At 42.9% G+C, this 144,179-nt stretch overlaps 1 protein-coding gene and 1 long non-coding RNA gene across 2 annotated transcripts; one reads left to right on the top strand and one right to left on the bottom strand.

Moving 5' to 3' along the window:
- Nucleotides 1-11,368: 11,368 nt before the first annotated feature.
- On the bottom strand, nucleotides 11,369-12,483 carry LOC129334203 (uncharacterized). Its single transcript, XR_008597491.1, has 3 exons — nucleotides 12,223-12,483; nucleotides 11,851-11,902; nucleotides 11,369-11,493 (listed from the first exon to the last, which is right to left on the bottom strand). It is a non-coding gene; the product is annotated as an uncharacterized LOC129334203 (long non-coding RNA).
- A 59,112-nt stretch (nucleotides 12,484-71,595) lies between these two features.
- Nucleotides 71,596-143,905, top strand: RORB (RAR related orphan receptor B). The gene is made up of 13 exons (XM_054987593.1): nucleotides 71,596-71,769; nucleotides 73,231-73,319; nucleotides 76,697-76,771; nucleotides 81,119-81,213; nucleotides 83,371-83,456; nucleotides 86,840-86,981; nucleotides 95,230-95,631; nucleotides 127,056-127,177; nucleotides 128,961-129,093; nucleotides 129,784-129,891; nucleotides 133,928-134,038; nucleotides 136,190-136,302; nucleotides 143,750-143,905. Exons 1-13 carry the CDS (start codon nucleotides 71,596-71,598, stop codon nucleotides 143,903-143,905), a joined length of 1,806 nt encoding a protein of 601 aa, XP_054843568.1.
- The last annotated feature ends 274 nt before the right edge of the window (nucleotides 143,906-144,179 follow it).

Below are 144,179 nucleotides of genomic sequence, written 5' to 3'. Positions count from 1 at the left end.
AAACAAAGTCTGCTACACCCCCAGCATAACGATCTAATAAACAGCTGACTCCTGCTTCCTTCTGGCCTCTTTGTTCCTACCATATTTCCCAGGGAGCTAGGGATCCCATTCCACTGATGTGGGCAAGAGATATCCTGCTCCAAGACTCTGCCCCCCCCACCTGTCACCTGGCCAGCAGGTGGGAAATAATGTCAAGTAGAAGTGGAAGTGTGGGGTCACACCAGGGACTGATTTAGTAAAAATAGCCCCCCAATGCTACATCGAGGGATGATATTTACCAAATACGCCCCTGGTGCAATCCATCTCTTCTGTGTCAGGAATGACATCATTTCCTGCGCAACACAGAAGCTCTCCAGAGCGCAGGCACACTGTGCCCTTGAGGAGTAATTACTTACTCCCATCATGCCCCCCACCCCCAGTTCGAGCCCCAGGGCTCAACTCTACAGGTAACCCCACTGAAACTGCTGAAACAATGAAAATTCAGGGATCATCACCTTTTTGAAAAATTGCTTATGTTTGCTTTTCCTCATTGGGTCCCCACACAATTTGCTTTCTTTAATATTAAAGTGACCCAAACCTCCTGAACTTTAGAGACAGACCTCTTAGCACACAACCACATTGATCTCCGAGGAATCCTTGCTGCAGTGTCACCAATTTTACCATAAGAGTCTTCATTTAAATGATTTTAGCAACTGTATACACAATGCATTTGTGCCACCATCTGCCAATTTCATCTCCAGTTACAGTGGACTGAGTGATCAGAGTTTTAACCAGGGTGTTACAAGTCTATATTTGTCATGTTCAACTATAGTCACTCTTGTATGAAGACTTCAAATCTTTATGGATCCTAAAAATGTTGTTCTAGGAAGTCAAATATAAACAAAGATGTTGAGAAAATTATGAAATTTACACAGTTGCTACCCAGCCTGCGATGACCCAACCTAAATCAGCTTAATCAGACACACATGCCCGTATATTCCAATACTGTCCCTTCATAATGGGTCTACTGGAACACCTAGGGCTCTTCACCTTCAAATATCCAACAATGGGAAGTCCTGTGAGGCTATCTCATACTGTCACTGTAATGATTCCAAAAGGACTTAAATTTTGTAGTATCCTCTCTGTTTCTCTCTTGGTTCACTGCTCCTCAATGACATTGAAATCTTTTGAAAACTATATATCCTTGAGTTCACTTCTTGACTACCGCCTGTTTTTTGGCCCACATTATGTTTAATGAAGCCTTTGGTAATTTTGAACTACTCAATTAAACTTCTTTTTGAAGAATTATAATTGCCATTGCTAATTATGTGATGATTGAAATTATAATCAAGTTTTCATCACAAAATTGTGACCTAACTGCTCAATCCCATAATGTTTATGGAAGGGTGCCATATTCTGGATTTAATTAAGGTCGTTTTAAAAAATAAATATTTTAAAAGAAGGCCAAAGGCAAGAACAGTATATTTATGCTTTTTTAAAAAAATAAATCAATTTAAATTAATTGAAAAGCTATTAATGGAATAAAAGGTGTCTGCAGCAAGTAAAAGAGAGAAGGGAGGTCAAAACAAATCCTAGGATTTGCCTGAAAAAGCTTTTACATGCATTTTGGCCAGTCACAGGTGCCCTCGGCTAGAGAGGCTGCAGACAAAACTGCAACTATCCACTCTGGTATGATTAGAAGGCACTTTTACAACAGCTTATAAAAGTGGATGCAGACACACCTCTGAACGCCTCTTGTCATGAAATCCTTATGGGGTTGCCGTAAGTTGGCTATGGCTTGATGGCACTTTCTGTAACCAGGAAGAATGAGTTGCTCTTCCCATGATCCGTTAAATGGTATTCTGTGTGTAGAAACAATTTGTAACATCCACAATTTCCCTTTCATATTTGTTCCTTGATATCTTTCTTGAGCTATGAGGATAGATTCCTGTTTAACAAGATCAACCACTTTTTCTATTGGATCCATACTGACAGGAGACAACTGGTTTGAAAAACAAAAATAAATAAAAAGGTTAAAAATAAATTTCATGCAACTAAGAAGGCCTCTTTACTTATTTATGATTGTATAGTTTTTAATACATAATTTGTAATGATTTTTTTTAAGAGTGCAGCTTTTATATCTGAATAACAGTGTAATCCAAAACAGAGTTACTAACTCTGTTTAGGATTGCACTGTAATTATCATATATATATATAATGAGTTTTCACAAAGAAATATTTTCTGACCATAATACTGAAATCGTAAATCAAGATGGGTAGCCGTGTTAGTCTGTCTGTAGCAGTGAAAAAGAGCAAGAGTCCAGTAGCACCTATAAGACTAACAAACTTTGTGGTCGGGTATGAGATTTCATGAGCCACAGCTCACTTCTTCAGATATACTTCTTCACATCTGAAGAAGTGAGGTGTGGCTCACAAAAGCTCATACCCTACCACAAATTTTGTTAGTCTTATAGGTTCTACTGAACTCTTTCTCTTTTCTACTGAAATTGTAATTGTTGTTACATTTTATTGTTATTGTTATTATTCTAAGCTACTGTTACCTTGCCAAGATAGGAGGGACAGATGGAAGAACAAAGTTACAATTTATAGTTCAAACTATTCTGTTTATGTTGTCCTTCTTAAAAAGTACATGGTTATATCTGCCTGTGGTTTGTCAGTCTTTGTTTTTAGTTTCATGTTGTGTAAGAGATTAGATCCTATGGCTCCCTTTATTGGCAAAAAGTCTCATTCAGGCAGAAGTGGTAAGACTTCTCACTTCCAGTAACTTTGCACATTATTGCCATTATTGAGAAAGAGTAATAGAATCCACTTTAAGAATTTTTTTAACTATTTTTTATATTGTTAATATTGTCCTATTAACAATATAAAAATATTGTTAATATTGTCCTGAGCCCTATGGCACAGAATGGTAAGCAGCAGTACTGCAGTCCAAGCTCTGCTCATGACCTGAGTTCGATCCCGGTGGAAGCTGGGTTCAGGTAACCGCCTCATGGTTGACTCAGCCTTCCAGCCTTCTGAGGTTGGTAAAATGAGTACCCAGTTTCCTGGGGGTAAAGTGTAGATGACTGGGGAAGGCAATGGCAAACCACCCCATAAAAAGTCTCCCAAGAAAACGTCGCGATGCGACATCCCCCCATGGGTCAGTGCTTGCACACTTTAATTACTCAGTGCTTGCACACTTTAATATTGTCCTATGATGGCAAATTGTTAGTACACAAACAACTATATTTTAGGAAGAAAGGAAGAATAACTTTAATTTCTCTTCACAAAATCTTTAGTGACATGCATAAAGTGGTAACACTAGAATTCTTGAATTTAAGCAGGTTATTTGATTCTGCTCTGTTATTGCCACCCCAATAATTTCATTCTTCTAAATGAATTATGAAAGAGCAAATTTAATGTCAATATAAGTTCACAAAAAATCTAATTAACGCAATTCAGTCTGTGCCTCTGTCCTGAAATACAACAAGAAATGTAATGTGATCCATATTCCACTAATATATGTATAAGCTGTACCACATAGTCAGTTTGGTGTAGTGGATAAGAGCAGCAGGACTCTAATCCTGAGAACTTGGTTTGATTCCCCCCTCATCTGCCTGAAGCCAGCTGGGTGACCTTGGGTCAGTCATAGCTCTTTAGAGCTCTCTCAGCCCCACCCACCTGACAGGGTGACTGTCATGAGAATTAACAACACACTTTGTAAACTGCTCTGAGTGTGTGTTAAGTTGTCCTGAAGGGTGGTATTTAAATCAGTTGTTGTTGTTATATTCAACTTTCACAGCATTTTCAAGTTTTTCCTATAGTGGTTTTTTGGACCATGCATTTAGTACTTTATGGCATTTGGGCCTTTATATAAGCAGATACTATGCACAGCATGGGAACTTTCTGACAGAAACCAGTTTTGAAACGGGTTCCAGTTAGCTATCTTTGATCATTGTCTTATTGGCTGAATGTTATATTTTATGTATGGTTTGGCATTTTGACATGCATTTGTTTTATTGTATAATTGGCTGAAGACATTCTCATACTTTTACCCATGTATTATATTTTGTCTTTATCAATTTATGCAGGCATGCAAGTGTTGACATTCATGAACCATTGAGGTTTATATGCAGTCTTTTTTATACCCTTTGTTGCTTTTTGCATTATATTTCTAGTACATTTGTACTTCTGTATTCTGCTGCTGTGGAGGTCAGTCTCTTTGTTTTTCAGCTTAAAAAATAAAGCATAATAAAAACATAAAAACTTTAAAAGCCAGGTTTTAAAGAACCCAGGCAGGGGCTAAAAACGTAGATCATTGAGCAGTTTGCAATAAGAGTTTTCAGACTAAATTATAAAATGGTGTTAAAGGATCGGCCCCTTAATTAAAAGCCTGAGGAAAATTTTGGCCTGATGCCTAACAGAGAGCAATGTAGGTGACAGGTGAGGTTCAAGAGAATGGGCATTTCATAAGCAAGGTGCCGCTACAGAAAATGTTCCCATCTGCAGCTCCCAGCACAAACACCCTGAACACTGTTTGGGTTTTGCATACGAACTGCTAAAGGCAAAACTCACTGAACAAAATAGCATGCAGGAGATCAATCTGTAACTGACTGTGAACAATCAATTGAAATAATTCACTATGTTTGAGCCTGGCTGTTGATGTTACTCTGAATATTATTCAGGAATTAAGTTTTCATACATCATTTGCTTTGGTGAGAAAATGTGTAAAACTAATTGACTACCAAATCTCTGATCATAGAACATGGCGTGTCTGTTCTTCTCAGTATTCTGGCATTACTCCCCCTTGGTCTCTTCCTTCTTATACCTATTTGTTGACCTCTTCAGGTCTTTTAAGAGTTTTTGCTTTGGCTAAACTAACAGCGCAATCCTATGGCCGGCCCCAACGCCGACGCGGCTGCACTGGTGGTGTGGCGGCGCCGCCGGGCCGGATCCTGTGCCAGCAAAGTGTGGCCGCAGCGGCGCCTGCAGCGGCGCAGAGATGCAATTTTGGAGAACCAGAAAGTGTTGTGGGCGGGTCTGATCTACGGCCGCCGCCAGGCGCAGCCAAAGGGCGCTGTTCCTGACAAGCGTCAGGGGGAGGGGCCAGGAAAGGCGCAGCCTATGGGCAGCACGCGATCCCGGCCAGGCCCCAGAGCAGCAGGCAAACCGCGCCCATGCTGGCAGACTGCCTCGGCTCGTGTGTCGGGCGGGGCTCGCAGTCGGGAAGGAGAGGGGTGGGCGTAGTCTGAGAAGCCTTTCCCCCGTTTGCCCAATGTAGCACCAAGTCCCTGGCGGCCGCGTCCAGAGAGGTTGGCATGGGACTGGCAGGCGCCCTGCCATGAGGAATCCAGGTCAGCAGCCAGTCTCTGGCAGCAGGGGACAGCCCCCCAGTGGCGCCGAAGGGGAGGGCTGGCCTGAGGCCGCCACCAAGAGGCAGACACAGCGGGCCTGCCCCCTCGTCCCCATCCCAAGGCAAAGAACACAGACACCCATTGCACAGAAATCAGCCTTTATTATTATATCATCCCACCTCCCCCAGCAGACGTGAGGAAGGGGAGGCATGTAGGAGAGCCGTCTGTGCAGCAAAACACCCCACCCCACCCCCAAGGCGGCAGCGGCGGTCACCGGCGAGGCCGGCGGCCGGACCCCCTTGGCCGTCCACGGGCCCGGCCTCTCGCACGCAACTGGGCCCGAGGGAGGGGTGCCTCTGGGGCGGGTGGAGCTGCTGCAGCGGGTGGGGCCGGAGGATCGAGGATGGCGACGAGCCGCCCGAGCAGGGCTTCGGCACGGACTTGAGAGGCACGGACCCCTTCCCCCACTTCCAGTACCGCAGCCATGAACTCCCGGCCGCGGTTGTTCGCCTCCTCCCATGCAGCGTGCACCTCTAGCCGCTCCCTCTCGATCGCCGCCCACATTGCGGCTAGTGTCGGGGGAAGCCGCTGGGCAGGGCGGGGGCCGCGAGCCCGTGCGCCTGGAAGGATCCCCTCCATGGGCCCCTCCCCCTCAGAGGCGGAGCCAGGTCCTTCCCGCACACGGCCCATGGCACCCGGGGGCGGGGGGGCTGGAGGGGATGGTGCTGCAGGCTGGGACAGCTCCTCGAGCGGCTCTGTCGATGAGGTGTCCTGAACCGGCGGAGTCCCAGGGCCACCTTCACCCTCCACCGACACAGGGAAGCCGAGCGACTGCAGGAGAGCCGCTCCGGCAGCAGAGGTCCTCCGGGAGGGTGGCAGCTCACGCAGCTGGGCAATCACCTCCCCGCCTATCTCCAGGCGCATGGTCCCTGCTGGAGCGAGACATGGGTGGGAAGAGGCCCCAGGGAGGGAAGAGCAGCGGCCCAACATGGGCTGCCACAGGCCACCGAGCCGGGCCAAGCACACCCATTCCAACTGCGGCCGCAACCCCTCGTCTTGAGACCGGTCGGCGCCATGAGTGGCCTTGGATGTGTGGCCGAGGCCGGCGGCCGAGCCGGTCCCTGGCCCCACCAGCAGCAGGGCCACAGATACATACCGTGCTCCGGATCCATGCCCCCCGACGGGCCCGGTTGAGGCTCCTCGTCGCTGGCAGCAGGGGCTTGCTGTGGCGGTGGAAGGGCTGTCTGTTCCTGGGCCCCGCTCTCTGCCAGGGGGGGCACAGACTCCGCTGCCTCTGCCTCCGCCTGGCTTGGGTCTGGACCCTCAGGGGCCGTGCCTACTCACGGGAGAGGCCCTGTCACACATGTGCCACGATCCATACGTCCCCCCCCCCTCGCCTCCCTGAATCCACAAATACTAACCAGGCAGGACCTCAACGCCCAGGCCGCCCACCACCGCCTCCGGGATGACCGCTCGCATGACCGCCTCTGGGCCTGGGAGCCCCTCGTCAAGGGCCCGCTCATAAGGAACCCCCTGAGACATGAGGAGGCGCACTCGTTTGCGCGCGGGCCCGAAAGAATCATTCCAGCGCTTCATTGCCGAGTGAGCAGTGCGGGGCGCGTTGCCCACAGCCGAGACCCTGTCAGCTGCCATCTGCCAGAATGCCCGTCGTCGAGACCGGGACGAGGCGCCCCTGTGCGTGCTCAGGGCGACCTCCGCATTCTCCACCACGAGCCCAAAAAGCAGCACTCTCTCGGCCTCTGTCCAGTTTGCCTGGCGCTGGCTTCCGCCGCCACTAGTGCTCTCAGCAGACATGGGGGTAGTGCCCGCTGGAATGTCCGGTCCCCGAGATAAGTGGTGGGAACCAGCCACCTAGTCATGTGCTCACCCATCCCCTCGGCAAGATGGAGGAGGGCACAGGGGGTGCAGGACCGGGAAGGGTGGCTGGGACGGCCCATGCAGCGGACAGAGGACCTGCTCCTGAGCACCACTTGCAACGGGCCGCTGAGACCGGTAGGCCTGCTGCTGTGCGTGGGGGGGGGGGTTCAGGGTGCTGAAACTCAACCTGCGTTCCTTCCAGGCAGGACCTTGATCATCCCCGCCTGGTGCCCGCCACTGCCGCCGCGGCTCCCAGCCATCCGGACCAGCCACCTCCTGCCAGCCGTGTTTGTCCGAGCGGCCCTCAGGCGGCGCCGCCTCAGACGCCGCCGCCGGTTCCAGGCCAGGGTGCCATCCCTGCTCCTGGGCGACATGACTTGCCTGGACCGCTTCCGCCTGGACAGGGCAGCCATACAGGCTCTGTGCGAGGAGCTCGCGCCCGCCCTTCAGGGGCAAGCTGCGGCTCCCCGGGGCATCCCCGTCCTCCAGAGGGTCCTGCTGTCCCTCCGCTACCTTGCGACCGGCTCCTTCCAGGGAGTCATGGCTGAGGCCTTGGAGGTCTCCCAGTCATCCGCCAGCCGCTGCCTGCATGCCTTCCTGGACGCCCTAGTTGGTCGGATCCGCGAGCACAACCACTTTCCCACCTCGGAGGCAGAGTTGGCACCCATCCGGGCTGGCTTCTCCTCCTTTGCAGGCTTCCCCAATGTGATTGGAGCAGTCGACTGCACGCATGTGGCCATATGCGCTCCCAGAGAGGAGCCGCAGGTCTACAGGAATCGGCACCGGTTCTACAGTATCAATGTCCAGGCAGCCTGTGACCACCAGGGGATCTTCACGGACCTCGTTGCCAAGTTCCCGGGAAGCGTCCACGACGCACAGATCTTCACCACCTCCGGCCTGAACAGGCTCCTGTCATCATGGCCTGAGGGGAGAGGCTGGCTCCTAGGTCAGGAGTTGGTGGGGGAGCTGTGAGGGGACGGGGATGGGAAGGGAGATCCTAACTCTGCCTCCCCTTGCAGGTGACCGTGGCTATCCATTGCTGCCTTACCTCCTGACGCCATACCCTGCGGATGAGCCCGCCGACAGAGCCAACTACAACCAGGCCCACCGGCGCACGAGGATGGTGATCGAACGTGCTTTCGGTCAGCTGAAAATGCGCTTCAGATGCCTCCATCACACGGGCGGCCGCCTGGCCATGCAGCCCCGGCAGAGCCCCAGGAGCATGACCGAGCTGTGCGAGACAGGGTCGCGGAGCACCTGTGGCATGCTGCGCGCTGAGGGCCATGCCTGGCCATGGGGGGCTCGGCCGGCCAAACACTCGCCCTTTACGCCCCTATGGTGTCCCAGGCGGCCCCTCCGAGTCCCCGCTCCCTCAACCCCTGCATGTAGAGAGCATGGGAAAGCCGCCCCGGCCAGCAGCCACCGCCCCCCATGGACGGGCTGCACGGGAAAAGCGGTTAATGAACTTGGCTTTATTCCCAATCGATTCCAGGGCCGCATCAGGCGCCCAGAGAGCAGCTTGCCAACCCAGAACCCCGGCCTCAGCAGCCAGGAGGGTGAGGGCTAGGTAGCGCGTCGGAGCAGGGGGAGGCCAGCGACCCCGCCATGGCATCCCCGTTAAAGAGCAGGGGCCCGGCTGGGGTCCAAGATGCCTGTGCCTGGGATGGCATATCGGCAGCTGCCCGGCCGTCTGCGGGGACGGGCTCCAGCTTCGGCCGCTTCCTGCCAGGCCCCTCCACTGGGTCACCCTCTGGGTCTTCAGCGGGTGGCGGGTAGCGGGGTGGAGACCAGGCGGTGAAGCCCCTCCCAAGTTCCTCCTCATCTGGCGAGGGGCTCCGGGCGGGCGCCGCTGTGGGGGCAAGAGGTGGGGGATGGGAGCGTCAGGGCCCCTGTGGGCTCTGGGGTTGTTGTCGCGGCCGCAGGCCGCCCCACCCCACATGCCCGTGCCCCTCCTGTTGGCGAGACTCACATGGTGCCGCTGCCCGCGCCTGCTGGAATGCCCCGTGAACCCGGTCCATGGCAGCCATCCACCTGTCATTGATGGTCCCTGCAGAGGGGGGAGAGAGGGAGGGGGGGCACCCGTTGGTGGCAGCCCGGCATCTGCTGCAAGCACCTGCAACCTGCGCCTCGACGGAAGTGGCTGGGACGCCTCCGGGCCCTTATGGCCTGCCCTCTGTGGCAGCGGAGGAGGCTCCCTGGATGGCGCCGAGGACCCTGACTTACTGCGCGCGGGGCCCGCAGCCACCTCCTCTTCCAGGAGGTCATGCTCCACCTCGCACAGCGCCGTGTCTAGCCACGCTCGTATGAGGTGGGCCTCCTCCGCACGGCCAGGGAAGAGCTCCTCCAGGTAAACTGGCCGCGCAGTCATTGCACCCTCATCTGCCAGGAGGTCATTCCCGGCAGCCTTGGCAATGAGCTGGGCCCCGAGCCTGGCCGCCCACTGCTCCCGCCACCCGTCGCCCTCCATGCAGCCGGGACCGCTGTGGGTATAGTGTTTCTGTGCTGCCCACCGAACTACACCGCCCGCCGGCATGACCTTGGAGGGTCTGAGATGTAACAATTCCCTATCTTCTGTCTGGCAGCTGCATAGTTCATGGATAGGTTCAGCACAGGCCCCCCCCCCGTCTCAGACCTGTGGGTTGGAGGGGAGGGGGCCGTGGTGGTTGGCTTCCTATGGCCCCAGGGCCCTCTTCCCTTGCGGGGATGCTGTGCTGCTCAAGTGCATCCTTGCGGGACGTGAACCCTTGGGCCTGGCTGTACGTTGCGCCGTGGGACTGGGAATAAAGCTCATCTACACATGGACCCGTGTCTGCCTGCGATAGTTTGGTGAACTGCCAGCCATATCCTGCCCTGGCACCATGAGTGCATGACCAGGCCCGCGGTGACAGCGCATCCCTTCCAAGGGGGGGGGCTTAGGATGCACAAGGACTGGCCAGGGGCCGCTCTGGCATGTCTTCCATATTGCCCTAACGCACCTGCCCTGCCTGGCATGCCGCCCTGAGCTGGGGCAGTCACGCAACCTGCCATCAGGGGGCCCTCCCGGGCCTGGGGTGGCCACCCAGCCTGCATGGCCCGGCCGGGGAAGGGGCACGCTGTGGCAGCCAGCCGGGAGGCCTCGGGCTCCCGCATTTTAGCCACTTTGCGCAGCTGATGCGCTCTTCCACTGCCCCTGTGGGCGGGGCCAGCGGCCTTCCCTGCAGGATTGGCGGGGCTGGCAGCCTCGGAGTGGTTCCCCCCCCCGGCAGGGCAACGCGAGTGGCCACAATTGCTGAACGCAGGAGACGGCGCCGAGCCAGGGCGGAGCCACGCGCAGCCTCGGACACACCCCACCCCTCCCAACAACCATGGCCTGTTGGCGTGGGAGGCTGGCAACTGCTCCACGGGATTGGATGCGAGGCAGGACGCCCTGGGGTGGAATGACCAATGGGGCTGCTGCAGACGCCCGAGGGGCTGGACCCACTCTGGGAGGCGGCCGCTCATGGGACTGTGTTGCTGGGGCTGCGGCTGCGATGGGGGCGACCCTCCCCAGGCGCGCGAGACCTCCTGCCCGGGATATGGCATCCGCCTGCCACCACCCTGGATTCTCCATTGGTGGGGGCTAGGATTCCCGCGAGTGGACCGTTTCCCCTGCCATCTCCCGCTCCCTTGCAGCGGCAGCTCGCACCACCCTCTCCCTTGCTTATCGGGTGCCAGCTATTCTCCCCACCGGGGATTGATCCCCCTCCCCGCTCACATGCCCCGCCCCAACCCTCTACCTGGCCATAGATGCAGGGGAGTTAGCCGTGTTAGCCTGTGGTAGCGAATTCAAAAAGGGTCCCATAGCACCTTTAAAACTATCCAATTTTATTGTGGCATAGGCTTCTGAGAATCAAGTTCTCTTCAGCAGATGGGTGGTACAGACACTGGTCAAATACAGAGGAGGAGGGGGGGAGGAGGAGGGAGGGGGCGGGGAGGCAAGACGGGGTGTGTCGGATACATTTGTGGCAATGTGCAGGTGGGGAGATGTGACGGGAGTGTTGGGGGAGGGGCGGAGGACGAAGTCAGACTCGCAGACACAGAAAACAGTTGTTGTACATCTCGTTTTATTGCACTGGAAAGAGCGGGCTTGCGTTTAGGCTGGCGAGGGAGCCGGAGCATTCCACACAGCCCTCCTTCCCGCTCGGAGGGGCGGGGCTGGGATGCAGGCCGCGGCGCGACGGTGCTTCCTGGGCTGCAGCCAACCGTCCGTCAGAGATGTTTGGGGAGGGCGGGGCGCGGGGGAGCAGCCATGCCCTGGACGTGCCTGTGGGGGAAAAAGACACATGTGGGCTTTGCCTCGTTCCACTGGCAAGGCAAGCCCCACACTCCGCCATCCGGGGGGGGTTGCACATGGTCGAGGGCAGCAGCTGATGCATGACGGTCTGGTGAGGATGCACTCGGCCTTGGCAAGCCTTTACCTTTAAGGGAGAGAATGAGCTGGTCACAACAAACACCTGGCCACATGTGGTTTTCGAGGCGCCTGCCTCTGAGGCAGCCAGGGGCGGGCATGGTTGCCCCCCACCCCTGCTGGGCCTCACCCAAAGCGGCAAGTGAGCGGGTGGGTTCAGGTGAATGGGCGGTTTGCACTAATCTGCGGAATGCCCCCCCACCTCCTCCTTACCTGTCAGCGCTCTGTCGGTCATCACCAGGTGGGAGCGCAAGAGTCAGGGCACCTGCAAGGAAACGGGAGAGCATGCGGTTAATTTGCAAAGTGTCATTCCCTTCTGCCACGGAAGGGTTAGTTTGTTTGTGCTTAGTTAGAAGCAACTAGCATGCATCAGTTAGCTGTGGAGTCATTCTTTCTATCACGGTAGAAAGAGAGTTAGGCAGTTAGGCACCTCTTCCCCTTTATGCGAAGTTCCCCCAGTTTTTCGCAAAGTCCCCTGAGTGCATTCTGCGCCTGCCAATGTGAATGCCCTCAGCCCGTTTCGGTTTTCAAAGGGGCAATGCCACTCAGCAGACGGGCAGAGCCTCCGGCCGAGTGCTCACTTACCTGGGGGTTTGGGCGGTGCTGGCCGGATGTTTTGTAGGACGCGGTCGCAGGTGATTGGGTGCAGAGAGGGGGGCTCGTCCATGCCGGGCGCGCACGCTGATTGGTCCCCGGGATAGTTCTCATCCTATGCTCCTTCGGGCCATAGGGGCGGGGCGAGGCGCTCAGAGAGGGGGCTGATTTTTCGCCGTTCCATGGACGCCTATGGGCTACGCCTTCTTTTTCCGTGGCGTAGCTTTTTTGCGCCGCTGTGGGCGTTCCCGCTTCTGGAGGAGCTTAGGGAGCGGACTAACTCCGACCCCGCCTTGCTCCCCGCCCCCCCCTGCGTCGGCGTAGGGCTCTACGCCACTTCTGCGCCGCCGCCCGGGCGCCTGTGGCTTGCACCGGTGCTGGCCCGCCGGCGGGCCAGCGCCGCGTCCCAGCGCGGGCGGAAGGCCACTTACGCGGGCGTACGGGCTAGATGCGCCCTCGCAAGCCTTAGTTCGGTTCCTGTTCACTTTCCGTGCCCTTCTTAGGATTGGGCTGCCCATGCCCACTCTTTGGTAGTCATGTGTGGTAGATTTTTGCATTTATTTTACTGAGAACAAATTTGTACTTGTTCCTGAGGTAAGACTGATACTATTGCACACATTCTTTTGGTGTGCCCTTTGTATGTTACTCTTAGCAGGTGTTATATTTCACCACACTTGCCAGCTTGTTCTGATTCATATCCCTATGAAATAGTTACATCTTTACTTGCTGATAAGGATCCAAAGAAGACCCTAGCAATCACATTTTTTTTGCTTCTTTTGTCTATTGGGTATACTAAGGGTCTTTGTCTCATAGAGCTTTTATTGGGTGAAAGAAAGGAATGAGAGGGAGCTATGGCAAACAAAGTTGTGGGCATGTTTCTTTTTCCCCTGCCTGAACTCGTGCATTTGTACTTGGAAAAAATATATTTAATATAGATGAATGTGTGCATTGATCAGAAAATCTGCAATCACATTTGTCTAACAATATGGAACTTAAATAATTTCCTTAACAAACATAGTTAACAAACAAACATAGTTTCTTATTTAGGTAAATCATTCTTTTGCATATAAATAGCTTAGATGAGAAAGACTCAATTTTGATTTTACATTTTGATTTTTAAGTGTAACTGCTCCATTTATGCCTTATAAAAGCTCTTCAGAGTATACAATGTAGTTGTATACAGTGTGTTTTACACTGCAGTGTTCATTAAATTTACAACAACTTTACAATCAAAACAAAATTCAGCACTGGACAGCACTTTCTAAGAGTGAGTTATAATTCATTTCTACATTTGCCTGATGAATGCATTTACATTAATTTTCCAGAAACAGAAGTCAGCGCAATTATTATTACTGTAGCTGTTGATATGCCTATTGAAACAAGAAAATGACAGAAATACACAGAATTAAGAATAAAACTGCTTTCTCCACCCCCACCCCCCACCACAAACACACGCAGAGGAGATTCAAATATAATGCAACTCCCCCCCCCCCCCACTAAATATTCTACAGGATTTCAGAAAACCACAATGCTGAGTCCAGCTAAAGCTATGCTTAAAGCAGCAGGGCTTAAGAAATGAAGAACTGCTGATGCACACTGATAGAATAAATCTATCCAACTCTGTATGTTAAGAGATTCAAATATTTGCAGTGCATGCTGTACATCTACAACCATGAAAGTAGCTGCTAACAACTTTGCACATTTGGGGGCTGAAGTGTTCAAGAAAATGCCTTGCATTACAGGATTATCTCTTGCTGGTATGTCACTGTAATCTACAGCACTTTGCAAAGATGTATTTTGAGGAATGTGCAAATGGCTAGGTTATTACACAGCAGTCAGACCCTGTTAGAGAATCATCCCAATATAGCTGATATACTGTGCGTATTGGGCTGTACAAAAACACAATGGGATTAGACAAATGGTACATGATTAAACTATTTTGGCAGTGTGGAAGTAAATAGAGTAGTAAACCATGTGCATTTAACGTCTACCTACTGAAATTATTGACTGAAAACAATAGAGGGTGGAAAATGTAAACACATTGAATTGAGCTAGAATCTACTGCTTTGCATGAAATGCCTCAAGAATCAAGACTGCTTTTTTTTACAGAGCTTGCACCCTTTCCTGTTCTGCCACTAAGCAGCTATTTTGATATACAACTATTCAGATTTCAGGGCAATACAAATCTCTTCCCTCCTCCCTTCCCTTCCTGCTGCCAGCAGCTTAGTCTCAGAGCAATTTAGGAAACCATCAGTCATACTCTGCCAAATTTTGCTGGCCCACATCTTACTAAGATATAATTCTATACGAAGCATTGTATGAGCATGATGGACAAGCGTAAGGACAGTTTCCCAGGTCATTCCTATTCAACTGAAAAACTGACAGGAGGAATTCCATTTCCTATTCTGCATTCTGACTCTTAAGCACCTGATATTAGTGGAAACTTCATCTGCCTATTTCAATTTGTCCTGGTTTCATTTGTGGCATCTAGTCTGTGTATATAGGCAATTGCATGTTTTTATGCAAGACCCTGACTGCCTTCCACTTACTCATGCATTTTCACTTTCAGTCCCACAACAACATAAATATTTCTCATCTATGCATATTTCATTCTAGGTCACACCACATCATGCTCTTTAAGCTGTGTAAAGGATTGCTGGGCTTTTGCTTTACATCACACATGATACAGAAAGAACTGATGAGTTAACAGGAGGTGGTTTGGACAAAGAGCTGAACTAGCACAAGGATGCTTGGGTTTGGTGCAAAATTGTTAAAATCTGAAAGTATAGGTATCAGGAGAATAATGTATTGTAAGTTAATGTAAGCTTAACATCAATGAAAATGTCACAGATCCAAGCTGAAAGTACAGCAGATTTTTCAAAAGTACCAAAAGGATTTTGGTATAATCACCAGAATTGTTGAAAGAAAAAATTAGAAATGCAAGAATTAGTTGCTGTAGATTTTCTGGGCAGTATGGCCATGGTCTTGGCATTGTAGTTCCTGACGTTTCACCAGCAGCTGTGACTGGCATCTTCAGAGGTGTAGCACCGAAAGACAGAGATCTCTCAGTGTCAATGTGTGGAGAAGATGTTAGCAGGTAATTTATATCTACTCAGGAAGGTGGGTTCATTGGGTGGGTGCACATTGACACTGAGAGATCTCTGTCTTTTGGTGCTACACCTCTGAAGATGCCAGTCACAGCTGCTGGCGAAACATCAGGAACTACAATGCCAAGACCATGGCCATACAGCCCAGAAAATCTACAACAACTAACGTTATCTGGCCGTGAAAGCCTTCAACAATATAAAGAACTATAATATTCACCCCAAATTAATTTAAGTGACAGGTGCTAGTTCTGTTTGTATTATGATAGAAATATGGTAGATTGGATATTTGATAGATTGTAAAGGAAGACTTGCCTAAAATGTACTAAAGGTATGATGCTATGCTGACAGCATTAGAAAGGAAGCATTACTGTCTTGTTTAATATGATCTCATAAAAGGGAGGGTCTGCACAGATTAATGAGAGCTGCTGTAGCATAGTGGTTAAGTGGCTGGGGTGCAAATCAACACTGGTAATTCAACTCCCACTACTGCTAAGAGCTCAGCAAGTGGCCTTGGGTAAGCTGCTCCTCTCATTCCCAGTTCCCTATCTGTATTGTGGGCATAATAATAACACCGATTTTGTTCATTGTTCTGAGCATGGCACTAATCTATTCAGAATGGTGGTACATAAGCACACTGATATTATTATTATCATCATCATTATTATTATTATTATTATTATTATTAATGCACATCAAATTTACTACCTAATGTGTCTTCCTATTGGTGGGTTTGGTTGGCCTGGCGATCACTGATTGGGATCTAAAGTGCCATGCACTATTTTTCTTACGTACAGGAAGTTCTTGGATTCCGTCCTTTTGACATCAGCCCCTCCTGCCACCCAGAAACACCTCCCAAATGTCAGAGGCTGTCTTTGAGTAGCATGACGGATGTTCTGCAACAAGTAGTTATGAATTGTCATACTGCTTGGATGTTTTATGCAGTAAGCATAATTTCCATTGAAAACCTGTTTTCTAGCTCATGATGCAAAACAGGATTATTATTATTTATTATTTATTTATTTGATTTGATTTATACCCCACCCTCCCCACAGATGGGCTCAGGGTGGCTAACATTCAAAAAACACATAAAAGTCACAAAACCATAAAATCAATAATAATTTTTAAAAAGTCATTAAAATAGTCCAGGAGCAGGCTATTTAAACAAATATTGGAAGTCTGTATATGGGCATAACAGCTGGCCAAGGGCAGCCCCAGAAACAGTGGTGGTCTTAGATAGGAGGACACCTGCTGGCACTCAGCCAAAGGCCCAGCAGAACATCTCCATTTTACAGGCCCTACAGATGTGTAGTCAGTATTCAAGATTACGAAACACGGCGATTTCTTCTTTGACTTCAACCTTGTTTTTAAAAAAATCAGGATTGGAACACTAATCACAATTTTAACTGCTGGACAGAATTCAAAGGCTGGGAAACCTCAAACAAAAGTGTAGTTGCTGAGATTCTGGACCACAGGCTGCAGCTCAGGGATGGTCCTCAGCCTTGGGAGCTGTGAGATACCTGAGTTTGTCTGACCAAGATCTGGGAAACCTCCTGGCGTCAATAAGTTGAAGCTTAAGTAGACCTGCTTTATATGCCTGGGAAAGGCCTCCCTTTTGCCCATGTGATTAAAAAGAACTGTACATACGAGAGAATTGTGGTGGGAACCCATGTGATACAAAGCAGAGATTCCTTCGTGCATACAAGTGGTAAGGAAGAGAAGTCTTTATAGGAAAATCGAGTCCTTTTTTTCTAAAAAAAGAAGTGCTACTGCTCATGATGTTTGCTGCCTTGGGGACCTGAGCCCACCAGCCAAAAGAGGTGCTGGTGCTACAGAAAGAGGTGCTGGTACTGTTTACCAGCATGAACTAGCAGGAAAAAAGCCCTGTGAAAATCAATGAGTTTGAGGAAGACTAAAGATGGCTGACTCAATAAAAGAAGCCATGTCCTCCAGTTTGCAGGATGTGAACAAGTCTGTTAATGATAGGACATTTTGGAGGTTTTTCCTTAATAGGGTTGCCATAGGTCGAAGGTGACTTGATGGTACATAACACACACACACATAAGGAAGACTTAGGTTTTAGGGTGTACGGCTGGGTGTGGGTGTATTTCAGTCCAAACTATTGATGAAAGCATATGGCTTTTTTAAAAATGAAATTTTTACCCCCAAAAACGTTATTTACTTCTACAGAATATGAGTGAATTTCCATTTGTACAAAGAGCCCGAAGAAAGAGAATAGGCATTTCTGATGTGTTATTAATTCTAGTAGCCGGACACAACTGGGCCTGTTTCCAAATTCAGAATACACCTAAGCAGGGCTTTTTTTCTGGGAAAAGAGGTGGTGGAATTCAGTGGGTTGCCCTCGGAGAAAATGGTCACATGGCAGGTGGCCCCGCCCCCTGATCTCCAGACAGAGGGGAGCAGCATGGAGGGCAATCTAAACTCCCCTCTGTCTGGAGATCAGGGGGCAGGGCCACTTGCCATGTGACCATTTTCAAGAGGTTCCGAAACTCCGTTCCACCATGTTCCTGCTGAAAAAAAGCCCTGCACCTAAGGAAAAAGGGTCAGTATCAGGGCTGTAGAGGTGCCATCGCTCACCAGTGTTGAGTGACTCCTCACAGAATCAAGAAGTTCTTAATCCCTCATAACAAAAGGAGGTCAAATGGAATACAAGCATTAATTATTTCTTCTGGTCTAACACTTGAAGTCCTAATTATAATAACATATATTGATTTTACATAAGCTGTTTTGGTGTGTTCTTACAAGTCAGTTTCTCAGTAAACTAGAGAAGGCTTTTGATAAAAAAGGAACAGGCGCTTGTTTGGAGATGTGCTTTCCCCCCCAGCAAGGGTCTTCCGCATATCTGCTATTTATTGTGTATTACACTGACCACTCATGAGGAGGTCCTTCCTTCCTTTTCAGCCGGTCTTTGAGGTTATGAATGAGCTCTGTCAAAGGGCTCCAGGGCACCTGGACCACTTGTCTGCCCACTGCATATACTGGTTCTGTGTCTCAGAGGAGGAGGACACTACCAGATATTGGGCTGTCACCATGGCATTCCCAATGAGTTGGGGTTTGGCTGCTGCAGATTCTTCGGGGGGGGGGGGGTATAAGCTTAAGTATCTAGCCCATTTCATTAACCAGAAATCCTCATTTCCCGTGATTGCTGGATAACAAAGCTTTGGTGGTACTTATTTAGCTTTTTCTCTGGATCTAGAAACATTACTAATGCGTGGTCAGTAATCTGGTATAAAGAGGGAATGACTCTGAGTCTAAAACTACTAATGAAAACAAATTTGCCACTCTTCCTTATTGTGGTCCATTGTTTCTTTCACAAAGTAAGGAAGGCTTCCATGGCAGACACAAACACCCCACCACCAGCAGCCCTGCCCCTGGAATCTTTGAAAATAGTTCAGGTTTAAAACAAAATAGAGTATGTTGTGTGATTGCATTTGATCAACAAATCACTCAAGTGCTATGAGACCTGTCCTTTATGTTGAGTGTCCACATTAATTTAGTAATTGGTACTATTATTTAAGGAGTTCTTGACGGAGGAAGAGAAGGAGGAGATTTTCATGTATGTTTTCAGCTTAGGAATTTCAGAATGTGAACCCTTAGTAAGGGTCCCATATTAAGCCATGAGCTCTATGGGGGGTTTATGCTCTTTAAGCCCTTTACTCCCCTTATGCCCTTTAACTCTGCTTGAAATTGCACAGTCAGGAATTAAGTGAAACACACTGACATTCTACAGTGGAAGGAAACTAAAGTGTATATGAAACTGTGGCACTGACTTATGGTGTTCTGCGACTGTATAATGGGTTATTGTGAGATTGGGGTCAATGGCTATCATATCTATTGGAAACATTTGTTTCTTATTTTACATTGTGAAAAAGATTGCACACATCCAGTAGGGTTTTGAAAAACATTTCTAAAGAGCAGCTCCTCCCACCCCAAGAATAAAGCTTTTAAACTCACAGGGCGTTTCAATAGCAGCTATACAATACAGAATGCTGATGTTTTGGTAAAGTCTCAGTGTGAATGCCAGTTTGCTCATACTTCTTTGCTCCATCTATAGGTTGAAAAACTATTTTCATGCAGTTTCAAATAGTTCTGTTCATGTATACATTCACATGCATCCTTGCCAGAATTTTCTTTTCAAAAGATCAGATAGCCAAGAAAATCAAGAGCAGCATTTACTTATGTTATTTGAACAGGTGTATTTTGCCATTCGTTTGAGAATGTCAGGGGTATTGTAGTGCAAAGCTCCTGTGAGCTTGATCTGACAACCTTCAGCACAAAGGCAGAGCTCCTGTTGTCATACAACCAGGCTTAATGATCATAGGAAGGAGGACTGAAATTTCATTGGTGCTCTTGGTGTGACTGTGACAGTGTTGACACTAAATCAAATTCAATTAGCAAGGGTTTGCTAATGAGATATACCACTTTGGGCAAGAGAAAGAACAAAAGCATTTTGCTATCACCAGGATGGAGCTCAGCAACTAAATTGGGGTTGATGGAGCAATAGCACAAAGGCATCTTGAGAAGAATGCAGGGAGAAATGCTTTTTGAATTAATATTTTAACAAGCAAGTTGTTTTCTGTGCTGTTAGTGAATGTGGCAGTGAAAAAGAGCAAGGAGATGGTATGTAGCCAGAAAGAGTGTTTGAAATGATTCTTAAATGGTGAGGCCCCAAAACAACTGCCAACTCTGAATGAAATTTGGTTATGAAAGTGAATGTAGAAGCTGAAAAGTTTCACGGTCAGATTAGCAATCATTATAACAGCTAATGTCAAAATACATGGAAGGGAAGGAGCTAGGGAACTCAACATGACAAGCAGGAAGATGGTACTATATTTACTCAAATACAAGACTAGTTTTTTCACCCCACAGGTATATCATCAAAAGGGAAGGGACATTGTCTTACATTTGCATACAAGCTAAAATTATGTCCAATATTTTAAAAATGTGTATGTTATTTTTAAGGGGGTTGTCTTACAGCCGGAGTTGTCTTCCTTTCTAGTTAACATACATGATACATATAATTCTACTGCCCATTTTTAATCCAAGATGCTTTCATGCCTGTAACTCCCATATGCTACTGGAGGAAGAAATTGTCAGGTGTGGTAAAGCAGAGCATCAGATGGTGAAAGACCCAAGCAGGACAGTAGATTTGCTGAAGAACACTTAAGTGACAAGGCTCACTATATATGAAGGGTTAAACTACACATTATATTTAGCCAGTGTGGTGTAAGGTTAGAGTGTTAGAAACCCAGGTTCAAATTTCCATTTAGCCATGGAAGCTTGCTGGGTGACTTTGGACCAGTCACACACTCACAGACTAATCTACCTTGCAAGGTTATTGTGGTGATAAAATGGAGAAGAGGAGAGTGATATACGACATTTTGGGTTCCCTCTGAGGAGAAAGGTGGGGTATAAATTATGTAATTAAATAAATGAATGAAGTTTCATGATCAGTTTAAAAGACTTCTTTTTCTAAGTGCAGTCATCAGGAAAGGTTTTTCATGTGCAACAAAGATGCAGAGGGAGGGAGATTTTAAACTGTTTCTCCTTTTGCCATTTTCCCACTGAGAAAAAAGCCAACTCTGAGTTGATTTTACCTCTGCTGAAGAAAATACAGGTAACCAATTTGTTTTATAGTGAGGAAAAAATTTTGTAATAGTTACTTTTTCAGCCATGCTGTTCCCCCACTCCAAAAAGAAAAAAGAAAAACCAGCTCTATTGGGGAAGGGAAAAGGCATAGAATGTAATTCCATAGAATGGAATGTAATTTATAATTCCGCCCAAAGAACCTAAAGAAATAATTGTATAAATGTCAGGTTTTGATCTCAATTACCTTTTTTAAGAACTGGATAAACACTACCTGATCCAGACTCATTAAAATTTGCCTTTAGCCTTATTTAATAAAAAGACAGTACAGAACTTTTAAAACATGTTCAATTGTTTCAATATATTCCATTGTTTTTGTAACTTCAGTACAGTGACCAGTTAAGCAATGCCCATTTGAATGCCACAGAAGAACTAACGATGGTATTGACACTGATGTTTCCATTGTCCACTGTTATATAAAGCTTTTGTAATCCTTTTGAACTTGAGCTTTTATTTATACAGGAACTTTCCCATCCTCTCCACCTTACACTACAAAAGTGTGTTTTTTCCACCAAGAGAGAATTTCAAGGATATAATGTTACATTAAATAGACTCTCTACTGTTGTTAAGAAGATTCTTCTAGGTGGCTAAATGGCAGCCTTGTAATGGGAGCATTTTGATCCTTAATTGTAGTGTTCCATCATTATTTTTATCATATTGTTTCTGGAGTTGATGATGTTGACATTTTATATTTATCTGGAGAGATTTTTCTCTTTGACTTTAAGCATTGGTCTATGCAAGAGTTATTGCAGCCATTTGTGATGTTGGAGTTTAACTTCCATAGATTCTCCCACCTTTTATCTAAAGGTTAACTGCTTGCTGGCATGGTGTAGTAGTTAGAGTCTTAGACTAGGACGTGAGATAACCTGGTTCAAATTTATGTTCTGTCATGGAGGTTTCTTTGATGACCTTCGGCCCATCACAAAATCTCTCCGCCTAAACTACCCTTACAAGGTGGTAGTTGTGAGGATTAAGTGGAGGAGGCGGGAATGATCTGAAAAACTTCTTTGGTTCCCCAATCAGAGAGAAAAGGGGGATATAAATAAAACAAAAATAAAACATACGTTGCATAAAACAAAGTGCACTATCACAAAAGGGCAGATAGCAATATAGACCAGGGTGGGTGAATTTAATAGACACAATAGTTATCTATTCAAATGAATTCCATGCGGCAAAATCTTTTGTATCTGCACATGTTCCAACCCTATCAGACTACATAGTTTGCAGTAAAAACTATGTTGATCCTGTATTACATAATAGAAACAGAAATAAAAAGGTAGGTGACAAGAAAGATACTCATTTGACTTGTGAATATATAAACTACTGCTTATGCAGCTACTTCTAAGGGAACATTAAGAATTCTGCATGCATCTAAATGAGATGTCTACAATTATGGAAATTACACCAGTGTATATTAATAAACTCTAAGAAGGCTGTATATTTTTCAAACTTTTAAAAATATTGGAATTCTTATTGTCTATGTTCATTTACTGGTATGCCACAGTGCTTTGGAACATGCATCAAATGTTTAAATGATTGCTAACATTTCCTTGAGAATGGCAAGAATGGCTTCCTTTTGGACATCCGCTGTAGCACACACAATTATTTCTATATTCAGCCCACATAAGGCCATATGAAAAGACAATGAGTTCAGAGGACAGGAGCATGTAATCATACAGCTGTGGTACAAGTTACGTAGAAAGCTACTCAACCTTGTTCCAGTTCTGCTCCTGATGAACCCCTCAAGTAAGCAAAATATGGAGTCCCTAAAACCCAGGTGTACAGTGTATTTCCAGCTCTAAATACAACACTCAGATTCTGAATGTGCAAGCCAAACATGTCCTTTCAACTTCCCAAGACTCAACTTGATATTGCAATTACTGTCATAAGCAATAGCACTTCATTTGAAGAGGAATAACTCTACAGAATCCTCCATGGCTCCAAAACACTGAAGCAGCATTGCCAGAAATAGAACTTATATCTTGACTCTAATTTTCCCACTCTGAATTAGATGCAATACTGGATCTATAACAGTTAATGACTTTGGATTGTCCCTAGAGTTTGGTTTTAGTAATTTTTTCCACCAGTATGTTAGATTTTCCAATGACACTTATGTGTCCTGAAAGAACTGTATGATATCTTTTGTTAAGTACAATATCAGTGCCCTACATGCTCTATGGATAACAGACCTCCAGGGCTAGAAGATCAGAGAGCAGGCCTTAAGAAAAGGGCACAACAAAAGCTATTGCAAATTGAAAGGAAGGAACAGAAAGATGAAGCTGAAAGCAAAATATAGGCCGTTTCCACACGGCTTACCTTTTGCTGGGATGCAGTGTGTTCTCACGCGAAATCGCGCAATAACAGTGTCTTCCTGGTGTGATTTCGTGCACGAAGACTCTGTATCCTGACAAAAGGTAAGCTGTGTGGAAACGGCCATAGTTAGGATGTAGAAAAAAAATCCTACATGAAAAATATGTAACACCACTACATGCAAAAGCAATGCAAAATAAAGAACTTGTTAGCAAGCCTGTGCCTTTACAAATTTGTTCCAAAGCATTTGTTTTTATCAGTGCAATCACATGACAAATGTCATATGTTTTTGCCATAGTGATTAAAATATGTCGCCTCTGCTAAATCTAAGTACATTGCATAAGAAAAGGTCCCTCTGAAAACAACAGGATTTACTCAGAAGTACCCTGTTGGACTGGAAGTCAATGGAACTGTGATATAGATTAGGTGAATGATTGATCTACTTTATAATGTATTTCAGTCTGATAATATTGTTTTAAACAATCAACCATAAATACTTTATTCCTAAGTAGGATTGCTTTAGATTGGCTTTGAATTCAAATTACAACTTGTACTTGTTACGTAAATAGGGTTGCCAGGTCCCCTGACCCTCCCAGCAGGAGAGGGGGGGGGCGTTCAGCATTCACCTTTTGTGGTTCCTCATACTCACACTTCTGGCACAGCATGATGACTTCACTTCTGAGAGTAAATTTGGGCGTGTGTAAAGAGCAGGAGCATGTCCACCACCAGGAGCGAAGACATCACTCCCAGAAGTGATGCCATCATGTCTGTGGGGAGCATGCCCATGCCACACTGGCCTGGGATGTTTTTTGCCCCCTGTGCCCATTTCCTGGGGCCTTTCCTCTCTACCAGTCAGGAATAGTAAAGAAAGAGCAGGACACTTGCAGAAACCATGGAAAATATTCTATCTAAAAGCTTCTTTAGCACAGCTTCAACCTATGCTCAGGAATGGAATTATAGATTGCTAACGTGACTGATAAATTTTTTACATTCTTAAGCTATTCATTTTATCTCTGTGAGCTACCTCTCAATGGAGGAAAGACTGCATTTCAGGCTGTATTTTGGTTGAGATCAATAAAGCTTTTGAAGAAAAAGTACTGTGAACTGAGGAAATGTAGTTGCATTAAAATTTACCAGGCAATAAGGTTGTTGAGGTATTCCATCCCCCTGACTGCCACCCAGTCTAGAACCATCATGTAAAAAGTACTACTAATAATTTTTTTTCTTACTTAGCTTTCTACTGAGGAATCTCATGTACTACTAATGATTTTTTTTCTTACTTGTTTAGCTTTCTACTGAGGAATCTCATGTATTAATACAGATCTTGGTTTCTCTTCATAAGATCAATATTGCCACTAGGGATGGGCATGAACCGAAATACAAACCAAAGTTCATCACAAACTTAGATATTTTTTGGTTCACGAACCAACAGTTTGTCAGAGTGCATTTCTGATGAACCGTGATGAACCACTATGATTTTTAAGGCAGTTCATTTGTTTGTTTTTTGGTTCATCACTGAAGACAGCCTGGCACCAATGAATCGATTCTCTAGGCAACAGGGGGGTGGGATAGACTTCTGCAGACCTTCTGCTGACCTGAAAACACCAATGTCAGACCTCCAAAGCTTGATAGGCAGCTCTGGCTGCCAACCAGAGAGCTCCCATTCTACTCTATGAGAGCAGAAGGATATATAAACCCCCAACTCTCAGGCAAGTGGTTTCAGTTTCCAGCAGGCAGTTAGACAGGGAGGAACTGCTGTTGGATTTTCAGTCACAGAGGAGGTATTTGAAGCTTATACTCTAGTGCTTCAGGGCTCTGAAGCACCTGCTTCTGTTCCACATCCAGGCTCAGGGGCTAAGTCTAGTGGGTTACTCATATGAGGAGTCTTTTTATTATTATTTTGAGCACCCCAGTCTCTGTGGCACTGCCAGCCTCAGAGACCAAGCCTAGTGGGTTCCTGTGAGGACTCACAGAATACTTTTGTATATTATACTTATTAATAGTATCATTATTATTTAGAGCACCCAGCTGGAAAGGTGCCTGGGTTGTGGATCAGGTCTCTGACCACCCATCCCAGTCTCTGTGTCACTGCCAGCCACAGGGTACAAGCCTAATGGGTTCCTGTGAGGACTCACAGAAACCTATTATGTATTATACTTATTATAAGTATCATTATAATTTAAAGAACCTGTCCTGGGCCGATTCCAGACGGGCACAAATAGAGCGAGTGCTTTCGCTTTTTCAGCGACCTCACTCGTAAAAACCCGCAATTTCCCATCCCGGCTTACCTGCGGTCCATGGCGCTCAGTTGCGCTCTATAAGCAGATGGTGTGAATGCGGTATTGCGGGTTTGCACACTTCTGGACGCTTCGTCGCTGCGGAGAGGCCCTCCCCTTTCCCTCCTTCCTTTGCTGGCCAGCCGGCAACAATATTCCCTTAATTTTTTTTTAAAACCAGGCACCATTTGCGCAGTCGCACATTTGCGCACATCGAACTGCACAAATGTGCACAAATGCACAAACGCACAAAAGTGCACAAAAGTCAATGATGCATATTCGCATACTTGCACATTTGCGCATTTGCGCAAAACACGTAAAAAATTTTTTTAAAAAAACCCGAAATGCGAACCAATGAAGGCCCCCGACGTCAACTGTGACGGGGAGGAAACAACCAATCCCGGGTACCTCAGTTGGCCGTGCGAACATCCGGAAGCGGGACGGCACGGCATGCTGCGAGACAAAGCGGATGGAGACGAAAGTGAACGCGTGGCCGGTAAGCGATTATTTCCGCAGAAAAACCGCAATTTCTGGCCATCTGGAATCGGCCCTGGATGGAAGGTGTCTGGGTGGGTCAGAACTCAGGACCAACCCCTGTCCTTGCCAGGTGCGAATGCACACACACACAAGGGGAATTTTAACCTCCTTCCCCATTGGTTGTGGAGATGGATTCCGCTGGTGGAAGGCTTCCCTCTCAGATGAATTCTGACTGTTGTGGTAACTTCTACCCAGGGTCTGTTTCCACATTAAAAGGCTTTTCCTTTCTGGTTTCCAGGCTTCCCGCTCCTCACTTGCCTTGTTGGGAAGATTTCTGTTCCCTCAAGGTCTCCTTCCCCCCAGGATTAACCTCCTCGCATGGATCGCCTCTGTCCTTTCCTGTACAAGAATATTCCTATCTCCTCAAAGAACATCTACTCCTTCTCTGTAATATTAACCCCCTCTCATAGATTGTCTCTGTCCTCCTGTCCTTTTTAAGAATATTCCTGTATCCCCACGAATATCTCCTTTACTGTCCTCTCAAAGGGTACTTCTGTCACCATTCCAGACTCAGAGCAGTTTAGCTGGTTCCAGGGACCATCATTCCCCTATGAGGGCTGTCATTCTATTTTCAAACTCCATCCCCTATTTTCATTGCAACTTTTTGATGCTGCAATGTATTTCAGTGGAGCCAATGCAAGTCAATTGGTATTTGTGGCTCCCATTATATCTAATGGAACTTTCTTGGGGGCACCCACTTTGGGGTCAATAACTCAGACATCCAAAATCCAATCATCGCCAAACATGGAGGGTATCTGGAGGAGAGCCTGGTGAACATGCCCTGTGAGTTTGGTATCCTTGACTGCCAAGGAGACCATTCTACGGCCTCTGGAAGTGATGAACCTCCAACCAAACGAACCGGTTCACAAAGCAGGCAATTTTATGTAAGTTCATGGTTTGTACAATGTGACAAACCACAAACTGCCATTTTCCTGGTTTGTGCCCATCTCTAATCGCCACTTAAAGGGGAGACTAGCTTGTGTGTTTCCTTTTTATTTTTTTCTTCTCATTATTTGAAATAATATAAGAAGATAAAGAAGAATACTGAAGAGATTATCAAGTCAATCCCTCACACATGTCATTGGGTATATGGCAGGACTGGCAAAAGAGAAAAAAGTCCGTGGTAGGAGATGCAATATGCTGAGTAGCAGGCAACTCTTTCATGCCATTAGTATCTTCCTAGCATTTTCTTTAGATCAAGTACATTGGCCTATTAAAAAAAATTATATAATCAGAGCTATACATAATTTTCCAGCCAAGATGTTCTTCCTGTTTCCTCTTAAATGCCTCTTTTGTGTCTTGGGCCCTGCTGTAAACATCTACCCTGACAGAACTATTCAGTTGGCAGGTCATGATGTCTTTCCTTCTTTCTCCAGTTGCAGTCCAAAATGCTGCTCTTGGACAGATAGGGGTCACCCAGCGACGGTATAAGAAAGGAGCCTAAGGTCTGCTACAGGAGGGGGACACATGTAACAATCCCCCTTACAGTGACAGCCCCCCCCCCAAACACACACACACATATATGTACACAGAAAATAATTTGTAGAAGCTAACTCTGTAATATCATGTATTGGTAACAGGTTATAACTGTTCTTAGTTATTTTAATGTCTGTGGTCTTCTAACGAGTCCTCTAAAGTGGTAAATATCCTTCTTCTATTTTGGAGAGACAGGTTCCAGATATGGAAAACCCTGTGGGTTATTTTATTTTATTTGTTTGTTTAGAATACAGACCCTGAGATAGCTATCAAAATTTTAATTTTTAAAAAATCCAATTACATGTAAAAATATATGCAATAAATTTTCAGTTAAAATCAACAATAGCAAACCTCAAAGTGTAACACTGTAGTATAAAATACAATAGGCCCTAATAGATCATCCATTCCTTAAGTTCTTTCCATGATGTCTCTTGGCAGTCCTTCAAGACATATTTTTAATATATCATGTAGGACAGATTGTCCATGGACATAGCTGCAGCATTTCTAACAGCAATATTTGCAATTATAGAGGCTCCTTGAGAATTACTTTTGGATAGCTGCAGATCATTTCAGGGACCCTACATGGAGCATCGTACAGGAAAGATTTAGTTGCACTTGACCATCTATCAGTTTGGTTTATGTCATTGCAAAGAGGGAGTCAATTATTCAATAAGCCAATTGGCTGTGTCCATTTTTTGTAATTACACCATTTGTTCACATTACTAGACTATATTGATACCACCCATCACCACTCAGCAGCTGCTGCCTCTTAATTTTTAGAGTGAATTGGGGGTGGGGTCAGATTTTTTAGTTGAGACCAGGGCTTTTTTTCTGGGAAAAGAGGTGGTGGAACTCAGTGGGTTGCCCTCGGAGAAAATGGTCACATGGCTGGTGGCCCCACCCCCTGATCTCCAGACAGAGGGGAGTTTAGATTGCCCTCCCCTCTGTCTGGAGATCAGGGGGTGGGGCAATCAGCCACGTGACCATTTTCAAGAGGTTCCAAAACTCTGTTCCACCGCGTTCCAGCTGAAAAAAAGCCCTGGTTGAGACTTAGTGCCTCATTGTGCCTTTGGTGTCTGTCCGTGGATAATGCTAACTTATGATAATTTCTTTTCAAATATAACTTACTGATTTCACAGGTGCGAAAGGCAATGCAATCTGTCAAATATTAGTTATTTAAGGAATATTTCCAGCTGTTCAGATGTGAAGCAGAGACAAACTGCAAGCAATTCCATTACACAAGTTATTCAGTTTAATAACCAAATGACCACAAGCCTAGAAGATACTGGCTTCTCTTCAGTAAATGAGAGGATTTAGTTCTTGAATTGGGCAGAAGCTGGTGAAGATTGCAACTACCAAAAAGCAACTGTGCAGACATTGAAGTTGCTATGCTAAGCATGATACTGTTCTCAGGATGAACTCTGCCAGGGAACGCTGAGACAATCCGATCAGGAACTTGCATCAAGGGAGTTCAAACGAGGTAACTTCATCCACCAGTTGTGTCTGTGTTGAAGTTCTCAGCATACTTAGACAGGTTTTAAATGTTTGTGGAGGCCCCAAAAAATGTTACATTATTGGAGAGTGGGCCAGGAATGCTATGGTGATGAATCAAAGAACATTATTTCGACAAAATAGAAGATAGGAACAGCCAGTATTGTCACCAGAGATTATTTAAATAGTGTGAGAAGATGCTTTCACTCGAGATACTTCCATTTTCTTTAGATTTCCTGTCATGTCAGTTCACAGCAGGAGGAAAATTCAGATCATTCAATTAGCCACAATTCTAGCGTCTGTTGATTGAATACAAAATGGTTAGTTACTATATTTTGCAGTACATTAATTGCATACTCCAAACATTAGAAAACATTAGAAAAAACCCAACAAGTGGCAGTGCTAAATACAGGAGTAGTTCTGCAGTTCCTTCTAGTGTTCTCTTTTGATAGGCAGGATATTGTTTCTTTGTAGAAGAATGCTATAGAATCTGTTGTAGTGGTTTTTGACCTTGGGTAAGGATTTGGCTGCATGAAGTTATCCATCAGTGTCAGCATCCATAAACATACTTCATGTGAATGGGTTGGTGACCACTCCTTTATATGCTTTTGTTGTCTCTCTTTCAGAAATTTTGCATACCTAGTCCAACTTGAGTTATCATGAAAGAAGTAGATAGGAAGATTTGTTGTCCATTCAAGTCACACACAATGTAATCCTGTGCATTTGTGCCTAGACTCAAACAATAGCCAACTCTCACATTAACTTCAGCTATAAAGCATTTCTATACAGTTCCATTGGTATTTCACTATAGTTGATACTCATTGAACTGGTGCTGTTAAAAACATTGTGCCTATCAATATTCTCTTGCTTTGAGTCAGGGAATATGGAGGACAGTCTTTGAAAGAGATGTTACATTCTACTCATATGGCAAAGAATTATCTAGAAAAAATTAAATGCATAAAATACTTCTGCATCATTTTTAAAAAAGTAATTCAAGTTTAGTTGCTGAAGAATGTTAGCTTTAATTTGCTGTTTTTCCTAGAGTAGTTTTCTGTTTTTCCTAAAGTATTTATTTTATTGATTACAGGCAAGTCTAGGAAACATCAGCTCCCACCTCCATTGGATTGGGAGCTGCTTTAGCTTTACCTCCTTTCCAAAGAGAAGAGGCCGAGTTAGCTTAGGGGAGCCGCATACTGGGAGGTTGGGCTCTTCTGGAGCAAGCAAACCTTATGAGCTGAAACTAGGGTTGCCATTCCTCGGGGGGGAATCCCCCACTCCCACCCTCCATCACCCACCACTCACCTAGTCAGTGTGGGGGGGAGGTTGGGGAACAGGCTTCCCGCGCACACTCCTGGGGTGGCATGATAACATCACTCCTGGGAGTGATGATGTTGCGCCGCCCCGAGAGTGCTCCTGTGCGTCACAGTGGGCCGATTTGAACCCCAAATATGACATCATCGCACAGGCCCAGGATGTGAAGAGGAATAGTAAGCAGAGTTCCAGGTCCCCCACTTCCTTTGGGAGGGTAAGGGGACTGGCAACCCTAGCTGTAACAACACCTGTAACATCACTTGCTGCTTGGAGCTGCCTGCCCACCCCAGTATTTTGTCAAGGCAGTAGTAGCTGGTCTCTTCAGGGTCAAGCAGAAATTTTTTGGAGTCTTTCACATTAGCCAAGAAAGGTTTCTTTTTCACCTGTTTCATTCTATCAGTTTGTTGTGGCAGGGTGTTTCTAATTAGGCCTGGTTAAGACTGGTTAGGTCCTGTTGGGATTGGCTGAAACACTGCAGGCTTTTGCTTAAATTGAGGGACTATGGTGAGTGCCGTGAGGCCATCAGGGTTCTGTCAACATCTGCGGGGGGTAAGTGGACTGAAGGAGTCTAAGAATAGACCCAACAATGCAGATGTGGCCACTAATATGCTACTAGCAACAAAACCGGCAGCCAGGTTGGCAGGAAGCACAGAGGCTTTATCTATAAAATAAGTCACAGCTAAAATTCAAAATCATCTACCACTTTAGACTCCGTAGAAGGAGTAGATAACTCTCAAAACAATCTAAACAACTGAGCTGGATGCAAACTAGTGGACACGATGGAAATGGAAAAGTAATTCCTCTTTGCTGCTCTCACCACCACTTCATAGGCCTTCAACTGAGCCCTATAATATGCTCTCATAGTCTCATCAAGAGTCTGGCACCATTTTCATTCTAGCCATCTTAACAAACTCTTAGCCTCTCTTAGCTCTTCAATATACCATGGAGCCACAGAGGGCCAAGGGGAAAGAGGACATCAGGGATCAACTCTATTGATGGCCCCCTGAAGTCCCTTATTCCAGGACTCAGTAACTCCATCAAACAAGCTGCCAGCAGGCCCAGAGAAATCCTGCAGAGCATTCCAGAATCCATTAGGATCCATAAGTCTCTGTGGACAAGCATAAATCATCTCATTGCCCAAGTGGGGAGGGGCAGCTAACTTCAGTTCCACCATAATGAGGAAATAATCTGGCCATGGAACAAGTTCACAGATGACTGCAGACTCCAGATCAATCTCTGCACAAAATATCAAATCTAGCATTTGGCCAGCTTCATGCATGGGAGCTTGTTAGGTTTCCTGAATTGCCCTTCCACCTTTGTATTATAGGAGAGAGATGCCAGAGTGTTCATTTGCAGTCTACATAATACACCTAATAAAAAAGAGCTCTATAGAGATCCCATTCCCCCATTGGGGAAGGAGAATCCCCTGCTTTCACCCCCCCCCCACCTCCACTTACCTGGCTGACAGGGGAGGAAGGCACAGGAATGGATCTCCCGGGCACTGACATCTTCGTGCTGCCTCAAGAGCACTTCTGTGATTTGTCACATGCTGATTTGGGCCCCAAATGGGCTGAATTGGGCCCTTGTGAGGCCCAAATCAGCCTTCTGAGACGCATGGGAGCATTACTGTGGCTGCATGGTGTCCCCGGAAGTGATGTCACCAGAAATGATGTCATCACGCCTCTAACAGGGGAAGAAAAAGGTAAGAGCCAGGTTCCCCACCACCACCACCACAGGGAGGGTAAGGAAACCTGGTAACCCTAGACCTCCATGACTGACTTTGTGTTTATGATCTGTGTTGGTGTGAGTCTTTCCTGTACAAAGGCAGAGGAGGCACTTAGTTTTAAAGGGGTAGAACTGTTCTACTTCCTTATACTCTTAACTAGAGATGGGCATGATCCGCATTACGATCGGAAAAAAAAACCCATGATAATGGCGATTGGACGATCGTGACCCGGCAGATCGTGATCGTCCACAGCCAACGATCCAGCGATCGGGAGAGGCCTGGATCATTGCGTTTGGGCTCGGATCGGGGATCCAGACATTCAGGCGCCAGCAATCTATTCCCCTGGCAACAGATCCAGGGGAAAGCCTGAGCTCTGTTTGCCCTCCTTCTGTCGCCCTAGAAACCCGAATGGAAGCCCAGCTTTCCTTGATCAGCAGGGCTTCCTTCCAACCATGGAGCAGCAAAGCAGTCACAAGTTGGGAGAAGACACCCAGGGGAGGGAGGGGGAAGGGGGTGTTCTGTAGCCATGGGCACTGCAATCTCATCCCTGCAAACCCTGATAGGCAGCTCTGACGGCCAAACAGACCTCCTGTGTTGCTGAATGGGACCTGAGGGGAGGCGGCTCATTGCCGCCTCCCCATGCCCGCCAGGCCCGGCGGCCACCACCACCACCCACCTTCCCACATAGCTGGGAATAGCAGCGCGGCCTGCTTTGGCATCCACGATCCATGATCCACGGCTCGGGAACGAGAGATGATCAGTGTGGATCGTTAATGTGGGATTGTCGTCGGCGCCGATCAACTATCAGCTGGATCGTTAATTTTTTTTGGATCATGCCCATCTCTACTCTTAACTGCCCTTAATTTATATTCTTAACTGTATTTTATTACCTGTAAAGACAGAATGTACTGTTATTTACTTGTTTTCTTCCTGGTTTTTGGCGGGGCAAGAACTATTTTGTCTCCTTGAAATACAAGCTTCAGTTACTTGAATATTTTTTTCTTCTGTAGAATTGTCTACTGGAGTTAAATATTTCATCTGTCACATTACACATTTGGAGCTCCATAAATGGATTTATGGTCATCACTCGGGCTGGTTGTGGTTGCATTATTTAAACAGGCCTAGTGTTTATTCCCAAGTGAATTCTGAGATTTTTTTTAAAAAAAAATTAAAACAGCATTTAAGAATTATAAAGGAAAAAAATAAATAAAGGAAGTTTAGTCATGAACCTTGAGTTACCTCTTCTTTTAACTTGTGCACTTCCTCTATAAATTTAAGCAATATATAGTCAGATAGTCTGAGACATTCACTACTCCACAGCTATATTGGCATACAGAGATTATTGGGTCAATTTTCCACTCCATTCATTACTTTCACTTGCATTTTTGCCTAATAAATTCATGCATCTTTTGAAAGGTTTTAATGCTCCATCAAATCCTTCTTTTTGGCATGACTTTTTGGCCTGATTCATTAGATTCATCAGCAATTTGTAAAGCCAGGCAGGCTGGTGCTGCCGATCGATTAATTTCCTAGGCACAGGGTGTGTGAAACTGACAGCCCCGTTCTCCTGCCGCCTGTGAGCGGCAGGAGAAAGGGACCTGTTTCAATCGCTCCGTGCTGGGTTCAGCCAATCGGCTGAAGCTGGTAAGGGGTGTGTGAAAGCGTAGTTCTCCTGCTGCCTGCCAGCAGCAGGAGAAGGGGCTGTCTGTTTCAAATGCCTCATGCTGGGTTCAGCCGATCAGCTGAAGCCGGCGCGGAATTTGTAAAATTGAAAGCCCTGTTCTCCTGCTGCCCACCAGCGACAGGGGAAGGCTGCGACTTTCAAATGCCCCATGCTGGCTTCACCCAATTGGATGAAGCCAGTGTGGGGTGTTTTGAAACTGACAGCCTTCTTCTGCTGCTTACAAGCAACAGGAGAAGGGGGCTTTCAGTTTCAAACACCCTGCGCTGGCTTTAGCCAATTGGATGAAGCCAGCATGGGGTGTTTTGAAACTGATAGACTTCTGCTGCTTGCAAGCGACAGGAGAAGGCTGCGACTTTCAAATGCCCCACACAGGCTTCACCAGATCGGATGAAGCCAGCACAGGGTGTTTTGAAACTGACAGCCTTCCTCTACCGCTTGCAAGCGACGGGAAGGCTGCAACTTTCAAATGCCCCACGCATTTGAAATATTTTTAGGAATATTCCATATAAGAAAAAATATATTGTTATACAGTGTTAAGCATGAAGATACTGGAAGTGTGTGATTTTGCTACAGTTACAGTTCTGCATATCATTACATCTATGTAGAAGAAAAATGCTACACATGAAGCATTCATGAACCTCTGAGGAAGTGAGCTGTGATTCATGAAAGCTCATACTTTAACCACAAATTTGTTAGTCTTATAGGGTGCTACTACTAAGGAATTACACAGTTTTAATGTTAAAAATGAGGAAACTGAAATTATTCAAGATTTTCTATTCCTTGGCTCAATCATCAATCAAAAGAGAGATTGTAATGAAGAAATCGGAAGAGTGAGACTTGGAAAGAGCAGCTGTGAGGGAGCTAGAGAAAATTCTTAAAGATAAAGATGTCTCTCTGGGAACCAAGATCAAGATACAGTATTCCCCATTACTATATATGGATGTTAAAGTTGAAGTGAAGAAAGCTGACAGTAAGAAAATTGATCCATTTGAAATGTGGTGCTGGAGGAGAGTTTTGCAGATACCATGGATAGCCAAAAAGACAAATAAGGGGGTACTAGATCAAATCAAGCCTGAATTCTCCCTAGAAGCTAAAATGACAAAACTGAGACTATTGTACTTTGGGTACATCAGGGGTCATTTCTTAGAAAAAGAACTGCAGGAACTCATTAGCATAACTCATTAGCATATGCCACACACCCTGACATCACCAGAAGTGTGTCAGAAGGCAACATCCACCCCTCAGGCCCCTTTCCGCAAAAAATCTCCAGGTATTTCCTTAAAGCAGAATGAACTGAAAGCAGCTTACCCTCCTCTCGAGAGCCAGCCCTGCTTGCACCCACGCACTCACTCTCACAAGTCACAAATGAAAATAAAGCAGCATGAATTCCAAGCAGCTTACGTTCCTTTGGAGCCCAGCACCACTCGGCTTGCACACATTCACTCATTTTCTCTCTCTCCCCCGCCCCTCACTAGTCACAAATGAAAGTAAAGCAGCAGAGCAGAATGAATCAAAGCAGCTTACGTTCCTTTGGAGCCCAGCACAACTCAGCTTGCACTCGGAGGAAAAGGAATCACGTGGGTGGGGCCAAAACCCACGTGACCTCTTTTCAGATCTACCGGAATGCTGTTCCTGTGCATTCTGCCTCCAAATGAGCCCTGGGGTACATCATGAGAAGACAAGACAAGGTTCTCTAGAAAAGTCAATAATGCTAGGAAAAGAGGAAAGCTGTAGGAAAATAGGAAGACCTAAAATGAGATGTCTTGACTCAATAAAAGAAGCCATGTCCTCCAGTTTGCAGGATCTGAGCAAATCTATTAATGATAGGACATTTTGGAGGTCTTTCATTCATAGGGTTGGTCGCCATAGGTCAGAGACGACTTGACGGCACAACACACACACATAGGGTGCTACTGGATCCTTGCTCTTTTCTACTGCTACTAAGCTTTGCTTTAATGTGGAAATGGAAGTTAACACAAACTTGACTGGGAGGTATTTTTGTAACTGGGGTGCAACCAAGAAAGCCTTAGACATTACACTCTCCCACCATACATTGATGGCTGAAGTATTAGTAAAAAGCCTTTCTTGGAACTAGAGGTTCCTAGGGTTTCAGAGTGAACATGCAAAACTTCAGTTTCATCTGCCTACAACCACATTTGCTTTCAACGAATGAATATTTTTTATTATTTCAAAAACTGGTTATTAAATCCTAGAAGGAGAAAACCACAAGGGATGGGGGTGGGTTTGGCAGGAGAACTATAATGTTTAAGTTTTTCATTTTAAAAAGGTTCCTGGGAATTTGTTTTATCTGTAATATATAGTTTGCCTTAAAATGATGAGAAAAATCAAACACTGGAGCTGGAATTCTAAATGTGGAAAATTCTAAAGTCACAAATCAGTACAACATATTAAACAAATAGAGTCAGACCTTTAAAAACTTAAATCAAATCTTGGCTTTCACAACTACAGCAGCAAAGGATGCCACTAAATAGGTGATTTTTTTATTTTTCCTAGATAATAGGTAAACAATAGATGTCACTATGATGTCCTACTTTCACCAAAAGTGAAGTCAACAATTTTAGGCGAGCATAGGATATGGGAAACATGATCATGAAAAAAGTACTTCACTTAATTTGATCTGCAATCACATTGTGCTGTAATAATCTTATACACAGAATGTAAGTATAACAAGAATCCTATTGGGTAAAATATAATTACCTAAAAGCTGACCATAGCTCACTCATGCATGAGATCTGAATTAATACAAATGCTTTTACTTAAGCTACATCTCTCCTGGAAGCACAGTCTCCTAGTCTCAGATACATTTGGTTCCTTACTAGGGAGAGAAATGCCACTGCACACATTCTAAGGCACACTCTTGGTTATTACTAGAGGTGGGCACGAACAGGAAAAAAACTGAACACGATGTTCATTGTTTGTTGCCATCCATGAACAGGGAATCACGAACAACCACAAACATGACCATGTTCATGAAAATGTTCATGGTTGGCTGTTCGTGGGAGGGAGGGGGGAGACTTGGAAGGGAAGAAAGTTCCCTGCACCATTTGCAAACGGCTTGGGGAACCTCCTTCCCTTCAAAGTCTCCCTCCTTCCAGCCGGCTGGAGGGAGGGGGGAGACTTTGGGCCAAGCTACAAGTGACGAATGACACTTGAACGGCAAGTGTATTTCTCCCTGTTCACTTGCCCTCCACTCAATCCACTTGCCGTTCAAGTGTCATTCGTCATGTGTAGCTTGGCCCTCAGTCAGGAAACCCCTGACAAGTGGCTGAGTCAGGGGTGAAGTGCCCCTCTCCCTGCTGCTGTGCAGCAACAGGGAGAAGGGCATTTTGCCCCAGCAGGCTGCACTCAGCCGCTTGTCAGGGGTTTCCCTGACAAGCAGCTGAGGGCCAAGCTACACATGACGAATGACACTTGAACGGCAAGTGGATTGAGTGGAGGGCAAGTGAACAGGGAGAAATACACTTGCTGTTCAAGTGTCATTCGTCATGTGTAGCTTGGCCCTCAGTGGGGGATTTAAATGTCCCTATTCCTGTGTGGCGCAGCAATCCTGTCATGCTGCAATCAGCCCTTGTCAGGGGAGTTAAGTGCCCCTGGGCTTAGATTGGGGTTTCCAGGGCAACAGAAGTTCAGACAGAGTTCAGAAAGTCCATGCCTACTGTTGCCAAGGGAATTGACTGAAAGGTGCCAGACTGTCTGGCTTGATAAACGGCTGATGAACACGATGAACAGAGTTTGGAACAAACACATGTTCATTGGGAACGGGGCTTCATGAACAACTTGCTCACGAACAGCTGATCGGGCTATTCGTGGCTTTCTTAAAATTCGTATTGCTGTTTGTGCCCATCTCTAGTTATTACTTCAGATATTCCAGGACTGACTACTGGTCCTGAAAACCATATGAATTCTGCTGCTGAATTCAGCAGCATGGATACAAAGCAGCATGAGATCAGTTCCCTTCATACAACTAGGTTTTCCTGCCTTCTATTCTTTGCTGCGTAAAGAAACTTATTTACGCAATTTGTTTCTTTTTTAGTTTAAACATCTTGGTTCAGGCTTTTGAGAATTTTATTTCTTTTTGGAAGACTGGGGCTGGTCAGCACTGTCTGTCCTGGCCAAGTAAGATGCCTTGAAGGTGCAAACCTGAAATAGCTTTCAAGGACAAAGCTTGATGGAGGCTGGCAGAAGTCTCCTCGCTTGTTAGCACATAGCATTATGGGAGTGAAGTGATGAGTTCTTCTCTCCTCCCTAACCTGTGAGGTCAGGCTACTGCTGGGCATGTTGTCAGAGGTTTTTGGCCTTCTTGATTGGTTAAAAGTTTAGGCTAGCTGCAGGTGGCTGGTCATGAAAAGAATAGTTTCTCAGTCTATTCGTAGACTTCCTGTTCCTGACCTTTGGAAGCACACCTTCCTGGAGGAGCATTTTGCTCCTGCCCCTGAATGCTATGGAGCTGGTGAATTCCTGTGCTAGCAACCTTTATGCTTTTGTCTTTTGGATTGCTTGACTAAAGAGCTAAAGCTCACTGTGATAGACTCAGCTTCAAATGCTAAGATTGCCAGACAGTAAAGAGGGTGATTAACATATCCCCTCCCCTTTGGGGCTAGCCTGAAATGGCAGTTGGTGATAGAATCTTGAGGGGTTCACAGTTGGAGTAAACAAACGAGTGAAGGGAGTTGGAGTCTGGCTTCTGACCAGAGAAGGTCAGCCAGAGAGTCCTTTGTGTGAGGAAAGAAGGGAAGAAGTTCCCTTAAAAGTAAAATCAGTATGTTCCTGAAGCACTTTTAGTCCTTGGACTAAAGTGGGAAAGTCAGCACTAACTCCTGTGTAGACTCAAGAGATCTGAGAATTATAGTGGGTCAAGGAAGTGGGGTAGAAAAGAGTCTTTCCTTCAGCACCAGGAACAGGGTTATAGCTAGACATGGGCACGAACGGGAAAAAAGAATGAACTCCCTGTTCATCATTTGTTGCCATCCACGAACAACGAACAACAAACATGGATGAACATGAACTGTTCCCGGACATGTTCATTGTTCGTTGTTCATGGAGGCCAGAACTCCCCCCAACCCCCCCACTTAGCCCCCTCCCCTCAAACTCACTTACCTGGCCCTTTAAAGATCCCTTTAAACTATCAGCTGGCAGGATTCCCCTCTGCCGCCTGCCAACTAATAGTTTAAAGGGCCCTGTCCTGGCAAAAACAGCTGCGTCTGCGGGCAGCTAGTTTGAGGGGTTACAAAAGTGACCTTCCCAATGTTCAATACCCACCAAATTTGCAGGGGACATAGTTCTCACTGTCCTCTGAAGACCCCCCCGCCAGTTTCAGAGAGATTGCACCCCAGGAAAGGCATGATCCATGGGTCTCCCCATTGGCTGTCATTTTCTCTTCACAGTGGCAAAAATGGGACTTTCTGCTGGAAGTTCTTTGAAGGGTTAAAGCCAGAAGGAAAACCAGAAGTTCAGACAGAGTTCAGTCCCTCCCAGCCTCTGGTTGCCAAGGGGATTGATTGCAGGTGCCAGACTGTCTGGCTTGATGAACAACGACTACCTGTTTGTTTAGGATGGGGCCTCACGAACAGTTTGTTCGAGAACAGCAGATTAGGCTGTTCATGGGTTTTTTCTGTTCGTAATGCTGTTCGTGCTCATGTCTAGTTATAGCTCATAACTATAACGCCTGCCCAGTATCTTGAAAGGGTTTGACTTATTGGAGTACCCTAAGGTCTAGAGAGGAGGGGAAGTCGTGCTGTGTTTGTGTGATAGAAGTGGAGCATTTGTGAAGCAGTGCCAACCTCTGAAAGAACTCACTTTAACATCTTTAAGACTAATAACATCAAAATCTCTCAAAGAAGCCAGCAACTTAGAATCATACCAAGTGTTTTGTGCCTCACACCAGTGAAGTTTCTGTACAAAAACCTTTCCGTTACTTCAGTTCAAACACCTACCTACCTGCCTTCTTACGTTACCTACTTGTAAATAAACCTTCTGTTACACTTTAAATCTCCCCAATCCTTGTGTGCCAGTTTCTGTTTATGGGAAGTGCAAACCCCTGATCTTTCCCCTACTGGTACTTGGCTGGGTAACCGTACTACTTATATATTACTGAAGGGTGGGACAAAAAATAAAGTTGAAACGTAAGATCAACCATGTTACTAAAGGCTTCCCAGCCCAGTATACAACTTCATAGGCTTAGAGAGGAGAAGTTTTACCTCAGGGTAGGGGAAGGTCAGCCCAAGATTGAGACATGGGTTTGTGACACTCAAATTAGCTGAAGGTAACATCTAGAACAAGTTTATGGATTTCTAGTGTATGTAGCCTAGCTTAAATAGGCTACATACATAGACTTAAATAAATGTTTTCTTTGTGGTGAAATGGCTGAAAAATAACAAATTGAAATTAAACCCAGACAAGACCGAAGTGATGCTTGTTGGGAAGTCAGATGTTCTTAAAGACATTGTACTCCCCACTTTCAATGGAGTTTGTTTGACCCTTGCTGATTCGGTTAAGAGCCTAGGGGTTATACTGGATCCAGAACTACTACTAGAAAAACAAGTTAAGGGAGCTGCAAAAAATGCTTTCTACAATCTCACTCTAGCCTGTAAGATGGCTTCTTATCCTGACACAGCCGACCTGGCCGCCTGGATCTATGCTATGGTAACATCAAAACTTGACTGTTATAAATTTGACCAATATATTGGTCTTCCATCTAAGTTAACAAGGAGGCTCTAATTAGTGCAAAATGCTGCAGCTTGACTGTTAGCAGATGCAAGCAGGAGCATGAAAATCACTCCCATCCTTCAGTCACTCCATTGACTACCTATCAGCTACCGTGCTCAATTCAAGGTACTGGTTATTACATACAAAGCTCTTCATGGCCTTGGCCCGACATACCTACAGGACCGCCTCCCTCCCTATATCTCTCCATGGCAGCTTCTCTCATCTGAACAAGGTCTCTTGCAGGTGCCAGCCTGCACATGGGCAAAAGCAACGGCAGCCCATACATGGGCCTTCTCTGTGGTGGCCCCTATCCTATGTAACAGCCTGCCTGAGGAGAAGAGCTCCCATGCTCTTGGCTTTCCACAAACAATGCAAAACTGAATTATTCAAAAAGGCTTTTTACTCACATAGGACGGCAGTATTATAGGGAGGGGGTCTTGGATGTTTCACCAATGAGTTGGGAACCATGGGCTCCACCATTATGTTGCTTTACATATCTGTTGATTTGAATATGTACTCGTATAAACTGCTTGTGCTTCATGTTGTCTAATGTCAATCCTAGAACGGATTATGTTCTGTTTCAGCAATCCTTCAACCCTGTATTGGATCTTTGCTAATGCTATGTCTCTGTAAACTTGTATTCATCTACCCTATGACGTTGTTTATGGAAATGCCCTTGACACTTGTGTGGAAATGCCTACGCTTGTCCTTGCTACTGATTGTACTGATCTCACACTATGTAATCCACCTTGAGTCCCAGTGAGAAAGGCGGACTATAAATGACATAAATAAAATAAATAAAAATAAATAAAATTTGTTTCTCCTTCACACTTCTATGTTTTCTTTGTTTGCCATTGCAATTTTCTTTGATACATTACTTTCATTTGTATTGGTGTGGAATTATTAAGAGTTGTGGCTTCAATCCAAATCCAGTACCTTGGCAAATTTGCCACAAGCTAACAAATTATTTGTTTCTTTGAATCAAGCCTTGACATGGCTAACTTGCAGGGTTGGTTTTGCCTGTTAGCACCCAGAGGGCCTAGGGTCTGCCTCTTGGCCTTAAGCTATGGGTTAAAAGAGGCTGGTGGCAGCTCGTTACCCTCACAGTGAGATTTCATTTGCCAGTCCTTTTGGAACTTTCCCTTCTGACATCACTAAAGGTGAGCCCTTTGAGGATCCAAGCAGACTTGCCAGGAACCTGTACACACTGTACACCATAAAAACCACTGCTATGGGTAGGGGGGGGGCTTCAAATGGTGTAGAATATGCTATGAAGGCTCTAGTTTGGTAGAAACCAAATAGTCCATCCTTGCATGAGCAAGTTAAATTCCTTCCACTTGTTCAAGAGGCTCTCTGGATTCAAACCATTGTAAAGTTAATATTGTAATGATTGTTAAAATAATGTATTTTGCATTTTTAAAAATTGACAGTGTTTTAGGCTCAACCCCGTACAAGATGGAAGTGATGCTGGTTGGAAAAAAGAGATCTTGAAAAACTGATTTCTGACCTTTGAAAAGGTTCTGTTAACCATGGCTGACTCAGTTAAACTTAAAAGCCTAGGGATTATATGGAATCCAGCACAGCTGCTAGAGAAGCAAGTAGATGCAACAGCTAAAAAGGCCTTCTCCCAACTCAGACTAGTCTGGAAGATGGCCCCAGGATTCTTGCCATGGCAACATCACAACTAGACTACTGTGATGCACTCTGCATAGGTTTCCCCTCAAAGTCAATTTGAACACTCCAGCTGGTGCAGAATGCTGCAGCTTGTTTACTTTCGGGAGCAAGAGGAGCATTCATCTCTCTCCCATTCTGCAGTCACTCCATTAGCTATCCATCAGTTATTAGGCTCAATTCAAGGTCTTGATGATGACTATCAAAGTCAAAGCCCTTCATGGCTTTGGCCCCTCATATATGTGCAACTGCCTTTCTCCCTATGTTCTGTCATGGCAGCTTTGCTCATCTGAACAGGGCCTACTACAGATACCACCCTGCAGGTGGGCAAAATTAACAGCTGCCCATATATGTTCTTTCTCTGTGGTAGCCCCCACCTTACACAATTGCTTGCCTGAGGAGGTCAGGAAAGGTCCCATTCTCCTGGTTTTCTGCAAACTATGCAAAACTGAATTATTCAGGGGGCTTTCTACTAAGATTATATGGCTGTGTCATAATAGTTCAAAGAGATACCTTGGTAAGGGACTATACTATTGGGTATTGTTTACTGATGTAGATATGCTACTACTAGGTAGTTTCCATGTTGCTAAAGACGTCGTTTTAATTATTTGTTTCGGAAAGTTTTCATCTCTTCATTTGCATTAATGTTTGTTTTCAGATTTTCTGCTACCATACCCTTTTGTATCTGTTCATTGAATGTCCTCACTGTTGATCATATTGCATTTTGCTCAGTGAATGACCTAGCTGCTGATTATATTGTATTCACTTGCACTTTGTAATATGCCTTGGGTCACAGTTAGAAAGGTAGACTACAAACAAAAAAAAAACGCCAACTCTTCCTCCCCACTCTATTTTCTTTATGTTTCCTTCTTTTCTGAACTCTGCTTGGTGGGCTATGGTTATAAGAAAGAAAATTATGTAGAACTACAGTACATTAAAAATATACAAATAAAAGGAAACTTCATCAGTTAATGGCCAGAAAATAGTCCAGAATAAAGTGATTATTTGCAGCACTAAAATAAAGTGATTATTTGCAGCGTTTGATATCTCTCATGTATTTTTTTCTGAACCTGTTTCTCAGAACAGCAGAGACTTCTATTATTAAGCAGCATTTTATAGACACTATTGCAGAATAGCCTCTGTGATATTTCCTTTATATTCACACTTCATAAAAATGTAGCATTTCCATCTTCCATAGAACGAACGGTTGCTTCTATAGATGAAAATGTGCAAAGAGAAAGTAGTTCAGACAACAAACAGAGAGGGCATTGCAGTTTTTTTCCCAGGTCTTTGGCAGATCAGTTCCTTGGTTCAGATTTGGCTTGCCTGAGCAGCATGCTGGTTGTGTATATAATTTAACAGATGATCTATTATTGTTCATTTGTAATAAGGATATTCTGTACAGTCCAGTAAGCATGCTGCTACACATTTATTAGGAAGCATGCCAAGCTGAGTTCAGTAAGGTTTTCTCCAAAGTAAGCATCCCAAAATTGCCATCTTAGATAAGTTATCTAAGTGACATACCTTACCACTTGTCAGTGCCATCTCCTTTTGGTATAGCACAGCTTCTCTTTTTTCACTTGATGCTCAGTTTGATGCCCTGTCCTTGTCTTCCTCTGCTGTGTCCCAATTTTCCATCCTTGTAAGAAGCAACCCATCTTTTTAAATCCATTCATATGAACACACAAAAAGTTGCCTTATACTGAGTCAGACCATTTTATCTGTTGTCAGTATTTCTATTCTTATTTGCAGCTGCTTTTTCATGTCTCAGGTAGAGGTCTTTCACATCACCTTGTCCTTTTAACAGGAGATGCCACTAGGACTTTCTACATAAAATGCACATGTTGTTGTGGGAGAGATCCATCTCCTGGAATAGTTCGATTAACATAGCATGGGCTGATGCTCAATCTGTGTTTGGAAAACGCTATATGAATTGACCCATGGACTTGAACTTGTGTCTAATTACTTCCAGTAACCACATTCACAGAAAGGACTAATTGACTATGACCAGTACCAAATACCATAATGTAGGATTCTGAACAAACTCAAGCTCTACAGCTTTTTGTTCTGTAGAAACTTATAGACCATCCAAACATTTGATCAAGAATAAATAAGGCATAGATTATTCATTGGCTAATGTTTATAGGTTATAAATTCAGTTCAATTAACATTTTAAGTAGTTCTTATACAGGTAGGCCTTATTCTACACATGACATTAATACTAATTTCATTGTGCCTGGTATAAAATATGAACGGCATATGCAGCATCCTGAGAGACGCTTTTCATGGCCTTGGTAGCCATTTTGTTGTGTATGAGTAAGCCACAGCCAGCATCACCAGAGTCAATTGTATAAGGGGTGACTGACTACATGTACAGGACTCTGCTTGCATAGCATTTGAGCACATGCGTGCAAATGCCCAGTTCCTCCCAGAGGCATGCTAAGTTCTATCACTCTTCATATGACTTCTTCTACTGGTGGTGAACAATTTACTATCAGTAAAAGTAAGCCAATATTATGCCTAAGAGGGTAATATAAAGGGAAACTTCCTAAGTAACAGTTTGTTCCTCTGTAGCTCCCACAAGAGAATGTTGAAGATCACCCTTTTTTACTTATGCAAGCAGTTCCCTTTAGAAACCTTTACTGTCTATGTGAAGTGTCCTACATTCCTTTACCATTTCATACCTCGAGCTTCTAACAGTACAATAAACCTCAACCAAAGCCTATGGCAGAATTTACAACAGCAGTGTGAACTTAAGAGGCCTCTGTGATCCAATGAGAATAGGACTTTCTCCAAATGCCATGAAACGTGAGATTAACAAATCTCGTTTCGAGACTTTCAGGAGATTCAAAAATGCTGCCATTTTCTTCACTCATATTTATATGTGCAGTTCTCATCCAGTTTGTTGCCCCATACACAAGTTTCAAGAGCTGTTTTGAAAAGGCTTGTCTAAAAATTCATTTTCTCCAGTTTATCTGGAATTATATTTGCATTAGTTATCATGTAAAAGACTATTATCCATGTTACATCTGTCAGTGCTGATAAACTACATATGGATGAGTGTAAGCCATTCATTTGTTTATGGAGCCACAGTTGCCTAGAGAGTGTCAGGCATCTACATGACATTTCAGAGCACTGGATTTTTATATTTTGAGATGTTAGCTGAAAAATGTATACAATTGCATGTCAGCTGGCAGCTCCCTATTAAGAATGCATTTCAAGGAAGATAGACTATATAGCTCCTGACACACTCATTTATCAAGTCAGTATGGGTGTAGTTAATTTTAATCCCATATAGGTACTAACATCTGTTGCAGTTAGCACATGATATGAATAGACCTAAGAAATTGTAGCAATAGATGATATTCGATATATGCCAATGATATTGGATCTAAAGGTCTAAAACCAGTAAAACATAATGAAACATTAAGTCCTGGTGTCCCATTTCAATTATGAAATCAATGAAACACAAAAATAGTTTTATTTATTTACTTCATTGATATCTGCCTTTTCCCTAATGGGGACACAAAACAGCTTACACTGTTCTCCTCTTTTTCATTTCATCCTTAAAACAACCCTTTGAGGTAGTTTAGGCTGACAGTGTATAACTGGCCCAAGGTCACCCAGGAAGCTTCCATGGCAGATCCTAGGTTTCCCAGGCCCTGGTCCATCACTCCGACCGCTACACTACACCGTTTGGTGCTGAAGTAAATAAAGTGTAATATGTGAAAATAGGCTCTTTGTAGCACGGAGGTAAATAACATCATTGAATAGAGATTGTCCCATTAAGCCTCTTAAAAGAATAATTTCAGGTGGGTAGCTGTGCTGGTCTGCAGTCGAAGAGCAAGATCCAAGTTCAATAGCACCTTAAAGACCAACTAGATTTCCAAGGTATGAGCTTTCAAGAGTCAAAGTTCCCTTCATCAGAAGGTGCTGTTTAATATTGCTGTTGGATATTGTTATTAAAAGTATAGGATAGTTTTTTTTCTCTCTGAGTATTTAGCAACCATATTTCCAGCTTTTGGAAGTTTCCTACCACATGTCTAAACGTATTCGTAGTGTGTGACATTGCTGTGGATTTTGTTCTATATATCACTTCTCTCAAACTGATACAAGTCTTCAAAATGGACGCTAAGGACAAACGTAGAGGATTCTACATATTCATAAAATGTTGGACAGATGCAGGTGGTAGGTTGATGGTTGAGTGACATCCCATTTAAAAAACAAACAAACACCTTATTAATGGAAAAGCTGAACATCAAAGATGAAGGATCTAGCTTACACATCATTTTTACGTGCTGGTATTATAATAGGTAAAAGGTAAAGATAGTCCCCTCTTCAAGCACCGAGTCATTACTGACCCATGCAAGGATGTCGTATCACGATGTTTTCTTGGCAGACTTTTTACGGGGTGGTTTGCCATTGCCTTCCCCAGTCATCGACACTTTATCCCCAGGAAACTGGGTACTCATTTTACCAACCTTGGAAAGATGGAAGGCTGAGTCAACCTTGAGCCGGCTATCTGAACCTGGCTTCTGCCAGGATCAAACTCAGGTTGTGAGCAGAGCTTGTACTGCAGCTTACCACTCTGCACCACGGGGCAGAGTGGGGTATTCTAATATGCAAGGGTTCTAATATGGAAGGATTTTTTAATATTGGAAAGTATTCAAACGTGATGATCCACCAGCACAATGAAGTGGTTACTGTACTGTATGGTATTTTAAAGTAGTCTAGTGGTATATAATTGTTTACTGCTAGAATTCACTGAAAATAATCAGGATACTCTAATTTTCATTACCGCTTTTCATACTAGGCCCTACTTAGAACTGTCATTCTCCAAGAAGCTGACCAATGGAAGTCACCTAACACAGTCTGTTTAGGAAATAGGCAAATGACTTGCACATCATGTACAAAGGAGAAACTTGTGTGTCTCCTCTATGGTGACATATGTATGTACCCAGTGAGGACTTTGCTCATCTCTGCACCTCTTCTTCTCTACCTTCCATAGCTTCTACCACATCATGAGTAAAAGTACCACTGAATTAGTTGTGCTAAATAATGATTATACAATGTGATAATATTCAATCTGTTGATAGGAATCTGTATTGAGATTTATTGATGCATATGCAATACTTTCATTTAAAGTGAATGCAAATGTTTTCAAATAATTTGATACCTATAAATCAAAGAACTGAAAACAATCTACTGTAGATTATATTAATTTCTTGTCACTTAATTGATCTAATAGCAGGGGGAAGATACCTTTTGAAAAGATGAAATATGATTGCCCAATAGTATCTCTGTTTATTTTTGAGTGTGTGTTCATGTGTTAGTTTGGTGTAGTGGTTAAGAGTGGCAGGACTCTAATCTAGAGAACCAGGTTTGATTCCCCACTCCTCCACTTGAAGCCAGCTGGGTGACCTTGGGTCAGTCACAGCTTCCTGGAGCTCTCTCAGCCCTGCTCACCTCACAGGATGATTGTTGTGGGGTTAATAGTAACATACTTTGTAAACCACTCCAAATGGATTAAGTTGTCCTGAAGGGTGGTATATAAATCGAATGTTGTTATTATTGTTTTTGTTGCTGTTGTTAACATAAAAGCAGACTGGTGCATAGAGCCCAATACATTCTTTTCACATCATTTGTATCATATCTCTTTTAATGAGGGAGATGAGACATAGCGCAATGCTGTGGCCTTGCCTGCCTAACCTTCTAAAGTATTCTTTTGTTGAATTTTCCATGAATTCCTACAGTCATCTCTTGTAAAATGTCAGAATGAAATGTTTTGTTGAAGTATCAAGTTTTGTAAAGATTGTACAGGAACACTTCTTAAATCGCACAGCTTTTAAAGTAGAGCAAATTGATATTTGTTAACTGAATGAGTACTGGGGCCCACAGTGTGGTACATTCCAAAGGATGGTAATTCAGCAGAGAACCCTTTTGAATGCATTCAGCTTTCCAATGTATTGGCCACACTGTATCATACCATACAGCATGGGCAGTACTGGGATGAGCAGGGCCAGATTAAGGATTCTAAAGGATTTGTATCAGTTCTGTTTCAGAAGGCTCTGACAGCATGAAGATTAACAAAAAGTTCTGATTCTTAATTCACATAAAACTTTTAAAATGGAAAAATCTGTTGCTTTTCTGAAGCATTTTTAAAATTATTTTTGGTTATTTCTCCATCATTAGAATTATACCTGGCTGAAGCCCCACCTCTCCTCAAACCCTGATCTCCCCAGGCTTCACCCGCAAATCTCCAAGAATTTCCCACCCTGGAGCTGGCAATCCTCGTTACTAATTCTGGAGGGCTTGAAAGGGGTCAGATCCAATTCACATGCACACAGTTGACTAGAACGAATAAGATTCAATGGCTATGAGGGATGACTACACCCCAAAGTTCCATGAAATCTGACAGAAGATTGATTGATCGATCGATCGATCGATCAATCAATCGAAGATCATTGGAGCTGGGAAAACCTGTTCATTTTCAGTAGCTACCATTTCTGACAGAGCATGCAACTGTGGTGTAGGTAGTATGGATACCTTATATCATAGGAATTTTGAATGCAGCTATTTTTCTGAGGTAAAGAATCTTTTAATTTTTCCTTTTCTCCAAAATATAGATTATATGGACATATTACCTCTTTTATTAGAAGATAATAGTAGACCCAGCACTCTCAATTGTGAAATTTTATGTGCTTTTGATTGATTTTTGCAGCTGTTTAAATTTGGTCTAGTTTTTATATTTTAGTAACCTGCTGTGCTGGACTGCAGGTGGGGAATCCGACACAAGCGTCACTGAAGTCCGGAGTTCAACTAAGCCGACCGGGGAACAAGCAGGGAGCGTAGTCCAGGGAGCCAAATCCAAAAGGTCAGAGCCAAAAGAGCAGGTAGAGCAGAGCTGGGTCACAGTAGAACTGGGCATGTCTTTGCATAGGTGTTTCTGCACTGAGGGGAAGGGCTTCCTGGCTTAAGAGCAATCACCTCCAAGGCAGTGCTGCATCCTGCTAGGACTCAAGGTCACTACGCCGCTGTTTGAGTGCCTGAAGCCTCGTACTCCATCTCCTTTCCTGAACAGCCAGACGCTGCCACACCATATGCTGCCTCTCAGGTTCAGGGGAGGTTGGTGGGGATGTTGCCCTGGTCTCAGCTGCTGGTGCAGGTAAGGGAACAGCTTCTGTCTCTGATTCTGCCCTGGATTCCTCAGCCTGCTCTGGCAAGGGTTCCTGCTGTTCCACTCCCTGCTGGTCCTCCATGTGGCTGACTCTGGAGGAGCTTGGAATACTCTCTCCCCTGTCATCTTCCATAAGGTCTTCATCCTCTGAGGACTCAGAGCCCACGGCACCTGCTTAAAACTAATAAGTTAAGAAAGAATATGAAGTAGAAAGAGAGAGTAGCTACCCCTTCTATAGAAAGCTCTAAGTAAAGAAAAAGTCTTTTTTTCCTCTTGCACCTGAAGCTTTCACTTGCTGGTCAAGCAGGCACAAAGAAAGTTCAAAGAAACCATCCTTTCCAGTCAGACTTGGACAGGAGTTGATTAGGCAAGCAGGGTCTTTTGTAGGACTGCCTGCATACCTTGTCTGAATTTTTCCCTTTCAATCTGAAGGGAGAATTAATGTATTCATGGTAAGCAGCCAAAGCAGGGTCTCTGAAACTAATGACAGTGCTGTTATCCCTATTGTTAACCTAATCTTGGGAATCATTGCATTTTAACTTCATAAACTAGAGAAACTGTATTCCTCTGGGTTGGGAAAAGAAAACACATCATCTGAAATACACTAGACAGAAATCAATAAGAAAATAAGTTTTAAGAATGAGGGTGACACACACAGGTTAGTGACAGAAAAAATTAAGAATGATTCACTGAGTTTGCATGAATTATGAAAGAATATTCTTAGCAATCTGTTCACATTTTATAAATGGGCAGCGCAAAGTTGAGTTGTTATCAAAAGAAATACTACATTTGGACTTCCATATCTCAGCAATCTATAGCTAAAAAAAAACCAATTGAATAATATAGACTTATAAGGGTAAGGAAGTATCTTTCTCAGTTCCACCCTGATATGAAGGGCCATCTCCCATTATACAAAGAGAAACTTAAGGCTGACACCAAGTGTACACTCAACAGCATAGAAGCCAAGCACATTTCTCCAATAAATGCCCTGCCTGATACATACATTGGTTATAAAAAGAGTCCAGTAGCACCCTTAAGACTAACCAATTTTATTGTAGCATAAGCTTTCGAGAATCAAGTTCTCTTCGTCAGATTCTCGAAAGCTTATGCTACAATAAAATTGGTTAGTCTTAAAGGTGCTACTGGACTCTTTTTGATTTTGCTACCACAGACTAACACGGCTAACTCCTCTGCATCTATGACATTGGTTATAGTAATGCTTTTAAGGGTACAACTTCTTTAAAAGTTAGGTGTACATCTAAAAATATAAAAATGTATGAAGATGTCACTACAGAGGCCTCTTTATGATAATAAGTACCCAGTGATTGGAAAGAAAAGTATCTAAGGCTATGATCCTAAATACACTTCAAGGGGATTAAGAGCCAAGCTACAAGTGACGCCTGACACAGATTGGACACTTGTCAGCTTCCCTCAAGTTTTGATGGGAAATGTAGGCATCCTGGTCTTGCAGCTGTAATGGAGAGCCAAGCTGTAAAACCAGGATGCCTACATTTCCCATCAAAACTTGAGGTAAGCTGACGAGTGTCCAACCTGTGTAAGGCGTCACTTGTAGCTTGACTCTAAGTCACATTGAGGTCCATGGAACTTACTCTACAGTAAGTGCGTTTAGAATCGCTGCCTTAGAATCATCCTGAATAATTAAGACAAGAGCTAAAGGTGTGTGGAATTTGTGCCACTTTTCTGCCTTTCTATCTTGTGGTGAAAGGTTGGGCCAGGTTCAATTTCTGTCAAGTTCAGTTTCTGTTGCAGATATTGTAGTTCTGCTGGTGCAGACAAGTATTTCAGACCATTCCATGTGCCTGATTCTCTTCAATTGGATTTCTATCAGGAAAAATTGTAACGAGTTGCTAAATTCACAAACTCTTATACATGTTCTTCAGAGTAAAAAAAAAAAAAAACAATTTGTCAGGATATACAATTTGCCCAAGCACAGAGTCTGTAAGGGTGAAACTGATAAACTTTCTGTCCAGCTTTGCAGCCCATCCAAAGAAGTAATTACTCTGTAAAGGTGAAATTAACAAAAGGGTTGAAGCCCCTTTTCCCTTTTATCTCAACAGTGAAGGAGTGGCTTCTGACTTGCAGCAGGTATGACAGAAATGGGCTCCTATTTTCCCCTTACTGTGTGCAGACTTTGTGCTAGAACTTGGTAATGTGCCATTGGTGCATAGCTTTAAAGGACTAGTTGGTAGATATACATACCATTGCATAAGCAATTGTGATGGGTGAAATACCTTTTTTTTTTTTTTGTGGTGAAGAAAACATTCATGGATAATTGGGAATCTGATATTCCTGTTTCTGTATTTCCACAGAGTCCTCCTTTAATGTGTGGAATATCTACAGAGTTTTTAGACATCTCTGAATGTCCATTTGAACAGGGGGGAAAACTCTTTCCACCTTTCCAGTTTTTTGAACACTGGTTTGCACATCCAGCTCTTGGTCCTGGAAGTTTCAACATTGATTCACATCATCTGTAAAGTCCTTCTCCAAATATAGCCGAGAGCTGACATTAAATTGGCGAGTTTTCCTATGATTTAAATTACCTAAAGAGGTAGGAGTAAAACATGAGGCTTGAAGATTTCATGTCTACCTTACACGGGCATCTCTCAAACCAAGCTTGCCATGCAATGTGGACAACTTGCTTAAACTTCAAAAACTGTGTTTCAAAGCAGTGTTGAAAGTACCAACTTTCCGCCAGCTTCTGCTGGAGATGCCCCTTAACTATAGAGAAGAAACTGGCAAGGAATTTCAAGCTTCTTGTTTGCTTCATCTCTGCAGTGAAGGAGCTTCTCTAGCAGGGGCAGTGAGGACGGTGTTAGTTCCACCACTGTTCTTTGCAGTGTGTGCATGTAAAGTGTTTAATTTGTGCAGGTTCTTGAGCATCTAGATGCATCTGAATGTTTTTTCTCTAAGCAATGTACACAAAAGCTGGCATATTTGGCCACCAATAGTTTTTGCAAATGGACATTTAGTCTGATAGAATAAGATATATGGAAAATCCTGGGTTCTTGTCTGTGGTAGCAGAACTGTAATTTCCATGTTATAAATTGCATCTGGCAGATCATTCCAGCATCCCTATCATTCCCTGCTGAAAACTTCATTCATCTTTGCCATAAATGACCTGTGAATGGTCTCCCGCAAACTCCTGTGTTAGTGCTACAATTTATCTATTCCTGTAGGGGTTTTATTTTAATTCTGTTGTTTCCATTTCTGTCTTCTCATATAAATTGGAAGACCTGAAGTTCTTCTTTCAAATAGAACAATTCCAAGCCAACCGGTGAAGACGGTTAGCACCACTAGTTGTTGACACTCCAAATTGATGGGAGGAAGGGAAATCTTTAAATATACACAAACTAATGGTGTTAGCAGCTGCATTTGAGACACATTTCGGCTAAAAGCCTGCTGTTATGTGTAATAATCCCTTCCTTACTGAAGCATCTGAGTCACCTGAAGAAACAGGATTCATATTTTTTCCAGACATGTCCTTTTTTCTGCATGCTGTTTAAAGACTAAACTGTATAAAACAGAATTGACATGATGTAATTACTTGCCTCTTACGCTGTGCTAACTTAATTTGCTTTTCATACCCAAGTATTTAAAAGACCATTATTTTCGCATCAGACATTACTGTCTGCCAATTAAAGCATTAGATCGATGAAGTTGAGAGAGAGAAAGAGAGAACTTAGTTATAAAGGTTTCCAGGTAGATATACTAGCAGAGTAGAGAAACAGACTTCATTTACTGTTCATTTTTAAAATCCTCATTATTTAATAATATGCCTGACATTTTAATTATTATTAATTTTTTTGCAACATCAGATTTTTGGTCTGGGGGGGGATGGTGTTGACCAAAAAAATGTAAACAGAAACATAATGTGATCTGAAACAAGCAGCTGCAGATATTTTTTAATGTTCTTGTTACTCTTTGACGAGTACCAAATAAAGTTGTATCCAATTAAGGGTGTGTCATCAGAGCCTGCAAAAGCGCTCTGGCTTGGTACCTGTCCTATCACACTGTTGTGTTTCTCAGTGGCTAGCCGGCAGATTCTCACTAGGCTTACCATTACAGCTTCACCTCAGTCTTTTCAATAGCATGATCAGAAATCATTAGTGTCCAAGGAAACATGAGCCTAGAGACGAATAATAAGGAAAGTCTAACCATCCAAAATGAAAATGCAAGTGCTGTTCTCTTATTCACTACCATTTTGAGTAATAAGAGTACTAAAGTCTGTCTATCATATATAGTATGTCCCTTCCGCCCCTGATGTGTAGTTATGGAAAATGTTAGCACTTAGGAGGTGCAGGAAGTCGTACATATGAAGAAGCCTTGCACTTATACCAAACTATTTTGTACTAGATCACTGGCTTGTGTGATGTTGTGCTCTTTGATTGGCAGCTGCTCTCCAGAGTGTCAGGCACAGATGAGTCTTTTTCCAGTACCTTCTTATGTCAAGTGTGTGATTTGGTTCTGAGCCACTGCCCTTCTTCTGAGCAGAAATTGCATATGCAAAAGGTGTCCAGTACAAAAGACTAATTCCCATTTCTAAATAAACTTAAAATAGTACATTGTACATATCATTATAAAAAGACAGTTAAGACATTTAACTTTGCCTTAGGCAGTTTGCTGTTCTCATTGTCACCCGCATTGTCTTTGTATTCCTAGTCCTACTGCATTGTTTTATGGCTACATTTTTTCTCTCTTTCTCTACTCTGTAATCTGCCTTATGTCTCATTGAGGAACATAGGCTATAAATAATCTAAGTAAATAAGTAAATAAATAAATTTCAATCTTCCATACTAATAGCGAAGTGACCCTGATTTAAGGATACTTAAATATGGAGATTCAAGCCATGAACAGACATGATAGATCTTCCCACATACCTATAAAATGCTCCAGGTTTGCAGAAAAAGTTTTTTTTTAAAAAACCCAAACGATAAAAGGAGCACCCGTAACTTTAACCAAATGTCCTCAGTGGCTGTTGTTAGGCAATCATAACAGTATTCTGTGCTTGGTTTCTGTCAGGAAAAGGCAGGGGGAGAAGGCAGGGCCCTTTCCAGAACTGTTTTGGCCTTTGAAGGCGGACTCATTGGGACCAGGCCCCAAAACAATCACTGGTCGTGGCAACTTGACACCACATGACTTGCATGACTCACTCAGTCCTGGCTGCTTGCTACTAACGCCAGCCCCTAAACACATCACCGTCACCCTAATTTAGTGTTGTGGTTAGAGTTTCTGAGTAAGATCTGGAAGACCCAGGTTCAAATCACCACTTGGGAAACTCTGATCCCATCACATACTTTGGAGGCAGGGAGAATGATGTAAGTTGCTTTGGATCCTCACTGGGGAGAAAGGCAGTATATAAATGAAGCAAATTTAGGTGAAGATGGAGAGGGCAGATAAAAGTTCAGTTGTTTAGTGAGTCTGAAGGAGAGAAAGATGTAGGGAAAGGTTTGGGTTACATATGGAGGCTGTCAGGAAGAGGACAAGAGGAAATAATGTAGGGAAGGAGATACAGAGGGAGAGAAATACCCCCAGCAAGTCCTTGCAGGTTTCCCACCATGCAACTGGGCCATGGGGGAGATGCTTCCAAGAGGGGGAGGTAGAGATGGGGGCAGACAAAGGAAGGAGAAAAGGGAGGAGGAAAAGAGGAAAAGGCTATGGGGGTAGGGAAGTGAAAGAGGACATGGTGAGGGAAGGGAAATGGGATGCCCCTCCCCTACAAGTTCTTGTAGGTCCCCATTTGTAGAGATGGTATTTTTGACAACCGTAATTCAAAGAGTTAAGAATTTAATGGAAAGTAATAGTGTTTCACACAGGCAAAGTTGTCCTAATCTACCTTTAATTTAGCATTTTACTTGGAAATTAACTTTTCCCTCATTAGGATGCAAGACTTATGATTTCAGTCAGGAAGCCTTATTGTTTTAGTAATCAGATACCTGAGGAATTATTATTCTTAATGACTTCCAGACTAGATTCTTGCATTTGATCCTCTCCCATATCTCATAAAAAGATACCACCTTTGCATTTAACAACTTGTAAATTACACTATATTTGTGTTAGTTTTTATAACATTCAGATGAATCTTTGAGTTGAAAAATGTGTGTATTTTATAAAGCGCCTATGCTAGTGCATGTAATGTTTTCTCATGCAGATACAAATGTCAGTGAGCTGTTACATATATATCATAATCTCTGTGTCAGAAAAAAATATGAATGTGGCCCAAATGCAATCAAAACTCTTTGGCATAGACCTATAAACCTTCAAAACTAGAGCAGCACAACTGTTCAAGGAATTGTGGATTTGTGTTTCTCAAACTACAACCCTTTGTGCCACATTGCAGATATCTTTGTAAAGAAGAATTTCATATAACCAGTCTTGTGATATGGGCTGAGATCTGCCATTAAAAGACAAAAAGGCTTTTTGGATCTTTAGGTAAATCATATTCTAAGATACATATGTTTTATATAATTTTTGTTTTGCATTGATTCTTGTACCCAAAGTTTATCTTGTCCAGACTCGTTAACAGCAGATCCCATCCCTTGTCACAAAACTGGTTATGAAATTTTTTCCAAAGAAGTACAACATCTAAACCCAGTGAAACCATCAGTGGGTAATGCTACATAGGACTACGTAATCAGTTTATTTTCAACTACATTTTCTCTGCTGAAAGAGTCTTATACTTAATGTGTTAGATCTAGCACAAAAATTCTGCTTGTGCAAAAGCCCTTGCACAAGCATAAATGCAAGAAAGAGAAAATGGTAGTTGCTCATGCTATGCCATACTTATTGTATCCCGGTTTCTGCTTGGCAAGATACTGTGCAACCTGTCAGTGTTTCAGGAAGTGAATTTAGCAGCTTATTCTCAAAATGGTTCCACAATGTACAATATGAGAGAGGAAAAAGATTGTTGGGTGGATAGGTCTTTGTGTATATGAGCAGACTAGGACCAGAGTAGGAGATGATGTTGCATAAGATCTTGAGCAATCTCTTCTGCAAGTGGAGCTATGTTAAATAGATTTTTTTTTGTTTATACATCACTGGATCCAGTACATAATGCTGTGTTTCACCACATATTGTCCTATGTAAAACATGTGCGCTCCTTACCTGGATTACCCAAGTAAGCCTGATCTCATCGGATCTTGGAAGCTAAGCAAGGTCATCCTTGGTTAGTAACTGGATGGGAGACCTCCGGTGAAGCCCAGGGTTGCAAAGCCAGGCAATGGCAAACCATCTTTGTTAATCTCTTGTTTTAAAAACCCCAGCAGGGATTGCCATAAGTCAGCTATGATGTGAAGGCATTTTCAACCACCACCAATACATGCATATAATTATATGTGTCTTTCTAGCATATGTAAATCATGTATACATAAGCATTACATAATACACTACAAGGAAGTTTCACACAAATTCTTGTAAAGAAGTGACTTCTTTTTTCATTTTCTTTATTTAAACTATACACTATAAACTAATAAAAGTTATAAACAATAAACACAGAAGATAAGAAAAACACAACATTCTAAAAGGAAGACACACTGTAACAATACATAAATAAAACAAAACAAAAAGACCCTAAAGAAGTGACTTCTGTGTGTGAATTTTAATCATGGCCGTTTCCACACGGCTTCCCGCTGCTCGTAACAACCCGGAAGATTGTGGAAAAAACGCAGAAGATCGCGTTTTCTCGCGAGAGATTTGCGCGACGTGATGTCGCGCAAATCTCGTGTGAGAAAACACGATCTTCTGCGTTTTTTCCACGATATTCTGGGTTGTTACGAGCAGTGGGGAGTCGTGTGGAAACGGTCCATGTGTGACAAAATAAACTCTCATTGACACTTTATTCTATTATTCAAACAGAAGCATTTCCATAATTTCAATATATTAACAGCTTTATTTACATGATTATTTTTATGAGTGGATATGTAATCATTCTTCCATATGTAATCATTCTTCCATATTTTACTTAAGGAAGTTTTATTCCACCAGTCTAAAGAAGTTACAGTAAATTACCACCTGTGGTGGTTTTAAATGCTGTTCAACATTTGTGTATTGCAGTACAAATCACTTCTCTCCTAACATAATTTGCACTTCAGTGGTAAACAGAGGCTTGACTCCCATTTGTCATCTACAGAAACATATAATACTTTTTGCAGATTTGGGGGGCTGCAAAAAGGCATCTTATATATGTAAGATAATGGAGCTATTGCCACCATTTTGAGTATCCCTTGAGGCGTTGAAAGAAGGAAGAAACTTAGGTCTATAGCTGTGATGGGGCAAAAGGGGCAGTGACCAATCAAAAAAATTGTCATGCCCTCTCATAATCATTTAAGTATAAATTGTCTATGCAAAGGGGAAAAGTGGGAGTTGGTGTAGAAAGGTGTGAGTCCTGTCATAAATCTTTGAAGTATAAATTCTCTCTGTTAGTGACTAGAACAGAATTAGTAGTTACATGGCTGGAGAGTCCTGATGTTTAAAGCTTGCAGTTGAAAGGGGGTGGGTAGTAAAATCATGTTGGAGAAAAACAAAGAGGGAGAAGGAGAGGAAGAAAAGAGGGAGTATAACTAAGAGTAAAGGGGTAAAAAATGTGTTGTTACAGACTACAGCAAAGCAAGGAAGAGAGAAACGGGAAAAGACAGTGTTCCACAACAGTCCTGCAGATCTCTTATTGCTGAGGACATTGCTGAGGACAGGCTGCGATGTTTGCTCTGAAGAGGTAAAGGTGCTGGGAAGGAATCCTTCACCTGCGGGCAGCTCTAGGATTACGCCACTGTTGTCTGATCCTATGCATGTTCACTTGGAAAACAATCCTACTCACAGCCTGTTCCTATGCATATTATTTATCTAGATTATTTGCAGTCTGCCTTTCTTACCGAAACTCAAGGCAGAGGATGAGACATCGGTAAGCAATGCAATAGGACTAGGATTACAAAAGTTTGAAACACAGCAAAAATTCTTAGACACGATATGTCAAACAGTGCAGTAAATTGTATTACAAATGGAGAAAGAGTAGGGTAATATATATAGCGAATAGATAATACATAACATATACAGCAATATAGTCTACAGTCAATTTCCCCTTATAAAAACTCATTTCTGAACCACTCAGTTATAGTATGACTATAAATATGCTTTCCTGAACTATTCTGCTTTACGTAGTTTTCAAAATGACAGAAGTATGGGAGCCTTCCTGACCTGGCCCACTCGCAGGGGGCAGAAGCGACCCCAGGGCACCAGCCATGCTGGGTGCGAGTGGGCCAGGGAGAATCTCCATGACCTGCTCATACGGGGCAGATGCAGCACCATGGCACCGGCCCTCCCAGGTGTATGTGGACCAGGGAGAATCTCCCTGCCCAGCTTGCACTGGGCAGAAGAAGCCCGCAGCGTTGGGGTGGGGCAGGGGGTTGGGAGCTGTGGTTGTTTAAAGGGCCCTGCTGCTTGCAAGTGGCAGGACAGGGCCCTTTAAGCTATCAGCTGGAAGGCAGCAGGGGGGAATCCCTTAGCAGCCGGAAAGGGGCATTTAAACCTCATGAACCATGAACTTGTTCGGAAACTTGCCCCAGTTTGTGGTTCCTGGTTCGTGGAAACTCACAAACCACGAACCACATGGTTCAGTTTTTTTGTGGCTTGTGCCCATGTCTATTTTAGAATACTACAGTATAAATTTAGTTTGGCAGACTGCTATTTTTAAACTTTAACCTGTGCTTGCCTTTAATCACCAGTATACTTAAGAACCCCTTACTAAGTTGTCTGACATCCTTCTATGCTGTGAGCCATGAATGACTCTGAAGCAAAGGCTTTGTCTCTGTCACAAACTTAGATAAGTTGTATACCAGTTTAATAATGGCTTCCCAAGAATCCTGGGAGTTGTAGTTTAGAAAATGTCTATAGAATGACAATTCACAGTTTTTTAAAGTACAAAAATGAAGGTTAAACCAGTTTAACTTGGTAAATATGTGTATATGAGTCATTAGGGTTCTTCTGAAGAATCAGAAGAAAATGGTTCCTCCCACAGACTATTTTTCCTGTTACTTTTGTTGTCTTTTGCCTGAGACAGTAACTTCACCTTTTGCTTCAGGACTGATTTTAGAGACTAGACTAGTCACAATAAATGCTTTTAAAAAAAACCCCTCTCTTTGATCAATGAATCCAGAGTATGTGCATGTGCCCTCTGAGAGCTCAAAGATTGAGAAAGCTGTATAATATCATTACAATGATGGTTACATCTCTCCAATTAAGTTTATTTCCCAGACCACAGCAGTGACCTTTCAGTCAGCTAAAATCTCTTCTTTCCCTCTGTACATTAACAAAAGTCAGCTTTCACATGCATTATTCACTGGCTACACTTCGAAACAGAGGCCTTTGGTGTTTTTAGAAGAATGACTGAAAAATGGATGCACTCTTTTTGTCGCCAAGCACCGTCTTGGTCTCTGGGAGTACAAATAAGAAATGCTGATGGAGTGATTAAAGTGAAGTTCTGGGACTGTTGTTTTAGAAAGGTTTGATGTTATATTTTGTATTATTAATGAGCACAAGGTTCAGGATTAGAAACCCAGCAGCGATGCTTTCTTTTGCTGCTGACCTTGCTGCCTGTCTATTTTTACAAGGCACACCCCCAAGTCCTAAGTATTCTCAGCACTAGCATGATATAGCTTACATTACTATATCTACACAACTGATGGGGCAAATAAGAATACACATGTACATACTCGCTGGAAGCCTAGAAATACTAGAAGCCAAGAATTGCAAGTATTAGTTTCTACTTGGTGACTCCCATCTTTCCAAAGATATGTAAAATGGATTCATGTGGAAAGCTGCAGTAGCAGCTAATCACCAATCAGTTCTGCCATCAAATTTGAATCAAAATACATGGTCTGCATTATAATGCACAGGAGTATAAGACTTCCTGGAACTGTGAAAATCTGCCAAACAGTATTATGTCTAACAGTGACTAAACAGCTTACTGAGCAAGCTAACAAGCAAGGTATGACGATCATCTTCTGTGTGTCTGCTCCAATTGTCAAAAATGTATTGCCACACTACATGGAACTTTCACTAAGCCATCTTGCCTAGTTGTCATGGGAAACCTGTAGGCCATCAAGTTGTCTAACATCTCCCTGTAAACCCTTCTTGTGGATCATATATGTTAAGTTACGATCAATGCTTATAATATCGGTATTCACTACGACCTTCTTTCATGACCCCTGAAGTCTGTGTCATAATGTATATAACTTTTTATCTCATTCTCCTCTGAAGATAGGGATCCCAGGTCCCCCGGAGGGGGCGGGCGATCCCCCAATCCCACCCTCCTCCCCTGCCACCACTCACCTGGCTGGCGCAGGCAGAAGGCGGGGGAATAGGCCTTTCAGGTGCACTCCCAATGTGGCGCGATGATGTCACTCCCAGGAGTGACATCATTGCGCCACCCTGGGAGCACTCCTGCTCTTTTCAGCTGCCCACTGGGACAGCTAAAAAACATTCCTGGCCCCTGTGCAATGATATCACTTCCCAGAAGGGACATCATTGCACCAGCCCAGGAGTCGTCCAGAAAGGTGAGTGCTGTCACTCCTCCTTCCACTGGGAGGGTAAAGGAACCTAGTAACCCTATGTGAAGAGGTTATGGCAACATGCATAGTTTCTCCCTTCTTCTCACTGTGCCAGTTCCTTTCCCCCATATTTGACAGGAATTGCAGCAATGGCAAAGGGTTCTTGCTGGAGAATTCTCTGTGAAGCATTCAATGTGAAGTCAGTGCATTGTACTTACTACTTGCCAAGAGACCTATTAGTTTTAACTCTTGTTTTCTGACCATTCACTCCCACATACTGGCAAAGATCACTATTACAAATTCCACTGAATATAATGGAACTCTGAAATATTGTTTATTCATACACGTATGTATGTATTTTTGTTTTGTTTTCTTGTTTAATTTATTTAAAACATTTGTTAGCTACCTTTCTACTTTATGGTCCTTAAAGTGGCTTACAGCAGACATAAATAAAAATAGTAGAGCAATAATGCAGTTCTAAATAAAAAGTGTCTTCAGCTGCCTTCTAAAACTTGAGGATGAGGGGGCCAGGTGCACTTATCTAGGAAGGTTGGTCCACATCTTTTGTGTACCCCTCAACCAAGTTTTTTTGGCTGATGAGGCAGTCAAGAGGGGCTTTCCCTGTGATCTTAATTCCCAGGCAGGAACATATGGGAGAAGATAGTCCTACAGACACCCTGGTTCCAACCCATCCTAGATAATATCCAGATCTGTCTTTGCAAGTGTACCTATTTCAGTTATATAGATGCATCCAGTCTTTCTCTTTTAAATCCCTATTTAAAATTTCAGTGGATGATGGCCACTCATTTTCTGTGTTGGTTACTGACACATAGCACTTCCCAGCATGTGCAATTCAGAAAGCTGTTACATCTGTGTGGCACAAAAGAAGCTTGAACATGGGGAAACCAATTTCACATCCCACTCATGTGCGAAGCTTGCTTGAGCAAGTCATGCTCTTTCTGCCTAACCAGCCTTCATTGTAAAGGTCCTCTGAGATTTTTGAAAGCGCTCCTTGAAGGGTAGGATACAATTGCAGAAGATCATAGGAAACGTATAGGCATGAAAGGTCCTGATATAGCTCCATGTTAGAAGTATGAATTTCAAAAAAATGTTCTTAAACACTAAAATATGTTCAAATATTTCAATAAGGTAGACCTTTATTAAGAAATCATACTTGGCCTTTAGATCTGAAAAGAATACTATAAGGCAAAGAAATTACTTAAAGTGCAACATTCACATACCATTATGTTTTGAAATAAAACCTATTATAGAGCCTAAAATGGAGCCTATTAAAAACATTGGTCCAACCTTTCCAATTTGTGCCAATTAAAGGAAGTGTGTGTTTGTTGTGTGCCATCAAGTTGCCTCCAACCTATGACAACTCTATGAGTGAAAGACCTTCAAAACGTCCTGTTATTAACAGATCTCATATCTTGCAAACTGGAGGACATGGCTTCTTTTATTGAGTCAAGCCATATCATTTTAGGCCTTCCTCTTTTCCTACTGCCTTCCACTTTTCCTAGCATTATTGACTTTTCCAGAGAATCTTGTCTTCTCGCAATGTGACCAAAGTACGATAGCCTCAGCTTTGTCATTTTAGCTTAAAGGATACAGAACCCAGTTAAAAGATACAAGCTTAAAAATACAACCAAGTACATGCCAGATACATTCTTATCGATTAGTACTTTTGTCATTCTGATACTATGAACTTTATTGGAGAATGTTCCTTATTCCATAAAAAGGCAGCAGTTCTATCTAATATTACTAATTCTAGATGAGTACTAGATTCTCCTTTTCTCAGTGTAATCTTAAAGAGGGCTACTCAGAATCCCACTGCTGTCTACTCCATGGGGCATACTTCCAGGAAAGTGATCTTAAGACTAGACATGGGCACGAACAGGGGAAAAAAACGAACATGATGTCCGTTGTTCGTTGCCATCTACAAACAACAAACAATGAACATTGATGAACATGATCCTGTTCATGAACATGTTTGTTGTTCATGGGGGCCAGCAGGCTCTCCTCCAGCCATCAAGATCCCTACCTCACCACTCCCAGGAACCCTACCTGAGCAGGCAGCAGGAAAAGTACCAATAATTAATAATAGCTTGGCCCAGAGCCTGGCAGCATCCCTGGAACCTGAAGGGGTAGATCCCTATCCCACCACACACAAAATTCAAGCTACAATGCACTCACCCTGTCTCTCTAACAGCAGCTGCCGCTCCCTGAAAGCCAGAGCTGGGAGCCCCCTCCACCCTAGTCTTTTCTTCTTGTAACAAATTTGGAGCTCCAGTCCACACTTGGAAGGAAGACCTGCCTATCAAGCTAAATTGGGCTTAGATTGGGGTTTCCAGGGCAACAGCAGAAGTTTAGACAGAGTTCAGACAATCCCTGCCTAAGTTGCCAAGGGAATTGATTGCAGGTGCCAAACTGTCTGGCTTGATGAACAGCAATGAACAGCAATGGATGAGGCTCGCAATGACCACCTGTTCGTTTAGAATGGGGCCTCATGAACAGCTTGTTTACAAACAGCAGATTGGCCTGTTCATGGGGGTTTTTTTAGTTCATATTGCTGTTTGTGCCCATCTCTACTTAGGACTGCACTGTCAATTATATATTTCTTAGCTTAGCAGAGTGGTAAGCAGCAGTACTGCAGCCCAAGCTCTGCTCACGACCTGAGTTCGATCCTGGCGGAAGCTGGGTTCAAGTAGCCAGCTCAAGGTTGACTCAGCCTTCCATCCTTCCGAGGTCGGTAAAATGAGTACCCAGTTTCCTGGGGGTAAAGTGTAGATGACTGGAGAAGGCAATGGCAAACCACCCCATAAAAAGTCTGCCAAGAAAACGTCATGATGTGATGTCCCCCCATGGGTCAATAATGACTCAGTGCTTGCACAGGGGACTACCTTCACCTAGCTTAGATATGCTTCTTCATCTTGGTCTTTGGGCTGCCATCTTCTTAGACATAATAGTCCAAAGGTGGGCCAAGGTTTCTGTCTAGAAATGTGTTTTTATTGATTTTCACTTAATTCAAGAGGCAGTATCTCAGTTTCTGTAACTTAACCTCTTTCGAAGGACTGAACATGACTCAGTTTGCATAAATGTCCCAAGAGCTACAGCAACTTAGAAGTGTCACAGTTATAAGACTCTCAACAGAGGAGTGGCTCGTCCTTTAATTTATACTTACAAGGAAGGTTACTTGTCAAAGGACACTTCGAAGATGTGTGAGAGTTTGCATGGTTGAAGTACAGAGAAAAGAGCAAACCCACAGGTTCATCTGATGATGTTCCCGAAGGATAATAGCTGCTTCCCACAATGAAAGCACTCACTTTTAAAATTGCACCAGGGCTGAAGACACTGCTGCTGCATTTTCTCTGGCACAGTTGAAGGATATGCACCCTTCAAATGAAGGTTTTCCACTCAAATATAGTACCTTTTATGAAGGTTTTTTTTTAAGTCTATTGTACTGCCTGATAAAGGAATGACTGAGAAGAAAAGGCCTCTTTCTGGTGTAAATTAGATCATTCTTTTGGTTTAAGAAGAGCAATCTCCAGTCATACATAGGGAGCACTTGTCCCTATAGAATTCATTCTAGCCTGTGCTGTCCTTTTTGAAACATTATTTCTAACACAGGTGGATGTGTTTCCATAACAATAACAGCTGACAAAATGAAGGGCTGATTGGTTGTCTGGAAACAGGTTTGATCCATGTATTGCACTGGAGGATTTTGTAGGTGGTAATAGCTACAGGTTAAGGTTACACATTTATCTCAGGACTCATAAAATATATGTAAAATGAAACATTTCCATTAGGATGAGTGTCCATTGCCTCTTGACTATAGCACACACGTTGTTCCCCTTTGTTTTGCTTTTGAATTACAATGTAATGGACTTTACTACTTGTTTGATGCCTTATGCAATTCGTGAGAAAACCCAGATTACGTAGGACTTTCTCATGGAAATCATGGCCATAGAAAACTGCATATACCCCATATGTACACCATGAGTGCATATGTTTATCTTTTGACAATTGATGGAAACCTGCTAAAAACTAGAGCAGATTAGAGACCAGGCATTAATTGCTCACATCATTTTTCTGTAGGGATAATTTTTTTAAGTAGTGGGTGGATAACCACCTCAAATGGCAAAGGGAAGGTGCCCTGAGTTAGTGATTGATTTATGATAGGCACATATGTACATATGAGAGACATATGTAGGTCAGTATTTTAGTTTAGATTGATGGATACAACATGGTGAGTATTCCCCTCCCCCCACTTTTCTGGAAGACCAATTCTTTATTCCACTGAATAATCCTATTTCATGACTCAGAGATAGTCTTTGAGTAGATATGTATGGATGAATAATAGTAAGCAGTACTGGATATGGTGAAGCATTTCTTGACTATTTCTGGATAGTAAAAGAAATGGATCTAAAACACCCCCCAATAAATTGAAGAAAACTCAACAGTATCAGATTTATAGACAAGTAGGGTTGCCAACCTCCAAGTGGGGCCTGGATTACAACTGATCTCCAGACTACAGTGATCAGTTCCTGGAAGAAATCATTGGAAGGTGGTTATGGCATCATATGATCCTTACTGGGCTACCACCCCTCCCTAAACTCTACCCTCCCTAGGCACTACCTCCAAATCTGAAGGTATTAGCCAGCCTGGAATTGGCTACCTTAACAACAAGATATAATTAATTTCCAGCACATTTCCAATATCAGTCTTCCTTAGCATACAAAATGCTTCACAAATAAGAAAGACAATTGGCGAACCCCCTTCAGGGCTGAACCTTGGAATGGAATCCTCATTTGAGGAACAGCAGAAGGACCTGAAGCAATAATTCCTCCAATGAAAACTAGGGGCTATTAGATTCCTCATGCGGACAGGATTCCCCAAACACAAATCCCTAGATTCAGAGGTTTCAGTAAAAGAACCTGCTTCAAGGGCAAAGGAACCATTCCTTACAGAGGATAATATTCCATCTTCAGGGTCAGCCATCAGTCAACAACATAGGCCAGTTTCTTTTCTAATATACATTCAAATTGCAAGTTCATAAAAAGTAGCTTTAGATACTAGAATGTTTAGGGCTGTACAAATAAAAAGCAAAACTCAACCATATTTTAATACCAAAGACTTAACATCTGCTTATTTACAAATACTGTAGACTTCTTAAACAAGAAATTACAAAATAAACATTAAAAAAATGACATGTCGACAACGTTCAAGCTGCTAAATCAGCAACCCGTGCTGTCATCTTCAGATTCTAATTCTAGCATATGCTTAACAGAAGTCTTCAGACATCCTTTTTTGCCACTGCATTTATTTAAAAAAATTATTTGCCTGACCTACCTTCCAGCTTGTTTTTACTTTGCAATTTTTATCTAACATTTTCTTTACCTACAACATAGAGTTTCAGTAAAGTAATCAATTGTATCCAATAGCTTGCAGGCAAGGGAAGAGATGAGCAGGAGTGGCTCCTTCCTTGCCGGTCCCGGCTCCGTTATGCATGTCTCTAAGCCGAGCCGCGTGGTTGCAATTCCCAGCCAGCCAATCAATGATGCTGGCTGGGCATTCAATTGTGGGACCATTGCTGGACCTGAGGGAAGAAGTTTACCCTCAGGTCCTCCTGCAGCATATATATGCCGGGGCCAGAGCATGAGCCCTTCAGTCGGTTTCAGTGAATGTAATGTTCCATTTCAGTCAGGTTTGGCTTTGTATTAGCATAAGGTTAGCTGTCATTTGTTAGTGTCAAGCATACTGTTGAAAGCCTTTGTTAAATAATGAGACTCGTTGGAACAGTTTCTCTGTTAAGGGAAAATTGTCACAACTTGGGGTTGGTGGTTTGGGCATTGGGCACTGATCCTTTTGGGGGAAACAGGGCCTGCAGGCACTGTTTCGCCATAGATGGGGATCCCCATAAGGGATCTTGGACCAGGCATGGCAGTGGCAGGCCCAGCTCAGAGGGCTGCCAGGGCATGCCTGCTTCCAGGTGACGGGGGATCCACACAGAGGCTACCGCCCAGTGTGGACCCCTCAACTGTCATCCTGTGGTATCCCCCTTCAGCAGGCAGGCTGAGGGGGTGAGAGGGTCATCAGCTGGCAAACGGGTCACCCAATACGGGGATCTGTGCCCTACGCAGCAATGCTCCTTTTCCTCTTCTGTAACCAATAAAGTTGTGGCCTGTTTTTTATCCAACAAAGTTGTTTGTGTATTTCTCCTGCACTAGAACTTTGCCTTTAAGCTTGCCCCGCAATCACTTTACTCACTAAATTCATTTGCTGGAATTTCACTCTTTCCAGACAGATACATAGGTAGGCTGGTTTAGAGGTTCAGAATAGGTTCAGGGAGAACCAGGTTCTGCCATGAAGCTTGCTAGGTGACCCTGGGCTCACTCTCTCTCAGTTGAACCAAATTCACTGGGTTGTTGTTATAAAGATAAAGTAGAGCAGGGGCTGAGCTGTGTTCTAAGCTGTTTTGGGTCCCTACAAGGGAGAAAAACAGGATACAAATAAATAAACATTCATACAAGAGACAACATTTTTGAGAAAGATAAACAACTCTGTCATGTTTGCATTTTCCATAGACTGGGACACATTTCAAATATGTCTGTCAATCAGATCCTGAACATAAACAAAGGTCATCCATCCAGTCATTCTAGATCAAATTAGCTTACCCTGATATTGTGCACAAGTATCATCTGTTCAAGAATAATCCCACTGAACAGAATAGGACACAGTTATTCAGTACATAGAAAACATGACAAATAATAGCCTTTCATCCACCGTTCTCTCTTTCTTACCCTTGTTTATGAAACTGGTAAATCTATGCCACTGGTACAACCTAATAACGCTCCAAGTTTGGATCAGCCCAGGTGCAGAGACTAGTAAACAGAGCAGCCAAAGTGTAGACCTCGAAGGCCAGCATTCATTTTTTATATATTTTTTTACCTTCACCAAAATGTGAAAAATGTACTCAGCAATTCCCCCCTCACCCAATGATGTTATCACAGAAATAACATCATTATAACTACTGACTATAAAAAGAACAGGCATAGTTCATTCTCAATTTTTAATTTTTTGTAAGTTTCATTGTTTTAAAGTTTAAATAAATAAATGCAGGCACTATATTTAGATTTTACCAAAGCTAAGCATTAATCATAAAAATTACTAATTAAGCTGATAAGAAGCCAATCTTGAGGAGTATCTAAGAATATGCAAGTCAAAGATAATTGCTTGTTTACATTTGTATGTCTCTACAAAGATAGAACAAGGAATTCAATCAAATTCAGTTAGATTAAAAGTAATAACTGATGGTCAGTTTGTAAGGGGGTACAGAAATGGCAAAGGATCAAATTTAATTACAAAGTGGTATTGTTTTTCGGAAATGCATTAAAGTGCTCTGTGGCACCATCAAGATTAACCAGTTAAGCAAAATACAAACTTTTGCATTCACAAAAGCTTCAACTTCAGTAAATCTGTTGGTCTTTAGTTACCTCAGGACTTCTTTTATAGTTTTACTGCAACATACAAAGACAGCTACCTCACTTCAATTTGAAAGTGCATTGTTATTTTGAAAACTGTATTTGAAGATTTGCTATTACCAGAGCCCATATTTTTTTTAAAATGTGTGCAGTATGACAAGAGTACGTAAAAGGTGAGGCTTTACAGTATCACTTGAATGCAGTCAAGGAGAAGAAGTTTAGAAATATAGATACATGAAAGAACATGAACTAAAGAATCTAGTGAGAAGTATGCACAGTGTTTAACCACAAGAGTGTCTTTCACATTCATACAATTCTGCTCCATTTTCAATACAGAAAGATTTAAACTTTGTACTTCACTATACTATTTAAAAGTCCATGTGAAAAAAATAAAGATGTTCAACTACTTTAAAAAACAGATTATGCGGGTTATTAACTGTACTCAGTAATACTTGTTCAGGAGAGTATTATAGTTAGTGATTCTGGCAAGAGATCTAGAACTGTTAAAATGTTACATTTCATTAGTATTTCAGACTTATAGGTGAATTTAGCATGCTGAAATGGTTTTGATTGATACTGTCTCTTATAGTTCAAAACTGGATTTACTGTTTCAATACACTTTTTGGTGCATTTGTTTCAGTTCTAAATGTTAGCTGTTTTAGACATTGTAGGATTTTATAACTTCATGTGTAATAGGATTGGTAGGCATGGTAGGTCTGGTTCATATACACAAAAGGGTTGTATCCTGGAAGGACCATTGAACCACTCCCCTCCCATGCAGTTAATGACATTTAATGAGTCAGGGTCCTCCCCACAAATGCTTCTTTGTATAGAGGTCCAATTGGCTCAATTTTTCTCCCTTGCTCTGGGTTATGGAGCAGTCACGTAAAGCTCCTGGCTCATCATGACACATGGCTACCTTTGTTTCAGGAGAACAACAAGAGGGCCACACCATTCACAGAGATTAAAAAGTAGGCCCTACCTTTGTTTCAGACAATAACACCTTGGCTCCAAATGCGACCAGCAATTTATGCCTGGTTTTGCTTATCCTCGCCATGCCCATTGACTGTGCAGAGAAGTGTCCATTTTCATCTCTTCATCTCTCCCAACATGCTACAGAGACAACGGAAGGGTTTGGTTAATGCTGTTTAGCACCCAAGTCATTCCCTCCCAACCCATCCCACTGCAGGATGAACAATGGCTGCTTCATCATTGCATGATGTCTCTGGGTGCCTGTCAAATTCTCCCTGTCTATAATGAGCAGCCTGCCCTATTCCAGCCAACCTAGTTATGGCATAACTAGTCCTATGACCAGACATAGATATCCAACCCTTCTGAGGCTGCATGAGACAAGTGAAAAAAGCTCCCCCAAAGGCCAATCGAGGACAAAAGAAAAAAATCCTGCTTGATCCCTAAGCAACCAGCTAATCATATAGACCTCTAGGGATGGCGTACGGGCAACAGAATACAGCAAATGCCTGTGATAAGTGGGGGAAGAGCTATTTCTATGCTCTTTCAACATCACCTTTGTATAGACTGAGCACTTATTCTTAGTCTCCTAGTCCTCTATGAGCACATGCAGTTGTACGCCTTAAATGAGAAGAACATTTTCAGTGGGTTCTGCCACTTTACTTCTGAGATCTGCTCCTTTACTGGTCCCATAAAGCTTTGCCCCTTGACTCCCAGACTCCCACCTAGATATAATATTTTGCCTTCATTGGCAGTGTGAAATCTAGAGATGCCTGAATACGCCCTTTTCATTTCTCTTTGTTTTCATATGTTATTGTTGTGAGCTATTTCATTTTGCTCATTTTTTGTTACTGGTATTCCTAGTTTCTTAGTTTCTTTAAAAATATTTATTAGTGCAAAAAAACCTTAAAAGCAATAAGAATAAAAAATAAAAAAGCAAAAGGACTCAGGGTTAAGAGAAGTAATGTAGACTTCAATCTTTCTTATTAGCTAGAATAAACTCTTCTGTTCTTGTTTTTTGAAAAAATCACTTTTTTCCTTGCTCTGTCCCTATTTTTGCATTTTAGTGATGTTATGCTAAAATGTCTCAATATTGATTGTTATTCTTATTTTTCAAGAATCATTTTTCCTTCTCAGGGTCACTAGAAATTAATTTAGTAGTGATTGTGTAGAGCTATCTTGTTTTTACTGCACATGTGTATAAATAGATGCATTTACATTACCATTTAAGACACAATGTGGAAGGCACAAGATGCCATTTCACCGATTTCACTTATGTGTATGTTGAACATATATTTTTGTATCTATGTATTTAACAGCAATGGTCCTTTAAGCATTTCTCAATAATAAAATCAGGTAGATAACTGAGTTCTGATAATTGAACCATTTGAAGTTTATATAAGAACTAAAGAAGATGATTCACAAACACTGTTACCTTGTTGCTCTGAGAGAATTTTTGAGATAAAGAGGGGAAGTGAGGCATGACTCACAAATGTCATTAGTCTTTAAGGTTCCTCTGGACTTTTTAAAAAATTTGAGGTAGAGACGAGACCCCTCTTTAAGTGATTTGTCTTTGCTGGTGATAGCGTCAGATGAATCTAGGCCGATTCCTGGATCTGCTACCCCCTCCCCTCCCCTCTGTTAAGCACAGATTGGGGATAGATGTTGTTTGGAGTCCTCTCTCCAATCTTCCTGGTGTTCCTGCCACCACAGCTGCTGCTGCTCTACACAGATGGTTCCCAGGTCTCAGAACTCTTTATGGCAGTTATGTTGGCTGTTGTCAGACAATTCTATTTTTAAAATATTTATTTAACCAAAAGAATACATCTTTGAGGCAGGACTGCCAAAAGCCATCACAAACCCCCAGGCAAAGATTCCCTCTTGGGCCTTTCACACCATTTAGATCCAACCAAAACAGTATATGGTGTGTGCCCTAATCTGTCCAGAGCCCCTGGCATTTTATTCCTGGAGTTTCTCTCAGCAGCCCTGCTCTGATGACATCCATATTGAACTAGCAGAAAAAATTAATGCAACATACAGCATGCAGAATATCAGTGTCGAATAGCTGCAGGGAGGGCTTTGTATGAAATCTGGGGTGCTACAGCTGAAACGCTGTCTTCATCTGTGGGTTGTTGGTAGGGTTGTCAGGTTCCCTTACCCTCCTGGTGGGAGGGGGACCTGACACTTACCTTTTGTCATGGTGCAGCCAGGGCTCAGTGACAATGAAGGCTCCTCAGAGGAGGATGGGCCCTATATAACAGCCGAGGGTCGACAGGAGCCAACTAGCAGGAGAATGAGGCACAGGCATGCCAGGACCTACAGCCAGAAGCTGAGTCAGAAGCACCTCCATCCTCCAGCTCTGACCCAGCAGGTAAAGCTGCTCCCAGCCATTCAGGATCACTGGTGCCTCTGGAGTGCCGTAGGCGAAGACTAAGGGCAGAATTACAAGCAAAAAGGCACAGTGCATGCTTGATGGCTCAAGGGCAGCTGTCTATCAACTGTGAAGATGAGTCTTTACAGGACTGTGCCTGAGAAGCTGGCTGGGTGAGTGACCTGTGGGCATGCAGGCTATAAAGCCTCCAGAGAGATGCTTCTGGACATGGACGCAACACATACATTGAGATGCTGACCTGCCAACACTTCCTAGATTGATTACTAAAAGTCCTGATCTCAGCCTGAACAACTCTGAATTTCACATATTCCCTCTCTGACTTGTTATCTTAAGAGATTGATTGCTGGAAGACCTGACCACAGCCTGAATGACCTAACTTTGGAAGAGACGCTGTAACCTGATACCAGAGCCCAAAAACCAGTACACCTTTACTATATTTTTGTGAGCACACTGTGTATGCATGATCCCAGGAGGGGGCACAATGTTGTCACTTCCAGAAGTAATGTCATCACACCCAGTGGCAGGCATGCTTCCACCCTTCATAGGAGCCCTTTGCCCCCTCCAGGCCACTACCATGCACAATGACGTCACTTAAGGAAGTGACATTCTTGCAGCCAGCTGGAGATCACCCGCTGCATGCTGCTTGGGAAGATTTTTTGCCTCCTGCGCCCATTACCCAAGCCTTTTCCTCCACTGGCCAGATGAGTGGGGGGGGCAGAGGCTGGGAGTGGGGGATCCCCCACTCCCACTGGGAGACGGGCAGCCCTAGTTGTTGGAATATATGAAATAAGGTGTTTGCAGAGCTTTTAAATGTTCCTGCTTGAGATGCTACTTTACCAGTCTTTAAAAACTTAGGCTGAAATGTTGGGGTGCAAATAGGAACATGTTATAAATCAAAGGAAAGTTGTACTAAATGCACTACAGAATCCAGAAATAATTTAACCTTTCAACAGGAATATAGTATCAAAGCATTTCCATTTAGTATGCAGATTTTAATAATTGCAGTCCTTTTCTTCTAGGTACAGCAACCAAGGGGGAAAATGTAATGTCTGCCCAACCCCCTTGTGTGAAGAAAAGGGTAGTCATTGCTGTTTTGCTCTGTAGTCATACTACTTAGAGAGAGCCATATCCCGGCCAGTTTATATAAACACCAGCTAAAGCTGCTGGAGATTACGTGCAGAACATTGGATCTGATGAGCTCTAATATGAGATGGCCCATGTGGAGTAACAGTTGGGATTACAATAGTAATCTCTTTAGGAAAAGTGTGCTGTTTCAGGAAAACAGTATCCTGACTCTTTGAGGCCCAGTATGAAGAATTAATAATTCCTCATTTATTTTGCAGTTATATCTTTCCTTGGCTGCCATACTAACAGCCCATTTTTTCAGACCATTGCAAAGTGTTCAGAATATAAATTTTAGAGTTCCTTCTAAAACTCCAGATTGGTCCAGAAACTCAAAATCTGATTCAAGCGGATGGAAATACACAGAAAGGTGTAACAGAGCAAATATTTAGACTGTACCGCCGTATGTAAAGCCTAAGGTGGTTTCAGACTTGTTTCTTCCTCCCTCCATCACAAGCCACACAGCACACTGATTTTGCTACTAAAATGATTTCCATATAAGGAGGGAAGGGGTCACCTGCTTAAAGAAAAAAAATCAAAATTTTCACAAAACTCACAGAAGCCTCCTTCACGAGCATTTTGCTGGATACCAGCCAAGGTATTTAAAAATGGTTATCATCTGAGGCTCTCTTCTTAACCCCACCCCCAAATATACTCACCCACTTTGGGTTCAGCTATTATGATATCATGAAACTCTAACAAATATTGCCCAAGATTCAGCTGGCCTGAACATATCCAGTGGGATTTTTAGCATTCGTTCTCTTTTTTGCACTCTGCTTTTGAAATGCTCCTCAATTTGCTAGGCAGTACTGCAGTTCCTGTTTGATGAATACAAATTCATAGTCCCCTTGGGTGCTCAGAGACAGCAACTATAGTTTGTGGGTCTTGACTATAGTAACTGACAAGAAAAAGAATCAAATGCTCTTCACATGAATAACAAGATTCATAGAGGGAAACTGAAGTAGCAAACCATTTGTGTGCAGCATGCTTAATTCATGGATTGTCTGCCATTCACATGGGTATCTCCACTCCATCACATTTATGACAACATTTGTGACAATGTAGACAAAAAACAACATGATGGAATAATGGAGTAGTGAACCTGACATTGCCACAACCCATGTCAATAAAGCTAGGTTGCAACCTGTTGTTACCAGGTTGCTCCATAAAAGTGTGGATATTGCAGCATAAGGAGTGAGCAGTTACAAAGGAATCTGAACACAGGGCCAAGCTACACATGACAAATGACACTTGAACGGCAAGTGGATTTAGTGGAGGGCAAGTGAACAGGGAGAAATACACTTGCTGTTCAAGTGTCATTTGTCATGTGTAGCTTGGCCCACAGACAAGATGAATTAAGGAACTCCAGCAAATGCGATTTGTGAGGCCTTGTACAGAGACTACATCCACGGAGGTGAATGCATGGAAAGGGAATTCGGATTGTGTCTGCTGGCTTTGTGTTCCTTTGACTTTCTCTGCTGAGCATAGGCCAGCTTTCTGTAGATGTTTAACTGAACATGGCATCCAGCAGGCATGACCTCAACTCCTCCCCAAACACACATTCTTCCTGAACATATTGCCTGCTCAAGGCTTGAATATTTGATTAATTAGCATCAGAATCAACATCATTGACAAAAGAGAAGGCAATGCCGTCTGTGTACAAATGTACCCACTTCAAAGAACTGGAACATGTTTTCCTGCTGCAGCGTGAGCCTTGTTTTTCCCTATACTTGCTCTGCTACCATCACCGATGCTTGACACCAACTTCAGTGTGAATTTTCTCAATCCTTCAGACAGGCTTTTGACTTTTTAAAAACATTCATTTCAAGCAACCATCATATCTGTCCATTTAACTATTTTGCTTTATATATATATATATATATTTATATATATATTTTATATATATATTATATATATTATATAATATATATATTATATATATATATTTATATATATATAGTGAAGCCCTTTGAATTGTTTTGGGCACCACAGTTTAAGAAGAATGATGACCAGCTGGAGCGTATCCACAGAAGGGCAAGAAAGATGGTGAGGGGGTCTGGAGTTCTATGAAGAAAGGTTGGAAGAGCTAAGAATGTTTAGCCTGGAGAAGAGGCAACTGAGAAGTGATATGTGAGAGTTGTCTTCAAGTATTTGAAGAGCTGTCGCATAGAAGATGGAGCAGAGTTGTTTTCTGTTGCTCCAGATGGAACGGACCAGAAACAACAGGTTGAAATTAAATCAAAAGAGTTTTCAGCTAAACATTAGGAAGAACTTCCTGACAGTTGGAGTGGTTCCTCAGTAGAACAGGCTTCCTCAGGAGTTGGTGGGCTCTCCTTCCTTGGGGGTATTTAAGAAGAGGCTAGATGACCACCTGACAGCAATGATGATTCTGTGATTCAATATGAATGTATGTAGATTGGGAGAAGGAGGACATGAAGGAATGAGCCGGTGCTAGGCTCTCATTACCCTTTCTTACATGCCCAGGGTAATGCCATTCACCACTTTGGGACCAGGAGGGACTTTTCCTCCAGGCAAGACTAACTGGGTATCATGGAAGTTTTTTGCTTTCTTCTGGGAATAGAGGGGGTCAATGGATGGGAGATAGCTGTGAATTCCCTGCATTGTGCAGGGAATTGGACTAGATAACCCCTTAGGTACCTTCCAGCTCTATGCTTCTATTTCTGTGAATTGTTTAGATGTGAGCAAGGAGAGGAAAGTTGCTTCATAATTTCCACAAGGGCCAGAAAATTACAAAACCAACTAATCCTGGAAACCGGAAGAACTGTTTGCACCTGATCTAGATTCAGTATGGAAATCTGAATGCACTTACCACAACATTTCTGTATGCAGATGTGCATCATATAAGCCAGGCTGCATTATGCCAAGATAGCACGAAAGATGGGATGAAGACAGATATCTGGGTGCTTGGAGTACGTGTGGATGAGATCGCAACCTTTTGTTCTTGGGGATGTTGATAATGCTCTGTTTCTGGGTCTTCCTTTCAAAAACTTCTTACTGAAAGAATGCATGAAAAAACAAAGTTTTTTGTCATCATTTTTCAGCCACCTCATATGTTGGAAAATGGCAGAATTCAGTATGTGAAAATATGTATTAGATATTGTGTAGATATGAGGAATTTTCTTGCTCAGATAACAGAGACCATCATTGGTCAATTTAGAGCGGGGTGTGGTGGGAATCTTCAATTCAGACAAGACCATGTAATCAAGATAAAACCATAATGCGACCGGAGAGCAGGGATGAACTTTAATCACATCAGTACATTGTTTAATATTCATATTTCTCATGTTCAAGATGACATAAAAGCTTCATAGTTATGCAAAACACTTTTTCAAACTTGAAATTTGCCTCCTTAGATACCCTTTGACATGGTGTTCCTCTTCTTTTACATCAGTTGAATGGAATGAGATGCAGGATGTAGTATTTTGACTGCTTGATGGGGAAGTGTAGGCTGGAAAAAAAAAGAATGAAACCTAGTTCTAGATGTTGAACAAAGCTGCAATGTGAACAAGGTGTAGGAGCTGCTGGCAATCATTAAATCTGCAAAAGAAACCTGGTACACTGGGTGTTAATTACAGTAATTCAAGATGTTTCTGAGAATACACTGGCTTCTTTTTCTTCTCCCCTGTACAATTAATTGACTCGAGTTTTCTGTTACAAGTGCTTAAACTGTCCTGCTGTCTTTCAGACAAAAGAGGAGTGCCTAGGAGAACGCCATCAAGTCTGCATTTTCTGACTTTGTTAAATCTCTTTTTTTCTTGCTTAGTGGTGATGCCTATCCACGTGCTATCACATACACTGTGGTAGCCATCAGCTCTGTAGTTACAAATATGGAACTTAGGTATTTGATCCATTTTCATTAGTTATGAATGAATGTGGATGCATTTATCCTACACAGCACAGTTTACTTCAAACTGGCTACCTAAACAGGTGGGAAGTACAGCTGTTCCCGCTCTTCCACTCTTGGCAATCTAGATGGGTTTGGTATTTCAGTCTTCCCTGATTCCTGGGGGATGTGGGGCCTATACAAGCCCAGCACTAGTAAGTAAGTAAGTAATAAATTTATTCGGAATATATAACCAGCACAAATCTCCATGTTAAGACCAAGATAACAGTATAAATACATAAAAGTCCAAGCTATAAAAGAAGGAAATACAATAATATTATCTACAATATTCCCCGCCCTCTATAAAACTCAGTACAGTTACAGTCAGAGTGAAAATAACATTCTTCACTCGACTCCAATGTCACTCAGATGCATTGGGTTTTGACTTTACGGATTTTGTAGGCTACAGCTAAGAATTTGGTGAAATTCAATATAGACTGGGAATTAGAGTCAAATAGTAACTGTTTACTTATTTCCTCATCCAAAAACCCATGAAGCCACTTTGATAAAGGATTAATGATCTTTACTCTGCTGTCTTCATGGTATATACAATTTAATATATGTTCCATCGATTCTATATTCCTTGACCCAGAAGGACAGAGCTGCTCTTTCAATTGCACCTTTTTATATTAGCCTCCTGTTACTGCTGATGGGAAGATGTTGCATCTGGCCATTGAAAGGGCCCTGCAATGTGCAGGAATCTCTACAAGTGATAAGTATGCTGCAGGAACTGCTATGTATTTTGTTTTCTGTAGGATTTGGTATTTCAGTCTTGCCTGATTCCTGGGAGATACGGGGCCTCCTACACAAGCACAGCACTAGGCAGGAAGGCTTGAATGATTATTGGATCACCAGCACTATGAGCATGATCTTGAGGCGGAGAAGGAAATAAAAGAAATGAATGAAGTGGAAAATATAATATTCAGTAGCAGACTTGGACTGACCTGGACTGAGCAAATGTTTACTTGAGATGCCATAGATATATTTCTAGATATAAATGACTGTGTGTTGGAACAGTTGGTCACAGAGCCAGCTATAAGGCACTGGACAAGTATGAACAGAGATCAAAACCTAGTGTGATACAGAGATATTTTAATCCACTTGGAAACAGTGATCACAATGCTATTATTCTCAGCATTAATATCAATGGAAAGTTGCCCCCCAAATGATCACATTTGATTCCAAACAGGAAACTTTACAGAATTGAAGAGTAGTGAGAAGAAAGCAATGGTGAGCATCTAATCAAACTTATCCAGTCTTCTAAATTGGAGGAGGCTGTTTTAAATAAAACCTTCCCCAAAGTTCTTCCCCTCAGGTAGCACATGGTTAGGGTCTGCCGCCATCAGGTAAATTTTGTGGAGCATGAGTAGGCCACTGAGAACACTGAGGCAAGAGTTCAAAAAGAACAACAAAGATGGTTTATTTAGGCATGCAAATTTTAAAAGAACACTTTAACAGACTCAGGCTCCCTAATTATAGTCCAGGAAAGCCTGGCATGACAGTGAGAATTCTAACCACACCAATCTGGCCCTTTCCTCAGGCATAAGACTAAACTATTGCATGTCTGCTCATCAATGGACCATCACCAGACCTAAAATCTGTTCCTCTGTACTCTCCCAGAATAGAGCTAGCACCCGTCTGCATTGTTTTCCAGGCAGAGCTATACACAAAACTGTCTGCTTTCTACCTGAGGGTCCTAGTTGCTGCACTCCCCCTACATTCAATAATCCAAGGTGATTGGATGTTACAGAGGGATTCAAATAGGCTCATGAACTAACAATTGATAGGGCTTTACAACTTTTAGGGTCAGGACAGCCTTTTGTTCATGACAGAAGCTGAAAGAAAGATTTAAGAAAGTCAGATCCTTCCAGGAAGCTATTTTAAACCATATAAACCAAAGCCCGATATTATACATTCCTCAGGGTAGAATGGTACCATCAAGGATCCTAGGATAACCCAAGTCATGTAAACCATAAATTGCAAGAAGGCTTCCTTCAAAAAGTGAAAGGTTTACCTTGATGGGGTGAACAAAAACAAGGTGAACAAAAATAATTTGAGGAACAGATTGCTAAATACATTAAGACAAACAATATACGTTTCTGCAAATACAGGGAGGCAGTTGGACCATTGGATGACAAAGAAGTGAAAAGATTGCTTAAGGAAGACAGGGAGATGGCAGAGAAACTGAATGAATTCTTGTGTCTGTTTTCACCATAAAACGTGTGGCGGATACCTGTGCCGGAGCTGCTGTTTTCAGGAAGGGTGTCAAACAGAGGTAATAAGAGATGAAGTTCCAGTATTAATGGGGAAATTAAAAACGAATGTCTCTAAATCCAGAGGCCATACATCCAAGTGTTCTTAAATCAAATGTGAAATTGTTGCTAAAATTGGCCTCCATACTGGAGGACTGGAAAGTAGCAAAATGTTACACTAGGTTTTTGAAAGGCATCCAGAGGAAATCTGAGAAACTACACGCCAGTTAGCTTAAGGTGTGTTCTAGGTAAATTAGTAGAAACTGCTATTAAAGATAAAATGATTAAATATACAGAGGAACAAAGCCTACTGACAGAAAATCAGCATGAGTTCTGCAAAGGAAAGCTCTGCCTCACCAACCTTTTGGAGTTCTTCTGAGAGGCTTAACAACCATATAGATAAGGGTGATCTGATAGACATTATATACTTGGACTTCCTGGGTAAATTTAGCAATCATCGTAAAAGAGGATGGGATCCTGTATGGATTACAAATTGATTAAATGAAGAAACAATTTTCTCAATGAAGTAAGCAGTGCGATCCATCATGATCAGTATCGGTACTGGGATTGGCTAAATTGTTTAATTTGGAATTGGGTGTAAAAACTGTAGTGGCCAAATTTGCAGATGATACCAAATTATTCGGGATGTTGAAAGGCAAGGTAAATGTGCTCCAGGAGGATGCATGGGCAGTGCACATGGAACTAGTTGAGTGGTTCTTTGTGATCATCTTGAAAGTCATATAATTGAAATTTTTTTTTTAAAAAAAAGCTTTTTGCAAGGATGCTGCAAAAGTTACATATTTCATAGAAAATTTCAACTTGGCTGAGAAAATTAATAATTCTCAAACTATGTTGTAGCATCCAGCTTTCACTGCCTCAAAGAGTGCACGGTGCAGTCTCAAAGAGTTCTGTCCTAAGAGCTCCTGCAGAGCCAGAGAAACTCCCTGAATGCAGTTCTTCCATAGCCCTCTCCCTTTCCTCCTTTTCCAAAGAGATTTATATCACGGGTGCCCGATGCTTATTCAGTTTATTATCCTGATAACCTTTAGAATCTAAGGAGTGCATGAGTAATTTCAGTACCTGGAAACATTGATTGTTTGAAGACAGTTCCATCCCAAGCTGAGAGGGAATCACAAAAGAGAGGGAAGAGGGAGTAAGACCATCAGGAAGGGTGAACTCGATGTCCTCTCTTTCTCTCTCTCTCTCTCTCTCTCTCACACACACACACACACACACACACACAAATGAGGTAGGGCAGAGACTGTCTCTTCCAATACTGAAGAAATTCCATAACTGAAGATTCTCTAGTGGTGGCACTGGCAAACTACCTGTTTCTGGCTCAGTTTGATGGGAAAAGTCAACACTATTTAAAGTTTCCCACAAATCCTTCCTTTTCAGTGACTTGATTTAGGGTCACTCTACACGCTACTTCTTTGATGAGTTCTCCATGGAGCCCAACCTGTGCTCTGCGCAGACATGCATCAGCTCTGGGGATTGGCTCTGGGGATTGCACTGAGAATGCAAATGGGCTTGGAAAGCTGCCACCAGGAGAGGGAGAGCTTTCTTTCCCTGTGCAAAAGCAGTGCGGAGGGGGGACATTTTCCTGTTTCTGCTGCTCCACGTGGAGGTATTGTGTGCACGTGCAGCAGCAGAAAGAGGGAAACTCTCCCCTCCCCACACTGTTTTTGCACAGGGAAAAGAGCTTGGGAGAAAGGCAGGAGCTCTCCCTCCCCTGGTGGCAGCTTTCCAAGCCCATTTGCAGTCACTTTTTTAAACAGAAGACAATCCCCGGAGCTGATGTGTGTCTTTGCAGAGCGTGGGGTGGGTCTGTGGAGATCCCATAAAAGAAGTCATGTGTAGAGTGACTGTTAAGTGCTGAACCCAGCCATAGGAAGGCAAATGCATAATGGGCCAAATGCAGAGGAACAATGAATTGTTGGTCCTAATAAAAGTATTAAACAGATTTTGGTCTTGGTTTTGGATTTTACATAAACCAAGATGGCTGTTTACAACTTGTCTGAAGAGTTAATACATGTGACTTGTCCCCCAGAGAAACTGTGAATGCCACATTCTATTGGTTCATAACGATGCAAGCCATGTGTGGTTATCATTCACAGACATCATTTGAGCATAAACAGTTTACAGGTATACCATACAAATAATCTAAAATGTAAAGATTGCTAACTTCTTTTTTAGTCATAAACTTTCCTCATATTTATGTTATGAAGTATTTATACAGCATAACACTTTTCTGCAGGAGTGCCCTTGTTCTGTGTTTTCTGAGCTGTCAATCTGATAGCAACAGAATTGCATTGAGTGCTGAGCTTACTCATCATGGCTACCTTTCCCTCCTTTCCCAGTTTTTCCAGCTGCTGCATTATTTTTTTCATACAAACATGACACATTTCAATTGGATTTTCTGAGTGAAGGTGCTTTTGTCACTAGCAGTGGCACACCACAATATATTGATCTCCCACTAGAAGAGGGGCTAGGCCCTATCCTCCTGTCCCCATGCATGTATGAGAACCACAAACTGTTCTTGTGGAGAAATGACCTCTACCCTAAAGTTCACCCCAATATTTGGACATTTGGGGCTGCAATTTCAAAAGTTTTCCTGTTGACAATCTGCAAGCAAATGGAGAGGAGTCAATTGTTCACCCATCTATTCAATTTCTTTCGAGCAGTCTTCACTTAATATTTAGCCCTGCAAATTGTATTTATTTACCATATTTGTAGCCCACCTTTCGCCCCAATGGGGACCCAAGGTGACTTACATCATTCTCCTCTCCTCCATTTTATCCTCACAACAGCCCTGTGAGGTAGCTTAGGCTGAGAACTTGTAACTGGCCTATGGTCACCCAGCAAGCTTCACGGCAAAGTGGGGATTCACATCTGCTGCATCCAGATCATAGTGCAATAATTCCTTATTATTGAGGCAGGGGGAAAGAGAACAGGATGGGAATATCCACAGTCAAGGATCAGTCACCAGAGAATGGGTAGAAGTGGGAGGAACCAACAAAAGCAAAGGAAACATTACACACAGGAACAAACATGACACAAAGGCCATTGCCACACATCCTTAAAAGGAAAGCCCACTAACCAAATGCTGGCGGCTTTTCTCCTTCACTCCAGACATCTCCATTTTCAAAACAGTTGCAGGCTGTTTGGCTTCCATTTTTTTGCTGCCTTTCGGGGACCATAGGAAACTGCGTCCTAGAAAAGGTGTCAAAAAATGGAAGCCAAACAACCTGCAATTGTTTTGAAAATGGAGATGTCTGGAGTGAAGGGGAAAAGGTGCCAGCATTTAGTGAGTGGGCCATCCCTTTAAGGACGTGTGGAAATTGCCAAAATTGGTTGTTATAAAAAGATCGAGGTAAAAGTGATCCCAAAAGAACTGGAAAAAAACGGGAAATGTGAGGTAAAAATGAATGGTTTAAAAGAACATGAGAAAGCCAGGGGATAAATTGAATTATGGCATGTGGAAATGTCATTATAATGTGTTCTTTTCTTATGATAGCTTATTTGCTTAACTGTAAAAAAATGGAATATAAGATTCTCTTCTTGTGTACATAACATTCCTGTTCCATAAGCCTCTTCAACATCTTTGACTAATAATGTGTAGGGCAGATTAATACTCAACATTTTAACATAAACAAAGTCCTTGTTTAGAAAGTTTACCTCTTCAGTCTGTGAACTTGGAAAAAGCAAAATCAACAGAAACTGCTAGTTTTCAGATACTTTGCTCTGATGTGGTTGTTTTCCATTTTTTCCATCAGTTTCATACAAACACCTTTCCATACAACAACATGGTAAACTGCATCAAAACTGTGAATTGGCACTTGTGGCGGGGGAAGAAGAGACTAACAGAATCTCCCTAGTTTCGCAAGAGCAGTCTTGCTACTAGATACAGAAAATCTGCAGATGTTCATAAGCAGATGTTATTACACAGCATATTATTCAGGGCTGTGAAAAGTTATGATCACTGCCTGCAAAATTGTCAGAGGGTTGGTGAGAAGCAAGAAGACTAAATTGCAGCAAAGGAGAATAGATTATTGTAAGTCATAATTAAGAAAAGGAGAAGTCATAGATAATGGCAAGGTAAGTAAATTTAGAGCAAACTCTGTGCAGAAGCATCACCAGCAAATAGGAGCAGAATAATACAAACAACGAGATAAAAGTGTTCAAGGATGTACAACAATGCAGAGGGCAGTTTCACCTTGTGATGTCTGGTTCAGTGACACAAAATTAAAAGAGAAAATTGCATTGTCAAGCATGTACTAACTCTATATGTTTCTTTTTCAGCACAAATTGAAGTGATACCATGCAAAATTTGTGGTGACAAGTCCTCTGGAATACATTATGGAGTCATCACATGTGAAGGCTGCAAGGTATGAGATTTGTGTGTGTTGTTTTTTGTGCTAGCTTCCAGCACTTCTGTGCTTGTGTTGTTCTATCATTTCAAGCACAGGAGAGAGTAGAAAAAATTCTAGCAGTTGAATAGGGTTGCTTTCCAGACTCAGCAGGTCGTACAAGTTGCATTCCTGACTCCGCAATCAAATTCTTTTATAAATGGTTCTGTTTTGGAATTATCAATGGCAGTTTCAGAGTACATTCTTATAGGGTTCAGTATCAAAATTTCCCATTGCAAATTTCCCATTGCAAAGTTGCATTCATTTTCCTTTTCTTCTAGTTAAAGTAAACGAATCCAGGATTGATTTGAAAATGATAACATGGTTTATTTCAAAATCCATTCTGTTCTTTAAGTATTCTCTAATAATGAGCAGGATTATCCAAAATGTCATTTTTCACCAGATTCATAAAAATTACTGTAGTGGAGATTATATTAGTGATGATACGGCAAATTATTAAATATTTTATAGTACCCAAAGGTTTTCAGTGCAAGTCATGATACCATGATATAGCAAAAACTAAGGACATTTTAAAAATTTATTTGAGACAAAAATCCCTAAATAGCTATTCTACTTTCCAAACTCCAGGCCATGTAAGCTTATGCTTATTTATAGTATTTAATAAATAAATTTAGTAAATAAATTAATTAAAGGCCGGTAAGATATGATGCTTACATGTCAAACTAGGAACAAGTTTTAAATCCTCAAGTTTTAAATGCAAGTAAAAAAATAAATGAATTTTAATAAACCAAAAATCCGGCACAGATTGGTTTGACAAGCTGCAACTACTCCTCGTCCTTCCGTGGCACTTTAGCTGAAGCTTTGTGAAATGACAGCTTTCTTTTGCCTCTCCGTGTCTCAATCAAAGCCCCAGCCTCAGAACTATGGTGTAGTGATTACAGCGTCTGACTAGGATCTGGAAAGCCAAGTTCAAATCCTCACTCTGCGATAGAAGCTTGCTGGGTGACCTTGGGCAAGTCACACACTTTCAGCTTAACCTAACTCACACAGTTGTTATAAGGATAAAATGGAGATAGACAGAATTTTGTAAGTCACTCTAGGTCCCTGTTGGGGAGAAAAGTGGGTATAAATGAAGGCAATAAATAAAATGGTACCTGAGTTTGTTCTGAAGAAGGCTTTGTTCTTGTTACTCTGACCTACCTCCAAGTTACTGAGGCTGCCATGCCTTAAGAGAATCTACCACTCCAATCTATGCTGGCTAGTAGGCAAGAAGTTGTTTGGAATTTTCCCTTCACCGCTGTATATCGGCATCCACTTTCTAAGTCCACTGAAGTCAAATGATCTAGAAGGGAAGAATTGTGCTTAAAATGGCACCGTTGATGCCTTAGGAAGATTTCAAGTGATGGGGAACCACTTCAAGCTCATCCACAAAACACTCACTTTTTTTGCAAACATCACAGTTGAAAATGCTTGATGTGCACTTGTGAGTGACAGGATACTCACAAAATGCATACACACAGGTTTCTACAAGAGCACCTTTAAATTTATGTTTCCCATTTTCAGCTGTGGGATATTTTCATTATTATAAACCAAACAAGGCCTACTCATTGCTTTTTTGCTGAAATAATGGGCTGGAAAATCCACATCTCTTTATCATGGTCCCAGCAATGGATTAGTCCGATTGATCTGATAATTTACAACCTGGTGCAATGACAACCGGAACAAGTATTGCTTTGAGCAGAAAAAGAGTTCTTCCTTGTCTCTGTGTATCCAGTCTACCCAGCTCTGCTCCAAGGCTGAGTCCTGTTTAGATGTGATTGGCATTAAATGGTTACCTTTGTGTGTGCCTGTGAGCAGATGATCCCCTTCAGCTTTGCTGCATGTAGACAGCTCATGGAGATAAGGAGAAGTGTTTGCATTCAAGCAGGGTTAACCCTGTTGTTTTTGAACCAGTTTTAAAGTATCAAATCAATTAGCCTAATCCCTTTTGCTGCAACCATTCTGTAGTGTGTGTGTGCAGGGGGGGAGGAGTTGCCAGGTTCCATCGCAACATCATGGTGGGAAATATTTGAAAGTCTCCTTCTGTGATCTTATATATATATATATATATATATATATATATATATATATATGCTTCTACTATATGTCTTAGGATGCACACCATCATTACTGCATTTTTTCCTCACACACATACACACCTCCATTACCCTCAAACATAATGTTATCTTTTACATTCTCAGTTCAAATAAACCTTCTTTAGTTCCCAAGGTAAGAGGTGTGATGAGGTCTCAAAGAGAAAGCTTTGATTTCTCAGTCTTTACAAGGTCCCTCAGAAGCCTCCCATCACTGGCAGGATTTCACAATCTTACTGTGGTAATTTTTTTTATCAGCAAATGCAACAGCAGTATAAATCTGTTTAATCCAAAATGCATTACATCATCTAAATATCTCTTGGAATTTCATACCAATCAACATTTACTGTTTGGAATTAGGATATGAAATCTTCTCCAATGGTAAACAAATCACCATAAATTTTACCTTCTAAATCCTTTCCTCTGACAAAACTTTCCACATATTTAATGTGTTTTGAAGCCAAACGTTGCCTCATAGGAATCAAAATGCCAATTACAATTAAAATTCAATAAAAGTATTCTTTGAGGAAGGGATTTCAAGGGGAGTTGTTTCCTGTCTAATGGTTTAAAAGCAATGCATAGACAAAGAAGTGAGGTACAGATGTTTGCTAATGGGAAAAATTAAAGATGGGTAAACTGTTCCGGTGCTGAGAATGTCCTATGCCTAGTGTGGTTATCCTTTTTTTAAAAAATCTTTCCACAGCTGTCTGGGAGCCATACTTTTCTCCTAAAAATGAAGCTATATGGAGGCTTACTGTGGTTAGTGATTAGTTCAAGTCCCCTTTCTACCTCCTGAGCAGCATTCTAATCTTTATTATGACTTTAAGGGGTGCAAGGATAAATACTGGCCACAGTATTTATCTGTGGCTGAGCCCTGACAAATGAAAAGTATACCCTTCCCTCTCTGCGTAATTTTTGGTGACATACATGAGGTTACCCTATTTTTTCCTAACCATGGTCCTGCAATGTAGGTTAGCCAGAGAATGTGATGGACTCAGAGTCAATGAATGAGCATCAAATGAATGGGGATTTGGACCCAAGCCTCACTGGTCTAACATTCTAACCACACTAATTTTCCACTATGAACCACTTGGCATATGGAAAGATCTTTGTCTTCATACACAATGCTGCATCGAGATAATCATTTTTTATGGCTTTGTTTTTGCATGGCAAAAACCGCCTTTCATTGCAAGCCATTTTCATTATGTTTATGGTGTTAGAGTCCCCATTGTAATCAAGCTCTCACTCTCATTCTCTTTCTCTCACTAGGGATTCTTTAGGAGGAGTCAACAGAACAATGCTTCATACTCCTGCCCAAGGCAGAGAAACTGTTTAATTGACAGAACCAACAGAAATCGTTGCCAACACTGCCGACTGCAGAAGTGTCTTGCCCTAGGAATGTCTCGAGATGGTAAAGAGCTTGCTTCCCGCTTCACAGATCAATCCTTTGAAACGTTTCTCCATTGCTTTCTGCTTTTACCCCCAACAGATGTGTGGAGAGGAAGAAAGGCAGGTTGCTGCTCTGTAACATAGATCATTGCTGTTCCCAAAACCTGAGACATTTTAATAGGGTGTGTGTTGCACAAGAGGAGGGAAAAATTACAATGGAAGGGGCAGCATGAAAATGATAAAATGGTTCTAAACATGATAGCTTGTTACAGAGGTGTATTTGGAGAGAACAGCTGAAAAGTGTTTTGGTTGTATAAAATTGAAGCTTAGCACTCAAGAGGGGGAGCAGCATGCATACAACCTGAGGTGATTTTAAAGTTTTTACTGCTGCCAATCACCCAGTGAAGGATCCAGAAGAGTTAGCTGTATTAATCTGTAGTTGCAAAATAGTAAAGAGTCCAGTAGCACCTTTAAGACTAACCAACTTATTTGTAGCTTAAGCTTTCAAGAACCACAGCTCTTTTTGTCAGATGCTGTGGTTCTCGAAAGCTCATGCTACAAATAAGTTGGTTAGTCTTAAAGGTGCTACTGGACTCTTTACCAGTAGGAAGGGAAATCATTTTCCAATTTAAAACTTATTTAAAGCATGCTTGTTCAATGGGCAGATCAGCAACAGTAAGAAGTTTTAAAAAGTCTTGTCCTTGTGTAGGACTGTGTCTGTTGTAAACCATATTTGTTCCAAAGAATAAGTCATAATAGCGACATGGCTATTAGCGACATAATAGCGACATGGCATGTCTGACTAGTCCAATTGGAGAAATAAAGTATCATATGTAAACTTTTGAATGATAAATTTGAATGATAAATGATAAATTTTCTTCAGGTATATGCTTTCAAAGCAAAAAAATGGAGTATCAGTCTTTCACAAAGTAAGGGCTTTTGTTTAAAAGAGCCAGAGAAGTTAGCCGTGTTAGTCTGTAGTTGCAAAACCGTGGAGTCCAGTAGCACCTTTAAGATAACCAACTTATTTGTAGTATAAGTTTTCGAGAACCACAGCTCTCTTCGTCAAGGTGCTAATGGACTCTTTACTGTTTAAAAGAGAAGGCCAAGCCTGTAATTAAATTATAAAGAAGCCTAATTCAGGCGTCTCATTTTTCAAGGGAGACAGTGGGGAATGCATACTATGATGCAAACAGAAATATAATAAAAAGGGCATTTCTTCCTCTTTAGTAACATTAACTTTCGCTATAAAGCACCATGATTTCATGGAATATGTCCAACCTGTTATCCATTACTTTGTTATTTGTGCTAATGGAATAGAGTTGATTGGCTGTTGCCCCATTTCTAGTGCTCTGAATGCCACTTTAGCCATACCTGAAGGACCCTCTTAAAAACTTAGCTGTAAAATAACATGAGTCTATATGGAGATCAGAATAATATAAGATGGTTTATATTTAATTTTTTGTTAGAATTTTAATGTTTTTATGCAATATTTTACCACACAAATAGTTTTGTTATGGTAATTCACGGATGCAAGATGCTAGTCAGTCTAAGGAAAGTTAATAAGGTTTTCCTATAAAAAATAAAATGGATTTTACATTCAGCATTCCTCCCTTTCAAGTCCTTTTTTGCCCCTGAAAAGTTACTGAAATTGTGTTGAAAGTACTGACATTAAAGGAGGATCTTCCATCTACCCTGGAGGGTTTTGATGCAGCGTCACTCAGGTGTTTGGATACACTGTCAGAGCTGTGCCCTTGACCTGTCCAGAAGTTCTCAGAAAGTTTGAAACTCTTTATCATGAATTTCTGTTATTTGGTCAGACAGGTGACATCACTCCATGTTTGTCAATCCTGTACAGTTTAGCCATTCAAATAGAGAAATGAAATGTAATATTTGAAGTTTGAAATCATTTTTGTTGGAGTTCTTTTTAGCTGTGCAACACTTTTACTTCCATTGTTAATCAGACCTGTTTCTGTCACAAAGAGACAAGATGCTAATGGTCATCAGCAGGAGAGGCCAATTAATGAATCCATAAAGAGAAGAATAAAGGATTTAATTTTTTTTTAATCCCCTTATCTTATCTTATAAAAGCCACTGGCTTAGATTCAGTGGAGTATTTCTGCAGACAGAAGAACTTCCAACCATGGAGCACTACTTTCTTACTTCTTCCCTCCCATTTTAGCCCATTTTGTGTGGGCATTTTGGACTTTCAACAGGAGCTGAGAGGAGAAAAAGTTGTATTCCATGGATGGAAATAGTTCTGTGGAAACACTCTGTCAGTTCCAAACCATTATTTTTAATGATATTTAAGGTTTTATTTATTCTATTGTTCAGATTTTTTATTAATTGTTAGATGCCTTGGGTACTCTTGAATAGAGAGGGCACAAACAGCAATACGAACAAAAAAAGCCACGAACAGCCCAATCTGCTGTTTGCGAACAAGCTGTTCATGAGGCCCCATTCTAAACGAATAGGTGGTCGTTGCAAGCCTCATTCGTTGCTGTTTCTTGCTGTTTGTCAAGCCAGACAGTCTGGCACCTGCAATCAATTCCCTTGGCAACTTAGGCAGGGATTGTCTGAATTCTTGCTGTTGCCCTGGAAACCCCAATCTAAGCCCAATTTAGCTTGATAGGCAGGTCTTCCTTTCAAGTGTAGAGCTCCAAAATTGTTACAACAAGGGAGCAAAGAGCAGGGGAAAGGGGGACTCCCAGCTCTGGCTTAGTTTGCAGACAGTGGAGAGGGAGAGAGTTGCTGTTGGCATTTTGATAGAGTGCATTGGAGCTTGAATTTTCATTGTGTGTGGTGGGATAGGGATCTACCTCTTCAAGTTCTAGGGCTGCTGCCAGGCTCTGGGTCAAGCTATTATTTATTATTGGTACCTTTCCTGCTGCCTGCTCAGGTCAGGTTTCTGGGAGTGGTACAGTAGGGATCTTGACTTGGATGATGGCTGGAGGAGAGCCCCACGAACAGCCAACCACAAACATGTTGGTGAAGAGGGCCATGTTCGTAGTTGTTCATGAGTCCCTGTTCATGGATGGCAATGAACAATGAACATCATGTTTAGTTTTTTTTTTCTGTTCTTGCCCATGTCTACGCTTGAACAGGGAGGTGGCATATAAATTTAAATAAAATAATAAAGTCTCTCTATATTATAAATGATCCATAACCCTATACTAATCCAAATAAATCTGATTTTTAAATAAAACCTTTAGACACCACATATATGGTAATGTAAAACCCAAACTTTCTTTTTCTGTCAATCTTTCTGACCCTTGGAACAAAAAGAGTCTAAATTATGTATTTAAACAGCAATAGGATTACAACTAGCAACTTATATGTGTTAAACTTGCTACAGTTACCTTAGGGTCTTGAGGCTGTGACGGTATGGTTACATCAGAGTCGCCTGAAATTGAATCCCCTGAAGATGGAGGTTCTGTGTCTGGGTCATGGGGCAATCGAGCTGGGGACCTGGCTCCCAGCCCTCGATGGGGTACAATTGAAACCTTCGCTGATGGTGAGGAGCCTGGGTGTGACCTTGGATGCCACACTTTCAATGGAGGCCCAGGTCACGACCATTGCCAGGTCTGCCTTTTTTAATCTTCGACAGGCCTGGCAACTGGCGCCGTATCTTTTTCCCCGGGACCTGGCCACAGTAATCCATGCAACAGTCACCTCTAGGCTAGACTACTGCAACTCACTCTATACTGAGCTGCCCAGCTGGTCCAGAATGCAGCGGCACACGTCCTTACTGGAACGCCAATCCGAGCGCACATTCATCCTGTGCTATGCCAGCTGCACTGGTTCCCAGTGGAGTTCTGGATCCGGTTCAAGGTGTTAATCTTGGTATTTAAAGCCCTTCATGGACAAGGACCTGCATACCTGTGGGACCGCCTCTTCCATTATGTCCCCTGCAGGGTGTTGCGCTCTGCAGATAAATAACTCTTGGTGGTCCCCAGCCCAAAGGACATCCATCTGGCTTCAACCAGGGCCAGGGCTTTTTCTGCCCTGGCCCTGGCCTGCTGGAACACTCTTCCGCTGGAGACCTGGGCCCTGCGGGACCTGTTACAGTTCCACAGGGCCTGTAAAATGGAGATGTTCCGCCGGGCCTTTGGCTGAGTGCCAGCGGGTGTCCTCCTTCTTCCATCTAAGACCACCACTTTTCCTGGGGCTGCCCTCGTCTCCCAATATTTGTTTAAATAGCCTGCTCCTGGACTATTTTAATGATTTTTTAAAAAGTATTATTGATTTTATGGTTTTGTGACTTTTAATGTATTTTTTGAATGTTGTTAGCTGCCCTGAGCCCATCTGTGGGGATGGCAGGGTATAAATCAAAATAAATAAATAAATAAATGCTCTGTGTATTAGTTATCACTTTTATTTATTACTCCATTATTTATATATAAAGCTCATCTTCTGAGGATTTCCCCGGAAGTAACATCATACTATCTCAATCTTCCACCCCCTCATATTCCCCCCTCTTGGTCTCCTGCTGGTTACCAGGCCAGGAGTGGCACCCTGAGATTCCTTTTTAGACAATTATTTTTAGGAATAGTACAAAAGTCTCATTTGTAGCTTTTTCTAGTAACCATTGTGTCAAGATTGGGGTGGGGGTCTGAGTAATGGTTATCACTTATATTTATTACCTCATTATAATCTTGCATTATATAGCTGAAAAGCCCTATATGGTCTTGATCTAGCATACTTTATGGATTACCTTGTCTGCTCTGAACCACCCTGTATATTGAACTGCCTCAAATACAGAGATCAGATATGTTATACCCAGATAGGGCAAAATGTCATATAGATGCTTTTGTTTAGTGTGAGGGCTTTTTGCTGCCAGTGTAGAGGGGAAATCTTCATGTAGATGCACTCTTAATATCCTTTTAGGGTTGTCATGGTGCTTTACTGTCAAAAATAATAAAACCCATATTACCTAAAACAAGGAGGAGCTACTGGTCAGTCTGGCCTCTTCTGTCTCATATACCACAGACTGTTAGCAGTGCACACATCAAATTTGGCAAGAGCACTGTGAAAACGTTACTCTTGCTTTACCTCTTGAAAATGACAGGGGAGTGGCTTTGTATTATAACATCAGCCTATTCCAAAAGATGCACAATTCTCTCCCTTTCTTCACAGGAGGAATGAACACATTTGGCACTTTAAGATTATATGTTGCAAATGTATGACTGGAAAGTAATCCATGAATGTTTCTGCTTTGGAGGAAGTGGCATTCCTATAGAGCATTTACCTTCAAGACTGTTATTTTCCTCTAGGCCTTAACTCTAACCTGTAACATTCTTTTTTAAAAATAAGTATGTGAAGATAACAGCCCTGTTGACAGGTTGTGATAATAGGGCTTTAGGGCCTGTTATCTTCAGAAGGTACTAATCCTGTTAGTGCACAGATTAAAGGTTTGGAGAAAATTGATAAATCACACAGGATACAAATCTGAAGGCTGTACATTTTTATAGAGCTCTGGTTTGCTGTTTGGTGAACATGTAGAGATGGGAAAAAAATGGCAGGCCTGCTCATTATTCACAGCAGGGTGCTGGCTGCCTGGCACATTTACTTGGAAGGATGTCCTATTGATTTCAATTGAACTTACTTTTGTGCAAGTGATTGTGGTTGGGATCACAACTAAGCCCTAAGGCTTTGTCTGTCAAAAATACAGCAGCAGGCACACTGTGAATATAAGACAACAACATGTTATCCTTTTGTGTTGACAGCATCACACGCTCTGACTGTCCCAATTTACCAGAGACTGTCCTTATTTTCTGAAACCTGTAAATTATTTTCTGTGATTTGTTTGTACCTACTTTTGCTTCTTGGGGTGCCTTGTTAAAAATTTTTAGTGCTGCTTACAAGAGTTGTCATTTCTTCTGGGTCCCCAGAGTTTCTAGAACGTAAATCTCTAAGTACAGAATGGATGCATGTTGCCTCTAGAAACAACTATTCAGTCATAGAAGTTTCATTGAGTAATATCTTGGTCGTTTGGGGTTTTCTGCATAGTTTTCTCCCATCAGTTCTGGCCCCATACAGCTTCAATTTATACTCTGATTTCCACACACATTTTTTTTTTGCCTTTAGTTTTCACTTCAGGTTTTTATTTTTGTTTTTCCTTGATTTTTTTCCAGCTCTTTTGAGACCACTTTTACCACAACCTTTTTCTGGAAGCTGATTTTGAGTTGATTTTTCACTTCTTTCAGTTTTATTTGTTCCACCCACTCCCATCCCCCTCCAACCTCCTTTTCTATGTGTGGACATTCATCATCATCAAAGCACTCCTCCCTCTCATCACACCCCTGGTTTTTAGTGCAATCCTAAGAAGAGTTATATCTTTCCAAGTCCACTAGAGTCAATGGGCTTACAAGGGTGTAACTGCTTAGGATTGCACTGTGCATTTCCTGTTTTTTAAAACTATCGTTTTCATATCTATATCAATCTACCATTGTACTAATAAATGTAGCAGATTCTCTGAATTCTCAGGTTTCATTTTTAAAAAAAGTCTCTAGTTCCTTTTATTGAGGAGATATGACTTTTTTCTTTTATCTCCACAAGGGTAGGGGTTAGAGATTTACTTTAAAAAAACATAGCTTAGGATTCAGGAAACTGCTACATCTATTGTTACAATGGTAGATTGATATAATGATATGAAAATGATGATTTAAAACAATTTGCAAAATCCCTGGAGGCCTGGGGGGGGTGACCAATTCTCATGCCAAAAAAAGCAATGTGGTTTGAAAAGCACAAAGCCACTGCTGCTCCATGGTACCTCCCAACAGAGGTCAGTTTGCCCTCCCAGTGTTGGCTTCCATTTCCTGGCTCTGAGTCAGCCCAGGCAAGGCTCTCAAGGTTTGGACCTCGGGGGGGGCATAGGTATGGGTGGTGGAGGTGTTCCCCTTTTAGGCTTTCCCATGCAAAGACTTCCCCATGTGTTCATTTTTGATCTTTTTTTAAAAAATTGCTACAGTGATAGAAGCATGCACAAAAAATATAAAGGAGGTGGTGGTGCTGTGACATCACTGATGATGACATAATTGTCACTTGAAAATCCTGATTATTTAAGGCAGAACAAAATAAACCAATTCCACAACTGTAAAAATGTTGAGGGAGGGAGGGCAGATGTATGAAAGAACCATACTCAAACTCATTCCAATGTTTGGAGATTGACTGCTAAGAAAATCAGGAATTAAGTTGAGTGTTCAGAATAGCATGTTTGTTAAGGAGAGGCAGAGAAATTAATGGAAGGAGTAAAACACCCATAAATCACCTTTCCCCACAGCTTCAGATGAATATCATATATCAAATTCTGGACCAGGTAATAGGCAGTGGATTAATAGATCCATAAAATGGAGTTAAGGACAGATGGAGATATTTTTCTGCAAACCCGGAAGAAGTCCCAAATTTATAAGAAAATCTTAAATATAAAAAAATAAATGCAGTCACCATTTTGGAGGTTGTTAGGTAAACACAGCATTATTACTGAGCCTTCCAAGCATCTATAAATCAAAGCCATGAGAGGTAGTAAGAGTTGACTTGGAAGCCAAAACAACCCTGGGAAAAAACAGAGCATCTCTGGTGGCCCAACCCATGCAATAACATCACTTCTGAGCACACAGGGAATTATGTCAGTGCATCGCCAGTGATGTGACATCGCCAATTAATCCCCCTCCACTTCTGCCATTTGTAGGGGGGAACTTTTTAATGCACACAGGTTCCAGACCTCAGTAGCTAAATGATAGGCAGAAGTGGGGCTATCAGCTTCTGGAGATTTGGAGGTGGAGCTTGGTAAGGGATGGAAGCACAGCAGGGATGTTATTCAATACAGTCCACTCTCCACCATTTCCACCATTTTCTCCAGGGAAACTGGTCTCTGTAGTCTGGAGATCTGTGGTAATTCTGGGACATCTCCAGGCCCCACCTGGAGGCTGGAAACTCTAGGCATAAGCATCTTCTAGTATGGAGATACAGTGATGGAAAGCTGCCTGTTCCGTAGCTGTAAAAGGCAGTGAATGCATATGGAAGAAAAGCCCGTGCATTTCAGTTGAATGTTAGGTTTACCCAGCCATGAATTCTCTGGCAGTCTGGCAAGTCATTTTCTCTGAGCCTCAGTTTCTCCCCCTCTACAATAAGAAAATCAACAAGCTGTCTCACAGAATTGTTGAAAGGATGAATGAGCTAATTACTCTGCACACTAGATGTTGTTTATAGAGCTGGTTGATAATAAAAGACAACAATTAGTTCTGGCTTTCTTCATTGATTTGTTTCAGCTGTAAAATTTGGAAGAATGTCCAAAAAGCAGAGGGACAGTCTGTATGCTGAGGTACAGAAGCACCAACAGCGACTGCAGGAACAACGGCAGCAGCAGAGCGGCGAGGCTGAAGCCCTGGCCCGCGTCTACAGCAGCAGCATCAGCAATGGCCTGAGCAACCTGAACAATGAAACTGGGGGCACTTATTCAAATGGGCATGTCATTGATCTGCCGAAGTCCGAGGGTTATTATAATGTGGATTCTGCCCAACCCTCCCCAGATCAGTCTGGTTTAGATATGACTGGAATCAAACAGATCAAGCAGGAACCTATCTATGACCTCACTTCTGTACCAAACTTGTTTACCTATAGCTCTTGCAGCAACGGGCAATTAGCTCCAGGGATAACCATGGCGGAAATAGGTAAGAATACCCTATGTTGAACATTCTTTTCCTTTTGCAATAATGGCATGCATATGTAATTTTATTTCTATTTTAGCAGGAATGGAACTTGAAAGTTTCTTTTGGAAATGATTGGTCCTGGCTCAGTTTGTTGTGGGTTCTGTTAACATAATTCCAAAATGTTTACATTTCATAAATAGAACAATTCATGATCTGATTATAAAGCTGGAATGCCAAAGTTACAGATGAATCAATCAAGTGATAATTACTAAATAGGGAGCGTGTATCAAACGAGCTCATTACCAGAAGGGTTTAATGATCTTTTTGACAACTATGCACATTCTTGTCAACAAAGAGATCTGAAGGTGGATCATTAAGAGAACTAACTCTGAATTTAATTACACTACACAACTTCCCTGTGTGATCTTGCATTGATCGCTCTGGCTTTATATGAGTAAAATTGCACTTAGAATCTAGAATAGAGGAGGTTATGCTGTCTCTTTGAAGGATATGGATTCACACATTGCAGTGCAATTCTTTAGCTATTATTCACATAATGGACAATGAGACCTGATTAGCAGTTGTCCCACATAGTAAGCAGCATCCCATTGTGGTTTGTACTGAAATAAAGGTTCTAACTATAATAAATTGTCAACCATCAATGGCTTTTCTTTCAGCCAATATGTTGATATTCTGTAACAGAGTTTCTCTAGTTTTTAAACTTAACAACTTACTGTGTCCTCTGGTCTCCCAAAGCCAGCAATATCATCTATTCTGCAAGTGAGGACTGAACCAGATGCAATGTGGGACACCAGGCAACATCAGGATCACCATGTTTTCTTTTTACTGCTAAACAATCCTATGAGGTTGATTTGAAGATCAGTGGTGGTGTTTAGCCCTTTCTCATTCTACCATTTCCCTGGTGTAAATATATGCACTATCTCTGGGGTAATTATCTCTGGGGGAAAGGGGGAAGACATCTACAGTAACACTATCCCACCCCTACCCCCACACACCACCAAAGCTAACTATAGAAAATTTTACATTGGAAAAGCAGTATGGAGGGGAGTGTTAACCACTCCCTCCCCTATACCGTTTCCTTGACCTTTTTTAAAAAAGTGAAATATCTTTATCATGTATTGATCCTCTTCTTTCTTGGAACATTGTGCCCCATTCTAGGCTTCCCACCCCACAGTCTAAAAATATGTTTTAAGAAGAACAAGTTTAGTAACTTTTTAGGGTCTGTCTGCACACACCAATAGCCATATGGTGGCTGCTCCCCTCAGATATTTTCTTCATACTTCTGCAGCTGCCTAAACTTGTGCAGTGCAGATCTAAGTAGGGTTATAATCTTTTGTCTGTTGAAGTCAATAGATTTAAGTTGGCATAACTCTGCTAAGTACTGTATATTTATCAGCCGGAAAAATTTCTTGACCATATTTTCTTAAATAGCTGAAAAAGGGAGCATGCATTATCTAAATCAATCTAAAGATCCATAACAAAACCCAATATAACTGCCAGAACAGCTTAAATATTTTCCTGCTTGATAACATGCCAGAGTTTACAGGTAATTTTTTTAACGTCTTGAGATGCACAGGGATGCTGCCATGCAAGCAGCCCAGTGGAGACAATTCTACAACTGTGGCCCCACTACTATGTCCTGAGTAATATTAGTTTTTACCTGCCTCATGGAACAGAAGTCAATGTCAAGGAATGGGGAAGCAGATGTCGAAATAAAAAGGCTGCAATGCACAGAGAAAAAGCTAAACTAATGTGGTAACCCAATGTGTCCTGATGCTCACTGCAGAAAACAATTCACCGAAGTCACCACATAGGCAGTTGTTTCTTTGTGGGCATCGGTAAGCACTAAACAAGCATAACGTATAGCTTTGGGTATGTTTATGCTCCAAAATTGTCACGCAAACAAGGCCACTTTGCACAGACCAGGACGAAATCTTCTGCAGTTAGAACATGAAGTAATTGCCTCACCAATGCAAGACATACTTCACATTTGGAAGTTATCAGGAGGCAGTTTGGTTAACTCCAGTACTGCCATCTCTCTAGCACCTCATAAGTGTGTGAAAAATGATACTGTTGTGCATAGATGATAAAAAGCCTGACTGGGGGCCAAGCTACAAGTGACAAATGACACTTGAATGGCAAGTGGATTGAGTGGAGGGCAAGTGAACAGGGAGAAATACACTTGCCGTTCAAGTGTCATTCGTCACTTGTAGCTTGGCCCTGAATGTGCTTCTGTTAGAAACCTACTGCATGTAGAAAAGCAGATGTCAGGGAAGTTTGAGTGTAGTAGTTTTCTCCCCAATGTATAGTTGTCCGTGAGGGAGGGGTGTGTGTGTGTGTGTGTGTGTGTGTGTGTGTGTGTGTGTGTGTGTGTGTGTGTGTGTGTGTGTGTGTGTGTGTGTGTGTGTGTGTGTACTGGGGCAGTTTCCACAGTGTAAGGAGCCTTCCCTGAATACAAGCATTTCTGCTTAACAGCCTCTTCTGTCAGAGGAAGGCTCCTCAAAAGAGCCAGATGACAGTGCCACGGCTAGTGGAACAGATCTGTGGGATCCAATACCAGGTCTTAGAAAATATTAGAGACTGAATTTTAAAAAGTACAAGTTACATAGTATGGAACACATTATAAAGGCAAGCACATTATGCAGTGTGTGTTTATAGTACTCACCCTTGCTGTCAATGTACATGTTCTATAGTAACTGAGGCCTGGTGTAAATGTTGCACTTAACCTGTTCCTGTTTGGTGATAAGAGGTGCGGCATGAATATTTGCCATGGGTGTTGATTGTTGCAAGCAATAATATGCATTATGTGTTTGGTTCTCTTATGATGTGCTGGTCCCCTTCCCTCTCTCAGAGTTCTGGAGATTCCATATTATACTAGACCTTGGTAACATTCCAAGGGAAGTTGTAAAACTGAAGCCAGTACTTTGAAGGAGAACTATAGACACAGAGACAGCTAGATAGATAGTCTCCATTTCTTCAGACAGTTTGGAATCAAAACTCAATGGCCAGCAGATACTAAGCCTAGGAATAACACAAATATTCCAAATACTGCAGCAAATCATTACAGAATTCCTGTGATGGATTCCTAAGATGGCAAAATAACAACTCAAAATACCAAAAAGGATGTGGTGGTCTTTACTAAAAAATATGTCACATAAAAACAGAATATGCCTTGGGGAGACTGTATCATTTATATCATGTCTGAGAGCCCTACATAATGAATTATCAACGAAGGAATGCCATATCGAGACAAAATGTGGTCTGAAATGGCAATAAGACAGTGGATGGCTAGGCGGCATATCCTTTTCTAGAAATTAAGTACAAACACTAAAAATTGGTGCTACTGAAAATTAAAGGAGAGAAGGTTTGCTTCCTGTTTTTCTGGTCTTGTTTCTGTGTCTGTATGCAACCTAGCATTCAGCAGGTAGGCAACTAAAAACTTTCCTGGGAACGATACACAGTGGAATGAATGCCAAGGCTGCACTTTAAGGCAGCCTTTAAGAGTGAGGGACAACGAAAAGGATGGCAACTTCAGAGGCACAGCCCTGCAAATGCACAGTTGACCCTGATTCATCCAAAACATTTTATTAAAAAAGGAAAAATTGATATTAGGTTTAATTGAATTGCATTAGTGATAAACAGAGAACTGTTCAATCATTGGGAGGGGAAATTAATTTGTTATGTCTCAGGCCATCCCATGAAAAAGCACAAGAGGAAGTTCAAATGGTTCAAACCACATTTTCAAAACCGGGATTATAAAACTCAGCTCCCTGCAAATCTGAACAAATGTGCCTTTTTGCTTTCAAAATGCATAAAGGCAGTGAATGTTTTGCTTTCTATACAGATTATTAATGGTTCCTTTACCTCATGCTGAGAAAGAGAAGTTTGTGTTATGTTTACATATGATGTCCAGCTCTGGAGCAAATATGCATCCTGTACCTTTGATAATTGCAGAGATAAGCTTAGCAGTGGGTATTTTTTTAAAAAAGCTTCTTATTTATTATGGAAAATTCCTCCATGGTCCAAAGGTACCAGAAACGCTCCCCAAATTAAATAGAAAAGCTCTTAAGATATATGCAGTATGTTCCCTTACCTCCATAACATGTACATACATATATGAATTTCATATGGAATTAAATTGGTATGCCTTTCTTCAATAAAGCATGAGAATTGTTGATGGAACACTGTGAGATACACAACACATCTGTCTGCTCTCAGAGCAGTTCTTCCCAAGAAACCACAACCTTTTCTGTATATGCATGCAATTCAAACATCAAGCTTTCAGACTGGGCCCACTACCCTAGTTGGCTTACTCAAAGAAGTAGCTGTCCTGAAAATGGGGTTTATTTACTAAGTATTGTACCATTAGCACCAAAATACTTGTTTCTATATGTGCCTAAGAGCACAAAATTAGAATTTTCTCTGTAAAACAATTTAAATGCATACTTTTAATTTTAATCACTTTGGAAGAAAGTAGGAAACTTCATAAACATTCAGGCAAAATATTTCAGATTTATCTCCAATTTTTTTCTTTTAAATGGAAGTCTCTTTTCAATAGATCTCTATCTGAGATGCACCTTGCGCAAATGTCCTATTTCACTTTACCTACAACTTCTAAGATGCTTTGTGTGCATCTCAACTATATTTATATGGATCAATGTTGCCATCTAGTGAGTGATTTAACTATTACCATAATCAGAATTCTACATAGAAACTATTTAGACACTATTTATTTAGAGGGCATCTAAAAGTTCTAGTCATTATTCATTATTTTTTTGGGCAATATGTCTAAATCAGGCCATAAGGTTAAGGATTTTTTTTAAAAATCAATCATTTCAGCTGTATCATTAAGGGTTTAGAAAATATCAAAAGAAATAATTTAGTAGGAGTCTAAGTCTGTTTTGTGAGGGTACTATTGGTATCAATTTCAGTCAGTCAATCAAAGATTTTTTTTTTGGTTCAGGCAATTAAGGTATTCCAAGACTTCTTCACATTGGAACATCCCCATGAAAAACAATTCCAAGATTTTATCCCAAATAAAACTAGACAATGTCATAATTAACTGTGAAAAAATTTTAAATGCACACTTTATGATCTCAGTTTCAACGGAAGAAAATAAGAAATTGTGTAACCATTCAGGACAAAATGTTTTGAATTTAATAAAAAGTATAATCCAAAGAATCAGGATAGGTGGCAGTCTGTGATTATGCCACAGCTCATCCCTGCGACCTCCTGCCTGTCCTTGCACATTTCATGATTTTGTAATCTTTCCCCCTTTCAGTTGAAATCAAAATAATAACAGCATTGATTGCTAAGTTAGTGTGGGAGTGAATGATGCATCCATAGTGGAGTGTCTGATAAAGCTACTGCTGCAATCCAAGTTACCACTGCTATATATACTTCAAAGATGGTTTACAATAGGGCTATGCCAGCCTTCTATATCCGTGCAAAATCCTGCCACATGTAAATTCTACCCATATAAAGTGTTTGTTTGTTTACTCTACAAACCTTTTTGCAGTTTGCTGTAGTGGTTAAATGGTTGGCTTTGGAGCATCTCAGTGACCTGGGTTCAGATCCTTATTCTGCCATGAAACGTTCCAGGTGCTTGGGCTGTAAGGCCTCTCTTGGTCTAAACTGATTGTCAATGTTCTTATGAGGCTAAAATGGAGGGGAGGGAAACAATGTTCACTGCTCTGAGCTCCTTGGAGGAAGAATAGGATCAAAACACATAAAGCTCAGGGCGAAAGCTCACACGGGCTGTGAACCAACTGCAGCCACTTCACCCTTTGTGGGGGGTCTCCTTAAATTCCAAATACCTATCATTTACAATCCTTTCCCACATCTTTGTGGAAACATCTAAGACCCTATTCCTGCCTATCAAAAGTGGAAGTGGATATAGGTGAATGTCCAGTACATCTGAACTGTATGACTGAGAGATGCCTGATGGAGTTTCTAGCATTTTGGTGTATATCCTGGCTATATTTAAGATTCCTTTCATTAGTACAAACTGCTGACAGAATGAAAAATGTGTCTGCTTCTGCTACTAAGTTCACAAACAGGAGGAGAAGTTATACAGGGAATGAGACAGAACAAAAAAAATAGAAATTGAAGGAAGAAAAAGAGTTCAAGGTAGGAAGGCTTGAGAGATAGAGCAACAGAGCAAAAGGAGATAATAGAAATGAAGATGATGAGATGTTGGCAGTGGTACAAGGCAAGAACACTGAAAAACAGGGACTAATTGAAAAATGGGGCAATGCCCGACAAAATGAGAAAAAAATAGAGGAAACGAATCTGTGCTGATGCTAGAAATGTGAAAACCCAGGTCAAAAATGGGGCTCAGGGGATTCTTGGATCGAGGGAGGATTCCTGAGGATTGAAAACTTGGGGGGATTCCAACGGAAAAATGGGGAGAGGCTTCTATGAAATATTTTCTGTTTTGGAATGAGTGAAATAAGTTGGTTGGTTGGTTGGCTGGTTGGTCGGTTGGTAGGTAGGTAGGTAGGTAGGATTTTTACCCCATCTTTCTGCCCAACAGGGCCACCAGGACAGCCAACAAATTAGAACATACAAACTAAAATCTTATGTTACAAGCCATTGAAACCAACACATAAATACATCATTAAAACAATTTAAAACAATTAAAAATTTAACAAAAAGATATAGAACTTAAAATATTTACTAAAGATAACAGTTAAAACAAAATAAAATAATTATTTTGGAAGTTAATCTGGGCTGCTTGACAATCACAAAACACCCTCCCTGAAAAACAGTGCCCCCCTCCCCAAGTTCCAGAACTACAGCCATGCAGCATGAGCTCAGGTTTCCCTTTGATTCTGATTTCCTGGACAATGGCATTTCCCCCTTCACATCAGATCCTTGCAAGGGAAGAACACAGAGTACATCCAGCCAATCCTAGCTGCAGAGAGCCACATTTCTCCTTCTCCCCTCCTTGCTGGGTGAAAGGAGAATTCCCCCCCCCCTCTGAAAGTAGAAAGCCTGAGCTTGTACAGAGGCCTGTAGAATTTAAACCCTATGTCCAATTTACTTGAAACTGGGGGAGGGGTTGCGGGACAGGCAGAAGAAGCACCACTGCAATTTTGGTGACATTTGGTTGAGAAAAAAAATGACTCCACACCACTACCTTCAAATGTTCCTCATAGGAAATAATGGAAGTGCAACTACAATGGCTGGGGCGGGGGTATCCTTGTTCAGGGGCCTGTAGAATTTAAACTTTCTCCAATTTGCTTGAAACTTGGGATTCTTAAGTAGACAGGCAGAAGATCTACTGCCCTTTTGGTGACATTTGGATGAAATACAAGAATTCCAGCGCCCCCTCCCCCCCCGTAGTCCCCCACAGGAAATACTGGCAGAATGACTGGGGGCCTGGTATTCAGCAGAGTAAACCTCCCTGCCAGAGATTGATTGATTGATGATTGATTGATTGATTGATTGATTGATTGATTGATTGATTGATTGATTGATTGATTGAGTGAGTGAGTGAGTGAGTGAGTGAGTGAGTGAGTGAGTGAGTGAGTGAGTGAGTGAGTGAGTGAGTGAGTGAGTTTATATCCTGCCCTCCCCACAAATGGGCTCAGGGCGGCTCACACCATCATAAAATACAATAAATTAGTTATCAGCTATAAAATCAATAATGTTTTTAAAACTATCACTAAAATAATCCAGGCGCCATTATACATAGGCTATTTTAGATAAATAATCAAAAAACTGTATAGGCCATAGCATGTGGGCAGAGCACATGGCTGACGGCAGTCACAGAAGAGGTGATAATCTTAGATGGAATGGGGGCACACCTGCTGGTCCTCAGCCAAAGGCCCAGTGGAACATATCTGTTTTACAGGCCCTGTGGAACTGTAATAGGTTCTGCAGGTCCCAGATCTCCAGCAGGAGAGTGTTCCACCAGGCTGGGGCCAGACGGATGTCCCTCGGGCCAGGGATCACCAGGAGTTGTTTATCTGTCAAGCACAATGCCCTGCAAGGGACATAATGGGAAACATGATGGACAAAGTCCCTTTGATGGGCAAAGTCCCTGTGGCTTGCCCTCTGCCTGCCAATCACCAGCCCCGTGCATGATGATGTCACTTCCAGGAGTGGCATCATTGTGCAGGGCACAGGAACTCACATGTGCTTCATACCAGGGCCAGTTTTTTAATGAATCAGCTCAAAATTTAGCATTTGGAAATGAAGCCGTTGTGCATATGCAAAGCACACATGCAAGGATCATCCTGGTAAATACTGCATGCCCTTGCCCTCCCGCCATTCTCCAGGGAGACCTGGCAATCCTGTCAGTCAGTCACTGTAAAAGTAGGAAATGAAATAAATGAAACAAGGTTTTTTTCCAATGCTAGTGGCCAGCTGGAGCTCTCCTGCTGGCTGCTGTTTGATGGCCATTTTAGGAACCAGTAGTGTGGTTGCACAGAGGTGCCTAATTTGGGGATCTGTAAAATCAACCCTGTTTGTCTAATTTGCTTGAAACCTGGGGGTTTCATTGGTAGACAGGAAGGAAGAACTGGTGGATAGTTATTAAGATCTCCTGGGCCCAGGGTACACTTCTTCAGAAGTGGGCACATCACAGCCTCTTTCAAGGCTGAAGTGACCACCTCTTCACTCAAGGAGGCATTAACTACTCCTCGGAACCAGTCAACCAGCCCCTCCTCCAAGCAGATTTAATTAGCCAAGGGCAAGGATCATATAAGCAGGTGATAGGTATCAAACATCCAAGGATCCTGTCTGGAGATGGGCAAGAAATGGGGAAAAAATGAACCCTGAGTTTCGTGGTTCATAGCATTCCACAAAAGACGAACCATGAACTTTCATGAAATTGTCCCACTTAGTCTCCAACTATAGTTCCCAGGTAAACTTGTGCAGACTGGCATTGTTCAGCTCTAAGGTTGACAGGGAGACCTGCCTATCAAGGTTATGTGAGCTAAGATTGGGATTTCCACAGCAACAAAAGGTCTGCAGACATTCCAGGCCTATGTTGCCTAGGGAATTAATGGATCGGCGCCAGCCTGTCTGGCATCACGAAGCATTCACGAATTGAATGAATCATCCCCCAAAGTAGTGGATTTTGTGAAAAATGTGGCCTCACAAAATGCATTTTTGCAATAAACGAATCGCCCTGATTCATCATGAAATTTGATACGTATTTCAATTTGTGCCCATGTCTAATCCTGTTCACATCCTCTGACTGAATAAACTGAAAACTATCTTAAACAAGCAGACAAGTTGGGGCCCTGGAACCATCTAACCCTGTCACTAGGGATGCCATTCCCCCATCTAGGGTAGGAGATCCCTTTTTCCCACTCTCCCACCTGCCCCCACTGACATGGCCAGTGGAGAGGTGCACTTCCCAGGGCACCCCTCAGGTGGGGGGAGCATGCTCCCATGCCCTCAGCAGGCCCAATTCTGGCCAAATCGCACTCTGCAGAGGGGCTGATTCGGTGCCCTGGTGAGTGCAGGAGCACTCCCAGGCTGCCCCTTGACCCACACGATGAAGTCACATCTGGGAAGTGACATCATTGCACAAGTCGGGAGCACTGTGCATGCAAACAGGAACCATTGAACGGAACAAGGTAAGTGCCAGGCCCCTGATCTCCCGCTGGGGGAGTCAGGGGACCTGGCAACCCTACCTGTCACATCTAATGTAGAGTCCAAGTTGGAGTGATGCAAGCTATTTTATCTGCAAAGTGTTGAGCAGAATGGCCACAGCGGGCCACTAAACAGTCTACCTCCTCCTGCAGGCCATACCTCAACAGACTCTGACCACACCTACTGACCACAGTGTAGGCTCCACTGACCTACACTGTGCAGATGCGGTGATGGTGGGAAAGTATTGTTTCTTTGCCACCATCATTGCCACAGAGTACGTTTTAAAATAAGCCTTCATCCGTGTCTTATTGGATTCATTCCAAGTGTCTTTGTAGTATGAAGTTTTTCTATCTGTAGCATTTGTAATGCCTTTATATACTTTAGGCATAAAAAATAATTTCAAGTATATATTTATTATTTAACTATGACTAATTGTATGCAAAGTTAATATGCTATACTCTATATGATGATAATACACTATTTAAGAGGTGAATGATTTCAATTTTATAACATTTAACTTGATATCCAAAAATGTTGCTAGTTCTATGTGTGCTGCAACTTCTGTTCAAATAATACACTTTTTGTTACTGCAGAATTTGTGCTTTCTATTTTCAATGTGTATTGTTTCCTTTATCTCAACTGTCCAAAACTGGATACATGTACTAGGTTAGCTTAGGATACATTATTTTGGATCTCTCTCTCTCTCTCTCTCTCTCTCTCTCTCTCTCTCTCTCTCTAGTATTGGGTATATTTACAGTGTTGTCAGTAGAAAATTAATGCATTTATGTTTCTACACTTCATAACTATGCCAAGTAGTACAATTTCATATGCTAGGTTATAAATATTGTATTTCATGTTGTTAAAGCAGTAAAATTAGTTTAGGGTTAATAAAAAGGTAATTATTGTATGAATTTTAGCTTCCCCTTAAATTTCCATCCTTCCCCTCCTCTGTTTTCCTCCAGGGCTTAAAAATGTCTAGCAATTTTACATCTCTCAGTTGTACATAGTACAGTGAATGCCTTGTCCATGAGGGACAAAGTGGGTAAAATGACAGGGGGTTCAGACCTATCATGGTGCACAACAACAGATGAGACTGAGTCTCTCTACCCACGACATCTTACATGGGGACACTCAAGTGTAGGGAGATGCCAGGAAGCATAGTTTAAAGAGACAGAGCTGGAGTTTGCTCCTCAGAGGGTTTGTTAATTGTATCTTTGCATCCCCAAAGGGGAGGTGAAATTGACAGTGCCTTTGGGGAGGTGAAGATGAAATTAACAAACCCTCAGAGGAGCCATCCACCAGCTCTGTCCTTTTAAAACTTTCCTCCTGTAGAGAGGTGAAATTGACAGAGCCTTTGGCTCTCTTTTAAAACTACAATTCCTGGCTAACATTGCATCTCCCCACACTTGAGTGTATAAGATGTCTCATGTAGAGAGACTCTGTGTGTTTTGGGACTGAGAGAGAAAAGGGGGTTTAAGAAAGAATGGGTTAAAAAGAAAAACCTGGGTTAAAATGGGAACACAAAGGATTTCACTCTGTCAGCAGTGAGTGTCTTCAGTGAGTGAAAATATCAAAGTGGTCCTAAAAGTGACTGGAATTGGGCATCCCTGTTATAAATTTATCTAGTTCATATATCACAACAAGGACCATCTAATAAAGTCACTATCAAGCTGACAAATGATGCCTTTTGGCACTGTTCTTAATGGAGGTTTAATCAATTTACACAAATGCCAAATCCTTTCAAATATCATCCTTGCAGCTTAAAGCAATAGTTGAATGTTCCAAGGAAGAAGGGATCATCTGCCAACATAAAGCTGAAGATTTTTTGGTGCCCCCCCCCACCCGATTTACAGTGCTTCATTTTAAGGGCAAAATATTTGGAGAGGAGAAAAGGAAGTAATTTTTGTTTGAAGACATTTCTAGGAAACAGCCAGGATAATTAACCATGCTCCAGTATGGCACATTGTAATAAGGATACATAGAAATAGATATACAAAAATGTAAAATGGATTAGCTCAAGAAATTCAGTGGTATTTTTAGTTAGCAGTGATCCAAAAGGTTGTGAATGCATGCTCCGTGTGAGCACATTCAAATTTGTTGTCACTGTTTTTCAAAAGCTACCTGCAGAACTTACAAAACTGTGTGATAAAATCACCTTTAAAAGCCAAAGACATCTGAGAATTGGCAAAAGAGCTTTGAAAGAGGAAATTAACAGGAAAGCTGATACACCTTTGTCATTATTATTAATTATATTTATACTGCACTTCACCAAAAATGGCTTACCAAATAGCTTGGCAACTGGCAGGCTACAGTAGTTAATGTCTGATTCCTGTAGTTTATCATTTATTTATGTACTTCTCTTATATTCTACCTTTCTCATCAATGGGGATCCAAAGCCGCTTACATCATTCATTTTATCCTCTCGACACCCTGTGAAGTAGGTTAGGCTGAGAGTGTGAAACCAGCCCAAGCAAGCTTCCGTGATAGACTGGGGACCAGCAAGGCACCAGCAGTTTATTCACAGCAACTCCAAAATACAGTAGCATTTCTCTAGTGTCCACTGGAGTTCAGAATTTACCTAAAGATGTGTTCAACTCACAACTAGACCTAGAAAATCCAGCTGGGGGAGAGGAATTGTGCATATAGGCCCCTGAGTACACATGGAAAATCAGAGGGTAGCTTGGGAGATTAAAGGGGGGAAGGAAGCCATAGTCAGGGATGGGAGGTAGGATGACCAGGAAAAGTATAGTCATGCAAGAGGGTGAAAGAACTTGTCATCTGGGAGTAACAGGGAAATTAGGAGGGTCGATGCTAATAGATCAGTGAAGAAAAGAATGGAGCAAGGATGAGAAAGTTCAAGGAAGTAAAGTAGAATAAACGTTTTGTGTGTCTTGCCAAATAGGTAGCAGAAGTTCCAGGGGGGAAAGCCGCCTCAAATACAGGGGGTTCCTGTTAGTGCAAGCAAAATGAAATTCATGGTTCTTAATGGAGCAGGAGATGAAGTTATTCTCCTGTTTAAGTATTTGAGCTGCTTACTGGACTGATTCACATTGTAAGGTACATCAATTAATGGAAAGGATTGCTGAGTTATTGTCCAGAAAACACAGCTTGTTCTTCTTGGTCAGGTTGTGTGAGGTCCCAGAGTCACTGAAAACACCCCCGATTTGATTGTGAGACTGCCTTTCTACAGGAACCATTCAGAGAGGTATTGAAGTGCACGTAGCCTACATCGTGATTCTGTAGTTTGATACAAGATATATTCTCCCTGTATCCCTGGGATCTAGGGAAGCTCAAAAGATAAAGGCTTCCTGCAGGGAGGAGGTGTTGTGGTAACACCTTAACTGAATGATGAACTCCGGTCTCACTTCAAACACTTAAACTAAATTCAAATGTGCATTGAAAAGCACAGGAAAGTCTGGATGGAATTACAAATCAACCTCCAGCAGAGAAATCAATCAGTTTGAATTCTGCTATAAGCTCAATTAAAACTGCCTTTTCCCCACACATTCAAAACAAGCACTAAATAGCCCTTCAAGGGACATATAATTTTGATCCAAGTGATGCAAGCATACAGCTGCTGAAACATGGAAGCGTTTGAGGTAACATTTTTTCTGAATACAGTCAGTTTGGTGTAATGGTTAAGAGTGGTGGAGAGACGGGTTTGATTCCCCACTCCTCTGCTTGAAGCCAGCTGGGTGACCTTCTGTCAGTCACAGCTTCTCAGAGCTCTCTCAGCCCTGCCCACCTCACAAGGTGATTGTTATGGGAATAATAATAACATGTATTGTCGAAGGCTTTCACGGCCGGAGAACGATGGTTGTTGGGGGTTTTCCGGGCTGTATTGCCGTGGTCTTGGCATTGTAGTTCCTGACGTTTCGCCAGCAGCTGTGGCTGGCATCTTCAGAGGTGTAGCACCAAAAGACAGAGATCTCTCAGTGTCACAGTGTGGAAAAGATGTAGGTCATTTGTATCTACTCAGGAGGGGTGGGGTTGAGCTGAGTCATTCTGTAAGAGTTTCCCAGGGTGTGGAATGCTAATGGCGGGAGGCTTCACTGTATCCTGAGGAGGTTCTTATGCAAAAGAACCTCCTCAGGATACAGTGAAGCCTCCCGCCATTAGCATTCCACACCCTGGGAAACTCTTACAGAATGACTCAGCTCAACCCCACCCCTCCTGAGTAGATACAAATGACCTACATCTTTTCCACACTGTGACACTGAGAGATCTCTGTCTTTTGGTGCTACACCTCTGAAGATGCCAGCCACAGCTGCTGGCGAAACGTCAGGAACTACAATGCCAAGACCACGGCAATACAGCCCGGAAAACCCCCAACAACCATCAATAATAACATGCTTTGTAAACCGCTGAGTGGGCATTAAGTTGTCCTGAAGGGCAGTATATAAACCAAATGTTGTTGTCGTTATAGAAATATGAGAAATGTTCCCGTTTTCATTTCTGTGGAGGGAAAATAATAACAATAATAGCAATACTGAGTATTTCTGTTATGTTACAGAACATTCAAAGTGTTTCATATACATCAAGGGTCCCCAATGTGGTGCTGACACCTTTCCTAGTGCCCACCAAGGGTTTTTAGAAAGTGGGTGTGGCCAGTCGGGAATTTTGCCAAGCATGGTTTCCAATTGACTATTATTGACGATTGGAAATTTGATTGGCTGTGCAAATCATTAAAAACACTGCTTTGGAAAAGGCTGCTTCCACAGCACAAGGATTTTTGACCATGGGTCTGAAGGTAAGCTGTAGCAGCCTTTTTGTGGCAGTCATATTGTTGCTGCACCTAACACACTGTGTCAGAGCTCCAAATGTGCATACAAACAGGCTCAAAAAGGTTGGGGAGGGACCCCGATATACATTATCACTACAGTTCTTACATGTACTCTGTAGGTGAGTCAGTATGATCATTCTCACATTGCATATACAAGTCTAAGGCTGAGCTAGCAGCTTATCCGATCACCTATGAGTGCATGATTAGAACTGGGGGCTTCCAATATCACAACTCTTGGCAACTACATTTCACCACCTTTGGAGAGTCTTCATAGAGTAGCAGTTAAGAGTGTCAGATTAGGATCTGGAATACCTGTATCCAAATCCTCACTCTGCCATAAAAACTTGGTCCAATAACACACTAACATACTTAACAGGGTTGCTGTAAGGATAAAAAGAAGGGAAAGAGAAAGCTATCAGCCACTTTAGGTCCCCACTGAAGAGGGGATAATGCAATTAAATAAATATACCCTATGTGCAGATTCTATGTAATATTTGCCATCAGATTAGATCTAACAGTGATAAACAGTACCCTGCCCAGATAGCCTACCTTTCCTTTTAGCCAGACAAAACAGGGGAGATTGCAATGTTGCCCGGTGTTAACCAATCATTAAAATATCCTGCAACACTGTTACAACGACTACCTAACAAATATGAACGAATTGGATCTCAAGATAAAATTCCAAAGTCAATAATCCAAAATTTGAATTTGACAGATGTAAAAATATTGTTTAGTAGATTTAAAAACGCATGAAAATGACCTGCATTGATCAGAAAGGTTCCTTCCTCAAGGCACAGAATAATACACTAAGTAGTTTCCTTGTTGTTATAACCTTGTGGCTTGCATGCCTAAGAATGTAACAATAAAAGGTTCATTTCTCAGTAAGCTATAGGATAAAATGTCCAACATGTTAATTAAAGGACAAAAGAATAGCAATTGGAAACTGAACAAAATTTCTGGGCACGGAGCTCAACTGGCAAGCAAATAAATCATTAAATCTGATAAATGCTAATATTGCAAGTGATAAGGGAATGAAAGCACCAATGCTGGAACTTAGTGCCAACAATAAGTTCTCTATTTTCAGAAAGTGGGTTGGGCCAGATGGGACTTTTGCCAAGCAGGGCTTCTGATTGGTTGTGTGGTTTTTTAAAAAGAAAACATTGCTTTGTCTGCAACTGCCACCATGGCATAAGGATCTTCATAGTGTGACTGAAAGTAAGGTTGCCAGTCTCCAGGTGGTGGCTAGAGATCTCCTGGAATTACAGCTGATCTCCAGGCCTTAGAGATTCGTTCCCCTGGGGGAAATGGCTGCTTTGGAGTGTGAATATAGCATTATACCCTGCTGACGTCCCTCCCTTCACCAAACCCTGCTCTCTCCAGGGCCCACCCCCAAATTTCCAGGAATTTCCTAACCTGGACCTGGCAACTCTAAAAAGTAAGCTGTGTGTATGCAATAAAATACTGTAAAACAGTAAGACATCCTGTTAAACAGAGCTTCTGCCTGAAATGCCTACGAGTTATTACGAGGGCTATTCATAACCCTGACATATTGAGATTGTCTAGGCCTCTTGGGGAAGCCATTTTGTGGTGGTGCCCACCAGCCTATGTCAGACTTGCAAAGGTGCCTTCAGGCTAGGGCTACCAGGTCCTCCGGTGGGGGCAGAGGATCCCCCACTCCCAGCCTCTGACTCCCATCACCACTCACCTGGCCAATGGGAGGGGAAGGCCTGAGCAATGGGCCCCAGAGGCAAAAAGCCTCCTGGTCACACTCCTGGCAAGGCACAATGACATCACTTCTGAAAGTGATGGCATATAAACATTTTCCATATAGGATTTCAAAAAGGAGGAAAATAGAGCATCTGAGGTAGTCCTAATTCAGACACCAGTAGGTGTAAATGGGCAACTGCAAATGTACAGTAGGATATTGTCCCTAGGGTTGTCAGTCCCCCGCAGGGGAAGGGGGATCACCTGCTCCCATTGTCCACCCCTGCTTACCTGGCTGTGCTCCCAGGTGGTGCAGCATGGAAGTGTGCTCAGCAGAGGGCTGATTTAGGCCCCGAAGGGGCTGAATTGGGCCCGTTGGGGGCCTAAATTGGCCCACTGTGAAGCACAGGGACTCTCCAGGGCCCTCGCAACAGCACTTCTGTGCTCTGCAGTAGGCCAAATCAGGCCCATTTGATGCCCCAATTGTCCTGCTGCAAAGTGCAAGAACACTCCAGGGTCTGTCGTGCCATCCTGGCAGTGCTCCCACGCTCCATAGCAAGCTGATTTGACCCCAAATGGGCCCGATTTGGCCCACTGCGGAACATGGAAGCACTGCCTCCCACCCCGAGGGTGAAGGGACCGGGAACCCGGAGGTTCAATGTAGCCAAGTGCAAAGTAATGCACATTGGAACCAAAAATCCAAAATATAAATACAAGTTGATGGGGTCTGAACTGGCGGAGACTGACCAAGAGAGAGATCTTGGAGTCATGATAGATAACTCACTAAAAACGTCAGCACAGTGTGCGACTGCCATAAAAAAAGCTAATGCTATGCTAGGGGTTATTAGGAAAGGGATTGAAAACAAATCAGCCGGTATCATAATGCCTCTGTATAATTCGATGGTGAGGCCTCATTTGGAGTACTGTGTACAGTTCTGGTTGCCACACCTTAAAAAAGATATCATAGCACTGGAAAAAGTACAGAGAAGGGCAACTAAAATGATTAAAGGGTTGGAACACTTTCCCTATGAGGAAAGATTGAGGCGCTTGGGGCTCTTTAGCCTGGAGAAAAGACGACTGAGGGGAGACATGATAGAGGTTTACAAGATAATGCACGGATTAGAGAAGGTAGAGAAAGATGTGTTTTTCTCCCTTTCTCACAATACAAGAACTCGTGGGCACTCTATGAAATTATTGAGCAGTCGGGTTAGAACAGATAGAAGAAAATACTACTTTACACAAAGGGTGATAAACACATGGAATTCGTTGCCACAGGAGGTGGTGGCAGCTACAAGCATTGCCAGCTTCAAGAGGGGACTGGACAAATATATGGAGCAGAGGTCCATCAGTGGCTATTAGCCACAGGAGATAGATGGTATTCTCTTTGTGGGGAGGTGGTGCTCTGTTGTCTTGGTGCTGGAAGGAAGGCAGTGGGAGGGCTTCTGGTGTCCTGGCCTCACTGACAGTCCTTTAGATGGCACTGGATTTCTAGCCACTGTGTGTGACAGAATGTTGGACTGGATGGGCCACTGGCCTGATCCAACATGGCTTTGCTTATGTTCTTATGCTTATGTTCTTAACCCTAATTGGCCCACTTAGCTTGCCACATTAGAAAGTACTGGAATTCAGCCTCTTTACAAGAGCAGTTTCCCTTTCCAGTTTGAGTTCAGTTCAGCTCTTGCTAGTAGCCAGTTTAAGGTTTCTTCCTGATGTGAGTTTGTGATTATAATAGCTGGTTATGTACTCTCTATGTGGCCTCCTCTTCCTAATATGTAACAGTAGATGACTTCATTGTATTCATTTCATTTTCTGCTCTTTTGCACTTGGTTTCTCTCAAAGAGGTATATGCTATCTAGACCACTAGTCACTAATTATAATTTACACGTGTTCAAGTGATCATTTTTATTTATAAAAACCTGTCTTTTGTATATAAAATGTTTATCTTCGTTAAAAGTCATTGTCACTAATAAGTTCTCTCATTTAGTTTCTCCCAAAATGTTTACCAGGTTTTAGATATGCATTCAGAATTTTTTTTGTCACCTATAGGCAAACAGTATTGCTGAAAGGGTACTTTCATTAGAAATGGGGGAAATGATTTTTAAAAGAAATTATATAAAAACTTTCATACAGCACTGAACAAAGCATTGGAATTACTACTGCATTAATTCAAACTAGATCCCTAAGAGAACTCAAGTTAGGGTATAAGCTGAAATGAGCTTTTAGCTGCTCAGCTATATCCTAAGGGTAAGTGGTAAATTAAAATTCATTATTCATTTTAATTGAGGGTGATTATCAGTATTTTAAGAGACACACTTCAAAGTTCCATGGTTCCCTGTGCATTAAAGAGGATGCTTAGAACACGAGGCTCTCTCAAGGGAAAAGAGGAACAAACGAAAGAAGGAAGGTGCTCAAGAGATGTACTGAGCACACCATCCTTTGAACAGCTTAAACTTGGTTGGAATAATAGTCCTGAATGGTGAGCCATGTGCTAGTAGGGTCAGATACTTCTCTGCCCTATATGCCACACTTGGTTTTATGTATATTTGATGTGGCCTGCTAAATCACCTTAGCTATGAAACAGATGCCCTATTATGTGAATTGAATTTTGATTGTACGCTTAGCTTTATGAAATACAGAAGATCTAGTGAAAATAGATTGATGCTCAATTCCTCACATTAGGACACCAAACTACAATTTCCAACATCCTTGTTCTGCTGGTTTTTTTTCTATTACCATGAGAATTGAAGGCAGCATTCTGTTCAGTGCTCAACTTCAGCCTACCAACTCTATCCCCCTCTAGTGGTGTGTAAACATAAGAGCTAGAAATAACCTGGAAATGTCTGTTTCATTTTGTTAAATCAGTTTCTGGAACAGTGAACCAAATCTGGGAAACCAAATTGTAATGATACCTTCCCACCAAAAAGTTGGTTTGTTTCATTTCAGTTCTTACCTCACAGCAGTGGCAGGCAAGTACTGGGCCCACAGAGCAACATGTTGTTATCCATAATGGCATTTGTCTATTGGATCCCAAAGGGAGAGAGTCCTTATGTTATTTTTTTAATTTACAGTCAAAGACTAGCATAACACAGTAACAAGAAAGTACACTACCCTAAAATACAATTTAAAAATGTAAAACCAATATATGATTCAAAATATGATACCAATATATGTTAATAATTAAAAGTTATATACATAAAAATAATTCCTAATAAGCAGATATAGTACTTATGGCAGCATTATCCTATAACATTATGCCATCTAGTTTGTATCTTCCATTGGCAGTGGCTTACTACTAATGTTGCTACTATTCAATATCTTCAGTTTTATTAAAACAATCCCGAGATCAAAATTCAGATCAGCATATACAGTTAGATACAACAAGTGCATTAACTCTAAATTTAAGAATATCTAAGAATTAAATATAACAATGTACTGAAATGAATAAAATCATTAAAATCTAATTAAAATTTCTAGAAGTAATAATGTTCTATCTGATTACACAAACCAGGGCGCAGATCTTGCTACCTTGGCAATAATTTCCTTACATCAATCAGCTAAAAGACGGGCAGAATAAAATTGAATTGGTCTGCCTGGGTAGGCGGTGATAATTGGTAAAATGTACTTTCTACAATATATAAAATGTACTTTGTTCAAATCTCTTGATAATACTGACAGTGTAAGAGAGCATGCTCTATTGTCTCTACCTGTCCAGATTGGCAGGGGCAGAGGCGGTTTGCATATGGGATATGAGCATATCTTCCATCCAAGAGAGCAGATGGGAGATTAAAATATGCTAAAGTAAAAGCTCTGTGGTGTTTTGGAAATTCCAATGAAAAAAGATGAAGTAAAATTTTGTTTTCTTTCCCCTACTGCTTGTCCTTTATCTGCTTGTATAAAAGTGTCCCATAGTCTCTGCTTAATTATTACTCTGGTTCCTTGATGGTAAAGGTGCAACAGAGCTGTGCTGGAAAAGCCTAGAAGTAACAATTTATGTTCTATTATTGAGATCCATCTTGAATGGAAACTGTCTTAAGAAAATTAGAGGAGTTGAGTTATTAATTAACATATGTTAATGTTATTAATTAACTCCGTTGGCAGTAAGAAGGAATGTGCTCAATGCACATGAGTGCATCTATTTCCCCCCCCCATCACTACCCAGGTAATGGCACTATCTTCCTGCCAGTTGGGTCCTCGCAAGTGGAGACCCTTTTACACCTATTGACTTTGGAAAGGGGAATGTCCAGACTTCAGTCATAGGCTGCAATTCTAAAGACACTTCCTTGGGAATAAGCACTATTGAATAACATAGGACTTACATCTGAATAGACCATTTTAGGATTGCTTCCCCCCCCTACATCCTGCAAGTCATTGGCCTACTCTGCCCTTTCAAAAACAATTCTGTCTACCCACAGCATAGGGAAAACTTATGGAAAATACACAGGTCAGTTTAGGTGGCGGTGCGGGGGGATGGGATTCAGACAATTGAGGCCAGCGCATCCATTGAGGTGGTACCAGCAGCCGCCTCAAGCACTGACCGGGGGTGGGGGCATGTACCACGGGGCTGGCAGCAGCAGCACTGGCTGCTGAACGGAGGGTTGGGAAGCTGCTCCCATGTGCCACCCCAGCTGCCTGCCATGCCTGGTCTACAGGTGCCCGGCCAGGAGTGTGTGCTGGCAGCAGCAACAAGGGGCAACTGAGCAGGCAGCCTCCTAGCCCTCCCACTCAGTTGTCCCATGCTGCCACCGCCAGCACACAGCTGATGCCAGCCAGGCATGGCAGGCAGCTGGGGCAGTGCAGGGCAACTGAGCGGGAGGGCTGAGAGGCCACCCGTGCACAGTCCTAGCTGACTGCCTCACCAATGGGGAGGCCAGCTCACAGTGGCATGCCCTGCATGATGACATCACGTGCAGTGACGTCATCATGCAGTCTGGGTGCATGCACGTGCTTTGCACGTACACATGTGGGGGCAGCAGCACCCGTGATGCTGCCCGTGGGTGCAGGGATCTGGCCTCAGGCACCAGAAAACCTGTCACTGGCCCTGCAGACAATCATCCTGCCTGCCTGCCTGCACTTGGGATATGGAGACTGGCAGCTGTTAATGAGAGAACACCTCCACATAGTGGGAACAAAACCACAAAGCACAAGGAAACATGGCACCAACAGGGAACAGCAGAATACAAAGATGATAATTTATTGACACTATAGAAGAATACAGAAAGAATATAAAGCAGGATTGTTTTTAATGCCACTGCTGCTCCACTACCTTTTACCAACCCATTGCTAGGGTTGCTGGGTCCCCTTAACCTCCTGGCAGGTGTGGGGGGAATATGGCACTTACCTGTGTGATCTTTTCTTCCGGAAGTGATGTCATCATGCCCGTGGGTAGTGTGCCTGCTACACATTGGCCCAGAAGGCTTCTTGCCTCACGAGTCTGTTCCCTGGGGCTTTTCCCCCCTGCCAGCCAGGTGAGTAGTAGCAGGGGGCAGAGGCTGGAAGTGGGGGATCTCCCACCCCCACTGAGGGACTGGCAGCCCTACCAGGTTTCCACCATAGTGTTCACCCACCAATACTATCCTTCAGAGTCTATTGTTGTGTGTGTGTGTGTGTGTGTGTGTAGTGTAAGTGAGGGAAAACCTCGGTGGTTTGATGGTTTAGAACATGGACTGAGTTCTCTGCAATTTTGGTGCTGTTAAGTGCAAAAACAACTACCTCAAAGAGCCTGGAAGCACTCATTGCAAATAACAAGGCCGAAACTCATGATAAGGGGGGAAAATTGAATAGACTAGATCCAAGGTGGCAACACTCAATCTGGAAAAAAAACCCAATAATGGTACATAGTTCCTTTGGATCTGAAATCAAAATGTAATTTTTTTCAGGGCACTTCCCCTTCTCAAGATTTCACTGCTGTCTTTGAATTCATGGTTGGTCTGTTTTGAATACTACTCCCCACAAAAATTATAGTTCCTTTCCAGAATCTGACATTTTATTGCCATAGCTCAAGGCTTACAATTTTAATATAGAAATTTTGTGGCTGAAAATTGGCCAAATGGTAAAAAAAAATCCTGAGAAAAGAGAGAACAGTTTTGAAAAATGAGGGTTCCTTCGAAGATGGAGGCCGTCAAACAGTGAATTTCTAAGCATGTGCAGCTCTTCTATTCTTTGTTGCATCAAATGTTAAATGAAACTGGACAAGGAATTATAAACAGATACTCTCAAATAATTACCTTGGACTAGGGAACTTGATCCTACTCATAACAAAATGGATAAACCAATCATGGGTCAAAGGTACTGTATGTATTGCCAGTTGCCACCCTAGTCGGAATGAAGAGACAGACACCAAGTTTGGATATAAGGGCCACTTTGTTAACTTCATACAACTAGAACAAGCCAGAACAGTGGCAAGGGCCTAAAGCGGTACAGGTCAAGCCTCGGGGTCCACCCTGGATTGCCACCTTGACCTGTCTAGGTGAGCCCCAAAGCCCCGGTGTGACCCATCCATGGATGGTGTGGACCCGGCCGGTCAGGCAATTTGGTCACCCCTGCTTTCAAACTCCTGAATACCTCAGCCGTACAGCAGTGAGGGAAGGACTTGCATGCGGGGTTTCTCAAAGGCAGCCTACCCCTGCAGCTGGCAGCTGTCAAAGCAGTACCAGCCCTTTAGGCAGGGCCCTCTTCCCACCAATAAAGAAGCACCAAGGGTGCTCACTGGCCCGCACCCTATCTCAAACTCAAACCTGCCAATGCCAGGGCCAAGCCTCTGCTTAGGCCCTAGCAACCCCACTGGTAGCCTAAGGGTAACTGGAGCCCTTGCCGCAAATCCTCCATAAAAAATTTTATTGCCTGCTGAGGAAGATGTCTTTGCCTTTAGTGGCCAGGTGAGCCCCCATTATCTCATTAGAGGTTGGCAAATTCAGCCTAGTATGTGGAGGTGTGGCAAATAAAGGCCCATGCCATCCCCAAAATCTTTCTCTATGGCTCTGTTAGCCTTTCGTCTAGCCCTCTCAAGGGCTAGTGAGTCCCAAGCTTCCCGCTGCACTGACACGGAAGCATTATGGACCAATCATCAATACACCAGGCCATTACTTGCCTATGCATTGCAAGTCTGTGTGAGCCTGTAATAAAAGCCCTGTAGCCAAGGTCATGCCCAGTAAACCAAGGTCATTACTACATGGTGAATGACCAGAATGTGAGGTGGAGGACTGCACTTCCCCTCAAACCATCAGGCCACTACTTGCCTGGGTGCTGCAAGCCTGTGTGAGCCTGTAAGGAAAGGGCCATGCCCTATGAGACAAGGTCAACACTGCGCAGTGAATGACCAGGACTTGAGGTGGAGGACCGCACCTCCCCTCAATCATCAGGCCACTACTTGCCTGGGCGCTGCAAGCCTGTGTGAGCCTGTAAGGAAAGGTCCATGCCTTGTGAGACAAGGTCAACACCACGTGACGAATGACCAGTATGTGAGGCGGAGGTCTGCACCTCCCCTCAACCATCAGGCCACTACTTGCCTGGGCGCTGCAAGCCTGTGTGAGCCTGTAAGAAAAGGGCCATGCCTTGTGAGACAAGGTCAACACTATGCAGTGAATGACCAGGATGTGAGGCGGAGGTCTGCACCTCCCCTCAACCATCAGACCACTACTTGCCTGAGTGCTGCAAGCCTGTGTGAGCCTGTAAGAAAAGGGCCATGCCCTGTGAGCCAAGTTCATACCACACAAGTGAATGACCCAAACATGAAACGGAGGCTGCTCCTCCCCTACAGCTCATGAGGCCACCATGCTTATGTGTGCAAATCTGCCTGAGCCTGTACCGGAACAGCCATGCCCCGCAGCCAAGGTCATTACAGCCCAAGTGAATGACCAGTATGTGTGGTGGAGGACTGCTCCTCCCCTTGAGCACACTGGGCCACCTTGCCTATGCATGTACATCTGTGGGGCCTGTAACAGAAGGGCTGTGCCCTTGAGAAGCCCAGCTTATTACTCCCAGGTGAAAGACCAGGAGTGAGGCAAAGGACCCCACATCCCAACAAACAGAAGTAGCAGCTTAGCCGTCACTTCCTCCGTGGCTAATGCGGAGTCAACCAGACCCTTCCTTAAGGGCTTGGGTCATCACTGCACTAACACTCAGGATCTAACTCCCATGCCCACCATTAATGTCATGCGACCCAAAAAACTGCCCGGGCTTACTTCAAACTTGGAGGTTTACCGGCAAACCAAAAGGTGCATAAGCTGTCTGATGGCAGCCACTGGATGTGAGGCAAGCCCCTTAACTTTCCACTCACCCATAATAATGTTCGATCCCAGTGGAAGCCAGGTTCAGGCACCAGGCCCAAGGTGACGTCCCCCATGGGTCAACAATGACTTGGTGCTTGCACAGGGGACTACCCAACTTTTTAAATAATAATAGTAATAATAATAAATATATATACTGCCCTTCAGGATGACTTAACACCCACTCAGAGTGGTTTACAAAGTATGCCATTATTATCCCCACACAACAAACACCCTGTGAGATGGGTGGGGCTGAGAGAGCTCCCAAAAGCTGTGACTGACCCAAGATCACCAGTTGGCTTCAAGTGGAGGAGTGGGGAATCAAACCCGGTACTCCAGATTAGAGTCACACGTTCTTAACCACTACACCAAACTGGCTCTCACACCAAACTGGCTCACCAAAACTGTGGGAGAGATCTATCAGCTCAGGCAGAACTTCTACAGACCAACTGGTACCCAAGCCCAGAGTCTGCTGGCCACTTGGTCATAGGTTCACCAGATGCTGTGGGTGATCCAACATCCAAGGGACAAACTGCACCATTCCATCTGCAGGCAATACTGGGCACTGCCTTAAAACCTAAACACCGGGACCAGTCTCCAGAACCCACCAGGACCCATCTCAAAATCCTATGCCACTCGGATAAAAGAGGGTTAGGTATGGGCACTTCCTGAAGAGGAAAGTTAACCCCCAACATACTGCTCCCTTTATGGCTGTCCCTTTAGGACTGAGTCAAGTAACAACCCAATGGCTAAACTGCGAAACTCAAAGGCAAGACCCAAGATGATACAACTCAGGAGTGTGAACATGGGAGTCAGGAGACTGTTGCCTGACCCCCCCCCCCGAGCCCCCACAGCCAAACACTAGGGGCCAGTGGACTTACCTACCTTGTCAATCATCCACTGTCACCTCAACCTGACTGGATTACAGCAGCCCAGGCCAGATCTGCTACTGGCCGTCAATTGTGCTAATCTAGTAGAAAGATCAGATCACATCTTAGACTTCAGTGCCCTGCATGACAGCACTGCAGGTTTCAGCAGATGCAATAACACAGCATGTCATTAGGTGGCCTGAGTGACAAAACCTAAAAAACAGCTCTTTAGGCCCACCAAGGCTGCAAAATTGAGCAGGGAAAAAGGAGGAGGGGTTTAACCAGTTACCACTCTGGGACTGTATATCCTTGCTACACCAGTAGAAATAAAGTATGCAGCAAACCACTCTTCAGATGATTGCATGCCCTCCCACCCCGGCCTCAACCAGGATTTCACTGCTGCTGCTGCTGCTGCTGCTGCTGCTGCTGTAAGTACACTCTCCAAATAAAGTGAAAACAGTTAGGGAGGCCTAGATAGGCAGGAGGCCTACAGGGGCTGGGCCTAACCCTGCTTCAGCCCTCCTGACTGATAGACACTGATAGCCCAGTATTTCCCTCCTCCTCTTGGCCACTTCATCATCCTCAAAGGAAGTCTGCAGGGCTGCTTTGCAGGAGGCCTATTTTCGGGCTGCTTGCCCTTAGCCAACTACCCTTTTTGGGTGGCATGATGGAAATGTACAGTAATGTAATGTCATGTGCTGAAAATAACTGCTTTTAGAGCTTCAAAGCCCAATAGGGACACAGCACCCCCAAAATGGCAGCCCAAACACTGTGTAGCCTGTAGAGGCTTCTATAAAATGGCCACCAGTGCAAGGAGGCTAAGCAGGCTGCCGTAAGACACACTCAAAATGGTCACTGCCAGCACAGGATAAGCTGCAAAAAGCCCACAAAAATGGCCACTACTGCCAGTAAGCAAAAGGCAAATCAGGCCACACAAAGCCCACAAACAAAATGGCCACCCCTGGTGCTATGCATATTATAGATGCCTTCACAACATAGCCACCATTGCCAGGAAGCTAAGCAGAGGTGCCACTCTCAAAATGGCCACCCCACCACATGATAAGCTTCAAAACAGCAGAGGAGGGGGAAAACCTAGCTGGGGTAGGGGGGCTACCAGCATCTATTCTGCTAGGCCAGTTGCAATAAAGTATGAATTAATCCACCCTTCAGATGGCTGCAACTCACCCCTGTAGCCTACAGCAAAGCCTATTGCTGATGCTAGAAGTACTCTCTCCCAACAAAGTAAAATGTGGGGGCGGGGAGAGGTGCCTAGATAGGCCAGAGGCCTGCAAGGGCTGGTATAACCTTGCTTCAGCCCTCCTGACTGATAGACAAGTCCCAAATGTAAATAAAAAAAGTCTCTGCCAAACCAATGAGCCTGGCATTGGGCACTGGCTTTCCTCCTGGAGTTTGAAGGTAGCAAGCAGGGGAATATCACCACTTCTCCAAGGCAGCTAGCACTGCATAACCATGAGGGCCTTTGGTAAAACAGCCTCAGAGGAGCTTGGCTGAGAGAGCTTGAGATGTGCTCTGCTCAGGCTGAGCGACTCTTCCCAACTGCGACTGGGCAGGGCGGAGCAACCCCTTAAGTCCCTTGTCTCTGCCCTCCCAGCCAAACCCTGGATTGAAAGGAAGGGGTGGTGCTGCCTCCCTCCTTCCAGGGTGGCAAATAATGGCCCCCCAGCTTTAGCAGCATAGCTGCATGCCGGGAAGGGGCCATATAGTACTCTAAGCTTTAACTGTACATTACACATATTAGTCTTTAAATCTAAATAGTCGAAGCAGACTCAAAATGGCAGCTGGAAAGTGTATGAGTAACCCTTTTCCCTCTGGTCATTTGCAAGCTCAAAAACAACCTCCACAATGTACTATGGTAGGAAGGATAAGGAGTTTCCATATCTTTCCCAGAAATGAAAATGTCACTTGGGAAACCTGATTTTTGACCATGAAAGTGAGCAAAGGAAAAAAAAAGTCCCTCCAGCAACCTTTCTTTTCATAATCCCTGGCTGAGTTTAACTTACAGAGGAGAAAACCAAAAATTCCAAGTAACTTACAGTTTGAGTCCAAGCCTGTGCACTTATACCATTTCTCAGCTCTGAGTTATGCTCCAATTTCAAGGTTTTAGGGAATTGCAGCTTGGAGCTTTTGACACTAATGTAGAAAAGCAAGTCAGTTAATTCCAGGTGTGTAAGAGGCAGCCTATCTTTGGCAAAATTCTTCACACTTTCCAAGAGTTATAGAAATGGGAAGAGCTGAAAAGTATGAGCAGCTGGCTTTTTACTAAGTCAGTAAGGGATAGCAGAGAGCTTTGAGAACTGGAAATAAAACACAGGCTAAAGAATGCATACTCTTGGTGCTTTTCTACTGAAATCAATATTTTTTTTCCTTATAACAGCTTAAGATCTCTAGCTGGTAATCTTCAATTTCCATAAATGTCCAGTGCCCTGAGCATTGTGTTTAAACCTCCAGTAAATTCACATCTTAGTTGCAACTAACCTTTGAAGACACCCGTATCCCACAAAGTCTGCTGCAGCCTAAAAATAAGACAGTACGGTGTCAGGAAGAAAAGCTACTGAAATCAGAAATAGAAAAGGTCAGTGCTATTTTGAAACTCTGCACTACAGAACTCCAGTTCTACAACATCAAAGTTGTAAACCACACATTGTCACTTTCTGCAACAGTTCATTTTTCATCATAAATTAGGTCAGCCTTACAAAATATATCACAGAGCCCTTTTTGAAATTTAATAAATCACAGTGTGGTTTTAAATAAATAGCCTTTCTTTCCTGGTGACTTTTGCTGCATCATTATATTGTGAGATCCCTGTGGAACTGGGGACCACTTTTCAGTCATCTGTGGATCATTCCCATGACACTAATTATATAACAGGGAAAGGACGTATACCCACCTCCAGCTGCAATTCCAGCAACATCTCAACTTAGGTTGGGGGCTGCCTGCTCTATATGTTGGTGTTGTTATGTACAGAATGGAAATAGTTTCCATATGACTTATTCCCACTGTTGTCATAGCCTGATTGTCATAGCCTGATTCAGGGCCAAATTGGGCCTTCAGGAGCACACCGTGCTGCCCAGGAGCATGCCCCAAGAGGCCCATGCCTCCCCAGCCAGCCAGGGAAGCAGGGGTGGAGGGTGGGAGCATGGGATCCCCCACCCCAGTGGGGGACTGGCAACTCTAGTCCCATTGCAAGGGTCACACATTCTAAGTGGTAGTTGATGCCAATATTCAGAACATGTGTCTCAATGGTAGCCCCACTGGATGCATTTGTCCAGGGACTGAGGTCAGCAATCATGCAGGGGTTAGGAGAGCTAAATTAAAATCCCAATTCTGCCAGGAATAGAAATGTAAAATACTCAGTGTTTCTGGGTTCCCCCCCAGGCTTTTACATCTCTAGCCATGAAGCTTACTACGTGCCCTTGGCCATCACACTCTAGGCCTAACTTAGCTCACAGGGATGAGGATAAAGTGGAGGAGGGGAAAATGATTTGTAAATGCTCTGTGCTTCTTAGAGGAAGCATAGGATAAAAATTAATAACTACAGCCTGACTCACGGGTACACCTTATACTTTGGGAATGAAAAGTGTAATTCAAGAAATGGCAGGGGGCTGAGTTCTAAAAAAGTGAACTAGGAACAAATTATCAAATGCTTCAACAATGAATAGCTGCCTATTATGAAAACTTGCATCCTATTTTTCTGCTCCAAAAGACCACATAAGTCATATTTGATATCCACGGCATGCAGGTGGCGAAAAAAGGAAAAATGAAAGAGCCAAAATGAAGGAGCTGTGAGACACATGAAAATTGGGGGGATCAAGGTGGGAAATGAGAAACAGCGTTTAATTATGACATTGATATGGACTGTATACTGGGCAGGCTTTATGTTGTCATTGAAGAATTGCTTGTGAAGCTGAATAACTGGTTGGGAGGAGAGAGTTATGATTACCTCAGAAAGAAAGAAGGGAAATGAATAATTTGATAGAGAAGATTCATCCAAACAATGTGGACAATAGAATTGAAGCCTCCCCTGCTGTAGTCCCATAGACAGGACTTCTAACAAGTTGTTAACAAGCTACTTCATGGTGGGCATGTTCCAAGGCCGACAGAGCAATATGTGTTTGAGTGGTGGGAGGACATATAGTGAATTCCAATTATCAGGCCATTTAGGTAATGGAGATTTTGCTGGATGAGGGAAAGGCTATGTAAGCTGCAGTAGTCCTTGTGTGCCCTGCCAAATAAAGCACTTCTGTAACTCTTTCACCCACCCACCTCTTCAAGGGATTGTGCTCTGTTGCCTGTCTTTGAAAAAGCCCACATCAACTATACTATTCATCTCCGGCTTTTATCAAAAAGACTTTTTGGAAACCTTTCTGCCCACTGTCTTCCAGTCTAATCCCCTTTTTCCCTTTCATCGCTGCCAACTTAGAAGGAAAGAAAGCTGCCTCTGACGCTTATGCAATGGTAATCAGCCGACCGAATGAGCTGTCAGACTCCATAGTCCCCTGAGTCCAAGCACAGCCTTTCTGTGATACTCTCACAAGTATCTCAAGTCTGCCTTTGCACCTGGCTCAGGTTCAAATGGCAGCCTAAGAGACCCTTCTTGACAGTGGCTGCTTCTGCTGCCCTGCCTAAGGAATTGCACACCTACATATGGAGGTCTGCTATCGTCTTGATAATCAATGGGAATATTTTGAAACAGTCATCAGTGCAGCTGTACAGTGTTACAACTTCTGATGCCAAACATATAGAAACATGGGAAATGCTGCTGAGCCAACTCATTTCAAAAGTAATAAATACAATTTCCTTTCAAAAATAGAATAAGAGAAGCAGAGCTTTGAATGCGTTAACTATCAGATGTGCAAATGAAATATTCCAATCCAGCTGAAGCAAAATTACAATTTCAAGTGATCATTTTGTAGGGGATGTTTTATACAGTGTATGTTACTGCTTGGTGAGTAGTTTGCATGCCGTAGCTCTTAGAAGTTGCTAGCTGGCCAGAATTTTAAAGCCTCGAATCACCGTCTCATCATCATCTTGGCTTTTTGCCAGAATTGGAATATACAAACTCAGAAGAAAGATTCAGTTGAGTCATATTTGCTATGTGCAGACACAAACTGCCATACACTCAAGTGTACTTGTAGCAAGTTGTCAGATAGTGTGTTTGCATTTCTGGTGTAAAATTCATTTGCGTGCTATGAAATTTGAACATAGTGAATATGAATATATGCACACTATGTCGCCAATGAGCAAGAGGAATGACTGCTACTAATGTAACAAGATGCATGTGAGATTACAGGTTACGTTTTGGAGAATATTCGGTGAGAATATATAGACCTGTGTTTGGTATCCTAGCTACTATTATGCACAATAGCCAGCAAATTAACCCATATCAGAATGTGAGATCCTTTAAAAACGACTGTTGTCCTTGTGAAAAAAATGACTCCACATCTACTCATAGAATAGAAAAGAATAACCCCATATGAGTAATATTTTGATTCTGATTAGATATTCAGCTAACAGATACTCATTGATCATGTACCTTTTCATACATTCAAAGGGCATAAAGTGAGTGCATTGTGGATGGGGGAATGGAAATATGGCATTAAACCTTGCACAGTTCATATGCTGAGACATTGTTCTGCACAAATAGTTCACTGTATGATATTCAGGAGGTCATAAGAAAATGTCAAAATCTATAACTACTAAGTTACTACAGGTTTACTTCAGTTTTGCAGAACTGACATTCTATATAGACTCACTGCTTTGAGACAAAAGTTAGTTGCTTTATCATCATCATCTCATAGATACAAGAGTGATTATCTAGGCTGAAGGACAAATTTGCAACCAGGTTCATAATGAAAGATACGTGTTGATTGCATCAGTATACATTTTTATCCTAGAGACTTCAATAGACTTCTATAACAAACTGTTGATTAATACCATTAACAAACTGCTGGATTTGCACTAGATTATTGATCCAATATTACATTAGATATGATCATAGCAATGAGTACCATTTAATAAGAGTGTCTCAATACTCTAAGATACAGTACCACAGAAATCTTTCTGGGCATCTTTGTTCAATAACAAGTGTCATATGATAAAGAACTGATTGATGCAATAGATTATTCCTGAAGCAAACTTTATGGATTTCTTTTTCTTTTTGCATCCCTTAATTAGATCGAATTGCACAGAATATCATCAAATCCCATCTGGAGACATGTCAATATACAATAGAGGAATTACATCAGCTAGCCTGGCAAACCCACACATATGAAGAAATCAAAGTATACCAGAGCAAGGTATCGATCTACAACTGAATATCTTTTGCTTCTCTTGTTCCTTCATTACAATAATCATTTAATGTATCTTTTTCTGAGCTAGTTAAACATTTAGAAAGTTCCTTGGCAAATGAAGATTTGAAAATTTTTCTTTCTTTCTTTCTTTCTTTCTTTCTTTCTTTCTTTCTTTCTTTCTTTCTTTCTTTCTTTCTTTCTTTCTTTCTTTCTTTCTTTCACACCAGCTTTTCACCCCAAATAGGGTCCCCAAGGCAGCAAACAACAGATAATTAAAATTACATTTAAAATAATATATAAATGCAGTAAAAACATATTAACAGACAAACACATACAAACACACACATGCGCACGCGCACACACACAACCAGGTAGGAGAGCCAATAAGAGTTTACTAGAGATACGCCAAATGAACCAAAAAAGTCTTCACCCACTGATGGAAGACAATGATAGAGGGAGGTGACCAACTAATCTCCCTGGGGAGGGAGTTCCAAAATTTTGGCATCATAACCAAGAAGGCCCTTTCTTGGGTTGTCACCCACCTGGCTGCAGATGGCAGAGGCATCCAAATCAAGGCCTCTGACGATGACCAGAACTGATGGGTAGGTTTATATGCAAGAAAGTGGGAAAATAAAGACAATATCATTACAGCCTCTATATGGCCTATATTACTTATTTACATGTTTGAAAATAAGATTTCATGGATTCAGGTAACTGAGTTGTCAGATGTCCACTAGAGTGGGAGATCTCCTGCTGGCAGGAATTCTAAATATGATGAGTTGGATTCAAACTAAAGTTTCAATCAGCAGTCTGGAAATGTCCTGCCTCCTTCTCATAGCCATCTAATCTACACAAAATGCTTCCTCTCGCAGCATAGGCTAAGAACAGATTCAGATAGAAGTACATCTACAAAAAAAAATACATCAGTCAAAGAAAACAAAGGGGGAACTCTATCAGGAAGGAGCAACCAGTCAACAGAACTCAGCAGACAAAAATAAGCTTACACCAAATGCCCACCAGAACAACCAAAGTTCTAAAGTGTGCCGATAGGTTTTATGATGTGTTTTCCCCTCTCTATCGCTGTCTGCCATCAGTGAGTGAAGACCTTTTTTGTGTTTTGATGTCTGACATACACCCAGTAACTGTTATTGGTCCTCCTACCTGTTTTTTGTGTTGTGTGGCTGTATTTATTGAATTATGCTATTTTAATATTTTAAATTTAAATTGTTTTAATATGTTGTTTTAAACTGTTAGTGTTTTAATGTTTGCTTCCTTGAGGACTGTTATGGGTGGAAAGACAGAATACAAATGTCTCTGCTGGCCAAGAAATGCTATATAGACCTCCCTTGGGAGGCCATTCCACATTCAAGACTCTAGGGCTGCCAGGTCCCCTCTAGCAATCAGCGTGGGGTGGGGAATGACCAAACGGGGCAGGGCGACAGGACTTGCTAACTGCAGAGCATGCTCGCCTGTGACATAATGACGTTGCCGGTGACATGGTGATATCACTTTTGGAAGTGATGTCATCACATCTCCAGCCTGCTGGAACTGCTCTGGTATTTGGCGGGGGGGGGGGGCTGTTAAGATTTTGCACAAAAACCATGGCTCCAAGACAGCAGAATATTACCTGTTGTGGAGTATGAGTGTGGGTTTACCTTCCTGACTAGTACTGATGATAGGGAAGTGACTGCATTGAACTGCCCTATTTTATGGACATTGGATCAACTTTGATTATCATTTAATGTTCTCACTATCTGCTTTCCTTTTCTATGGTCATTTCTTCTGGAAGTCAAGAGAAGCATTGTGGCAACAGTGCGCAATCCAGATCACTCATGCTATTCAGTACGTGGTGGAATTTGCAAAGCGGATAACAGGCTTTATGGAGCTCTGTCAAAATGATCAAATTCTACTTCTCAAAGCAGGTGAGTAGAAAAGAGTGAAATGGTGCTCAATGCTCATGCTTTGCTAACATCAGTAGTTTGGAAGCAACAACACTGAGAGATCTCTGTCTTTTGGTGCTACACCTCTGAAGATGCCAGCCACAGCTGCTGGTGAAATGTCAGGATCTACAATGCTAAGACCACGGCAATACAGCCCGGAAAACCCACAACAACCAATATTGTATAGATTGCAGAAATCTGAAAACAAGCATAAACAGCAATTTGACATGACATATTAAATGACACAGAAACTACCAAGTAGAAGCCTACTTACAGCAACAGACAGTAGAGTAGAGTAGAGTAGAGAGTAGAGGACATTTTTACTGTCCCAAAGGAGACTGGGGAACATAAACTAGTAGAGGTGTTGAACTGTGAACTGCTGTCCTCTCAGGTGAAGTTTAGAGTAGTATCTTTTTTCTCTTAAAAGATTAAAACATATGAACCCAAAAGTAAGTTTGAACAAGACTTGATAACCGATAATCTGTTTTGATAGGGGACAGGAGTAGCTCAATATTACTTCAGTGTAAATTCAACAGGGACCACTGTTGCTGAGTCAGGATATCTGGTTGAGAGATTGTGTTTTAAAAAATACTTTATGCTTCCAAAAGTGCTCGAAAGTATCTCATTCAGATATCTATGTCTGATCTCTCGGAATCCATTCTGTCTTTCTAGGCTGCTTGGAAGTGGTTTTAGTGAGAATGTGCCGTGCCTTCAATCCACTCAACAACACCGTTCTCTTTGAAGGAAAATATGGAGGAATGCAAATGTTCAAGGCTTTGGGTAGGCTTGCTTTTTGTTGTTTAGATAATTGCTGAAAAAATGGATATACAATAATTTGGATATACGTTTGCTTTTTCTCTTGGGAAAGATATGGTGGAACTGAGAGCAAAGCTACAAGTGATTTTCTTCACGTGGAGAACACTAGATTTTTCTTGCAAGGTTACCTGGGAAGTGAAGTCCGAGCGGTCCTTCCCCTCTCTGTTAGAATCACTGCCTGAAGAGCCACAAGAGGGCTTTGTTTGGGGGTGGGCAGCTGCTACTTTCTCTCAGGGCATCCAGCGGGCTGCCTGCTCCCAGGGAGATGCTCTGGAAGTGGCAGCATTGGTGGAGCTTCAGCCGCAGTGACAGCTGAAGAATCTGCAGCAGATCCTTCCACTGTTGCTGCAGCTGAAGCTTCACCAACGTGGTGGCTTTCTCCAGAGCAGCTCCCCGGGAGCAGGCAGCCCGCAGGACGCCCTGGGAGAAAGTAGCAGCTGCCCGCCCCCAAATTAAGCCCTCTTGTGGCTCTTCAGGCAGCGATTCTAACAGAGAGGGGAAGGACCACTCTGATTTCACTTCCCAGATAACCTTGCAAGAAAAATCTAGTGTTCTCCACATGAAGAAAGTCACTTGTAGTCACACTCTCAGTTGCCAGCACCTGGGGCAACTCCCAGCAGGAGGTGGTGACCCTGTCATGACATGTTCCCGGGACCATGTAATGATGTCACTTCTGGAAAGTGACATCATTGCACAGGGTGTGTCCCCTCCTAGTTCCCCCCTCCCAGCTGAAGCCTGGGGAAACCCCAAAACAGGCACTTTAAACTTGAGCTGGGGGGGATTCCTCCTCCCAGCTGAAGCCTGGGGAAACCCCAAAACAGGCACTTTAAACTTAAGCTGGGGGGGATTCCTCCTCCTAGCTGAAGCCTGGGGAAGTGAAAGGGGTTTTAAACTTCAGCTGGGAGGGGGGATTCCCCCCTCCCAGCTAAATCATGGGGAAGCTTGGAAACGCTTTAAACCCTGGCTTCAGCTGTCAGGCAGGGACTATCAGCAGGGCAGGAAGTTTGTTGGTGTGCTCTGAATCTTTATGGAGCACACCGAAGGGGGTTAATAAGTGATTAGTCCTCCAGGGGAATTGATCTCTGTGTAGAGATCAGTGGGCGGGGTGACCAGACACGTGATTAACTTCAAGAGGTGCCAGAATGCCGTTCCACCTCATTCTGGCTGAAAAAAGCCCTGCATTTTCTCTCTCAACCAAGTTTCAAATTTAGTATACCTTAAGGTTGCCAGCTCCTGGTTGGGAAATTTCTGGATATTTGAGGGTGGAGCCTAGGGAGGGTAGGGTTTGGAGCAGGGGACATCAGCGAGATATAATGCCATAGAGTCCACCCTCCAAAGCAGCCATTTTCTTCAGGGGAACTGATCTCTATGGCCTCAAGATCAATTGTATATCTGGGAGATCTCTAGGTCCCACCTGGAGGTTGGCACCCTACTATGGTAAAGTAGCTAGTGTATTCTTATGGCTATGCCATTTCTGTTTCACAGTCTGTTGAGCTTCTGCCATCTTCCTCCATGATTTGCACTTTCCAGCAAACAGGCCATTTCAGCTGCACCGTCTGTCAGAAGCATCATCCCGCCTTCCTCCACAGGTTGCTATTTCTGAGCTGTCTGAAAGACACAAACAACTGGCAGTTTTGGCTACCAGTGATTTGCTTCGATCCCCATTGGTTTCTGCTGCTTTTTCTTTCTGGTCCCATCAGGAACATGCAGGAAACTGATAGGGAAATTTCTTTAATAGTACTCTGCTGCCACATATAAATTTCCCTTCTACCACTTACTCAAATATAATCCAAGACACCAACCACAGTGATACAGAGAAATATGCGTTCTGTTGTTACACAGGGCCCAGGTTCTGGCACCTGATGCATACTGGGCGACCTTATCCTTGTGCCTAAATACTTTGATGCTAAATTGTTTACAGAACAAAACAAAAAAAGTTCACAAACAGTTCATTTAGACCATTACTTTGAGTGGCAAGATACAATCAAAATACTTAAGACAAACAAAAATCCTTTCTGGCTCCTTGTGGTAAGGCCAGAACATAAACAATCTGCAATGTGAAGTGTCCAAGCCTGAATGTGGAATCCTTATTCTAGATAAAAATTGCTAGTAGTGATGTATTTACAAAGTTGTGTAGTGTCATATCGACCCACAGCATAGCAACAATCACAAGAGACATGGAATGTGCTGTTTAGGTGTTTTCCATAACTTTTATGTGCCAGGCAAAGTTTCTTGCTCACAAAACAGGGGTCTTTATTAAACATTCCCTAAGAGAGACAAAGCCATGGAGGCAGGAAAAAAGATTTCTTGGGCTTTGGGTGGCAACAGCCTTTTTACTGGCACCTGCTGCTGTGGTGTGTGGTTGCCAACTCCCTTTCCTAGGTGTGCTCCTGCACTAATGCAAACTGCTTTGTTGGTTTGACTCACAAGGCTATCCCATTACACTAGTTCCTTAACTGAAGGCTATCAGTGCCCTAATGCAATCAGTATGTACTTGGAGGCATTGTGTCCTTGGCTGCAGAATTTGGAGAAAAGCCAGCTCTATGGCAGCAAACTGACAGTATAGTTGGTGCCCTCCAAAAACCCAATCCATCCTTTTCTCTTCCCCCACCCTCCACCCCAATGCTGTGCTGGTTTCTTGCATGTTCCTGAAGCAAACCAGCTATCATCAATATATATAGCTGGTAACCAAAACTGACAGGTTGCTGTTTTCGATTGTCAGTGCAACTGAAGCATTCACCCTACAGAAGCCAATTTTGACAGAAAACTGTTTCTGTTGCCCTGAATAACAAAAAATTCCATCAGGAGCCAAATCTGACAGGAATGCTCTTTTTAATCCTGCACCAGCACCTGAAAGGCTGGTGGGCAAAAATGGTGGCAAACTGGTAGGGCATGTGCCAGCGCATGGCATCACTTCCTACAAAAACTGATTGTGATGTCATGGGAAACTCTAGGATTTGCAAAACTGTAATTTTTACAAAAACGATGTGGTGTGATGCCAGCATACCATCCCTGTCCCCTAGATTCTCCCAGGGTTTTGCTATCTTTGGCCAGTTGGGTTTTGCTGTCCAAAAGGTATACGTGGAAAAGGGGCTTCAGCCTTTTTCCCTACTCCATTTTCCTAGCATGAAATATTCTAAGAGGTATGGTATTTGAGAAGACCCATGTGTTCCCTTGAACATTTGTGGGTTTCCCTGACAGACCCAGCTGAACCCCCTTGGATTGTTTTGATGGCGAAAAGTGTTGTCAATTGATCCAGAGGAGTTAGCCGTGTTAGTCTGTAGTAGCAAAATCGAAAAGAGTCCAGTAGCACCTTTAAGACTAACCAACTTTACTGTAGCATAAGCTTTCGAGAATCACAGTTCTCTTCGACAGATGCACATCTGACGAAGAGAACTGTGATTCTCGAAAGCTTATGCTACAGTAAAGTTGGTTAGTCTTAAAGGTGCTACTGGACTCTTTTCGAGCGTTGTCAATTGCAGCTGACTTATGGCAACCCGATAGGGCTTTCAAGGCAAGAGATGATCAGAGGTGGCTTGCCAATTGCCAGTAACTGCCTCTGCATAGCAACTCTGAGGCTTCCTTGGCATTCTCCCATCCAACCAGGGCTGACTGCTTATCTTCCAAGATCTGACAAGATTAGGCTAGCCTGGGTCACTCAGATCAGGGCTGGGACTGCTTTAGGTTGAGAAAATGGGGTAGTAGGATGGGGTGAGGCCCCTTCTCCATGTGCACAACAGTCCTAATTTTAATTGGGCACCACATACAGAAAAATTGAGGAGAACCCACAGCTCACGTGTGATTGTGTCTGACACAGGGTGGAGATCCAGATCTACTCTGTAGGCACATAAATGTGATTTGGGGAGAGCCAGCCCTCACCCAGGATTGAAGGATACACTCGTCTGCTCACAAGATACTCAAGTTTAAGCAAATATTGCGTGAGATGCATCTTTTTGAAGATGATAGATTTTAAGTCAACCGTCTTCTGTGTTATTTAAAGGTTCAGATGACCTGGTGAATGAAGCATTTGACTTTGCAAAGAATTTATGTTCTTTGCAGTTGACGGAGGAGGAAATTGCCTTGTTTTCATCTGCTGTCCTGATATCACCTGGTAATTATTATCCTTTGCTACCCAGCTTCCACGCATCTGCCACCATTTCCAGTCATTTTTAGATAATATTAGTAACTGGTGTTCCCGTCTAAACATGTGCGTTAAGCAACAGACATCTATGGATTTGATCTAGGGAGAGAAAGTACAGCGCCTGCTTTACATCCAGAGCGCCCCAGGTTCAATATCTGACAAAAGGATCTTTGAAAGCAGAGCAGGGAAAGATCTTGCTCTGCCTGAGACTATGAAGAGCTACTGCCGCCATCAGAGGAGACAATGCTTAGATGGACACGAGTCCTGACAAAGTACAAGCTTCATATAGCATCAGGATTAAAGTCTGAAGTAAGCATTACATCAGAGTGATTGTGAGGAATGCTTCTTGTGGCAGGGTCTTCAAAGTTCTTCATAATACAGAGCTTGGTGGTGCTTCCCGTTGCCCATTTGATGAAATTCAGCTGAGGCTGAAAGATAACAATAACAACATTTGGTTTATATATTGCCCTTCATTACAACTCACTCAGAGCAGTTTACAAAGTGTGTTATTATTATTCTCACGACACTCACCCTGTGAGGTGCGTGGGATTGAAAGAGCTCCAAGAAGCTCTGACTGACCCAAGGTCACCCAGTTGGCTTCAAGCAGAGGAGTGGGGAATCAAACCTAGTTCTACAGATTAGAATCCTGCAGCTATTAACCACTACACAAAACTGATGGCAAAAAATAGATGGGTTTAATATTATAAGGAAACAGCTAGCTGTGTTTGGATTATGCCTTACCCTGACAATATTTATCACAAATGCAGTAAGGAAGAATTAAAATTGCTGAAAAAAAGCCCAGACTATGTGGCTTTTCACAGCATATTCCTGTGATCATTGCTAGTTTCCATATATACCTAGCCAAATGGGAAAGAGATATCTCCTAATAGTAGGTGCTGTTCCTATTCAGAAAGCTCCCATCTTTGGGACATAGGACAGGAGGAGACATTCAGCAGCTGTCCTGCATATCAGTTGAGCAGCTGCTCACGTTGGCCACAAAAGAGCTCTCTTGGACAACACAATGATAAGCAAAAGGATTTAGGTAGCAGAAAGCTGAGCAGGGATGTCAATTGTGAAAACATTCAGCAGTTGTCAGGGAAGTGTGGCCAAATGAGTCTTAAACACCATGACTTGAAAACAAATCTCTTTGATTTCAATGAAAATTTGTGGACTTAAAATTATGGCTGAAACAATGACTCACTGAAAGCTCAGATGCCAAAGCTCTACACCCTGCATGGCATAGCTGTGATGCACGAAGGAAAGGCAACAGAGAAAGAATAAGGAGGATTGCACCACTGTAGCTAGCATGAAAGCTAGGTTCAGGAGGACTCCCAAATGTTTCAAGCCAAGTTCTGCATTTTGCTTTTGGGGGACTAACTGGGGTGATTAAGGAACAAAATATTGCCCTTCCTGCAAATACTGGGGCTGCTTTTAGTAGTTTGCAGTGATTACCTGTGACTCAATGGTAGACAACATTATTTTATCTGCAGAAGGATGCAGTTTCAGTTCCTGGCATCTTTAGTTAAATTAATGTTGAGCTTGGAGAGGAGACAACTGAGAGGTGGTATGATAATAACCATCTTCAAGTACTTGAAGGGCCCTCAGTGGAACAGGCTTCCTTGGGAGATGGTGGGCTCTCCTTCTTTGGAGGTTTTTAAGCAGAGGCTAGATGGCCATCTGATAGCAATGCTTATTCTGTGAACCTAGGCAGATCACAAGAGGGAAGGCAGGAAGGGCTACATCAGTTCTTGTGGCCCTTTCTTACATGCCCAGGGTATGGCTGATCGCCACCTTGGGGTCAGGTAGAAATTTTCCCCAGGCCAGTTTGGCTAGAGATCCTGACTGTGTTTTGCCATCTTCTGGGCATGGAGTACAGGTAACTGGGTGTGTGGATATTTGTAAATTTCCTGCATTGTGCAGAAGGTTGGACTAGATGGTCCTTCCCTATGATCCTGGCGAGCCGTCAGGATAGAGAGTACTGAGTTACACAGACCAAAGTTCTGACTCAATATAATGCAGCTTCATTACTAGTCGACTTATTAATTACTATTGTTTTCATCTTTTCTCTGGCTTTAATTTCTGCCTTTATTTTAAATTATTGGTTTGTTTGTTTCTTACCAGATCGGGCTTGGCTGTTAGAACCAAGGAAGGTCCAGAAGCTTCAGGAAAAAATTTATTTTGCACTTCAACATGTGATCCAGAAGAATCATCTTGATGATGAGACTTTGGCAAAGGTAGATCCTCAGTTCAGATAGATACAACACTCGTTCAGTAGGGGGCTCAATGTCTGCAAACTGTGTGCAAATGTGTAATTCACAATCCTTGCATTTAATTTCTCTTATTTCTGATTAGCACAGACAGTGTTTCTAGTATTTCACAATATTGTTTGTTTAAGCATAGTTCAAAACAGTTTACAAAAAATTGCTCAGATCCAGAGATTTCTAGCAGGCACAAGTAATCCCCTTATCCTTCTCAACAATTGAATGGTGAATGTCACTGGTTAGGATAGCTCTGCGTGCACGTAAATGGGGAAAGCTGCTTGCACTGGAGTCTGGGGTATTCATCACATCACATATAAGGATCTGGAAGAGTGGCAATTGCCCAGATTCTGGGAGGAATTAGATTAATTTGACAATAGGTTTTCAACTTGAATCCTTCCCTCATATAGAAATCTTAGATCACTGCCCAATAGCTGTGATGAAATGGCTGAAAAATAACAAATTAAAATTGAACCCAGACAAGACTGAAGTGATGCTTGTTGGGAAGTCAGAGATCTTGAAAAACATTGTACTCCCCACTTTCGATGGAGTTATGACTAGGGATGTGCGTTTCGGCATTCAGAATGCCGAAAGAATGCCGAAACAAAAGTGTTTCGGCTTCTTTCGGGGAATGCCGAAACGTTTCGGGGAATGCCGAAACGTTTCGGGTAGCCGAAAGAAAAAAGCCGAAACGTTTCGGGATTCTTTCGGCTTTCTTTCGGCTTTTCTATGGGAAAATGCCTCCGTCTTCCAGGACGCCTGGAGGAGGCATTTTCCCACCGAATAAGCCCAAAATTGGTGGGAACCTTCCTCTAACCCTTCTCTAACAACCACCCAAGTTTCAGACAGATTGGACTTTGGGGGGCCATGTTATGGCCCCCAAAAGCAGGTCCCCCCATCCTCCCATAAGAAAGCGAAGGAGCAGCATATTGTTAGCATGCTGCTGCTGATCTTTCTTCATTATTTCCTATGGGGAAAAAATGAAGAGGCAGGCTTCCTTTGCCAGCCCTCAGGGGCCCTTCTCCCACCCCTCCTCCCACCCCCCACCAAGGCTCAGCCTGCTCCCACTTGGGGGGGGGCATTTCATGGCCTCCCCAAGTAGGTGCTCTAATCTCTACCACTGACAGCTGGGGGAGGCTTGTGTTGCCAGGGGTGGCATTTTGCATGCAAAATGCCCCCCAACCCTCTGGGGCCCTTCTCCCACCCCTCCTCCCACCCCCCACCAAGGCTCAGCCTGCTCCCACTTGGGGGGGCATTTCATGGCCTCCCCAAGTAGGTGCTCTGCTCTCATCTCTACCACTGACAGCTGGGGGAGGCTTGTGTTGCCAGGGGTGGCATTTTGCATGCAAAATGCCCCCCAGCCCTCTGGGGCCCTTCTCCCACCCTTCCTCCCACCCCCCACCAAGGCTCAGACTGCTCCCACTTGGGGGGGCCATTTCATGGCCTCCCCAAGTAGGTCCTCTCAGCCCCTAAAGTCCACCCCTTACAGCCCCACACAAACCCAATTCCCCCCCAGCTGCCACACACAGACCCAAATCCCCACATTAGCCCCTCACAGACCCAAATCCACCCCCACCTGCCCCACACCCATAACCCCAGGAACAGGCTGGCAAAGGCCAGCCCTCTCCCTTTGTTCCCTATGCTGGGAACTTCTAAACTCTCTTTCTCTGGGCAATTCTGCACAGCCCAGGGGTGCCACAATGGTGGGCACACTTCTGAGTGCCAGCTGGTCCCTGTGAAAGAGCACCTGAACCACAGACACCCTCCCTCAAATTCCCCCACCACCTACAGAGATGGCTGGCCAGCCAGCCCCATTGTTCCCTATGATGGGAACCAACTGCACAACAAAGAATAAAACAAGAACAACACAAAATAAAGTTTTAAAAAAATTATATTCTCCCTTCCAAAGTACAAGTAGGCAAAGCATTATGACACATTACACCAGCAGTCCCCCACACAGAAAAATTAAAACAAAACTCACTTAACATCAGAGAATCACAAAGCATGATTCCTGTCAAAAACACTTTATTTCTTGAACAGCTTTAGGTTACACAGCAGGGGGGAACACCAAAGGGCATGGCAGCACTATCTTACACAAAAATAACACAACTCACTTCACATCAGAGAATCACAAAGCATGATTCCTGTTAAAAACACTTTATTTCTTGAACAGCTTTAGGTTACACAGCAGGGGGGAACACCAAAGGGCATGGCAGCACTATCTTACACAAAAATAACACAACTCACTTAACATCAGAGAATCACAAAAACACAATTCCTGGCAAAAACACTTTATTTCTTGAACAGCTTTAGGTTACACAGTAGGAGGGCACAACAGGGCATGATAGCAATGTACTACAAAAAATAATACAACCCACTTCACCGTTTTTGACAGCAATTGTGTTTGTGTGATTCTCTGATGTGAAGTGAGTTGTGTTATTTTTGTGTAGTACACTGCTTTCCTGCTCTGTGGTGCCTTCCTACTGTGTGACCTAAAGCAGTTACAGAAATAAAGTGCTTTTGACAGCAATTTTTGGGGTGATTCTTTAATGTGAAGTGAGTTGTGTTATTTTTGTGTAAGATAGTGCTGCCATGCCCTTTGGTGTTCCCCCCTGCTGTGTAACCTAAAGCTGTTCAAGAAATAAAGTGTTTTTGACAGGAATCATGCTTTGTGATTCTCTGATGTTAAGTGAGTTTTGTTTTAATTTTTCTGTGTGGGGGACTGCTGGTGTAATGTGTCATAATGCTTTGCCTACTTGTACTTTGGAAGGGAGAATATAATTTTTTTAAAACTTTATTTTGTGTTGTTCTTGTTTTATTCTTTGTTGTGCAGTTGGTTCCCATCATAGGGGACAATGGGGCTGGCTGGCCAGCCATCTCTGTAGGTGGTGGGGGAATTTGAGGGAGGGTGTCTGTGGTTCAGGTGCTCTTTCACAGGGACCAGCTGGCACTCAGAAGTGTGCCCACCATTGTGGCACCCCTGGGCTGTGCAGAATTGCCCAGGGAAAGAGAGTTTAGAAGTTCCCAGCATAGGGAACAAAGGGAGAGGGCTGGCCTTTGCCAGCCTGTTCCTGGGGTTATGGGTGTAGGGCAGGTGGGGGTGGATTTGGGTCTGTGAGGGGCTAATGTGGGGATTTGGGTCTGTGTGTGGCAGCTGGGGGGGGAATTGGGTTTGTGTGGGGCTGTAAGGGGTGGACTTTAGGGGCTGAGAGGACCTACTTGGGGATGCCATGAAATGCCCCCCCCAAGTGGGAGCAGTCTGAGCCTTGGTGGGGGGTGGGAGGAAGGGTGGGAGAAGGGCCCCAGAGGGCTGGGGGGCATTTTGCATGCAAAATGCCACCCCTGGCAACACAAGCCTCCCCCAGCTGTCAGTGGTAGAGATGAGAGCAGAGCACCTACTTGGGGAGGCCATGAAATGCCCCCCCAAGTGGGAGCAGGCTGAGCCTTGGTGGGGGGTGGGAGGAGGGGTGGGAGAAGGGCCCCAGAGGGTTGGGGGGCATTTTGCATGCAAAATGCCACCCCTGGCAACACAAGCCTCCCCCAGCTGTCAGTGGTAGAGATTAGAGCACCTACTTGGGGAGGCCATGAAATGCCCCCCCAAGTGGGAGCAGGCTGAGCCTTGGTGGGGGGTGGGAGGAGGGGTGGGAGAAGGGCCCCTGAGGGTAAGGGGGCATTTTGCATGCAAAATGCCACCCCTGGCAAAGGAAGCCTGCCTCTTCATTTTTTCCCCATAGGAAATAATGAAGAAAGATCAGCAGCAGCATGCTAACAATATGCTGCTCCTTCGCTTTCTTATGGGAGGATGGGGGGACCTGCTTTGGGGGGCCATAACATGGCCCCCCAAAGTCCAATCTGTCTGAAACTTGGGTGGTTGTTAGAGAAGGGTTAGAGGAAGGTCCCTACCAATTTTGGGCTTATTCGGCGGGAAAATGCCTCCTCCAGGCGTCCTGGAAGACGGAGGCATTTTCCCATAGAAAAAAGCCGAAAGAATGCCGAAATAATGCCGAAAGAATCCCGAAAGCCGAAAGCCGAAAGAGATTCTTGTTTCGGCTTTCGGCTTTAACGATAGAGAATCTTCTTTCGGCTTTCTACTTTCGGCTATAGCCGAAAATTTTTTGCTTGCACACCCCTAGTTATGACCCTTGCAGACTCGGTTAAGAGCCATGGGGTTATATTGGATCCAGCACTACTACTAGAAAAACAAGTTAAGGCAGCTGCAAAAAATGCTCACTACAATCTCACTCTAGCCTGGAAAATGGCTTCTTATCGTGACCTGGCTGACCTGGCCACCTGGATCCATGCTATGGTAACATCAAAATTTGAATATTGTAATCGATTATACGTTGGTCTCCCATATAAGTTAACTAGGAGGCTCCAATTGATGCAAAATGCTGCGGCTCGACAATTATCAGGAGCGAGCAGGAGCTTGAACATCACTCCCATCCTACAATCACTCCATTGGCTACCTATCAGTTACCATGTTCAGTTCAAGATATTGGTTATTGCATGGCCTTGGTCCAGCATACCTACAGGACCGCCTCTGTCCCTATGTCCCTCCATGGCAGCTTCGCTCATCTGAACAGGGTCTCTTGCAGGTGCTGGCCTGTACATGGGTGAAATCAACAGCAGCCTGTACATGGGCTTTCTCTGTGGTGGCCCCTACCCTATGGAACGGCCTGCCTAAGGAGGTCAGGAGAAACCCCACCCTCCTGGCTTTCCACAAACAATGCAAAACTGAATTATTCAAAAAGACCTTTTTCTCAGCTAAGAGGGTGGTATTGTAGGAAAGGGATCCCAGATGTTTCACTAATGAGTTACAAACCATAGATTTCACCATTATGTTGCCTTACATATTATCTGTTGCTTTAAATATGTACTCCTATATGCTACCTGTGCTTTATGTTGTTCAATGTAATTCCTAGAATTGATCATGTTCTACTTCAGCAATTCCTCAACCCCATACTGGATCCTTGCTAATACTATATCTTTGTAAACTTATATTCTTTTACCCCATGACATTGTTTATGGAAATGTTCTTGACACTGTATTCATTTACCCTATGACGTTTATGAAAATGTTCTTGAAAAATGTATGGAAATGCCTGCCCTTGTCCTTGCCACTGATTGTACTAATCTCACACTATGTAATCCACCTTGAGTCTCATTGAGAAAGGCGGGATATAAATGACATAAATAAAAATAAAATAAATAAAATATTTGCAACAGGCTTGTTGGAATCCACTGCATCCTGTGTGTGAAGGAATTCGGGGATTTCCAATGAGAAGAGCAGGCAATGCATATGTTTCTCTGTTTATAGACCCCCTCTTTCTCCTTAAGAACAAATGCAGTCCAAGCAAACATCCTTCCTCTCTGGCTGATTAATTGTGAGCCAATGTATTTCTCAATTTTGAATTCAAGCTTCCTGATGCAAAAATGCCTAACATTCAGAATGGTCAAAATAATTTTTGAAGTAATAATTCTCACAGCATGGAAAGGCAAGCACTGTGGCAGTGTCTTGGGCCCACCTGTGAGGGTCACAGTCACATGGGGTTTAAAACCTCTTTAACTGAATTAAAGCAAGGCATTAATCACTACATTACATTACTGCTTGGTTCTATTCAATCCTGCAGGGCTTAGCCCTCAGTTTGGAGGTTTATTTATTTGTTCCATGTTCAAAGTCAAACCCTGTGTTTCCCACCCAATAAACAGTCAATGTATTAATTAAGAATTTATTTTAAAATAATCTAATAACTCTAGATCTGATTAAACAAAAAATTGCTAAAATGGGGAGGAGGGACAGATGTCACTGAATTCTAAGTCTGAGAGATTCAGAGGTTATAGTGTGGGGGGGCAACATGACACTCGCCATGGTGCCTGGCAAGTGTTTTTTGAAAGTGGGTGGGGCCAGGTGGGGTATTTGCTGAGTAGGGCTTCTTATTGGGCATAGGGAACTTGATTCACTGTGCAGATTAAAATAATATTGTTTTGGCGGTGGTTGCCACCACAGTGATCGTTTTATTCTCTCTCTCATTCCTTTCCCCCCAATGTATTTTTTTTTAAAACACTCCTTTCATCCCTTGCACTTCGGCGACCTGTGTGTGTGTGTGAGTATGACTCTGCCTCCCATGGAGGCTATTTTGTGATTGGCTTTACCTTTTGTGGCAGCCATTTTGTAGTTGCACCCACCACCCCGTGTCAGAATTTGAAAGGTGCCCACAGGCTCAAAAAGGTTGAGGACCTCTAGATTACAGGGTGTGATCAGTTTCTATAGATACTATATAGGCCAACACATTGCTTTACTGAACCTCCTCAGTTATGCTTCCCAAAGGTGTGGTGTGATGCTGTTCTAATCATGCCTCATGCTGGGCTTTTCTCACAATGGGCTTTTTTCCTCTTATGGGGGATTGTGTTGGGATGTAATATTAATAATGTAGTATGCAGTAGTCTCACCTGCAAAGCTTGACTGATTTTCTTTAACCTTAAACAGGCAGCCAAAATGAAAAGAGGCATTGTTTATTGTTAGAATGAGAGAATCAGGGATTATAGGGTGGGGCCAGTTTATACAGATGCTATTACATAGGCTTTATATGACTTTACAGAATTGTCTTGTGTTCTCCAAAAGTGTGATATTATTCTTCAATAGACATTATTTTCCCAATTGGATTTTTTCTGGGCATTGAATCAACTGTGTGGCATTGTTCTTTGTGCTGAGAGCTTGTTTGGCAGTGATCAACTTTCCCTAACTCATTCTAACAATAAACAATACATATCTTCATTCTGGCTGCCTATTCAAGACTGAAAAAGGAAGAGTAACTTTTTCAGAAAACCTGAACAATTTTGTGAGATGCAGTTAAGTCTTGCATGTCAAACATATCTATAAATCACATTTATGAAATCATAGCAGACATGATTAGTACTACATTCTGTCACAGTACTTCAGTGAAATTCTTTACTTCCCATGCTGTGAGAACTATTCATTAGAGTATTTAAACTGTACTAATCTGAAGATGATTACATCATCAATTATAATTATTATTTATTAACAAGATTTTTACCCCCACCTTTCTGCCCTCATAGGACATGTATTTTTTTCACTGACATTCAGGGCCTCCAATAAAGCTGTAGGACTAGGATTACAGAACTGGAAAACAATGCAAGCAAAGAGTGTCTAAGGCAACAAAAGCTGTCTCAGACATGCCATACTATAATAAAAATGGGATTACAAAGGTAAAGGTAGTCCCCTGTGCAAGCACCAAGTCATTACTGACCCACAGGGGGACGTTGCATCATGATGTTTTCTTGGCACAATGGTAGAGATGTGAAATAAACCTTGAATCTGTTTTATGCTTTAAAAGGCAAGATTTTGTATAAAGATTTCTTTGGTATAAACTTTCCTTCTCCCCCTTTATTTATTTGTTTTACAGTTAGTAGCCAAGATACCAACTATTACAGCACTTTGCAACTTGCATGGAGAAAAACTGCAGGTATTTAAACAATCTCATCCTGACATAGTGAACACACTATTTCCTCCATTATACAAGGAACTTTTCAATCCAGATTCTACCACTGGCTGCAAGTGAAGGGGAAAATAAATAATGTCAAATAGTCCTGGAATGCACCACTGTTAAGACAAAAGAATTGTTTTCATGAAGACTTACTAAAAATGTCACTACTGCAACACTAGGAATGTCCTGCACTTAATAGAATTATTTTTCACCGCTACAGTTTGAAGAATGTAAATATACACCTCTGAGTGGGGCCTGTTTTTGTTTCTCTTCTTTTTGTTAATCCCCCCTTTTAATTTTTAACTGACCATAAATTTGCAAATATAGAACACTGGGTGTTACCTTTATT

Source organism: Eublepharis macularius, chromosome 8 (genome assembly GCF_028583425.1).
Source record: "Eublepharis macularius isolate TG4126 chromosome 8, MPM_Emac_v1.0, whole genome shotgun sequence".
Taxonomy (NCBI): Eukaryota; Metazoa; Chordata; class Lepidosauria; order Squamata; family Eublepharidae; genus Eublepharis; species Eublepharis macularius.
The sequence above is the reverse complement of the archived record's forward strand: the minus strand, read 5'-3'. Positions and strand labels throughout refer to the sequence as shown.

Coding starts and splice junctions, on each gene's coding strand:
- RORB (XM_054987593.1), top strand. CDS start 71,596: ATGGTGCAGCCAGGGCTCAGTGACAATGAAGGCTCCTCAGAGGAGGAT. Junction 76,772..81,118: donor GTTACAAATATGGAACTTAG/GTATTTGATCCA, acceptor CTTGTCCCCCAG/AGAAACTGTGAATGCCACAT. Junction 136,303..143,749: donor ATGATGAGACTTTGGCAAAG/GTAGATCCTCAG, acceptor TTTGTTTTACAG/TTAGTAGCCAAGATACCAAC.